Source organism: Mytilus californianus, unplaced genomic scaffold (genome assembly GCF_021869535.1).
Source record: "Mytilus californianus isolate M0D057914Y unplaced genomic scaffold, xbMytCali1.0.p SCAF_12, whole genome shotgun sequence".
In the NCBI taxonomy this organism is placed as follows: Eukaryota; Metazoa; Mollusca; class Bivalvia; order Mytilida; family Mytilidae; genus Mytilus; species Mytilus californianus.
Genome location: NW_026262604.1, coordinates 21,719,261 through 21,829,513, shown reverse-complemented (window position 1 = coordinate 21,829,513; position 110,253 = coordinate 21,719,261). Strand labels below are relative to the sequence as shown.

Here is a 110,253-nt window from a genome sequence, read left to right as displayed (position 1 = left end):
CTGGATGCTTCATATCTTGTATATAGATACCTTATGTTACAAAGTTTCCGTCAATCAAATGTCCATTGTCCTTGACCTCATTTTCATGGTCAGTGACTGCTTGAAAAAAAATTTGGTTTTTTTTTCATGTGAATTTCTAAGTTACTAGTATTATGTCAGAGTAAAAGGATAAGTATATTGTTGTACATAGGTTCCTTGCAACGTCTACATGTCAGTCAGACAGATTTCACCTGTCCTCAACCTCATTTCATGGATCACTGATCAAGGTTAAATTTGTGTGATTAGGTCCTTTTTCAAATACTATAAGCAGTAGGTCAACTATATTTTGTGTATGGAATGATTGCAATGGGTACATGTCAGTCTGGCAGGTTTCATCCGACCATGACCTTATTTTCATGGTTCATTGGTCAATGTTGAGTTTTTATGCCCCACCTACGATAGAAGAAGGGGCATAATGTATTCTGGTCAGTGCTTCCGTTCATTCGTCTGTCCATTCGTCCGTCCGTCCATCCGTCTGTCCCGATTCAGGTTAAAGTTTTGGTCAAGGTAGTTTTTGATGACGTTGAAATCCAATCAACTTGAAACTTAGTACACATGTTCTGATCTTTCTAATTTTAATGCAAAATTAAAGTTTTGACCCCAATTTCACGGTCCACTGAACATAGAAAATGATAGTGCGAGTGGGGCATCCATGCACTATGGACACATTCTTGTTTGTGTTTGTTTCTGGTTTTCAAGTACTTTAAGCAATAGGTCAACTATATTTGGTGTATGGAATGATTGTAAGGTGCACATGTCTGTCTGGCAGGTATAATCTGACCTTGACCTCATTTTCATGGTTCATTAGTCAATGTTAAGTTTTTGTGTTTTTCAATTAGCATACACAATAGGTCAACTATATTTTTGGTGTATAAAAAAATTGTAAGGTTTATACGACCTTGACCTCATTGTCAAAGATTTTTTAAATTTTTTTCTGTCATGCTTTTTCAACATAAAATCAATGGTCAGTAAAGCAGGTGAGACATTTCAGAGTGTGCACTCTGGTCTCGTTGAAAGCTGTACAGTTGCCTATAATTGCTTACATCAATTTAATTTGAAATTTGGTGGACAGTTGTCTCATTGGCAATCATACCACATCTCCTTATCTTTATATTACATTATATACTTATATATATTACATTGGTTTACAAATTTTGATTGTGGTAACATGTATCAATCCATTCCACAGAAGCCAAGAAAAGCTTAACAAAAATTTTCCTTGTACAATGAGTGTTGTAAAATTTCAAACTATCAGCAAACAGGGAATGGCTGTACGACTTATGAAAAAATTGCTTACACAGTACAACACAACATGATAAAGCTCCTGACCAAATTGTTCCTTTCCAAAAAGCCAAGAAAAGCTTGACGAAAGGTTTCTTTCTGACAGATGGAAGGAGTGGAGCGGTTACTGGAGCTTTTTTCACCGTTGGCAATGCAGGTAAAACGAAGAACATCTGTCCCACTTTTATATCAGCATCTGATCCTGAACCAACAGATTTTTAGAAAGTTTCACAGAATATTAACTCCTATGATGTACTTTTGCACCTTGTATTTTATTTCTTTATCTGAATGAAAATACAAATTTTTATTTTTGGAAAGTTCATGTGAAATTCACATGAAAAATTAATTTTAGATTAATGTGAATCTAAATTCATGTGAACTTTCCACATGCTCTTCACATATAAGCTTGTTTGAAGTGAATTTTATGTGCGATTCGAGTGAAATTTATGTGAGCAAAATTTTCCTGTATAAGTATTACATAATTCACTGAAACTCAATATCACAAGAGTGCACACACTGAAATGTCTCGACTGCTTTACTGACCATTGATTTTATTTTGATAGTCCTAGATATAAAGCTTTACTACAAGTATCACATAAACTTAACATGATCAAACAAAAAGAGGTCAAGGTCAGTTAACCAAACCGGAAATAAGTGTACACCTTACAATCATTCCATACACCAAAAATAAATTTATCCTATTGCTTATAGTTTCTAAGAAACAAACTTGACCAGGCATGGTCAGATAAACCATGCCAGAAAGACATGTACACCTTAAAAGAGACCAAAACACAAAAACTTAACATAAGCAATGAACCATGAAAATGAGGTCAAGGTCAAATAAAACCTGCCAGACTGACATGTACATCGTAAAATATTTCCATACATATTTTAGCGGGGTCAACATATTTACCTCCTATAACCCGGCTTTACCATTGTCATGAATCATTTTATCATAAATTTGCTGGGTATTACAAAAACATTGAAACTTTTCAAGTTATTTGAGGACATGGACAAAATGAACATTTCAAATCAAAACATCTTTAGTTACAAGATTCTCTGTTTTTCTTTGTCCTTTTTCATTACATACACAAAAGTCAAATGATAATGTTAGAAATCTATGCAATGTTGGAATCAATACAACGTTGTTTGCGTGAAAATATCAATCTATGTGTGATGTCAATTTACTGAAGTTTTCACCAGAGTCAGGGTGTCAAAATACAAAAGTGTGATCAAATTTTCTAATTGGTCATCTATTTCAATCATTCTAGTTACTTGGTTTGCATTTGTGAAAAAGTAGGCATATGCATAGAAAATGTCAAATGATACGACTTTTTCACCTCCACATAGAAGAAACAACTATACCGGAACTCTCCTATCATTGTCAAGATAATTCCTCATTTCAGACTCTAAAGGGTTGCTGTTATTTATTGTTGCTACATTGAAATGAGAAGTGCTATGACATTTGGTTGGATATCCACACATTTAGTTAAGAAACCAAAAATCAATCACAACGTTTTGGTGTCAAATCATAATATTCTAATCATGAATTATTCAAATTTGTCTATCATAGAAACTGTACAAGGATTTTAAAATTTGATTCTAATTAATCGAAGTTGATTGCAAATTAGCAAAGCATCTTATCGTGTGATACAAAAACATAAACCAAATAAAGAGTATTTCTTTTATTAAAAAAAGAAAGGCACGATATAGGATTTCTCTCCATAAACCAAAAATAAAAACAGAACATAATTAATATGAACAATAACACATTGTCATCATTATAATTTAACAATTAAAAAAGACACACAATAAAATGTGCTCAACATTAATCTCAGTCACAACCTTAAATAATACACATTCCCCACAATGCAAATCTTTGTTCCCATGGCAACAAACTTAAATGGAAAAATAATCTCAAATTGACATCTACATGTACCTTTTAAACAATCTCAAATTGACTGACAATGCAAATTTTTTTTTCTCATGGCAAAAAAACAAATGAAATAAATAATCCCAAATTTAAATCTACCTTTTAAACAATACTTAATTGACAGATGACTGTGTTTAAAACTATCTTTCATAAAAAGTGCTACATTGGCTTTAACATTGTTTGAAAATAACACTAGACTTTATTAATCTCAGATGCAAACTACAAGAAGATACATATTTCCCACAATTTAAATCTTTGTTCCTATGGAAACAAACACAAATGAACCAATTATTATTATGCATTTCAGAATGTTATGTATAAAAATAAGCAATGAAATACAATAACATTAATTGATGACGTCACCATTAATAGTAAATGTGACGTCATGAACCAAATATGAAATCTAATGACCCCATACGGATCCATAGGGGTCATCACGTGACGGAGTTAAACCAATCATAAAGTCATAATTTATCTGAGGTTCGATAATTTGACTTATTTTGCTATCTTGTAAAATGTACAAAATATACCCTGCAAGAATAATGTGTACAAATGAACAATATTAATGTGAAGATGATTTTTTGATGCACAAATATAACCCGTTGGTAAAAGGTAAATCATTGAAGTCACCATGGTTACCCTGCAGAATTTAAATATCAATTTACAAGGATAATTTATAAAGAAAATTGTTACAAAATAACTACAGTATTATGCACAATAAATAAGGAATGTTCCATAAATAGTAATTTTAAGCCTCAATGAAACAAACTTTTACAAAATCACTTCAAAACACTGAATCTTTCTTTGGGAATTTCAGAAGGAAAACAATCATCCCTAATCTACAAATTTTCATTATAAAAATACAAAAGACATTGAGAAAAATCTTTTACCAATTTTATCTCCCTTTTCATCAAATCATTTTACTTTTCTATATAGATAAAAAAAAAAAGGGAAAAAAAAAGGAAAACTATTGCATGATGATAAATTGTTTAAGGTGGTACCTAACACTACAGGGAGATAACTCTGTAAAAATCAGCTAAACGTTTTAATTACGTTGTATTGTTAAGGAAATATTAAGCTTCTCAATGATCAAAATTAGTTTTTGTCAAACTGCTATATAACCAAAGAAATTTTTCTGATAAAGTGGTTGGTTCAAATTTTTTGAAATTTTTATATTTTTGTCAAAGGGTCAAAGTAAACATTTTGTCAAAATTTTATGAAAATTAAACGAGCCAAATTAATATTAGTCAAGGTGTTGGGTACCACCTTAACAAAAAGTGAGCAATCAAATGTGTGTTACTTCTACCAGACCATGAAAACTGCACAAATATTGATTATTGGTAGTTTAATGTCCAATAGCAAATATTTGATGCATGTTGTAAGGACAGATCAATTAATTTATTTTTTCTCCCCAATATTTCAATAAAATCCCTCCATCTTTCAATGGAAATATAAAAATAGGGAGCTGTGGTTTGATTGACAATGAAAAAAACTAGCCACCTGAGTCCAAATGACATGGATACTTAAACTACCACAAATAATCTATTTATAATCTCACAACAATCTTTGAATGCAATAATTTCCAGCTAATGCAAAGCCCAGCTGGCAAGTACGAGCAGACAGGTATTTTGAATACCATTTGGCATTTTAAATAATTTTGGCATTTTACTTTATGATATATTTGATATTTGGATTTTTATACCATTTGGCATTTAAAAAATATTTAATTTTTGCATCATCTTTTTTTCAAAAAGACACCTAAAAAATTTCAAAAAGCATTCATATACATGTTACAGTCAAGGAAACATGAAAATCAATACACATATTGTATGAAGTAACAGTTTCACATTTTTAGTTTGAAAAGTTAGGAAGACATAATGGTAGCACCAATTCAGATCAAGGTCTCCTGGGTTCTGTTGCTATGGTTACCACACTTCACATCTATGATCAGGGTTCATTGGAGACCCCTTTGGACAATTGAAGGCTTTAGAAAATGCTGGAGAGTTTATGGCTATACCATTTGGCCTGAAAATAAAATATCAAATGTATAAAGTAACTAGTCAAATTTTGTTCAACTCTTAAAATTTTAGATTTGATTTGATTTTTTGGTGTTTTAACGCCACTTTTAAGCACCGCTTTTGGGCTATTTCGTGACTGCCAGTTTTTATTGGTGGAGGAAGCCGGAGTGCCTGGAGAAAACCACCAACCTTCGATAGGAAAACTGACAATCCTAGTCAATTAAGATTGGAGTCGAGTGCACCCGCACGAGCAGGGTTAGAACTCACAACCTCAGTGTTGACTGGCTAGTGATTACAGTAGTAACTACTTAGACCACTCGGCCACCAAGGCCCCCTTAAATTTTTGAAGATTTTGAACTGACACTTTTGTCACCGGATATATGCATTCTATATATTTTGTTCCATTTATTCAACATTTTATGTTATTTGTATTCTCAAAGTTACAAGTTTCACATTCATATCATACTCATATTTCATATTGCTCTACATAATTAGAAACAGACTATAGATTTGTATGCTATTTTTGGCTATAAGGCCATACAAAAAAAATGCCTAGGTTCTCAGGCCACTTTTTTAAAATATGGATGAGGGAGGCCTTTTTTTTCCCTTTTTTTCAGAAGAAGAAAGTTCTTTCTTTTCCTTTGAGAAATTTCATCAAATCTACTGCTTCAGCTGTCTAGATATATCTTATCAATCATGATCTGCTTACATTCTGAGGAAAAGTTGAATATGAGGCACCATGGCATCAAAACTTTGCTCGTATGTGAGATTTGGCAAGAAATCAAAGTCATCTCGCTCCACTCTACGATGTCTAGTCAATGTTAATTAACAACCTCAATAGAAACTTAACTTTTACATTTTCGTCAAGTGCACAGACGACTCCATTAAGTTATTCATAAACACAAAATCAATATCAGACCGGAGTGAATGTGATATTATATTGATATTTAAATGATATTTATATTCAAATGGCCTCAGCTATGCATGAACTCATAGTGTAGCAATACTAACCATATATAATACTTATAAAGCACTCTTAGAAGTTAGTCACCTGCCAATATATATTAGGAAGGGTGGATTACAGATACTTAGTAAAGTTTTTATTTGAACTACTCACTTATATCTAAATTTAATTTGTTTGATATTGACTACCTACCCACCTAAAAAGCAGCCTATCAGAAAAATTTTATAACAAAAATTGTTTCAATTTTTTTTTTAAAAAGACTTTTTCCTGTTCTTACATTGTTTTCTTGTTTAAAACATGTAACTTTTGTTGTTGGCAAAAAAAAAAAAAAAATAAATCCCTACCTACCCAACCTTACAAGGCACAGGTAAGCAACATCAAACAAAGAGTATTTTACGGGTGGCCTCACAAAATAATTGATACTCACATTAAAATAGGATTTCCTGTAATATTTACCTGATAGGAGCTGGCGAGTGTACATCTGTTAAGATTGATGTCTTAGCATGTGCTGGGGTGTAGTATGCACACCAGATCTGAAAACAAAAGAAAAAACAATCAGGTGTAAAATTTTACTCTTTTTTTTTGTAGCAAGAAAATGAGTAAGATGACCACAATTTTCTTTAATTTTTGCGTACTTTATCTTAAAATTCTAGTACTTTATCTTAAAATTCTATCATTTAGTTTTTGGTGAATTTTACATGTATGATCTTTTCAAAATATAAAAATTTTGCAAAACCTATGGCCAGAATAAAAGCTTCTAGCCCATGATTTTTATATCATATATTCCATAATATAATCTAAATTCTGGCAAAGTATTAAAAACCTCTATCATTTTTAATTTAAATGTTATTAAGTGAAGTTAACCAGTTATTTCAACTCCAGTTAACCTCACCTATTTGAACTCTGGTGTATAGGTGTCTCATTTGCATTCATACCACATCTCTTTATTTCTATACCAAACGAAGACAATTTCCATATAAAATACAAACCTGTCCAAATCCTATGAAGTAAAGTTGTTCTGGTGTTAAGTTCAATCCAGCAAATTTCTCCGTGTCCTCAGGCTTCCATCTACTGAGAGCTGTGTACCCTGACTTTATCCCACCATTGTCTGCTATATTTTCTCCAATTGTTCTTTCTCCCTTTATCTGAAAATAATAGAAAAATATTTTTTGTTGTTTTTTTAAAATCACTTGGTCTCTAAAATGTTAATTGTAGATCTTGATTTTTTCTATAAATATTTACATCTTGATTTTTTTCTATAAATATTTACAATCTTGATTTTTTCTATAAATATTTACATCTAGATTTTTTCTATAAATATTTACATCTAGATTTTTTCTATAAATATTTACAATCTTGATTTTTTCTTTTAATATTTACATTTTGATTTTTTCTATAAATATTTACAATCTTAATATTTTATGGCATGAAATGGTGAATAACATACAAGAACTTTTCTTTATAAATCCACAACTTACATTATGCCCTTGGTATTTGAACTGTGAGTATTGATCAATCATACATTGAGACTTTTGAATAAATCCTTGACTAGATCGGTTTGTCCACCAATTTTCTAAATTTCCATATTTGTCAAAATGTCTTCCTGAAATGATAAAATTATATCATTCTTAATACCATTACTAATCTTATAATTAACCTCTGCTCTTAGAGAAACCCCTGTAAACTTTTGTAAAAAAGAATTGTAATAGATTATACTTTATCTGCCATTACATTACATCAGACATTTTAGAAAAATCACAGGTTAACCTCAGGTTAAGAGTTGTATATTAAAGACCAAACAGCCTATTGTTGATGCGCATCAACTAACGCAACTTGGTAGTGACATAAGCGCTCTATGACGTTGTTTCTAGCCATGAAAAAAACGTCAAATTATAACGTCCTATTTCACGTTTTTCACGGATTCCAGCATGGTGTACGCTTAAAACTACGTCTTCCAAGAAAAGTGGAATTAAGCGGCGCACTGATACCTAGTGGAAATTAAACACAAATGGACACAAAAGATACTACACTATCTGTAACCTCCGTTCTAATAAAAATGATAATAAAAATATAAATTTTGAACTCGGCTTTTTGCATTTGCGCCGATCTGCATTTCACTTTTTTCTTTCACTTGCGCCGATTTTGTCTTTCATTTGCGCCGATTGTGTACAGGTAAATTATAGGTGAAAGTTATTTTTTTATTTATCATATAAACCTCTTCCGTTAGCCAGTTGTACATATGTTATGAATTGTCAATTATAACATGTATATAACTGTTGTTCCCGTGCTCACAAGGGGAGGTGGGAGTAAAATTTCGAGCAGGATAAGTCAATTTAAAAGATATTTGTGCACTCTGTTTACATCCACTAAAATCACGGAGTAAAATTCTATTTACAGCATTTCTAAGCACCACAATAAAATCCATAAAAATGTAACACTAGTACAATGAATTATTATCTTGCCGAGAATTTATATGCCACACATCTGATATATTCCTTTCTTGTCATTTTATCTTTTCTTTCTCGTGTCAAAAAGAAGTTCTCGAACAATATGACCAAAATAATCTTAAACATAAGGGAACACTATTTATATCCATATATTACCATGCAATATACATTCTAGGTTTACTACATGTACATGTACTTACTCGTATAGCAAATAAAGTATCGGGCTAGTGATTAAAAAAATAAAATAGGCGCTAATGAAAGAATCAAATCGGCGCAAATTAAAGATCGATTTTTTTTTTAAATCGGCGCAAATCTCGTACGCCCGTGTAACTTTACACTGGTAAATTTATATGACTTACGCTTAGAATTTTAACTTAATATGTGATTTTCAAAACTGAGTTTTCAGAAGGATAGGCCGATAAACAATACTTTCTAGAAGTTTGGATATACTGGCAACGTCTGCATGTTGCGATTAACTTATTTCTTTAAGATTCTCGTAAAATAATGGTGATCTTGCAATGAAGTTAAATTTTATCTATACTGCTCAATTGACAAAATCTTATTTAAAAATAAAAATGATAAAGTTTCATTGTTTTTTGTCATTTGTTTCATTTCAAATTGTCTCAAGGAGAAATGATAAAGATTTCGCCTGATCTCACAGAAGCTTAAGGCAAAAAATATAAGAAATTAATATACTCAGTGGATGTAAATTAAAATAAAAATTTACGGTTTTTAAAACTAAACTTGGATGGAGAGTTGTCTCATTGGCACTCATACCACATCTTCTTATATCTAATTGTTGTAAATTTAACTTATGACAAAAACAATTGCTTCAAGAATAAGATCCAACATAAAATTTCTCACTTTCAAAAAGCTACAATGACCGGAAAGATTGAAAACAAATTTCGATTTTCAATGCCTGCAATCTATACATACAACCTTGTCTTTGTTTTAATTTCCAAAATGAGCTATTTAGATTCATAATATTTCATCCTGTTTTAAGAAATATACTTTATAGTTTTCAACGGAAAATTATTTTTTAGATTTTAAATCAATTTTTGAATTAAAAACTTATTTGTATTTTATATTTACTGTCTCGTTTATTTAAAACACGTGAGGAAGTAATAACGGGGATCGTATTTTATGATAGGTTAAATGGATGTAAAACGTTTTAGAATCAAAAAAATTAATTCATATATTATAGCTATAATTTTAATTTTCTTATATTTTAAATATTCAGAAATAATGAATCCACAAACTTGATGGAATAATTTGTATACGCTCGTCTTAGTCAGGACACATAATGGTATGAAGAAGTCCGTCCGTGCTAATGTCCGTCCGTCTGTCAACAGTAGCGAAAGAGTGCGCTAGGGCGAAGTTCTGAAATTGACGCGACAAAAAAACCCACACATCTAGTCTAATATAGTCAAATAGTCTGTAAGTTAGCCAGTGTCATCTTTCATTTCTCTTTTTATTTTCAATGATTTTGCTAATGAGAGGGAGAGGACAAAAACAGACTTTCCTTTCTAAAGCGTTGTAAAAGGTTATTTCGAACAATTTTTCATTCCGACGGATGGTGTTTCAGAAGGTTAAATTTGTGCGGCAACAACATCATGAGATCTGATACTGATACATACATGTGATCTCTTGTATTACCGGATAATAAAGTAGGTAAATATAGTTGTTATTCTTGATTCTTGAAAATTTGAATGTGGGTTTCAAAAGTCCAATTTGCATTTTTTTTCAAACAGTGCGCCAGCAAGGAAAACTTGTACTATGACGTCAGATTCAATGTTCTGAAGAAAGACAACTCTTTTCTTCAAAACGAACGAGAAAAAAACATGAAAATTAATCACAACTTTTTTGAAAGGTCGGTGACATATACATTTTTTTGCTTTATTTTGAAGAGTACATATGGCACTTTCTTTCTTGAAATTTTTATGAAAAAATCACTGGTAGATATTTTTTAATACTTGAAACGTTTTTCATTCTTGCGTTTTATTTTTGGCGGGAATGAAATAAATCATATTTTTTAAGATCAAAACAATAAGAGTCTTAAACTCTTGAACCTGTATTTGATAGTCACAAATCTACTGTTTAACATGAAACAAGAATTATGCTTGTAGGTTTGATATAATGGGATTTTTTGAGAGTTTAAATAACAAGCAAATATCATGCTAATATTCGGGAAAACACGAAACTGAGGTTGCTACAGTGACAAAACTAAGTCGGTGACCCCCAATTTTTTTTATCACATTTTGTTCCTCACATCATGAAATACCTTCACACAAAATTTTAAGGAAAAATCACTGGTAGAACTGAATAGGCTGTTTGGTCTTTAAGTGCCAGTCTGCCTAAGAATCAGACAGTGGTGAAAACATAACAAAAACCCACACAAGTTGATATTAATTTATGTTCAAAATGTACAATGGTGCACGAATTTAACATTTGTTTCCTTTTCCTGTTTTGATAATTCAAGATATAATTTGGTTGAAATGCACAAGAAATTCACAATTAAGGGGAGCTTACTCCATAATTTGCTATCATTCTAACCAAAAGTTATCTAGAGATTTCTAGAATTACCAGACACGATGAAATGAAAGACCTACCATTTCTAACTAAGGATGATGGTAACTTCTATAAGCTGGTAGTTGGTAACTTCCATTTCAGTTTTATATAATTTTTCTCTTAAACTTATGGAATATATTTCTAACAATTAAATACATGTTTTGTTCTGTACAGAAATACAATATTTCATATTAAAGCTAATATGCACAAAACATTAACTTTTCAGAATTGCTAAATCTTATAAAGACCTTTAGGCTCCATTTTATGCTCCCTTTTAGAATAATTAAAAAATCTCAGGCATTACGAATAAAATGTCTTGACAACTGTTTCATTTCAGAAGTACGGAATGACAGAATGACATACATGGGCAACTCATAAAGATCCTATCACATCATAGTATCAGGTATAATTATCTTGATCATCCATATGTGGCCCTCCCCAAATCAACAATCAACCAATAGAATTACCTTGATCATCAATAAATGGCCCTTCCCCCAATCAACAATCAACCAATAGAATTACCTTGATCATCAATATATGGCCCCTCCCCCAATCAACAATCAACCAATAGAATTACCTTGATCATCAATATATGGCCCCTCCCCCAATCAACAATCAACCAATAGAATTACCTTGATCATCAATATATGGCCCCTCCCCCAATCAACAATCAACCAATAGAATTACCTTGATCATCAATATATGGCCCCTCCCCCAATCAACAATCAACCAATAGAATTACCTTGATCATCAAATCCATGTGTCATTTCATGTCCCATTACAGCTCCAATAGACCCAAAGGAATAAGATCTGCAAATAATATTTAAAACATTTTAATGATTTTTAGTCAAGTGTAACTGTACATCTGTTTCATAGTTTTTCCCTTTTAAAGGAGGAAACCAGTAATATGTAGTACCTCTTCCAGTAAAGTTTTGTCAATTTCTACTATCTTTAATCAGGTTAAATTAGATACCACAATAGTTGTCTGATCCATAATTTTACCCATTGTGACTGAGTATGGATTTGCATGACTGTTGATGCTTGCATAGCAAGAGAGTCTTTACCTGTTGACACACCCAATCTCTCCAGTTTTGGGGTTCATGCCATTCAGTTTCTGTTTTTTGCCTCGATTTGTAACTTCTTGATGAATAACTATTGTTGCCTCTAACTTTATGTATTTTGTATTATTCCTATTTTCTTAAATTTTATTTGATCTTTTGTGATAGTTTTTCATATCATACTAGCAGACGTGAGAATGTTTTTTTTTCTTCAGCCGAGTAGAGAGAGAACATGATGACGTCATAATCCTACATCATTGACGTGGACTAGGAAAACAGCAATAAACAGATTATCAATGATCTTTCATACTCTGGTATATTTCTCGGCTTCATCTCATCTAAGGGCATCGTCTTCGATGCTTGCCCGGTTGTTAAACAAACCATCAATAATCTATAAAAAACTTACAAAGGAAAGTCTGGATCATAAAATGGTCTCTGTAGAATACCAGCAGGAAAAACAATTTTGTTCAGTTGTGGTGTGTAGTAGGCATTGACAGTGTATGGCATCATATCCCATCTGAAAAAAAAAATATGTCAAAAATCAGTATTTCACATTAGAGTTATGTCCCCTTTAAGTATATAACGAAAACCAGTTTCTGATATTATCTTTTTAATAAAATGCTCCGCTGGGCGCAGCTTGATACAACCGCAGAGGTCGAACCCTGAACAGTTGGGGCAAGTATGGACACAACATTCAAGCTTGATACAGCACTGAATTTGGATTGTGATTAAATATTTGACACAGCATAGGTTTCTGACACAGAATGAATGTGGTCTAAGAACTTAAAAAAATTTAATTTACCTTTTCAAACCATATCATTATTATTTGCTTTTATATATAAATCAGAAATAACCAATTTAAAATGGAAAATTTTAAAGAAAAAAAAGGAAAAAAAGGAAAAAATATTCCCTCCCCCAAATTTTTTGAACCCCCTTATGATTCATCACCCCCAAACTCAATCCCAACCTTCCCTTTGTGGTATTGTACCTTGCAGTACAATTTCAGAGAGATCCATACACTTGAACACAAGTTATTGTCTGGAAACTAGAAGAATGCTTATTTTTGGCCCCTTATTCCTAAACGTTTTGGGCAGTTACACCCAAACCCAATTCCAGCTTTCCCTTTGTGATATGGAACCTTGTAGTACAATTTCAGAAAGATCCATACACTTACACACAAGTTATTATCATGAATCTAGAAAAATGCTTGTTTTTTGCCCCTTTTTTGGCCCCTAATTCCTAAAATTTTGAGGCAATTACCCCCAAAATCAATCCCAGCATTCCCTTTGTGATATGGAAACTCAATGTGGTATAATGTCAGAGAGATCCATACACTAACACACAAGTTATGTCTGGAAGTTACAATAAAATGCTCTGCTGGGCGCAGCTTGATACGACCGCAGAGGTCGAACCCTGAACAGTTGGGGCAAGTATGGACACAACATTCAAGCTTGATACAGCTCTGAATTTGGATTGTGATTAAATATTTGACACAGCATAGGATTCTGACACAGAATGAATGTGGTCTAAGAACTTAAAATTTTTTAGTTTACCTATTATGGTCCAATATCCAAAATCTAAATACATGGTTAGATTCAGCATATCAAAGAATCCAAAGAATTCAATTTTTGATGAATTCAAACAAAGTTTAATTTTGGACCCTTTTGACCTCAATGTGGCCCAATTTGATAACGAGGCCCAAAAATCATAATACATGGTTATATTCAGCATATCAAAGAACCCCATATATTCAATTTTTGTTGAAATCAAACAAAGTTTAATTTTGGACCCCAACTTGGACCAACTTGAAAACTGGGCCCATAATCAAAAATCTAAACACATGTTTAGATTCAGCATATCAAAGAACCCCAAGAATTCAATTTTTGTTAAAATCAAACTAAGTTTAATTTTGGACCCTTTGGACCTTAATGTAGACCAATTTAAAAAACAGGACTCAAAATTAAAAATCTAAATACACGGTTAGATTTGGTATATCAAAGTACCCCAATATTCAATTTTTGATGAAATAAAACAAAATTTAAATTTGGACCCTTTTGACCTCAATATGAACCAATTTGATAGCGGGGCCCAAAAATAAAAAATCTAAATACATGGTTAGATTCAGCATATCAAAGAACCCCATATATTCAATTTTTGTTGAAATCAAACAAAGTTTAATTTTGGACTCCAATTTGGACCAACTTGAAAACTGGGCCCAAAATCAAAAATCTAAATACATGTTTAGATTCAGCATATCAAAGAACCCCATTCTTTTCTACATTGGCTAGAGGTATAGGGGGAGGGTTGAGATCTCATAAACATGTTTAACCCCGCCGCATTTTTGCGCCTGTCCCAAGTCAGGAGCCTCTAGCCTTTGTTAGTCTTGTATTATTTTTAATTTTAGTTTCTTGTGTACAATTTGAAGTTTAGTATGGCGTTCATTATCACTGAACCAGTATATATATTTGTTTAGGGGCCAGCTGAAGGACGCCTCCGGGTGCGGGAATTTCTCACTACATTGAAGACCTGTTGGTGACCTTCTGCTGTTGTCTGTTCTATGGTCGGGTTGTTGTCTCTTTGACACATTCCCCATTTCCATTCTCAATTTTAATTTTTGTTAAAATCAAACTAAGTTTAATTTTGGACCCTTTGGACCTTAATATGAACCAATTTGATAGCCGGGCCCACAAATAAAAAATCTAAATACATGGTTAGATTCAGCATATCAAAGAATCCCATATATTCAATTTTTGTTGAAATCAAACAAACTTTAATTTTGGACCCCAATTTGGACCAATTTGAAAACTGGGCCCGAAATCAAAAATCTAAATACATGTTTAGATTCAGCATATCAAGGAACCCCATATATTCAATTTTTGTTAAAATCAAACTAAGTTTAATTTTGGACCCTTTGGACCTTAATGTAGACCAATTTGAAAACTGGACCCAAAATTAAAAAATCTAAATACCAGTCAGATTTGGCATAACAAATAAATAAATGTGGTCAAAGATTGTACAAATCTAATGTAATGAAAAAAAAAAAATATTTGAAGAATAATTCTTTCTAATTTCTGAAATATTAAATGAGAAAAAATTGACCCCCCACAATTTCTTTTACCCCCCCCCTCCCCTTTTTCCCCCAAAACATTCTTTCCCTCAAGATATGGTCATAATCTCAATTCAAATTTCCAATGGAATTTGCAACCAAAATTACCCATTTAAATTTACTATAGTGCTAACTTAATCTATTTTATAATAGAATTTAAAATATGGTGTCAAATCTTTCATATGGATTTTTTTGTAAAAAAAAAAAGATGCAACATTTGCAGATAGTTTTACTGGTCTTCCTTTATAAATATGCATTTCTTTAAACATAATTTAAAAGCAGTGTAAGGGAAGTAATCAAAACATTGTATGTGGATTACCTCCCTTACACTGTTTTAAATTGTCTTAATTGTTCATTAACCATTACTTAATACATGATTTAAAAGCAGTGTAAGGGAGGTAATACAAATGATGTATTTGATTTATCTCCCTTACACTGCTTTAAATTATGTTTTGTACTTAAGTATTTGTCCATATAAAAATGCTTGTTTTTTGTCCCTTTTCAATCCCAGCCTTTCCTTTGTGGAATGGTAGGTTGCAGTACAATTTCAGAGAGATCCATACACTTGAACACAAGTTATTGTCTGGAAACTAGAAGAATGCTTATTTTTGGCCCCTTATTCCCAAACGTTTTGGGCAGTTACACCCAAACCCAATTCCAGCTTTCCCTTTGTGATATGGAACCTTGTAGTACAATTTCAGAAAGATCCATACACTTACACACAAGTTATTATCATGAATCTAGAAAAATGCTTGTTTTTTGCCCCTTTTTTGGCCCCTAATTCCTAAAATTTTGAGGCAATTACCCCAAAAATCAATCCCAGCATTCCCTTTGTGATATGGAACCTTGTGGTACAATGTCAGAGAGATCCATACACTAACACACAAGTTATGTCTGGAAGTTACAAAAATGATTATTTTTGGCCCCTAATTCCTTAACTGTTGGTACCATAACCCCCAAAATCAATCCCAACCTTCCTTTTGTGGTATTGAACCTTATGGTAAAATTTCATAGAGATCCGTTCACTTAAACTAAAGTTAGAGTGTGAAAACCAATGTGTCTTTGGACAACGACGACGTCATACCAATATACAACCGCAAAATTTTTTTGCGGCCGTATAAAAACATATCAAAAAATTATTCTTCATACAAATTTGTTTCATACAGCTTTCAATGAAATAATTTTTATTGCATCTTTTATTTACATTAAGCCATTACTTTCCACACGAATACAATAATTTTGTGTTTAGTTTTTTTTATCCGACTGACCTCCTTTTTGTGCCAATGACCTTATCATGCTAATGATGTTTGCAAACAATTATTTTTAGTCTGTGACTAAATTATTTTCTGTTGAGACACTTTCATTATTATTGGAAAAGTATTAGACAACTCAAGATTGGTGTCATCTTCTTTTAAACGTGTTAGTCTGTCGTCCTTCTTTAAAATTTTAATCATTGTTAATAAGATGCTTTTTTTAAATGCTGTTAAAACGTTCTACTGAATCTGAAGAAAGTGATTTCCCTTACTTGCTAGGAATCTCCTAAAATATCCTTTAAATAGACTACTACAGACTTACTCAGATCTATCTGGGACCTTGTTCAGTTTTCTCAGCACCCTATCTACCTCAACTTTTCTACGTGACACATATGTGTCAAAGAATCTGTCTTCAACAATTGTTATCTGTAAATTAAAATGATGTTACGTTGGATACAATATTGTCTTATGATTTTTTTAGAGTTCAGTCCCTTGAATGGTTTTGTGAAATATAATATAACTATGATTGGCTTAAAAAAAAGAGTAGAGGAAATAAAACCAGCTATGTTATTTTGAGACCAAACTATACAATTAATAGTCTTTTCCCTAAAAATCTTTTAATTTTATTTCAGATCAAATCGCATACAGTAAAATACTTAACTCTCAAAGTACTTGGGTTTTGCATTTTAATAAAAATAAGTTTTACCAATATAGAAAACATAGAATAATAAACTGTGAAAACAATTAGGGATATTGACTACAGATACTTAGCTTTGTTAGTATTACTATAGGCTGTTTGATTAAAACATACATGGCGCCCAGGGAAGGTACTTTGAAAATGGGGAAACCATCAACAATTTTCAAATTCCTCTTATACTTTCACTGTACAAGAACCACACCCATGACGTTGATCTCAGGAAGATCTTTTGGTTTTATTGATGGGTTGCTATTTCATTGAGGTATACTGTTCATACATATTTACACATATTTCATATTTCAAATTAAATCTGCATATTTATCTTACGTTTTCGTAATACTTATCCAGCGCTGTGACGTTAAGGATCCAGTCTGGGTATCCAATCATTGGTGTGATATATTTTAACTTGGCTTGAGCTTTTTCTCGCGTCACTTTGTCCATCCAATCAACTTCAGGCATACTGTCATAAAACGCTGTAAGAACTCTATGTAGTATATCCTTGACCTAAATACACCAATAATAGCCATCAATATGTGATTATTTTAGACAAAAAAGTATAACAAAAATACCGAGCTCCAAGGTAAATTCAAAAAGGGGAAGTCCATTTAAACCGAAAAAATCAAACGTTATTAACCAACAGGATGAGTGAAAATCAACTGTCATATTCCTGACTTTATGGTAGTCGACTCCACTTAATTGCATACCACTTAATTGCATAATTTTCTCCTACACAAAACCATTTCCCATTCATCTAATGTTAAATTATCCGGTTATTAGCATAGTCTAACAAGTGGCCTATCCGTTAATTGCATAGAAAAATAATCGCCAGTTAGATATGCTTAGTTTAAACTGACGAGATTTTTGAACACATTATTATTTTCGTTATTATTTCATATTCACTTCTGTGTTGTTTATATAAAGTTTTAAAACTGTTTCTTCCGTGTTTATATGATGGGATATTGATAAATAACACTCGATGTGTATACAGGTAAAGTCTCCCTTGTTCTATTTTAAGCCTAAGGTAAAGAAATGTCAAACAGGTAATTGTTGTAAAAACACGACCATTCTCTCCCAAAAGGTGTTAATTATTGATTGGATTTCAAACATTGTCCATGGATCACATTTGGGGTGAATTTTAAAAACAATGACGACTAATTCACTTTGAAAGACCAGAGACATATATATATGTCTCTGGAAAGACCATCTGATGTGTACGCTCGTAATTCGGCTTGGGGTGATTTGCATTCATGATAAACTTTACAGGGCATTTATATATGGTTGAAGAATTTTATACATCAAACATTTGTTTTTTGTAATTTTTGAAAAGATCATTTACTTCTAATTATTATATTTTCTCACGTTCAACACTCGTTTCAAGCAAATAACCCGTAAAGGGCCCCTTACTGCTTGCATATACGTAACTAACAAGGTTAAAGAAACAGAGTTACATCACTGTGCAAGCGGTAAATACTGCATATCAAAGGCATTTCATTACAAATTTATTGTTAAAAAAGATCATAAACTGTGTAGCATTATTAAACAGTTAATTTTAACCAAAGCGTAATAATGTACATTGTCCATACAGGTCATAGAAACAAATCTATTTTTAGAACAATTGATTCTATTTTTATATCCCAGGTAAAGGAAACATTGGTACGCAAACAAATTAAACAAAATGTGTTGAAGACCGTACTTTGACCTATAATGGTTTACTATTATAAATTTTGACTTGGATGGAGAGTTGTCTCATTGGCACTCATACCACATCTTCTTATATCTATTATAAAATTTACTGAAAGAATTAAAAGACAATTATAGCATGAATGACATCAGACATATAACTTTTATTAGAATAAATCATCATTCAATACATTGCAAGTGGATTACTGCCGTTCATCTTTCTTCAGGGATTTCCTTTACTGATCTTTGCTATCGATGTTATTGACTCCGTACTTTGGCATATAAGCATACTCTGCATAATTGCATAATTTTGTCCGACAAATAAGCTATGCAAATAACCGGAATCGTCTGTACAGGGGAAAATAGTAGGTTAAACCTGGTTTTATAGCTCAAGTCAAAATTATATTTTATTATGTAGACTCATCTATTTTTGTGGGTATAATAAATTGACCAAAAGAAATAATTTTTGCGGATACTTGAATTTGTGGTTCTGACAAATTCTAACTTGTATACTGTGGATTCATTATTATTTATTGGATACCAATGTCGGTGGATTATTTATTGGATACCAATGTTGGTGGATTATTTATTGGATACCAATGTTGGTGGATTATTTATTGGATACCAATGTTGGTTGATTATTTATTGGATACAAATGTCAGTGGATTATTTATTGGATACCACTGTTGGTGGATTGTTTATTAGATACCAATGTCGGTGGATTATTTATTGGATACCACTGTTGGTTGATTATTTATTGGATAACAATGTTGATGGATTATTTATTGGATACCACTGTTGGTTGATTATTTATTGGATAACAATGTTGGTGGATTATTTATTGGATAACAATGTTGGTTGATTATTTATTGGATAACAATGTTGGTTGATTATTTATTGGATAACAATGTTGGTTGATTATTTATTGGATACCAATGTTGATGGATTATTTATTGGATACCACTGTTGGTTGATTATTTATTGGATAACAATGTTGGTGGATTATTTATTGGATACCACTGTTGGTTGATTATTTATTGGATAACAATGTGGGTGGATTATTTATTGGATAACAATGTTGGTGGATTATTTATTGGATACCACTGTTGGTTGATTATTTATTGGATAACAATGTTGGTGGATTATTTATTGGATACCACTGTTGGTTGATTATTTATTGGATAACAATGTGGGTGGATTATTTATTGGATAACAATGTTGGTGGATTATTTATTGGATACCACTGTTGGTGGATTTCATTGGTATAGGTAAACATCAAATTGAAAAGTTTAACAAAGTGCAAAATTTCTAATGGCTTGTATGCACACATTGACATCATAAAATCAAATATTCAAGAAAAAACAAAATAACTTAAAAGGTACCAATTTTTCTGCACCTGATTTTTTTTGACATTTTATAAATATTTCTTTTGATGCTAAACCAAAATATTTGGAAATTTATATATAGATGAAGAGCAAAATAACCAAATATATCTTTCGATGCTAAACGCAAATAATTGGAAATTTATATATAGTTGAAGAGCAAAATAAACAAACAAAACATCAAAGCTTGTCCTGAACATGTATAAAATATTAACAGCATGAATTCAATCAATCATACTCACCTCACTCTTACTGGACTCTGAAAAATGTTGTTCCACATACATAGCTCCAGTAGCAAATCCAAACACAGCATTAGTTTTATCTACACATCTCTGTGTCACAGGATCTAATTCCTTTACACCACTCTCAACCTTTTCTAGAATCAATGCTGCTTTGGAGTACTTCAGTGGAAGAAATCCCATAAAATACTGGACAGCAGTCCATACCATGTAATTTGCCAACAGCCTATTAACAAAAAGGTGGCAAATTTTACTCCGTTCAAAGTTATTATTTGATGGGTACAATAAATCTTTCATATCATAGAGCATAGCAAAGAACTATAGGAATAAAACTTTCCCTTCACAGAAACATCTCCTCAAACACCTAAGCTTTCTTGTTATCAATTGCAGCTCTTTCACAAGTAAAACTGTGAGCTACTGCTCACTGATGATATCCCCGCTGAAATATTTCGGTAAACAGGAAGTTGTTGAGTGATGAATCTGAAAACGCATCACACGGTGTAACTTACTTATATAAACCCTGAAACCAAATTTCAGAAATCCTTGTCAAGTAGTTCCTGAGAAAAATGCGACGAAAAATATTCATGGGACGGACGGATTGACGGATGGACTGACAGAAGGACAGACAGAGGTAAAACATTATACCCCCCCTTTGTTAAAGCTAGGGTATAATAAAACAGTATACCCCCCTTTTTTAAAGCTGGGGTATAAAAAACACAGTATACCCCCCCTTTTTTAAAGCGGGGGTATAATAACAGAAAAAGATGTGGGAAAACTATTCATTTTCAAATTATTCTTTTCAACCATAGGAAGCCTATTTTTTTTAATTTGAACCAAAATGATCTGGTGAAATGTTATAAATATGAAAGTTTAATAGAAATCAGAGACAATAACACCAATATTATACCGCATGATGAAGCCACTCATGTAGTGAAACATGTAGACAAATAAATCTTTATTCATGCGGCATAACATGGGTGGTGTTGTCTTTTATTTCTATAATTGTATATACATGTAGAAAGACAACTAGTTACCCATCCCAACTTAACCCTACCACATGTTGACAACCTCAGGGTGCTGGTTCACTTTACCCTACCAGGCGTCGACAACCTCAGAGTGCTGGTTCACTTTACCCTACCACACGTCGACAACCTCAGGGTGCTGGTTCAATTTACCCTACCACACGTTGACAACCTCAGGGTGCTGGTTCCCTTTATCCTATCACACGTTGACAACCTCAGGGTGCTGGTTCACTTTACCCTACCACAGGTCGACAACCTCAGGGTGCTGGTTCACTTTTACCCTAACACACGTCGACAACCTCGGGGTGCTGGTTCAATTTACCCTACCACACGTAGACAACCTCAGGGTGCTGGTTCACTTTACCCCACCACACAAAGACAACCTCAGGGTGCTGGTTCACTTTACCCTACCACACAAAGACAACCTCAGGGTGCTGGTTCACTTTACCCTACCACACAAAGACAACCTCAGGGTGCTGGTTCACTTTACCTTACCACACATCGACAACCTCAGGGTGCTGGTTTACTTTACCCACAACAGTAAGCTTTATGTTGGTAATTTACAGGACACATACAATACCTTGGAAAGTTATGCATCCAAGGAAATTTTTTCATAGATTTGAGTGTGTTGCCTACAATAGGCAGGTGAAAATCACAAAAAATATCTCATGAGGTGTGCTACAATGAATCACTGATGAGCCTAGCTAGTTCAATAATGAAATAATACTTACGGTTTATTGGACAATGTTTTCTGCATTATTGGTGCTAGTTTGGTGAGGTAGTCTGGAGTGTACACTAACACATCAGTATCTTCTGGTAATTTATATCCCAGAAAGTTCTGTAAATACTCACTCATGTCAATCTGAAATAGACCAATCAGAATTAACATCTGTATGTACTGACCATAATCAATCTGAAATTCTTGTATTCCACAATTTTGCTTACATAATGTGAAGAAATCATTTTTTATTAAAAACTTTATTTTCTAATTACTGATGCAGAAAAATCCAAGGAGCTTTACATGAATTTTGTCCCATGTTAGGGGAGGGTTTGGCGCCATCTAACATGTTTAACCCGGGTGAGTGCCAAATTCTTTATGTGCCTGTCCCAATGTCAGAAGCCTGTATTTCAGTGGTTGTCGTTGGTTCATGCCTGTCATATTTTTTTTTTTTTCGTAAATTGTTTTGTTAGAAATTTGACCATTAGTTATCTCAATTGAATTGTTTTATATTTATCATGTTGGGGCCTTTTATAGCTGACTATATGGTATCGGTTTTTTTCATTGAAAGCTTTATGGTTGCCTATAATTACTTACATCAACTTCATTTGAACTTTGGTGGGTAGTTGTCTCATTGGCAATCATACCACATCTTATTTTTATATTGGATATGCCTTAATAGTAACTGTGACTCAAGTTTTAAAACAGACAATTTACTTACCCAATTACCCATAATTCCCTGTAATTCTTTTAGTGTCATTTTGTGGTATGACAGGTCTGGCTGTCGTAAAATTTCTTTTGGTACAAATATCTGAAATCATTAACATTGCTTTAAAAAAAAAAAATTTAAATAAAGTATAAAAATAAAGGTGGAATCAAAATCAAATTAACCTTTGAACCTCTGAAATGAGGTCAAGGTCAGATGACACCTACCAGTTGGACATGTACACCTTACAATCATTCCATACACCAAATATAGTGGACCTATTGCTTATAGTATCTGAGATATGGACTTGACCACCAAAATTTAACCTTGTTCACTGATCCATGAAACGAGGTCAAAGTCAAGTGAAAACTGTCTGACGAGCATGAGGACCTTGCAAGGTAGGCATATACCAAATATAGTTATCCTATTACTCATAATAAGAGAGAAATTAACATTACAAAAAATCTTAACTTTTTTTTCAAGTAGTCACTGAACCATGAAAATGAGGTCAAGGACAATGGTCATGTGACAGACAGAAACTTCGTAACATAAGGCATCTATATACAAAGTATGAAGCATCCAGGTCTTCCACCTTCTAAAATATAAAGCTTTTAAGAAGTTAGCTAACGCCGCCGGATCACTATCCCTATGTCGAGCTTTCTGCAACAAAAGTCGCAGGCTCGACAAAAAACAATGTGTCAAAGTGGCTTGATACTTTAATGGCCTCATAGTGCCAAGAAATATATCCTTTGCATGAGTAAAATTTGATAAATCTTCTTTTATCAAGTTTTATGAACAATTTTCTTAACTGTAAAATAAATATATGTGATATAAAGAAATTATTTCAAAAACTTCTCTTATATATCTAAACAACTACAAACAAACTACTTGTGACTTTTTCTCCAATCAAATTTGTCACTTTCTGTCCTTTTAGCGAAAAATGATGTCAAAACCTTATATAAAATTTGTATGAGTAAAAAGTCTCCAATAAGAGTAAGAAAATCACAAAAGAGAAAAATTAATATACTTGTGAATCCAAAATTGTTAATTTTTTTTTACATTTGCACTTGCACTTTACCCTGATGATGGAGGCTGCCATTTTGTAAAGCATATGATTTCCTGCAAATTTGTATATCTGGCTACCAACAAATATCATGAAAATAATAAGGACTTTATCCTCTTTTACTGGCTACAACTGTTTCATATCAGCAATCATTAGTAACTTTGTAACTAAAACATTATGATACCAATTCAGAAATAAATTTTCCTTCCTGGTATGATTTAATGAAACACTGCTTCCAATTTGGACTATTTTTCAGGGAAGGTTTCTTGAAATCTTTTTTACCCTAGTGGTTATTGAAGAAAATTGGCTGGGGTAGGTACCATAAAACCTTTTTCTTGGTAACCAATTATGATTATTAGTGGATTGATGAAAAAAAGCAGTTTCCATTTATCCCACTAATATCGATTCCCACAAATAATTGCAACTCCACAGTGAAGGAGAATGGCTGAAGCTGTAGGAAAATACTACAATAAAATCATTCTCAAGACATGTCAACAGGATTCAACATACTTCTGATAACTGTTTCTCAAAGTTATAAATTTCCTCCATCTTTTGTCGTGTTTTATTGTAATCACCACCGAGATATTGGCCGAGTGTTGCACCGAAGTCTAGCATGGCATTACGTAGATCTTCATAACTGGAGTAAGTTGTGTTATATTCTTCCTCATTTTTTAATGTGAGATCAGGCTGAGTAAACTGAAATTGATTTAAAAAATGTTATAAATAAATTGATCAGGCAAAAACCTCTGAATAAATTTCATAGAAATCCTTTGAAAGTTGATAAAAAGTGTTCAGAAGGTTAAACAAAAATAAAGAGCTGTGCCATGAGCACATGATACACCTGTCGCTTTTTCAAAGAATAAAGTTGCATAACTACTCAATGTCATATCAGAAATTTATTAAAAAACTAAAATAGATATAAACCAGTCACCAAAGTTTCATGAAAACAGCTCAAAGCACTTTTTAGTTTGTCCAAACACTGGAAAATCCCCCTTTTTATGAATAAAATCCCATAACCTGGAAACGTAAAATCTAAAATTTATAAAAATCGAAAGGGAGCTCACTTCAATAGATATAAACAATTCATCAAAGTTTCATCCAAATAGGTTAAAGCCTTTTTGAGTTACTGTCTGACATGCTGATGACAGACAGACAAACGGACGGACAACGGTATACCATAATATGTAAAACAATATTATCTTATATATTTCTATGATGTTTAACAAGGAGTTAAAATATAGAAAAGTTTTTCATTTTGAATGCTAGTTCAGCCAAATCCAAAAAATAATTGGACAGCTGGGCTTGTTAATGAATGAGAGCTTATTTCTAAATAAGTAATGTAAAGACTACAAGTACTAGACAAAATAACCAAAAACAATGTAACAGACTTTTTTTGCCTTTCTCCATTTCAAAATGAAAGTGGGGCTTTTAACACGGAGCAAAATCTAATTCTCAGTCTTGTTTTTTTTTTTGTGTGGTTCATGATGATTAGACTTTAGTTTTTCATATACTGTGGATTCATTATTATTCGTTGGATACCAATTTTCGTGGATTTCGTGGTTATGTGTTAACCACGAAATTAAAAGTTCAACGAATGGCAAATTTACTATAGGCTTGTATGCAGACATTGTCGAAAACCACGAAATTAAATATCCACGAACATGCAAGTTTTCCTTAATTCACGAAATTTGGTACCCACGAAAATAAATGAATCCACAGTAGTGTTTCGTAGACAGTTGTTGGTCTTTTCACATTATGAGTTTTGCCTGTCCCTTTAATATCCTCCGCCTCTATTTTACCCCCTATTCTAGACTGCCTATGTGTACAGTACCTACATTTCTTAAACTGTTGATATATGTCAATATGCAGAGAAGTTGTGCTCAAGGGAAAAAAACTTACACTTAGAACATACTGTGAGCTATTTTTATCATCAATAGTAATGCCGACATCAAATAAAGGAGCAAAATTGTTGATGTTGATTTTTGCCAAAACATCTTCCAGTTTCCATTTACTTTCATCAAACCCTGTATCAGTGACAGTCCAGGAACCTATCGTTTTGATAAACTGTAATATAAAATATCATAAAATGTTTTAAATTTTCAGAAAAAATGTTACAAGAAATTTTTGAGAAAATTATTGCAATGAAATACCATAATTTCCCAATCAATTAAAAACTGATAATTTCAAATATGAAAACAAAATTCTGTAATTTCACAATAGTTGTTGTCAATGACATTTTGCATTGAAACAAAATGAGATAACATAGAAAAAGATAATAGTTCCTTGCATATTCTACTTTTTTGACACTAAAAGTCAATGTATGAAACAGAAAAACTATGCCAAGATTTCTCAAATATCGAAAAATATCCCACCTGACACTCAACAACACTGATAATTGTATAATTTAATGAGACTAACCTTAAGTCGAAATTTGATTGTAATTTTGTTGAACCTATTCATGCTGAGTTAACATGAGATGCGCACACAGATCGTAGAGGTCACTTTTCAGAGAATTTAACAGAGCACATAAGCACATGATACACCAAAAGAAACTGGGTGGGAATACGAGAGATAGAGAGGGTATGTTAACTCTCAGCATAAATAGGTTCAACAAAATTACAATCAAATTTTGACTTAAGGTGGTACCAAACACCTTGACTAAAATTAATTTGGCTCGTTTAATTTTCATAAAATTTTGATAAAATATTTACTTTGACCCTTTAACTAAAATATAAAAATTTCAAAAAACTTGGAACCACACTCTTTATCGGAAAAATTTCATTGGATATATAGCAGTTTGACAAACACTAATTTTGATCATTAAGAAGCTTAATATTTCCTTAACAATAGAATGTGATTAAAACATTCAGCTGATTTTTACAGAGTTATCTCCATGTAGTGTTATGTACCACCTTAAGGTAAGTCTCAATTAATTGTACAATTTTATTGAACCTATATGCTGAGAGTACCATGAGATTTCAGAGGTATGTGATCTGTTACTCATGTTCATTGTAATTTATTACAGCCTCAATACATGATATATATTATCAGGCTTAAGGAAACAAGATGTTGAATCAACTTTGTATTCTATCAAAGTACAGAAAGTAAATAAATTAATTTCCAATTAAAAACAAGTAAGATATCCATTATTTCCAATAAACATAAGAGGGATAAATTTCATGAATTGACCTCATTAGACCAAATACGCTAGTGATCTCTACGATCTGCGTGCGCATCTCATGGTACTCTCAGCATATAGGTTCAATAAAATGTGGTACGTGTAATAGTGAATTTATTTGTTGTGCAGTCAATCATTATAAATATTTTTCAATATTTGCATTCTTTGATTAAGATATTCTATAAATAACTTTGAAGTTTAATACGCATAAAGATGTCTTCTTTTATGTGATGGTGTGTCCTTTTGGTAAAAATCATGTGAAACATCTGTAAAATGTAAAACCAAATAAAATCTTTAATGCTGTAGAGTGGAGAACAAACTTTTGTTCATTTTATCAAAATAACTACACAAATAAAATTCATCATAAAATAAAAATTTTATGTCTCAGGGGACATTTCAGGGGTTAATTTGCTACAAACCTGAGTTAATGGTTCTGACCCTAGTTCATTTATCTTTGTAATATCTAAACACATTTTGTAATAGGTCTTCATTTTCTGTACAGTTTCGGAGTGCTGTCCTTTAATCACTGTGGAGTTTGACTGTAAGATCTGCAAATATATAAAATCTATAAATATAATGAATTCTAATGCAATTATTTTGTATCAATGGTTCTGATTGGATGACAATAAGCGTAAAATTCTCTATCTCCCTGTCTGTAACTAAGGAAGCCGACATTTTGAATTCCGGAATGTATTGAAATGTAATTTCTCCAATAATAAGCAAAAAAAATCACATTTTGCACCTAGAAATCTTCTTTGATCAAATTTTATTACCTTCTGAAGAGGACAAGAAGCCAGAAAACACCCGGTGTTTACGTTTGATGCCGAAAGCATACTTATGACGTCACCTAGTTTAGGCACCAAAGAAGATAACATCATTTCACGGAATTTTTGTTTACTTAAGGAATGACTGTGATATTTTTTCTGACAATGAAGAAATAAAATAAAAAGTGTGCACCACACTTTTTAGGTTATTTTGAATAGACAGAAAAAATATTACAGTCATTCCTTATAATTTAATTCTAAAAAGGAGTAAATCAGGATAAAAATTCGTAAGGGTTCCGCGGAACCCAGTGTCTCGCCTACTTTTTCTGTTAATCGCAGGCTCAACAAAAATTAGGAAGTAAATCAATAAAAATATTCCTCTTGATACTATCTTTTGATTGTAAGAAGCTTCTGTCCAAGTTTGGTAAAAATCCAGGATAGTTTATGAATCTAATAAATGTTTAAAAACTTTAACTGCAGACTGAATGTAATGTTAACTGGAAGAAAACAAAATTTCCTTCTAGATACTAGCATTTGATCATAAACAAACTTCTGTCCAAGTTTGGTACAAATCCAAAATAGTATAAGAAAGTTATTAAAATTTTAAAAACTTTAACCACAGAGTGAATGTGTTGTTTCCTGGCAGAAAATCTAAGTCCATTTAAAAGTAAAATAAGGAAAAAATGGATTTTTTTTTTTACAAAATTTACTTCTGGATACTATCTTATGATCATAAACAAGCTTCTGTCCAAGTTTGGTAGAAACCCAGGATAGTTTAAGAAAGTTATTAAAATTTTAAAAACTTTAACCACAGAGTGAATGTAATATTTCCCGGCAGAAAAACTAAGTCCATTTATAAGTAAAATACGGAAAAAATGGAATTTTATTTTTACAAAATTTACTTCTGGATACTATCTTATGATCATAAACAAGCTTCTGTCTAAGTTTGGTAGAAATCCAGGATAGTTTAAGAAAGTTATTAAAATTTCAAAAACTTTAACCACAGAGTGAATATTTGTGGACGCCGCTGACGACAACGACGACGACGGAATGTAGGATCGCTATGTCTCGCTTTTTCGACTAAAGTCGAAGGCTCGACAAAAATGTTGATGTTACGGTCACATGACAAAATTATGTCTATGAGCTGATAGACAAAACACTTTCAGCCAATCAGAAGACGTGTTACATCCTAAATTAAATTATTGAAGATTAACATTATAATAATGACTAAAATTGAATGATTTTTTTTTATTTTGCATTAGAATAGAAATAACTGTATTGTATTTGAAGCTTTGTGGCTGTCCATCGGTAGTTTTACTGTCGCAAATAACCTTTTACCTGTCTCTGCTACGCGTTGCCAGGTAAACTAAATTTGTGACAGTAAAACTACTGATGGACGTCCGCAAAGCTTCAAATACAATATAGTCATCTCTAAAGTGTTGTTTCAAAACTTAAAGAACTAGTACTGTTTTAAATTTGTCATGTTGTATGGGCTTTGTTCATTGTTAAAGGCAGTAAAGTGACCTATAGTTGCTAACTTCTTTGTCATTTGGTCTCATGTGGAAAGTTATCTCATTGGCAATCATACCACACCTGCTAATTTTTAAATGGGTTAATCTTGAACAAACCCAAAATGAAAATATCTTATATCCCATCATTCAATGAATTTTTATTGCTCTTATAGGATGTTGTTATACAATCACAATTTGGCAGACAGCTTCAAGAATATTACCCAGAATGCTTCAGGTTCTTAAATAGCAAATAACACATTAACAATTGTAAAATTGAATCTGTTGTGTTGTTTCTTCACTAGAAAAATTCTTAAATTTCCAGTAAACTTCCATGTAACTTAATTTACCAGTCAGTTCAAATGTCCTGTATTTGTGCATTATTTAAGTTTTTTGCAAAAAAGTTATTTTCCAACTAATAAATATGTGTATTCTGACAAAAATTCCAATATTGAAACACTTGTGTTACATATAGGCTTATCTGTTTTAATCGTATCTATTGATGTATCTAAGCAAACCTTGTCAACAATATCTATATTCCTTTTACTGAACTGAATGTTACAAGTGTGGCATACATCAGAAACTTGCATGAAACTTAGATAAATTTGGCTATACTTTTTAAGTCCATTTTGGTCATATACTGTGGATTCATTAATTTTCGTGGGATACCAATTTTCGTGGATTTCGTGGTTACAGGTGAACCACGAAATTAAATGTCCAACGAATGACAAATTTTCTATAGGCTTGTACGTGGACTTCATCAAAACCACGAAATTAAATATCCACGAACATGCAAGTTTTCGCTAATCCAAGAAAATTGGTACCCACGAAAATAAATGAATCCACAGTATATAGCTCTTTATGAGTTAAGGCCCTACACATCCTTGGCTTTTAAATTTTTGGGTATGAGTGTTCCTGTAGCTAAATCAAGAAAAGTGCTTTGGACACACAAAATTTGTTGAATTCTATTTTCGTTGCAATTGTTATGTCTCATTAAATCTGTTATTTTCCAGATTTTATTTGATTCAAAAACAAAACATAATAACAGAGTTAATTTTGCAATTCAAAAAACCAAAGCAGAAATTTCTACACAGGAAGCCAATAAGTGTGTATTATAAAGAAATGGTATTTGACAAATCCAGATGATGACAGATGATGGATGGCTGTTTCTCTAATTATTGTGCTGTTTTCACATTTCTTGATCGGTGTGAGAAAAATATTTCTCCTCACTAGTGAAATATGTTTTAGGCAAATGATTGGTCGAAATTTAATTATGAAGTCAAATTTTCTTGCTTTCTTCTGAATTTTCTTATTGTGACGTCATGAAAAAAGGTGACCATGCCTGATGACGTCACACAAGAACACAACTTTCTGCAAATCTTTGAAAAGGAAGGATAAAAAATCATTAGAGAAACAGATTCCACCACTATAACTTGTCTATTACGATATTTCTCCACTCTCAACAGTTAAATTTTAAATATTTAATAAGCTTGGCAAGCCTCGTGCTTTAAATATTAAAATTTAACTGTCTCGAGTGGAGAAATATCGTAACACACTTGTTGCTGTGGTGAAATCTATATTTCACATCCAGTGGCATATTAAATTCATATTTAGGACTAGAACATGCTAATGTAATATGAATATTAACCCTGCTTTGTACTAGACAGACACCCAGAGCCGGATTTTTAATGTGCTATTCACAAGGTAGACAAGTTTGCAGGAAGACATTACGCCCTACCCAACCAATCTTTGCTCTTGCTCCTTAATACTGTGTGCTTAGTGGAGAAGCATCAAAAAACAATTCTAGTCATTGGTTTGACCTGGCCAGAGTTTAAACCTATGACCTCCTGCACTCAAAGAGAACAATGCTACCACAAGAATACCTATTTTCTTAGTTCCGCTGACTTATTACGGTACAAGAGTTATCTCCTTCGCTCTTATGTCAGGACCTGTTTATAACAATTTACCTTTCTTATGTATACTTTATTTTGATCAGAAACTACAGAAAATATGTTGTATTTTGGTCGAGAGTCTGGAATGGTGACTGTATTCTCCCAATTACCACAGATATATTGGTAGAAGTCTTGACATGGGTCTGCAGACAAATTCATCTGAGCTGTGATGTAAGAACTAGAATGTACACATTCAGGCTTTGTACATATCTACAAAAAAAAGAAAACAAAAGTTGATTTATCCGTATTTGTTGGATACCAATTTTCATGGCTTTCGTGGGTAAACCATAAACTATATGTTCAACATAGTTCAAATTTTCTATAGTCTTGTATGCACACTTTGGCAAAACCATGAAATCATATTCAACGAAAATACAATTTTTCTTCAATCCACAAAAGTATATAAATACACAGTACTTTTTGAGCTGTGACGTGCAAAATTTAGAAAAGAATTCTAATTCCCTTCCTTGTTACATTATATATCAAAAAATTTGTAAAGGTTCCGCGGAACCAAGTGTCTCGCCTAATTTTGCTGTTAGTCGCAGGCTCATAAAAAATCGGGAAATAATTATTAAAAATTTTCCTTTAGATACTATCTTTTGAATGTAAGAAGCTTCTGTTCAAGTTTGTTAAGAATCTAGGATGGTTAATGAATCTAATAAATGTTTTAAAAACTTTAACTGCAGACTGTATGTAATGTTAACTGGAAGAAAAACTAAGTAAATTTATAAGTAATATACGGAAAAACAGGAAATTTTTTTTTACAAAATTTCCTTCTAGATACTAGCTTTTGATCATAGACAAGCTTCTGTCCAAGTTTGGTACAAATCCAGGTTAGTTTTAGAAAGTTATTAAAATTTTGAAAATTTTAACCACAGAGTGAATGTAATGTTAACTGGCAGAAAACTAAGTCCATTTATAAGTAAAATACAGATAAACAGGATTTTTTTTTAACAAAATTTACTTTTGAATACTATCTTATGATCATAAACAAGCTTCTGTCCAAGTATGGTACAAATCCAGGATAGTTTAGGAAAGTTATTAAAATTTGAAAAAAAAACTTTAAACCACAGAGTGAATGTAATATTAACTGAAAGAAATACTAAGTCCATTTATGAGTAGAATATGGATAAACAGGATTTTTTTTTCAAATTTACTTCTGGATACTATCTTATGATCCAAGTTTGGTAGAAATCCAGGATAGTTTAAGAAATTTATTAAAATTTGAAAAACTTGAACCACAGAGTGAATAATTGTGGACGCCACTGACTCCGACGATTGAAGGATCGCTATTTCTCGCTTTTGCGACAAAAGACGCAGGGTCGACAATAAAAATGCATATACATTTTTGGGGGGTTCTTTTCTGTACCAATAAAAAGCATTTCTTTGGTTTTACTGTGTGATTATATACCATCTCAAGATACTCGTCTGAGAAAGGTTTTTCTCAGGAGTGTCAATTTAAGACAAAATTAAGTCAATTCAATCAACATTATTGAGATATTTAGAGTGAATAAATCCAGAATTACAAGTTTTTACTATGTACTTTTTAACTGAATCACCCTTTATGTACTGTTTAACATTTTTGTAAGTCATTACCAAAACTAACCACCTGATCTGCAGAGTAAATTATTTTCATGAGAAATACTTCTTTCAAAGGGACATAATTCTTACATCTTTGTCATCCTTTGTCACATGTTGATATATGACAATGCCAACCAAGAAGGCTATAACAAACACAGCAATGGCCAGTAGACATGCCAATCTGTTGTATCGCTGAGACCATAATACATCAGGTTTACGTTTTACTGTATCTAAAAATAGAAATCATAAATCTGTGCAGTAATATTGCATGAGACGAATATAAATAAAAATAATACAGAAAATCTTTTTTTTCTAATTCTTATTTTTTTATCACCTAAAATATGATATGAGACTTTGATTTAGGAGATTTTTTTCCAGACTATTAAAGAGGGCATGTTATTTTAAAGAATTACACAATATGCAGCTTAGATGTATCTTGCTATTTTCACCTGCCTGTGCTCGATCACTTCTGCCCACTAAAAATCCAGCAGAATATTTGACAGAAGTACTGAAGATTTTGATTTGATTTTGTTGTGTTTTTAACGCCACTTTTAAGCACCGCTTTTTGGCTATTTCGTGGCGGCCAGTTTTTATTGGTGGAGGAAGCCGGAATGCCCAGAGAAAACCACCGACCTTCGATAGGAAAACTGGCCATCCTAGTCAATTAAGATTGGAGTCGAGTGCACCCGCACGAGCGGGGTTCGAACTCACAACCTCAGTGTTGACTGGCTAGTGATTACAGTAGTAACTACTTAGACCACTCGGCCACCGAGGCCCCAAAGTACTGAAGAAAAAGCTTCACTCAGTTGTGAGGTATTGTTTGTACAAGTCCTACGATGCAAAAAAAAATATGCAAGATTTGTCAACTCTGTAGGGTCTACACATTATTATGGACCAGTCAGACGTTTTGCCCTCTTAACACTACTGCCACTGTTGTTTTTAAATGACAAATTTCACCTAAGGTGAAGAAAATAACACAAGAAACTTTAAAAAAATCTATGTAATAGAAAGATAATCCCATAAATCTTATCAATGGAGTTGCCGCCATGGGGATACTTTTGCAATTAAGAGATATGTGGTTGGCTTAATTTGGCTATCATGCGGTATAACCATCAAATGTCAATGAATGTAACATAAGAATTATACCAAATAAAATTTTCCTATGCTTCAATTTAAGCATACTGAAAATGTAAGCACAGCAGTGCTAACAAACATATCCTTTGACAGGTCAATTAAAAAATCCTCTGTAAAAAAAAAAAAAAAATTGTATATTGCAAAAGATGTTAAGATTTTCTTGTCACTAAAGGAAGAAAAAGGAGTAGAAGATTCAATGATACAAAGCAGACAGACAACAAACTAAAAGACAAACAAACACACATTCACATGAAGGATTGAGAACACCCACCTACAAGACAAACTTTCATTTAATATTAATGTTCAATGCCCATATATTATCTTGGTTATTTAACGGCACATTGTCTATTTATAGATTATCGTTGGTTATCTCAACGAGATTGATTTTCTCGCTTGAGCTGGTACAGCGAAAGTGAGAAAAGCAATCGAGTTGAGATAACCAATGATCATCTGTTTATCGCTATTTTACCTATGAAGACGTTGTTAATTTCCTTGACAACAGCACATGTTCCCTTAGTTTCTAGCAATAATTTTCATATCACTCGACTCCGTTTTCATATCACTTGACTCCGCTGAGAAAGGAAATTATCAGTCAGCAAGATCAAAGGAAAAATTCGTAAAATAGCGATAACAAATCTTATATTTTTCCAAAATTGAAAACTGGAGGGTATTGACTCAATTGCAAAAAGTAGGTAATGCCAAAACACATAGTGAACAGTGCTTAATAGTAAAGATGAATCATAATTCTGTTACTGTAAATTCAGAAATTATTGCGTGCATTTATTATTGCGAATATAATTTTGTTGAAAGGACTAAAATGCAGGATTAATTATTGCGATTTCAGAAAAATATACATACAGTTATATGTATCAGATATAAGAATGTGAGTTCTTATTAATGCGATACTCTTTCAGTCGCATTATTCGCATTAATAAAAACCTCGCATTAATTTCTGAATTTACAGTATGTGTTTTGTCATTACATGTATCTACTTTTTACTAGTTATTGTCATGGGACTTGTAACAAAAAGATGACTGAAAACCCTGTTCAACTAGTCTGCTTCTATATTAACCAAAAATTCATCATGGTTCACTTAACAAACAAGCATATTCTGTATGAAGCATGGAAAAGCTTACACTAAAAATATGCACATGATCAACGCTTTTACCACACTATAAACATGATAAAATTACAAAAAGAAGCATTCAATTGTTATAATTAAATTTTTATGCGACAACAGTGAATTTATAAGTTATATCAAAGTCTTTCTCTTGTTTTCCTATGCATTGCTATGACGTTGTCACCAGAGACACATTCGGTCATAAATGTTGCATTTCATTTGGAAATAAAGTCTAATTTTGTAATGCCTCTCCATTGTTGACAGCCAATCAAAAAGCACAATTTCTTACGAAGCATACAGTCATGTAAAGGTAATTATTTATAATTGGTTTTTAGTTATTATAATATGAAAAAAATTTAGTAACATATTTTTCCCTACTGCAATTATCATGCTTGTCAAAATATAACTTGTAGTATTAAAGTCACAAAGATGCAAAACTGTAATACTGTATACCAAGAAGTGTCACTGAAGGTACAAAATGAAATTTATAGGTTTTTAGCTATTCCTTACATTTACAGGGAAATGTCAAATGGTTTCTCTAAGATATTTACATTAAATAGATATTTGTTTACTTTGACAGATATTCATTCCTGAAAATTATAATCGCTTAATCAAAAATGTTCAATAATTAATCAATTTTATGATTTTATTTGATAATTGGAACATCACAAAGCTGCCTGCCTGCTTACCACCATCCGATGATCCTTCACTAGATGACACACTTTCATCAAGTGACCTATATTTGTAGCCCTCAGAAATTGTACGATTACGTAGTTTCTCCTCTACATTGGGTTTGGCAAGTTCGTCTTCATTAACTAAATAGGTTGCCTCCCCTTTTCCATTACTGGTCATGTTAATTGTCTATCTGTCACATTCCCATGGCTACCAACAATAAAAATAATTCAGTTCAACAACCTATACATGATTAACTTCTGCTTGCTTAATGTTCAGTAGCTATTATATGATGCCTTTTTACATGTGTTTTTACGGGTAAAATACAAGGATCTGGGTCTTGGACCTTTCTGCTGTCAATTGGTCTAGGAACACAGTTATTGTCCTTTGATTTTCGTTGTCTACAAATATATTCTCTAGTGTGGACAGTGTATTACTTGCAATTTTGTGCATACCCCTTCTAAATCTATTGCTTCATGTTTTATGCCTCAAAAAGCAAGTACAGGGGATGAAATTACACTGTAAAAAAATTTGGGTCATGAATTTTAAAGTTATTAAGTAGTGATTTGGTCTAAATGAAAAAGTTTTAAAATTAGTAGCTGTCCAAAAGAATTCAAGAACCCTATAACTTTAACATAAAATTGTCCATATTTTGAGTAAGAGCTGATGACGTTTTCTTTAATTTTGATATAATTTGTCCCAAAAGTAGTACACCACACTGTGAAAATATAATTTTCATTTATTGTCCAAACAAAATGCACTACGAAATAACTGTGTTCTCGGGCCAATTATAAATAGTTCTCATTTTAATTCCAAAAGATCTTAATTATTTCCCTTAAATACTGAATAATTATCAAATATTACTTAGTAAAGTGTGTGAGACCTTTGAAATCTTTGTACACAAATGACCACAAATATGCCTTGAATTTTAACTTAAAGTCATATGAAACTTCAAATTAAAAAAAAAAAAGTTGAATATGTTTTATATACTTGAATGGCTAAGTTTTAAAAACAAGTTTACGAAAACTCTCTTGTAAAAGAAAATCTTTCATATTATCAAATCTTCATAAAAGTACTGCTATTGAATTATTGTCTTCTCGTACACTAACATGCCGATATTTTCCCATATGCAGTGACCTCAACCACTGTAGAGCGCCCCTAAGAACTTTGGCCACCACACAGCGCAAGTGTGAGGGGAAAACCATGATGAAAGAATGTAAACAAACGTGCACTGGAAGGTAAATAGTAATAACTGATTCTTAAAGAACACATTTAATACAACAAATCATTGAATAACTGTTAAGGAAAAGTTTAATTAACAAATGGGAAAGTATGGGAAATATAAAAAAAATATCATGGCTTTTTCAATTCACTTATATGTCACGTTTTCCACATGTGCTCTGTGTTGAATGTCACTATCCGATAAACCTCGGCAACAAACTCGAAAGTTAATTAGCTTGTGATCATCAATCACTGAATGAAATGATTATTCATCGATAATATTTTATATACTCGTAATAATTTTTTTAAAATGTGCTTAGTTTAGTATATATATAAAAAAGAAGATGTGGTATGATTGCCAATGAGACAACTCTCCACAAGAGACCAAATGACACAGAAATTAACAACTATAGGTCACTGTACGGCCTTCAACAATGAGCAAAGCCTATATCACACAGTCAGCTATAAAAGGTCCCGAAATGACAATGTAAAACAATTCAAACGAGAAAACTAACGGCCTAATTTATGTACAAAAAATGAACGAAAAACAAATATTTAACACATAAACAAACGACATGCAACCAATGAATTATACATGCATTGGTTCAATAATTTCGATAACATTAAAATTACTAGAAACTCGTTTCATATAAAGTAGCAAATTTTGTTTCTGAAATGCAATTTATTTAAAAGGCTTTTCATTTTGAAGACAGAATTGATTTTATCAGTTGGTGGCGACATTTTCTAAAAAAACTAATTCAAAAGCTAAATGAATTTGCTAAATAAGGGGAGGTAACTCTAGATTTTTAAGGTCCTAAGAACTGTATTGAGAAGATGAAATATTATTTTGCCATTTGACTGTATCTACACTGATAAAACCCAAATAGTATCTCCAAATATTTTTTAATAATTTTCCTAACTTCCCTTTTATTCATAATACCATTCATATATCAGGTTCAGATACTCTTGATATAAACAAATTATATCAAAATTCAGCTATCAGTTTAACGTAAGGGTGCTCCAATTAAACCTACAAAAAATGTATTTCAACAGTTTTTTCACCTTCGTTTATTTAAGATCCTGACAAAAGTTTCCATTCTGTGTTTATTTTGTAGATGAACCCTTATTTACTATATAGTTCCACAAATTTAAATCCATAAGAATTTTAGAAAATTCGTAAGGTTTCCGCGGAACCCAGTGTTTCGCCTACTTTTGCTGTTAATCGCAGGCTCAACAAAAATGAGAAAAAAAATTAATAAAAATATTCCTCTCTATACTATCATTTGAATGTAAGTAGCTTCTGTCCAAGTTTGGTAAAAATCCAGGATAATTTATGAATCTAATAAATGTTTTAAAAACTTAAACTGCAGACTGTATGTAATGTTGACTGGAAGTAAAAACTAAGTCCATTTATAAGTAAAATACGGAAAAAATTGAACAAAATTTTATCAAAATTTCCTTCTAGATACTAGCTTTTGATCATAAACAAGCTTCTGTCCAAGTGTGGTACAAATCCAGGATAGTTTAAGAAAGTTGTTAAAATTTTAAAAACTTTAACCACAGAGTGAATGTAATGTTAACTGGCAGAAAAACTAAGTCCATTTATAAGTAAAATATGGAAAAAATGGATTTTTTTTTTTTACAAAATTTACTTCTGGATACTATCTTAAGATCATAAACAAGCTTCTTTCCAAGTTTGGTAGAAATCCATGATAGTTTAAGAAAGTTATTAAAATTTGAAAAACTTTAACCACAGAGTGAATGTAATGTTTCCTGGCAGAAAAACTAAGTCCATTTATAAGTAAAATACGGAAAAAATGGAATTTTTTTTTACAAAATTTACTTTTGAATATAATTTTATGATCATAAACAAGCTTCTGTCCAAGTTTGGTAGAAATCCAGGATAGTTTAAGAAAGTTATTAAAATTTCAAAAACTTTAACCACAGAGTGAATATTTGTGGACGCCACCGACGACAACGACGCCGACGGAATGTAGGATCGCTATGTCTCGCTTTTTTGACAAAAGTCGAAGGCTCGACAAAAAATGGGTCTGAACCATCCTCCTAACAAGGAGTACCTCCATAAAAATCAATAAACTAATGTTTTGTTTTATTTCTCTACATTTATAGAACAATTTGACAATAGTTCATGCTAATACTGTTCATTTTGTAAGAAATGGATGCCTTGGACATATTTTAAAAGTTTACTTTTTGTGGATGTCCCATGCGACGTTCGCCTTGTTTTTACTATTTTCACTGGATACATCAACTGTTGATTTATAATGTGACAGTTTTGTGCATGTTTAAATATAACTAGCTACATTGAAAGACAGGCATAAATGCAAATTATAATAAATGGAGAATGTGTCCATGGGACAAAGGATGACCCCGCTTGCATATAATGTTATAAAGGGACATAACTAGAGAACTGTAAAAGTGATGCCATCCAAATTCAAACTTGTTTTTTGTTAATAAGCGTTGTGTATAAGTTTGGTTGAGGCAAACTGATGCCAACAAAGAGAATCGAAACAAAAAATTCAGGAATTTTTCCATATATATAAAGGGGCAATTAACTCTAGAACAGCATAAGTGACACCATCCAAAGTTAAACTTGATCTGTATTTTGTGGTAATAAGCATAGTATATAAGTTTCATAACAATTTGGGTTGAGGCAAACTTAAGTTTGAGAACGGAAACAAAAAATTTGTAAGGGTTCCGCGGAACCCAGTGTCTCGCCTACTTCTGCTGTTTATCACGGGCTCAACAAAAATGAGGAAAAACATTAATAAAAATATTACTCTCTATACTATCTTTTGATTGTAAGAAGCTTCTGTCCAAGTTTGGTAAAAATCCAGGATAGTTTATGAATCTTATAAATGTTTTAAATAAAAACTTAAACTGTTATGTAATGTTAACTGGAAGAAAAACTAAGTCCATTTATAAGTAAAATACGGAAAAAATGGAACAAAATTTTAACAAAATTTCCTTTTAGATACTAGCTTTTAATCATAAACAAGCTTCTGTCCAAGTTTGGTACAAATCCAGGATAGTTTATGAAAGTTGTTAAAATTTTAAAAACTTTAACCACAGAGTGAATGTAATGTTAACTGGCAGAAAAACTAAGTCCATTTATAAGTAAAATACGGAAAAAATGAAATTTTTTACAAAATTTACTTCTGGATACTATCTTATGATCACAAACAAGCTTCTTTCCAAGTTTGGTACAAATCCAGGATAGTTTAAGAAAGTTATTAAAATTTCAAAAACTTTAACCACAGAGTGAATGTAATGTTTCCTGGCAGAAAAACTAAGCCCATTTATAAGTAAAATACGGAAAAAATGAAATTTTTTTTTTACAAAATTTACTTCTGGATACTATCTTATGATCACAAACAAGCTTCTTTCCAAGTTTGGTACAAATCCAGGATAGTTTAAGAAAGTTATTAAAATTTCAAAAACTTTAACCACAGAGTGAATGTAATGTTTCCTGGCAGAAAAACTAAGTCCATTTATATGTAAAATACGGAAAAAATGGAATTTTTTTTTTACAAAATTTACTTTTGAATATTATCTTATGATCATAAACAAGCTTCTGTCCAAGTTTGGTAGAAATCCAGGGTAGTTTAAGAAAGTTATTAAAATTTCAAAAACTTTAACCACAGAGTGAATATTTGTGGACGCCGCCGACGACGGAATGTAGGATCGCTATGTCTCGCTTTTTCGACAAAAGTCGAAGGCTCGACAAAAATACAGCAATTTTCCATTTGTAAAGGGGCATAACTCTTGAACGGTAAAAGTGACGCCACCCAAATTCAAACGCTGCAGCGGGGGCATAAAAAATACAAATCATTTAGTCTTTAAGAAAAACTTTTCCTCTTTTTTCAAAATAGGTGGAATTTGGATACTTTGATGTTACAGTGATTTAAAATTTCATTTCTTGACTTCAGGATTTTGACTGTTATGTTGCACAAGGTGGACGTAAAAGGCAACATTTCCCGCCAAAACAACATGTCTAAATCATCCTTCGGATAAAAGTATATGGTCCTAAAAACTTGAATTTAAGGAGGCCATTATCTTGAATCAGTTCATATTTATGAATCGTGGTCTCAAATGGAAATTTTTCTCATTTTCAAGAACATCACAAGGTGGCCCAATTTTAGCTATTATTGTTGGAGTAAAAATTTATTACTTTTAACACTTCATATATTCAATGGGAATCATACCAAATTATGACATAATAATAGCTACACATGTTATCAAGACCATAAATATGATAAATTTGTAAAAACAAATCTGCTTTAAAAAAAACTATCCCTCAAAGCTATATAAATTTAAATATAAACTAGAGGCTCTCAAGAGCCTGTGTCGCTCACCTGATTCTACTTTGGTTTTGGAAATCATGTAAAAATAGATTAAAATCCTATCAGATACCCTAATAATGAGTGAGGCCAAATTTGGTTTAATATTGGTCCTGTAATTTAATAAAAAATCCTGGTGGCCATCTTGAACAGTAAATCGGCAACAAAGTAGCAACACTTAATCAGCACCTCATAAGAAACATTTATGCCATGTTTTGGTTTCATTCCATTCAGTGCACCTCTAGAAGAAGCATTTGTATGTATTTCCCATAGGGTCTTATGCTAAAGGAAGTCCCCCCATGGGGGCCATCATGGATGAAGGATCAGCTTCAAAGTAACAAAACTTAGTCAGCACCTCATAAGGAACATTCATGCCATGTTTGGTTTCAATCCATTCAGTATGTGGTTCTCTAAAAGAAGACATTTGTATTTATTGTCCATAGGGTCCTTTGTTAAACATTGTCCCTATCTGGCAGCCATCATGGATGAAGGATCAGCTTCAAAGTAACAACACTTGGTCAGCACCTTAAAAGGAACGTGCATGCCATGTTTGGTTTCATTCCATTCAATGGTTCTCTAAAAGAAAACATTTGTACGTATTTCTCATAGGGTCCTATGTTAAACTAAGTCCTCTGCTGGCGGCCATCTTAGATTATGGATCAGCTTCATAGTAACAACACTTGGTCAGCACCTCATAAGGAACATTCATGCCATGTTTGGTTTCATTGCATTCAGTGGTTCTCTAAAAGAAGACATTTGTATGTATTTCCCATAGGGTCCTATGTTAAACTAAGTCCCCCGCTGGCTTCCATCTTGGATGATGGATCAGCTTCAAAGTAACAACACTTGGTCAGCACCTCATAAGGAACAGTCTTGCCATGTTTGGTTTCATTCCATTCAGTGGTTCTCTAAAAGAAGACGTTTGTATGTATTTCCCATAGGGTCCCATGTTAAACTAAGTCCCCCGCTGGCGGCCATCTTGGATAATGGATCAACTTCAAAGTAACAACACTCAGTCAGCACCTCATAAGGAACATTCATGCCATGTTTGGTTTCATTCCATTCAGTGGTTCTCTAAAAGAAGACATTTGTATGTATTTCTCATAGGGTCCCAAGTTAAACTAAGTACCCTGCAGGCGGCCATCTTGGATTATGGATCGGCTTCAAAGTAACAACACTCGGTCAGCACCTCATAAGGAACATTCATGCCATGTTTGGTTTCATTCCATTCAGTGGTTCTCTAAAAGAAGACATTTGTATGTATTTCTCATAGGGTCCCATGTTTAACTAAGTCACCCGCTGGCGGCCATCTTGGATTATGGATCGGTTTCAAAGTAACAATACTCGGTCAGCACCTCATAAGGAACATTCATGCCATGTTTGGTTTCATTCCATTCAGTGGTTCTCTAAAAGAAGACATTTGTATGTATTTCCCATAGGGTCCAATGTTAAACTAAGTCCCCGGCTGGCGGCCATCTTGGATTATGGATCGGCTTCAAAGTAACAACACTCGGTCAGCACCTCATAAGGAACATTCATACCATGTTTGGTTTAATTCCATTCAGTGGTTCTCTAAAAGAAGACATTTGTATGTATTTCCCATAGGGTCCTATGTTAAACTAAGTCCCCCGCTGGCGGCCATCTTGGATGATGGATCGGCTACAAAGTAACAACACTTGGTCAGCACCTCATAAGGAACATTCATGCCATGTTTGGTTTCATTCCATTCAGTGGTTCTCTAGAAGAAGTTCAAAATGTAAAAAGTTAACGTCGACGACGGATGACGCCGGACGACGGACGCCAAGTGATGAGAAAAGCTCACTTGACCCTTCGGGCCAGGTGAGCTAATAAAAAGGAGATGTGTTGTATATATGTCAATGAGACAACAACTGAACAAAACAAAAAGACAAATAAAAGACATAAATATATAATATTAATATCGAAGACATAAAGTTTGGATAGATTCCTCTTGATTTCATTTGCTTTTCATTAGTTTTTGTATAAATACAGTAAAAATTGGACATTCAGGCAGTTCATTTTCTCATGTGAATTAGTTTATACTTGTCATTTCTGTACCATTTAGTTAAATTCTATGTCATTTGGTTTTTAGTGAAGTGGAAGTTTTTCTCATTGGAAATCATACCACATCCTCTTATTTTTATATTCAAATCAGAGCCATAACAAACAAACACGTCAATATATGTAAAGTATAGGTATAAAATTATTTATATTACATATGTATGACTTGATAAAAATCTTCACAACAGGATTCAGACCTTCAGGCAAAACATCTACATGTAATTAACAGTGAATAGGTTCCCCATCTCTGATATTACCGGATTTTATTTATGATATATGAAATTATTGGATTATTTTTTTAAGAAATGTTTTATTCCTTAACTTTAATGAAAAGCATCAAATATTTTTATATATAATTAGTTACCTTTTGAAGTGCTAAAATTTATTTTAGTTTTCAAGAGAAATATTATTTGTTTATATGTTTAAACTTAAATTCATTTAATCATCAAACATTTTGATAAGGGAATCAGTTTCCTTGGTTCCTTGGTTGTTGCACTAGGTAATTTCACAATACACTAAGTTAAATTAGAGAGCTCTCTATATTATGCATGAGGAAGATATATTTGTTAAAATTTAAATAATTTTCTAACATACTGTAGATTAATTTTTTTTATTGGGGTACAAAATTTCGTGGTTTTCGTGGGTATAGCTGAACAACGAATTTAAGTGTTCAAATTTCCTAGGGTTTTGTGTATGCAGACTTTGGAACAACCACGAAATCAAGTATCCACAAATAAACAAATGTTCTGCAATCCACGAAAATTGATACCCAAGAAAAAATAAATGAATTCAAAGTAATTGTAAACTACAATAAAGCAGAGTACAAAAGTGACATAACTCGACTTATGCTGTAACTCAAAAATATTTTGCAATGTTTTTATTATTGTGAAAAATGCAATGGAATAGGTCGTGCAAAAATAAAAATTTGCATTTTACATTTTTGCAACTTTATTCTTTGCGGCATTTAGTAAGTTGGTATGTGCTTTTTCATTTTCAAATAATTTAGCCTCAAGCATCACTGAAGAGAAGTCTTCAAATGCACATCTGCTGCAGTTAAACAATCAGAACCTTTAAATTTATACCTAAACATTAAAGTATGTTTTATTTTGTCAATTAACTTGTCAGTCTTGTGTTGAATTATGATTTTTACACCCCTCCCAACTCTCGAGTTCCCTCCAAATATTATACTTTCACTTAAAAATACGAAAAATTTTAATTTTTAAATATTGAATATAACAAATAACTTACATTGTATTAATATTGACAGCTGTTAAAGGACCAGAGTTTGACAAGGATATATCATTTACAGTTCCTAGAATTACCTGGTGTTAGAATCTATACATATCATATATGTAATTAATGACAAATATTTGTACAAGGACAATAACAAAAACATTTGTAGATTTGGTATCTTAAAGGGGCACTAGCTACGAGATATATAAAAAATCTGAAATATGATTTTTTTTTGTTCAATCATTAATGAAAGTGAAATAGTGAAATAATAAAATCGCTTTTAGCAGCCAGTCTGGTTCAATTTTGTCAAAATAAGCTAAGAAACATTGATGATGAATTTTTCACTTGCAAGTGAATAATTCAACCCCATTGAATCTGTATTCATGTGAACTTCAATTTAACCCTTTAGCTAGAAATGGATAAAGCATGAATCGTGCGTGTTAAGTTATTTAATTGAAAAGAATGTAAACATTGAAAGTGAAACAAAGGTAAATCATTTGATTGACTGATTCGATCCACAAAAAATCATTTGTATACAGGTATTATAAAATGATTAATATATATTTTTAATCTTTAAAATGAAATTAAACATAGAAAAATCTAATTGCCTGATTTCGATATCTATTTATATCTATATTTATGTTTATATCGCTTATATGGTCATCGGAGGTCGTCAGAGATCAACTCGATAGTTAATTAGATGGCATCTAGACTAATATACACAGAAATGAAGCTACATATAATTGAGCCCATGTCCTGTAAATTGTTTATTTTAGACTTTTTATAATTTGGATAAATGTTTTACATTGTTATAAATCAAATATGAGAATTTGAGTCAAATCGGTGAACACGAATTTGACAGCTAGTGCCCCTTTAAAAAACAGAAGTTCACCTTTATAAATTTCCATTTATTCTCTCCTCATAAACATGGATGATGTATTTCATGGTCAAACAAATTATTCTTTCATCATGGGAACTGTATTAATCTAATCATATATAGTAATTGGCCACATTTAGGAATAATTGTTTTGAAATGTCACAAACATGTATTGACAATTACAATCCCACCCAAAATAGGCCAGTTATGATAACATTTTACAATGATACTAGTACTGATAAAATAATTTTGTATTTTGTCATACCAGGGCTCATAATATTACTGGCAAACATGTTCCATTAGGTTACAAAGTAATTATTGTGGATTCATTTTTATTTGTGGGATATAAATATTCGTGGATTTTGTGGGTACAAGCGAACCATGAATTTAATTGTTTAACAAAGTATAAATATTTTATAGGCTTGTTTGCAGTCGCGTAAAGCCATAAAATCATATACATGTATCCACCAAAAATGTAAGTTTTCTGTACTACACGAAATTGGTACCTAAGGGAATAAATGAATCCAGAGTGTTAAGCATAATGAACAAACTTATATCTATGTTGAAAGCATATGTTTTCACATTTTCATAGACTCTCTGAATGGGAATAGGGTACCCAACTTGATGATGGTAAACTTTTTTGGTGAAAATAACTGTTTTTCTCATTGTTGAAGGTCGTACGGTTGCCTATAATTGCTTACATCCACTTCATTTAAACTTTGGTAGATAGCTGTCTCATTGGCAATCATACCACATATCCTTATTTTCATATTCAGAGACAAATTTTATCTCAGTTTAATGCTAAAGGTAGCTCAAAAATACAATGTGTCAAAAACACCAATGGTAACAAAAAGAGGGACTTTTAACAATTGACAATAAAAGACCTTCCTGTACAGAAATAATAAAGTAATTTTTTTTCTTTAACCAATATAACCCAGACGGATCTTAGCAATCAGTCTTGAATATATTTTTCAACCAAAACTGCGATTAGCATGATAAGAGAAAAAGATAAGCATGCCCCTAAATTTTAACTCAAAATTTCCATAGTTGTTTAGTTATAATCTTTCATAGTGTGGCAGGTTCAGCACCTAGACTGGAAATGTTAAGTCTTTTCTCTGTCTATTGTTTTCCACTTACACTAAGTTTTATGGAATTATATGAAAAATAAAAATGTTGACGATCATTATATCGTCAAGTTTTAAATACACACAAAATGACGATATATGTGCCCTATAAGCATTGAATGCATTGTTTAATATTTACTTTGACGCTTTCATAATTCTGATGTATTATTGTTTTAGTAATCATAAATCAAATTTGAAAGTTTGAGTCTATTCCGTGGAAATAAATTTGGCAGCTAATGCTTCATATCACATCAAGTTTCAAGTTGATTTGACATAAAATGATGGTATATGTACTAGGTTACGTTAAACCAAACTTTTATCTGATAAAGAGGGAAACAAGGATCTTATAACATTCTGCCCCCTATTTTTTGGGAGGAGACGAGGATCTTGACTTATTTCAGGCACTTAAGTATTGTTGGGATTGATTGTGGGTTATATTGATTGATTGCTATTTCGTGGCGGTCAGTTTTTATTGGTGGAGGAAGCTTGAGTGCCCGGAGAGAACCACTGACCTTCAGCAGGAAAACTGACAATCCTATAGTCAATTAAGATAGGAGTCGAGTGCATCTGCCATGTGCGGGATTGGAACTCACTGTGAACCTCAGTGTTGACTGGTTAGTAATACAGTAGTTTGACGACTTAGACCACTCGGCCACCCAGGCCCCTGATTGTGGGTTATAGGGTGTGAGTATTTAATATGACAAAACAAATTACTTTCATAAGTAACAAAACATATATTAAACTGAAGTCCTCCATATTTTGAAATAGAGATGCAAAGTTACTCTGGATTAATTTATTTTTGGTGGATATAAATTTTAGTTGATTGTGGAACAAGAATGTGTCCATAGTACACAGATGCCCCACTCACACTATTATTTTTCTATGTTTAGTGGACCGTGAAATTTGGTTCAAAACTCTAATTTGGCATTAACATTAGAAAGATCATATCATAGGGAACATGTGTACTAAGTGTCAAGTTGATTGGACTTCAACTTCATCAAAAACTACATTGACCAAAAACTTTAACCTGAAGCGGGACAGATGAACAAACGGACTTACAGACAGACAAAGGGATGCACAGACCACAAAACATAATGCCCCTAGGTGGGGCATAAAAACAATATTTTCATGGATTTTTCCAAAATCTACATACAAACCAATAGGATATTATTAGTTGTCTTGGTGTAATCAGGGGTGTAAAGAATTTTACACCGGTGTTGGAAAATTCATACACCCTGAGGCGCAGCAAGATAACAAATTTATTTCTTATTAAGTTGCAAATCCTTAAGTCGCCTTCATAGCAAACGTAGATAAATGAATTACCTCCCTTTTACTGACTACGAACGTTACCAAAACAATGCATTGAAACAAAATATTCTGCTTAATGTTCTTAATACAAAAATGAACAGATTACACAAATTATTGTTGATAATAATGGAAATTTATTTAAAGGCATTAAATCATATTTCGGTGTGTAATTAAATATTTATTATTTATCCCCGGCTAAACTAGGGTGGGGTGTTATTTACACCCTGGTAATCAACCAATCAGATTACAGGATTCATGCCTCATAAGAAATAATTGTAACTCTTTGAACAATTAAATTCATGGTTCACTTTTACCATCCAAATCCAAGAAATCAGTACACCACCTATAATAAAATTGAGAATGGAAATGGGGAATGTGTCAAAGAGACAATAACCCGACCAAAGAGCAGAAAACAGCCGGAGGCCACCAATGGGTCTCCAACACAGCGAGAAAATCCCACACCCGGAGGCAGGCTTCAACTGGCCCCTAAATAAAAATGTGTACTAGTTCTAGAAAATGGATGTCATACTAAACTCCAAAACATATAAATGAATTAAAATTAAAAAAAACATACAAGACTAACAAAGGCCAGAGGCTCCTGACTTGGGACAGGCGCAAAAATGTGGCGGGGTTAAACATGTTTTGTGAGATCTCAACCCTCCCCTATACCTCTAGCCAATGTAGAACAAACAAACACACAGCAATACGCACAGTAAAATTCAGTTTAAAAGAAGTCCGAGTCCAATGAATCCACAGTAACTCTCTATCATCAATAAATTGCACAATCTAATGTGCCTTGATTTAAGGGCTGAAATCAAATTAGGTATTTCTTACATATATATATAACAATATGAAATTTTAACTTTAAATGTATAAAATAAAAATTAAAACTTATCTTATTTTTCTTCAAAGTTTTGTAAATGTATATACATATGATTGTACCAAAATGCATTGGAAATATAAAAACATTCATACTTCTTCAACTGTGTAACCATTATTAAATATTTCCTTGAAAAGTTCATCACATGTTTTAATTTTTCATATGTTCATCTATTCTAAAACTTTTATTAAATTTTATTACATCAATTTTACAAAAGCAACTTTATAAAACTTTAAGTACACATTACCAAAATTGATTAAATCCCAAACATGGTACACTCTGGACAATAAGTTCACAAAATATATATATTACAACACATACAAAAGTAGTGAATGGTGTGTATTTAAATTTGTGGTCATTCAACCATGCAATATTTATCAAATAGGTAAATAGTCATGTGTAAATGTGTTTCTATAACCAATTATGAGGTAAAATAAGGGTAATTAAACTTTCTGAACCATAAAATTATTCATTGATGCAAAACATTTCTGGTCCATCATTCTTGTAAAATTGTTACGAAACAATTTCTGTTACCAGTATGTATACTATTTATATCACACTTAATAAAAATGAAGCTTTCTTTGTAATTTAAAAAATATGTTTGCTCTAAAAATTAATTATTTATTTACTTAAAACAGAATTATTCCCCCCCCTTATTATCTGCATCGGCAAATTGTTACTTAAACTTCCTTAAAAGCATTCAGTATGTCGTGACTTAAAGAAAGTGTTGGTATAAGGGGGGAGAGAAATATGGGTAAACATTGTCATTGAGACAGCTACCAAACAACCAAATTCATTACAAATAGATATCATTTAGTACTAATACTGTATATATAAAACAATTTACGGTAGACCAAAAAGAAAGTATACACTTAGTTGAGCAATAGCAGATAGTGGTATACATTCAAATATAGCTTCTCACAAATATTGAAAAATTTATCGTTGGCTTTAAACATTTTGGTTAGATCATTCTGACATTGGTAGATCCAGAAAAAAACCCACTTTAATTGGATACTCCACCATGTCCACTATTATAAGTATTATTTTCACTCATCAGAAGTTCAGCCTACAAAGGTTAATAATCATGAACATATGTTATTAAAAGAGAACACCATTTAACTCTGAATGGGAGGGTGTGTGAGCTATTATAATATTCAGATTCCCAACTTTTAAGAAATTTAAATTTTATTCAGCAGAAGGGAAAAAAAAAAAACTTCTGACAGTTTTTACAATTAAATTTAATGTTGTAAGTCTTCAAAATTTGTTTAACTTTGAGCGACAAAAGATAAATAATTTGATGCTTGCTTGGTACATTTTTTTTCGATAGAATGACAAAAAAAAAAACCTGTAACCACCCTCTCAAAGTTAAATGATCATTCCCCAAGGCTTGTTCAAAATCAAATGATGATCTTTTATTAACAGTAGTAGTACAACTTGATGTGACAGTTTATCCATAGAACAGAATAAAAAAATATATAAAGCCTTAAATTTATATAATAAGGATCTTATGAATGGTGAAATAAAAAAAAAAGACGGACGGACGAACGAATGGACACACAGACTGAAAAACATAATGCCCTAGGTGGGATATGAAAAGACAGAATCAAGCAAATAATTGCAAAAACAGTAAAAATATCATTATCTATAACTTATATTAGAATTGCACCAAAGTTTTCAAGTATTGGTATATGGGAGACAACTCTAGTCCATTGTTACTATGCAGACTCATAAACTTGAGAAGACTTTTTTGTTGAATAAACTGAATGTGATTATCTTCCTTTTTAATACTGGTTATTTCAAGCATTACTGTCAAGTTTTGTCAATATCAGTTCAATAGTTTGAGAAAAATCTAGTATAATGTAAGACAACATCTACAGTGATTCGAGCGAAAAATCCAAATCAAGCCGCATCATGATAGAATATCGTGTGGAACAATAAATGATCAAATATTCCCCATCTGCCTACAAACAGTTGAATAATACATTTGCCTACGAACAGTTGAATATGATACAAAAGATGACTCTAGGATGATAAATACCACTAATGGACCACTTCGCCTTCATTATAAGGTCCTTTTTGGTCCATTTATACCTCTCTCATTTCCTCAAAATTTCAACTTTTTAGGCCAATAAATCAAAATTTTAGGGTAACTATCACACATTTATGCAAGAAATGTGATGAGTGAGTAATTGAAGTATTCAAGCTGAATGAACTATCTATATGACTCCATGGAGGTTTCAATAAGTCCTTACGTAAAACCTAAATTTATGCCGCACTCCAGACGGAGACATAAAGTACTTCCCTTTAGAGACTAATTTGTTGTTACTGCATAAAAATAATTTCATTTACTTATAACTGTATATCTATTAAAGTATTACTTAGGAAAAAGTTTTCGATTATAGCAAAATATAAGAAATAAGGAGAAAAAGTCAGAAAAAGCTCCCCAAAACACTGAGTATGGCTTGCTCTTTCTACTAATATTCGTGGTAGAGTCGTATTTCAAGGTAATTTTCTCTTAAAATGTGTTTTTGAGACTCAATCCACTCAGAATATTTCATTTTTAGCAATATTTCACTGAAATAGCATGAAATTTTAACAAATGAGAGTATAGTACAAGGTCAAAGGTGTATGTGCAGCTTCCCATAATAGGTGTAATACCACCATTGTTTTTCCCCTATTAGTCTTTGTTAAATTTGCACTTTTCAAAAAATTGTGCAGAATTTATCTTTGTTTCAAATAAAGAAATACTTGGCATGCCGTATGAGTAAAGTTTTATCCTGTCCAGTACTTACAGACAAAATTTCACATAACATTTCATTGCATATAAGATAATAACCATCACTAGAAGTTAACCAATCAAATTTTCACACCTTTATTTCCTGTTTACAAGCTTTAGTAACCATGTAACCTCAAGTTTCCAAAATATTTAATAGAAACACCAAATAAAAAAAGAACAGTGCTTTCAAACACCCAAGATATATGTTTATGACTCAGAAATTTTTTACTGCAATGAAATGTAGGATTAATTTCCTACAACTGTCAAATTCAAGGGAATATTTTTTTTCGACCCTTTTTTGTATCCAACCGGATGTGACATACTATGATTTGGTGGTATTACACCTTGATCAATAGTGAGGATAAATAAATAGTTGTAATGTCATATTTGTTTTTGCTTCTTATTCTATAACTGATGTAGAGCCTTATCATTTACATACATGTAGCTTTAAACATCACTGGCTTCTCAAACTTTTTAATTGTTTTTGGGCTATAGGTGTAAATTATACAATATTTTTTTAGGATGGTCAAATCTCCAACAATGGAAAAAAATCTTCAAGTTTAAGCACATTAACTGCAAATTCCAAAAAAGAAAAGGAAATGTCTGTCAAAATGAACAAATAAATAAAAATAACTCAACTATTATTTGAATGATAATCTGTGAATGTTTTAATGAATAATAATGTTAAATGAAGCAAGACAACCAATTATTGGATATGATTGTTTCCATTTAAGGTAGAAATGATCAAAACAAATTAAAACAAGAGTGCACAGGCTGAAATGTCTTGCCTGCTTTGCTGACTATTGATTTTATGCTGATAGTTCTAAACATAAAGTTTTACTACAAGTATCACATAAACTTAACAAGATCAAAGTAAATGAGGTCAAGGTCAGACAAACCAAGCCAGAAATACATGTACACCTTAAAATCATTCCATACACCAAATATAGTTGACCTATTGCTTATAGTATACAAGAAACAGACCAAATCATGAAAACTTTATATTGAGCAAAGAACAATGAAAATGAGGTCACGGTCAGATGAACCCTGCCAGACAGACATGTACCGGTACACTTACAATCATTCTATGCTTTAAATATTTTTGACCTATTGCACATAGTATCTAAGAAACAAACATAACCTGGATCAATGAACGATGAAAATGAAGTCAATGTCAGATGAATTACAATCATTCCATTCACCAAATATAGTTGACCTATTGCTCATGGTTTAAGAAAAACAGACCAAAACACAAAAACTTAACATTGAGCAATGAACCATAAAAATTCGTAAGGGTTCCATGGAACCCAGTGTCTCGCCTACTTTTGCTGTTGTCTATGTTTTCAGTGTGATAGGGGAATGTACATAATAGATTTACAGTTAATGAAATAAAACGTTTGAAATGTATGAAAAAAGTTATGCTTGTAAAAAATGAATACAGTATGCAATCAAATCTATAGAGTTATAAAAGAGTTGAAACATAAATTTATTGAATGAACAAATGATAAAAAAGATAATTTTTACATTGCTTGATGATTTATCCCTTAATTCAGACGACAACGGAATGTAGGATCTCTATGTCTCGCTTTTGTGACAAAAGTCGAAGGTTCAACAAAAATGGGGAAAAAAATTATTAAAAATTTTCCTCTAGATACTATCTTTTGATTGTAAGAAGCTTCTGTCCAAGTTTGGTAAAAATCCAGGAGGTTTATGAATCAAATTAATGTTTAAAAAATTTTTAACTGCAGACTGTATGTAAAGTTAACTGGAAGAAAAACTAAGTCCATTTATAAGTAACACAGAAAAACCAAGGATAGATTTAGCCTGCTTGATTGTTGATTATGCCGAGCAGAAAGCTATTCTTATTGAAAAAATCTACCTTTTAGACTTTAAGCATCTTTATTAGCTTTTGTATTCCAAATTAGCTGTCCGTCGCTATTTTTCGCAGTTTTCAGTAATTATCGTCATTCCAGTTGGCAAATTAGACCTTTTCCTGTAATTTCTTTGATACCATCAGATAATGACGGCCCTTTAACACATCGATTTAATTAAGAAGAGCTCGCGATTGTTAACGTTGTTCTAAAGTTATATAACATAATCAATAATATATACATTTAAATAATGCAATTAAAATGAAGTTTCAAATAGGAAAATATGATAATTATTACATCTGTCGCTTAATTACAATACCTTTTTGAACTTCCTTTAATTAATTCAAGAAATTGACATTCTGTATCAATTGGACATGTTTGGGTTCAACTGCACACATGTACGATTTTTCAATTATTGTCACTTGCCAATCATCCATAATTTTAACATCAAAGGATACCTTTATCAGTAGGCAAGGCTTAAAATATCAATCTACAATTAGGCATACTAAAACAGCATAACAATAGACGAAAAATATTGAAAGTGATTAATTGTTGGTTGCTTGAAGTCCCCAGTGGCAAATATTTCATGCATGCCCAAGACGAGAACAAACAATAGTTAGGTCCTCTAATAGAGGCCGTCCGAAATGAAGATGGGTATCAGCTTCCACTGTATATTGGATAGGGACAGAAATTTTGCCTTGAAACAAGCCACCTAGGGAACCCTCAAAGAGTGGTTGCAAAGGTTCAAACGAGAATGGCACTCTACACAAGGCATTTGATTTAATGTCCCCATTCTGAATCGACATTGCTGAGTACTTCTTTTTTTTTCGAAAAATTGTTAAAAATTGACTTTAAAGGGCAACAACTCCTTAAGGGGTCAATTGACAATTTTTGTCATGTTGACTTATTTGTAGATCTAATTTGCTGAACATTATTATTGCTGTTTACAGTTTATCTCTATCTATAATAATATTCAAGATAATAACCAAAAACTGCAAAATTTCCTTAAAATTACCAATTCAGGGGCAGCAACCCAACAATGGGTTGTCTGATTCATCTGACAATTTCAGGGCAGATAGATCTTAGCCTGCTAGACATTTTTACCCATTGTCAGATTTGCTCTAAATGCTTTGGTTTCAGAGATATCAGCCAAAATCTACATTTTACCCCTATGTTCTATTTTTAGCCATGGCAGCCATCTTGGTTAGTGGGCCAGGTCATCGGACACATTTTTTAAACTAGATACCCCAATGATGATTTTGGCCAAGTTTGGTTAACTTTGGCTCAGTAGTTTCAGAGGAGAAGATTTTTGTAAAAGTTAACAATGGACGACGACGACGGACGAAGGACGCCAAGTTATGAGAAAAGCTCACTTAGGTTTAATTTGGCCCAATAGTCTATTCTGTAAACCCCATCTAGACCCTCACTATACTATTTTTTGTCTTTTTTAGTTTCACATGGATAAAACCACGCATATAGAGACTTGTCAACAAAATTTAGACAACTTATTTTGTTGTATAACGAGGATAATTTGATTTCCGAATGTTTATTTTTTATGTGCACTAAGGAGTCCTTAGCTGAGTGTTTAGACGTACCGGTTTATTTATTTGTACCACTGATTTTTATATCATTTGCTCTGTACTAAATTCCAATATTTATAGCACAACACTCTTCAGCATTCGTGAGATTTGTTTATGAATATTTCCCGAAAACACTGTTCTTTCTAAAAATAATAAAACCATAATACAAGAATCCCCAGTTCCCTAAGTGACCCTCTGAAACACTATACCCGGATAGTCAAAACTATGTCAATTTTTTTTTTTTCTTGAGAGATATTACACTTTTCCATGATTTATGTAAACATATGCCCTGGGAACACTAAAAAAAAATAGATATCAAATTTCTCTGAGTGTTCAAAATTATAAAAACTTGGAACATTTATGAAGTTAACGTTGAATGTGTCTTAAGAAAATTAATGTAAACACATTTTTTATTTGTACAAAAAACACAAAGGCAATCAAAAACGTGCGTGCCCCATGAAGGTCAGCATGGCTCAACTCGGAGGTGGCGGATTTAGAGGGGCAGGGTGCCCAGGTCCAGCCTTGTGAAGCTACATGTATGACAAATTCAGACTTTTTACTTGTTCCACTCCAAACGTTGTCTAGTTTGCACAATAAAACAGGTTTATATAATCCATTTTCCAAGCTGTTTACGTAATATAGCACTGAAATTTCATCATACCTAGGCCAGTGACTTAAGGAAAGGCAGTGACCATGGGCCATAGGAACATTGTAGGTGAAAATAATATGATTGAAAGAATCTTTCAGAAATACCCCACTGTGACTTTAAAGATTATGTTAAAAATGCTGGAAATGGCTTATTGCGGGAATTTTCCCCCAACCACTGCTAGGCTAGACCTTAGAGAATGGGTCATAAATATGAAAAAAGCCGGTAAAGGTTAAACCTAGGATGCCATCTAATAAACATGTCAATGCTGTATCACAGGTGTCCTTGTGGAATGAAATTTTAAAGTATTGGTGCATGGTCAAGTGGATAACTCAAGATAATTAATGGCTATTCTTTTAGTTAATCCTATGGATATTATGACTGAATTTTTTTCATCAAATAATGAAGGATTATTCAGATATATTTATAGGGCGTGACCACATTCCTATTTCCTGGTCACCCTTGTCGTTACAGATGATTGAAGATTAAGATAAATCGAGATTTCCGTCAGAAGTTGTGTTGCTATTTTTTTTTATTTTTTCGTACAACCCAGTTATGTCTTACAACCCATTCGAAAGTCCACCTGCTCCCCCTGAAATATAGGTTTATGATTTATCTCATTACAAATATAAACACAAGAATATACATTTATCCAAAGTTTTTTTTCTGAATTGTCATTTGAAATGTTCCTATACTGCAAAATTGTCAGGCAATTTTATAATGAGTATAATATATGTTGAAATTCTATAGTACATGTAAGAAAGAAGTCATTTGCTGAGCATCATTTATGACTTCGTAATCACAGATGACATGTAATTAACACCTACTTACAAAAAGTAACACAAACAGCCTAATATTCACACAAGAGTGCACACGCTGAAATGTCTCGCCTTCTTTACTAACCATAGATTTTATGTTGATAGTCCTAAATACAAAGCTTTACTACAAGTAACACATAAACTTAACATGATCCAAGAAAATGAGGTCAAGTTCAGATAAACCAAAAGAGAAATACATGTACACCTTACAATCATTCAATAAACCAAACATAGTAGTGACCTATTGCTTATTGTTTCTAAGAAACAGTCTTAAACAAGAAAATGTAACATTGACCAATGTTCAACCATGAAAATGAGGTCAAGGTCAGATGAACCATGCCAGACAGACATGTACACCTTACAATCAATTTAGGCATTAAATACAGTTGACCTATTGCTTATAGTATCTAAGAAACAAACTTAACCATGAAAACTTAACATTGACCAATGAACCATGAAAATGAGGTCAAGGTCAGATGATACCTGCCAGACAGACATATACACCTTACAATCCTTCCATACATCAAATATAGTTGATCTATTGCTTATAGTTGAAGAAAAACAGACCAAAACAAAAAAACTTAACACTGAGAAATGAACTGTGAAAATGAGGTCAAGGTCAAATAAAACCTGTGAGACTGACATGTACATCATAAAATATTTCCATACACAATTTATAGTTGACCTATTGCATATAGTATTAGAAAAAAAAGACCAAAACTCAAAAACTTAACTTTGACCACTGAACCAGGAAAATGAGGTCAAGGTCAGATGACACCTACCAGTTGGACATGTACACCTTACAATCATTCCATATACCCAATATAGTAGACCTACTGCTTATAGTATCTGATATATGGACTTGACCACGAAAACTTAACCTTGTTCACTGATCCATGAAATGAGGTCGAGGTCAAATGAAAATTGTCTGACAGGCATGAGGACCTTGCAAGGTACGCACATACTAAATATAGTTATCCTATTACCCATAATAAGAAAGAAATTAACATTACAAAAAATGTTGACTTTTTTTTCAAGTGGTCACTGAACCATGAAAATGAGGTCAAGGACAATGGACATATGACAAACGGAAACTTCGTAACATAAGGCATCTACATGTATATACAAAGTATGAAGCATCCAGGTCTTCTAGCTTCTAAAATATAAAGCTTTTAAGAAGTTAGCTAACGCTGCCGCCGCCGTAGCCGAAACACTATCCCTATGTCTAGCTTTTTGCGACAAAAGTCGCAGGCTCGACAAAAACTACAAAGGAAACCTTGGAGTAGTCCAGTCAAAAATATTTGATCTTGTGCGTACATACCACAAAATACGCACCTGCAATCAAGAAAATTCCAATTAGATAAGTACACTTTTAAAATCTGTTTTGCAACCTAAGTCGATTCACCCTATTGTCAATCCATAGATATGACAATCAATTTATTACTCCGTTAATGATTGACATTTAGATCGATATTTAGCCTCGCCTACTGATAAAGGTATCCTTTGATGTTTATAAAATTAAGGATAATTAAAATATCGTACAAGTGTGCAGTTGAACCCAAACATATCCAATTGATACAGAATGTCAATTTTTTGAATTAATTAAAGGAAATTCAAAAAGGTATCGTAATTAAGCGACAGATGTAATAATTATCGTATTTTCCTATTTGAAACTTCATTTTAATTGCATTATTTAAATGTATATATTATTAATTACGTTATATAACTTTAGAACATTGTTAACGATCGCGAGCTCTTCTTAATTAAATCAATGTGTGAAAGGGCCGTCGGTATCTGATGGTATCAGAGGGATTACAGGAAAAGGCCTAATTTGCCGACTGGAATGGAAATAATTAGTGAAAACAGCGAAAGAAATAGCGACAGACAGCTAATTTTGGATATAAATATGCTTAAAGTCTAAAAGGTAGATTTTTTCAATAAAAATAGCTTTCCACTCAGCATTATCGACAATAAGCAGGCTTAATCGATCTTTGGTTTTTCTAGTGTAATATACGGAAAAACAGGATAACTTTCTTAAACTATACTGGTTTTTCTAAGTTTTAAAAAAATTAACAACTTTCTTAAACTATCCTGGATTTGTACCAAACTTGGACAGAAGCTTGTTTATGATCAAAGAATAGTATCTAGAGGGAAATTTTGTAAAAAATTATTTCCTGTTTTTTCGTATATTACTTATAAATGGACTTAGTTTTTCTTCCAGTTAACATTACATACAGTCTGCAGTTAAAGTTTAATAAACATTTATTAGATTCATAAACCATCCTAGTTTTTTACCAAACTTGGACAGAAGCTTCTTACAATCAAAAGATAGTATCTAGAGGGAAATTTTTAATAATTTTTTCCCCATTTTTGATGAGCCTGCGACTAACAGCAAAAGTAGGCGAGACACTGAGTTCCGCAAAACCCTTACAAATTTTTATTAGTGTAGTCTGATTATCAAACATCCCTGTTTCCAAATCTATTGCTATTTTTTAGTCAAACATCTGTGATGTAATTATTTTACAATTTCAAATACCTTGCTTTATAGCTGCTTGTCTGTTAATAAATCTTATGATAGCAACATGTGTGTAAAATCTTGCCACATCATTGTAAGTACAATGTACTAATATAAGCCTGTTAAAATTGTATTTCATAATGTACATTAAACAAACACATGCTGAATCTTCCAATTACTGTAAATTCAGAAATTATTGCGAGGTTTTTATTAATGCGAATAATGCGACTACTTGAGTATCGCAATAATAAGAACTTGCATTCTAATATCAAAAACATATATCTGTATGTAGCTTTTCCTAAAATCGCAATAATTATGCTCGCATTTTTGTTAATTCTTCAAAAGTTGCAATAACAAATGCACGCAATAATTTCTGAATTTACAGTATCTATATTTAATCAATCGTTTTAATTTAAGGATGTTCGCTACTCTGTTTTAAAATAACAAGCTTTTTAAAAGACTTATAAATTGATAGTCATATAAATGAAGGAACTAAAAAAGCAGAAAAAAATTAAGGGTCCGTGTGCTTGTTTTTCGGGATATAACCCATTGAAAATTTGGCGGGAAATGATTTTCTCTAGACTTTTCATACATTTAACATTGGCATCTTTTTTCTTTCAAAAACAATGAAAAAATAACAAGGACTTTATAAAAATTTCAAATATGGCTTTTTAAACTATATGTAATAAAATTATGAAAAGAAAAGTATGGGTTAGTGGGCAAAATTTTTAATGGCACTACATGGATAAAACCAGAGGATTCCGAATATCTGGCAAAAAATCTAAAACAAAAGGAGCGAACATCCTTAACAAATATGTTGCTAACATAAATTCTGTCAAACTTGTTATCTTATGTTAGCAACATTTGGATGTGCTACAAATTAAGAGTTATCGGTCCTGGGGTAAAAATTTATTAAATGTCAGGCTGCCATATTTTCCAGGAGTTTTAAAAAAAGATATCAGGATTGTTCGTGTTGCTAACATAAGAATTTTCTGTCAAAATGTCTGTCCTTTTTCTTATGATAGCAACATTATATTTAACGTGTACTTTATTTAAAAAATATGATGTGAATAGATTTTTTTTTTTCAAAAAGTCTTCATTTATATAAGTATAACATGTATTCCAAAACAGAAGTTCATTGGTGTTGATAAATGCCAAACATACTTATGGGAATTTTTTTAACTTTCTTATATGGAATCTGCCAAACATGATTTATAAAAACATCTTTCTTAAATTTAAAAAACAGTGGGAGATAACAATGTAAGATGACACAATAATATATCATTATAGCCATTTGTATGAGGCTATAACTGTTATATCATTATAGCCATTTGTATGAGATCTCATATAAAGGCTATAATTGTTATATCATTATAGCCATTTGTATGAGGTCTCATATAAAGGCTATATTGTAAAGTCGCATTATTCTCATTAAAAAAAACCTTGCAATGATTTCTGAATTGACAGTAATTGTTATATTATTATTTCCAATACGCTAGAAATAAAGCAGAAAGTCATTTGATTGGCTGTTACAATTGCATCACAAAGAATTGAGGTTTTAAATTTCTATTTTTAAATATATTTAAAAAAATAACAGCAATATCAGATTTCAGTCTATACCTTTAAAAATACAGTTGAACATTTGACTCTTTCTTTCTTAAATCAAGTTAATTAAGATTATAAAATATAATAATATTAGGCAGTATACTAAGAGTATAGTTATACTATTTTTGAATTGGGACCCTCATATAAGAGGTCATCTTATAGTATTTTGAGAGGTCGCTTTTGATATTTCCCATGAGTGATTGATTAATTATGTTTATATTGAGTTGGGAATTGGATCTTAGTGTGAGTTATTAAATTTATGTATATATTAAAAATCAATCCTTTGGTAATTTTACTACTATTATTATTGAAAGTAAATAACGAGAGTTGAGATCAAGCAATATCCAATTCTCATGAGTGGTTAAACCTGTATTTCTCTATTGGTTTCCTTTGTCTAGGTGAAGTTTTTTTCTATTTCACTGCAAGCTTCAATTGAAAATTTGAAAGTACTTAAAATATCACAAATATTGTGTCAGGAATCCAGACTTCTGTTTACATCAGACATTTCCAAGCTATTTTATGCTTCAGAATGCAATAAAATTTGACCAAAAAGAATATTTTCAGGTGAAACATATGAGTGTTTTTTTTTTAATAAATTGTATGATATTGAAGAAATCACAAATATCAGTTGCTAATAAGGAAATGTGACATTTGGAAGTCATCATTGACAAAACAAATAATAACGGAAAAGTCACAATTTATAAATATATTACAGGGTAAGCCAACCAAATTAACACCATTAAAATCTTTTTTTACTACTTATTTACATCCCATTCCATTCAGTGTGAATAAAGAAATACCTCTTCATGTGGGATAAGTCAGAATAAAGGTTTGGCTGTATGTTGTCAGTAAAAAGATAGTCCAAAAATTTAAAATCATATCTGTTAAAGGATGTACTAAATTATTCCCCATTTTTCAAATTTTTCCAATCAAGGGGAGATAACCTCAGCAGAACAAATTCGAAAATTCTGACAACTACTAAGTTACTGTAAATTCAGAAATTATTGCATGCATTTATTATTAGGATTTTTAAAAAAATTGACAAAAGTTCGAGATAAATTATTGCAATTTCAGGAAAATCTGCATACAGATATACCCAGTATGTATCAGCTATCAGAATGCAAGTTATCATTGTGATCCTCATCCAGTCACATTATTCACATTAAAAAAAATGGTGCAATAATTTCTGAATTTACAGTATTAAATCTGATATATATATATACATACTACATAAATATATATAACATACTACATAATTATATTACTTTTTTTGTAATAGTATTTTACCCACCACAGATCGTGTTTCTTCACAAGTGCACATATATTTATTTCACAAATAATCCTGTCATCGAAAATTCCAATAGTGTTTGAAGCACTTGTCCATTTTAGTGCAAATTATATAAATATTTTATCATTTATAGTATGAAGAGTATACTTCTAAGTTGAACACACTGTACAATATAAATAACTCCTGTTATCTGGGACTATTATACTAACGTATAAAAATAAGTCCCAGCTGTTATACACCATCAAACAAAATATTTCTTTTGATGAACACATTAAGGACTTTTATTCCCATATTATATATATTATTCTATCTGCAGTCAAAATGACATTTATCTAATTAACAACCCCATGCTTCTTCAGTCCAAATTTTATAATCTGCAAATGAGCTTGCATCCAGCAAAAACTGACAGTAGTTTAATATATAATTAAGTAAAGTTCAGGCAGTTTAAGTCAATATAAACTGTTAACACAGAGATATGTCTCGCATTGTTGTAATTTTGATAATGCAAATGTTGAAATTAACATATAGCAATACTTAAACATTAAAGTTATGCAAATATTCAAAGTCGATGAACCATGACTGAAGGTACATGGCTAACAATCTCCATAGAAATGAGATGTGCCAATGCTAATTATATAATACAACTGCATACCAAATACCATTGAATTTAGCATAATTAAGTTGTTCCCTTTAAATAAACTGTAAACACAGAGATATGTCTTGCCTTTTTGTAATTTAGATGATGCAAATGTTGAAATTAAAATAGCAATACTTTAACATGTCAGTTATGCAAATATTCAAAGTCAATAGACAATGACTGAAGGTACATGGCTAAACAATCTCCATAGAAATGAGATGTGACACAGTGCTAATGCTAATACAACTGCATACCAAATACCATTGACTTAAACACAAACATTAACTTGTAAACTATGTAAAAGTTTCAAAGTCAATGAACCATGATGAGGGGGTGGGGCTATATAATCTCCATGGAAACGAGTCTTGCAAATGCCAACAAATTTGCATACCAAATATCACTGACTTAACATTAGCGCTTCATCTTAAACTGATCTAATCACAAACTATTTAATACATGTAAACTAAGGAAAAAGTTTTAAAATTATAATAGACCATGACTGAGGGGACGGAGCCAAATAATCAGCTTGGAAATGAGATATGCCAATGCTTATACAACTGCATACCAAATATCATTGACCAACCACTAATGGTTCCCCATAAACTGACCTAATCACAAACTAATACATGTAAACTAAGCAAAAGTTTTAAAGTCAATAGACCATGACTGAGGGGGCGGAAACAAATAATTTCCATGGAAATGAGATGTGCCAATGCTTATACAACTGCAAATATCATTGACCTATAACTAGTGGTTCCCAATAAACTAACCTAGTCACAAACTAATACATTAAACTAAGCAAAAGTTTCAAAGTCAATAGACCATGACTGAGGGGGCTGGGCCAAATAATTTCCATTGAAATGAGATGTACCAATGCTAATACAGCTGCATACCAAATATCATTGACCTACCACTAGTGGTTCACCATAAACTAGACCTAATCACAAACTAATACATTGTTGACGCCTATACAGCCAACGCCGCAAACAGCATACCTATGTCTCGTTTTTTGACTCTGTCAAGGCAAGACAAAAATTGTAAATTACTCTCTCTACCATTGTTTTAAAAATAATGATCATGATATCTTATTTTTACAGAGCATATTATTAAAATAGCAATTCTCTGTAACCACCAACCAAGTTGCAGACTTTTTTAAAATTTTGTTTGTTGGTAGCTATCGACAAACATAAGAAATATATAGACAAAAAAAGTGTTTATATTCCCTTTTGCCATGGTTACGGATCCCCTTTAAATTAGGCTCAAAATTGCATATTTGAGATGGAAAAATTACCATTTTCAGTTAGTTATCGTGCACACATTTCAATTTTGATGAATATTGTAACATTTGTTTATTAAAATATAACATTTAAGCTTAGTTAGAAAAGAGATGAAAAATAATTCTAATGAAAAGGCAAGGAGGTGGCTAGTAGTCTTTGATATTTAAAAAAAATGGAGGAATAGACAACCTGGGACCAAGAGACTGTATTATTCATGTAAGTCCCAGGTGCATCAAATTGTCATTAAATAAATGAACAAAAAACAAATAAACTGTACAAAAAAAAAGAAACTTCACTTTTGTAAAGGGATAGAATAGAGTCATTAGGATTACTATTGAATGACTATACGAAAAATAAGGTTATTTTAATGCCCATTGCCTTCAATATTTGTAAGAAGTTAGATAAATTAATGAAAATCATACATACTAATTAGGCCAAGAAATGTTCAAAAGAACTCTTTAATACACAAATGAGGAGATGTAGTCAGGTGGTATGACTGCCAATGAGACAAATATCTACCAGACACTAGAGAATGTGGATAATAAGCAACTAAAGGTCACTGTAGGTAAGTCTGTGGTAATTTCCTTGAGAATTTCAGACAGAGGAACTAATCGATGTAAAATATTCGATTGTTAACTTCACACAAATATGTAATCGAGCCTTGTTTTAGGGAGACTATGTGCATAACATTATTTAAAGGAGGGGTGCAGGGGCATTAGCTATGAGATATGAAAAAAAATAGAATATGATTAAGTTTGGTTCAATCATTAATAAAAGTGAAATAATGAAATAATAATTTGCTTTAAGCTGCCAATTTGGTTCAATTTTGTCAAAATAAGCAAAGAAACATCACTGATGAATTATTCACTTGCGAGTGAATAATTCGACCTCATTGAATCCGTATTCATGTGACCTTCAGTTTAACCCATTACTGGTAAGCATGCTTTAGTCATGTTCAGCCATTTAAAGGAAAAGAATGTCAACATTGAAAGTGAAACAAAGGTGAATCATTTTGTTGACTGATTCGATTCACAAAAAAATCATTCTTATACAGGTAAAAACGATAGTTAACTTATTTTTTAACCTATAACATGAAATGAAACAGACATAGAAAAATCCAATGCAGGAGGTCGCTATCTATTCATATCTATGTTTTTGTTTATATCGGGCTATGTGACCGTCGACAGTCTTCAGAGGTCATCTCGATAGTTAATTAGATGGCGTCTAGACTAAAATACACACTATCGAGTACATGCATTGTTAACTGTTTATTTCAGACTTACTGTAATTTGGATATACGTTTTAGTATGTTATAAATCAAATTTGAGAATTTGAGTCAAATCAGTGAACATGATTTTAACAGGTAATGCCCCTTTAAACTTGAAAGTGATGTATTTTAGAAAATTGCTCTATACATCTTAAAAAATATGATTATCCCCAATCTTGCCCATCTTCTTACAGATAAATAATATCCAAATCTTAAGTATAAATGCAACTAATTTAATAAGAAAAAAGTCTAAAAGAAGTGAGAACATCTTGTACCTGGACCCAAAACACAAGACTCACAAAAACAAAACCTCAAAAATAAGACTCTGATATATAATATTATGTATTAAAATAAAATTGTACACTGTAGCTCAAATGGATTTTGCAATTTCCTGCTGTTCACCATGGGCAACATTTCTAGATGATCCCTTGTGTATATGTATATGTTGGTCTCTTGTGGAGAGTTGTCTCATTGGCAATTATACCACATCTTCTTATTTTTATATCCTATGAAGTGAAATAGGTATTTCTTTTGCTTCATTTAACAAGAGTGCACACGCTGAAATGTCTTGCAGTATTTACTGACCATTGATTTTATGTTGGAAGTCTTAAAGATAAAGGTTTTACTACAAGTATCACATTAACTTAACATTTTTAAAGATCCATGGCAATGAGATCAAGGTCAGATAATCCTGTCAGACAGACATGTTTAACTTACAATTATTCCATACACCTATTGATTATGGTAATTGAAAAATAGACATAATACAAAAAACTTAACAATGACCAATGAACCATGAAAATGAGGTAAAGGTCAGATGAAACCTACCATATTGACATGTACCCCTCCCAATCATTCCCTACACTACACATAGTTGACCTACTGCTTATAGTATCTGAGAAACAGACCTAATAACATAACTTTAACCGTGATTACTGATCCATGAAATGAGGTTGAGGTCAGGTGATCCCTGTTTGACGGACATGTAGGCGATGCAAGGAACCCATATACCTAATAATGTTATCCTATTACTCATAAAAAGTGAAAAATTTACATGGCCAAAAAAACTAACTTTTTTTCAAGCAGTCGCTGAACCACGAACATGAGGTCAAGGACAATGACCATGTATGACAGATAGAAATTTCATAACATAAGGTACAAAATGTATCTGCATACAAGGTCTGAAGCATCCAGATCTTCTACCTTCTGAAAAATAAAGCTTTATACAAATCGTTTACTCTGCCGCCGCCAGATGGTAATACCTATGTCATGTATGTCTCACATACTGCGACGAAAGTCGCAGACGAGACAAAAACTAGAATGGTATTGGTTGGCTGCCCACTATGGACGAGTGGTAATAACAAAATCCACACAATCTGTAGAGTACCATACAAGTAATGCTGTGTTCACATGTAATACCAGTACAATGCATTTTGGATTCATCTGTGCAGTAAAATGTAGAGTAGCACTTCTACTGATTCTTCAAGGGGCGAACAAAAAATGTTAGTCCAGCTTGAGCAAAAGAACAAAATATAAACATTGAAATATTTTGAAAATGCAATACATCTAAATTTCTTCAATTCTGGTTTTTAAATTTCTTTAAATGAGTATTAAAATTGACATTTCCACACTAAATGGTCTATATACAATCAAATATGAAAGATACAAAAAGGTGAAAAGGGAGTCAAAATATATGTCTACTATAAACTATAACCCTTGAAATTAAGGTATATATTTTGGGTTTAAAGAAAAAATCCTTTTTTCAATCTTTATTAAACTTTCATGTATGACATCATATTGTTTGAATTACACAAATAAATGTTTAAAAAGAAATAAGGAGTCTTTTTAGGATGGGTTAGGGTCAATGTCAAGTTCATTCAAAATACCCCCCAAAAATAATGCATATATGTAGTGTGTATTACATGCGACTACAGCAGGAGATTGAACTTTGACCTACATGAATATTCACCATCCTCTTCCCATGACAGCTCATCATCCGTGTCAGAATCAGTGTTATGTAAATCTGAATACCCCTGGTCTCTTGCTTGCTGACTGTTAAATGATCTGTTCAGTGGTCGTTCCTCCTTAGTTCTAGGAACACCTTTCTTTCGTGTTTTCATTTTCATCTTGTTTTTTTCTTACGCATCTTTAACTGTTATAGGTCTGCCGCAATACTTGTAACCATCTGAAGATATGAAGAGACAACTGATCTTATATATTTACAAGATTGACCTTTTTATAAATATACTTCATGCAATTTTTTTACTGGTCCCTTCCAGATGTGGATCCAGGATTTTGAAAAAGGGGGGAGGCCCAAATTAGGCAACGGTTGGAGTGGAACATGTAAAAAGTCTATGCATTAACCTTACATATGTAGTTCCATTATTGGACAAGACAATCTATGTACTCTCTAGAAAGGACCTCCTGAGAAATTGAAATTTCTCACATTTACTGAAAAAATTAATCAATGTTAGTGTCCCATTTAAATAGGAACTCAGCTTGCCATAAAATATCTAGGTCATAAAAATATAGTTTCATAATCAAAGATGGTTTATGAATACAAATTTATACACATTCCAATATTTTGTCAATTTAAATGAACAAGAAATATTCTAACACTTATATATTCCAAACACCAAGATATTAATAATAGCTGATTTTCTGAATTGCATGTTTAACATATGTCTTTGCAGAAAGTTTTTTAAAGAAAATTAAATACTTGTATTCTGTGAAACTCAGTACATATAGCCGAGGGAAAAGAAAAAAATAGTGCATAATATACGTATTATTTCTCTTTGAAAAGTTACAAATTTTTAAATTCAAAAACACTGATGTTATTCATTGTTTGAACTCAAATTTGTATTGCTGCATCCATCACATTTCAAACATGCTTGAAAACTTACATGCATGTATAGATCTTTAATTTATTTTCAAACTGCACTGGTGGCAGCGGTCCAATATATACAGATTTGAATTTGCTAGGACTGACAATTTTCCATACAAATGTTGGTGGTTCAAGTATTTTTCCTAGATTGATTGATTGCTGTTGTTTAACACCACTTTCAGCAATATTGTGGCACAAAGTTTTTATTGGTGTAGGAAGCTAGAGTAGCTGGAGAGAACCACCAACTGACATTCAGCAGGAAAACTGAAAATCCTAGTCAATTATGCTGGGTTGGAATTTACAACCTCAGTGTTGACAGGCTAAAGATACAGTAGTTAACTACTTAAGGACCACTTAGCTATCCAGGTCCCTTTTTTTCCTAGAAATTTTTTTGAAAGAAAGATGGGTCGAATGAAAGGACTTTATCATGAATTTTGAAAGATGGGGCTATTAATATACAGTAATCTTAGGTAATCGGAAATTTCAAAATTTAAAAGAACGGGGCCTAGATTGATAGTAGGGGGCACAACCATACATAAACTTCTGAAGTTTGTGTCGCTGTTTAATGAATCATTAACATATACCCAACATTTCTTTTTATTCAAACAAAAGACCATCTAAAATTTTCAACTTCCAACAAAAAAATGACAAAATCTACCCAAGATCCTTTTACAAAAATTAATAGTTCTGCATGAACATCCAACAAATATATTTTTTAACCTATGATGCATTTATATCTTACCACAATAGGGAAAAGGCAGCCATATACACCATGTAATATAAACAAGAGCTATTTTTACAATCTTAAGGTTGAATAACTTCCTGAATTGCAAAAAAGTTTACCTTGCATTACGTTTCACCGTTGAAACACAAAATTTAAATACCCAAGTATTTCTTTTTATGTATTATTTACTGATATTTATACCTTTTGTTTTAAAGTTTGGTGTTAAAAGTGTTTACAAACAAGTAGAAAGAATTCATAACTTCCCCACTTAGTCTATTAAAATAGCAACGGTATTTGCTAAACTTAAGATAAATACACATTATTTAAATGCTCCAGATATTTCTTTTTTATATTCATTGTCAAACCTATCTTTACACAAACACAAATTTTAAATCAATAAAAATTTAATTTTAAGTCTCCTAGCTTTTCAGATGTGCCCATTTCAAAACTTATAAAAGAAACTTATAAAAAAAATATATATTTATTACTCACATGGCTTTCCACAACAGCAAAGATTTATTGTAAATGTTTTAAAGTTTAAATCAATATCCTCATACCAATTTGTATTATGAATTATCCATAGTATTTTGCAACAGATGTTTAATTGTCAACATAGGGCTCAACACAGGGATTTCTATCTCAAGGGAAATTATCTAATCTCTAAATATCTAATTTCAGATCAAAGTTGATATATATTGCTTGAGTATTATTATGGTATATTTCTTTATGAGTTTGAAGAAGAGGTAAAAATTATCAAATGTCCCCTCTATGGACCCTCAATTAAAACAAGAGGCTCTAAGAGCCTTGTTTTTGTTTGTTTGTAGATCTTGCATCAATGATTATATTGCTGTTTAATATATATATCAATGTGTGTAACATGCTTTTAAAGATAACTAAATTCTCTCTATCTATCATAATTTCTGCAAAAAGCTAAAAAAATTGGTAAAAATCATCTATCAAGGGCAATAACTTCTATAAGATTCAATTGACATTTTCTGTCATGTTGAATTTTTGTAAGTCTTCCTGTACTAAACATCACTGTATGAAGTTTCTGTCTATCTATCAAAATTTCTGCGAAAAATTAACGATGATAAGGACAGACACTAAGTGACGGCAATAGCTCATGTGGCCTTATGGTCAAGTGTACTAAGAAATCTTCAAGATAACAAATGTGTAAATTTAGGACAAAAAAATATAGATTTGTTTCCTGCCTCCTTACTTACTGGTAATTTCCATGTCTACCCTTACAATTTTTATGGACATTTTTGGTTGATGCAGTTTAAAACAAGGTTAATATACATAAGGCCAAAAAAAAAATATGTCTGTTTAAGGTTACATACTTTTAAAAAATAGGGTAGGTACAATGTAGGTCGGTATTTCCCTTTTATTTTATTTTTTCATTTCATTTTTTGTGACATGATTTTGAGTCATGCCGTTTCAACTTGTCGTGGTCCGAGTTGATCATGGGCTGAGTTTACCCGTATTTTTAATGATTGGATTATTTCCCTTGGTAATTGGTTGGGGAAAAATGGCGGCAAAGTGTTTATTTCATCACACGAGTTGCAAATTTCCTTAAAACAGCTGTCATATTCACGATTGTGAACATTGGGATGTATCAGGCAATTGATTTATATTATTTGCAACACTAACTTTGCTTTTGACACGAGTTCAGTTTATTTTTCACTTTATGACGGAAATAAAATGACTTAGGGTCGGCGCTCAAAAGTAACCGTAAACAGACATATATTTTTTTTGGCCTAATACTCTGATTTACTATCATGTCATATTTTTCCAATGAAACATACTGAGGATTCATTATTATTCGTTGGATACCAATTTACGTGGATTTCATGGGTACAGGGAAACCACGAATTTAAATGTTCAATGAATTACAAATGTTCCATAGAAATATATGTTGCCTAAAGCAAAACCACGAATTCAAATATCCACGAAAATGGAAGTTTTCCTCAAACCACGAAAATTGGTACCCACGAAAATAAATGAATCCACAGCCTATTTATACATGTTGATGTGTACTATTTCAGTCTGAATCATTAACATCCCAGAATGCACTGTGAAAACTCACAATTTTTAACTTCAACTGAATCAGCTCTCTGAGTACTGTACAAATTTTCATACTTGAGACAGCAAGTAACAGCATTCATTATAACCCAAATAGCAGATTTCAAACCAAGAAACCAATCACAGGGGAAAGTTTTAAGGCTTCATTAATTACATCATTAAACAAGAATCTGTCTACTTTCAATCTAGGTCAAATGCTCAGTCAAGAATGAAATGAAGGTCATAACTCAAATTATTTGGCATAAAATGTTTACATCATAATCATGATAATGAACATGTGAATCACATTTTAAGGTGATGCAAACACAAGGCCACACTTCAAAATATTTTGGTTTGCCCAAACCCTACCCAAAGGTAGAGACAGTGGGTAGGTAGATAGGCATTTTCTTTTTTTTTTCGGCAAAGAGAAGTTGAAGTGTTTTCATGCCTATCTGATTAAAAAAAAACTTTTTCACATCAGGACAATAAAAGATTTTGAGTAGGCAGATATTTTCTGGGTATATAGGGTTATGGAAAATAAACATATTCTTTTTTATTGCTCAACTGCATTGTAAACCACCTTAATCAAAATCTTAAACTTGATATGAGACAGAGGGATCCTGGCCAGGAAAGACACACAGACCAGAAAACACAGTGTGATCTCCCTAACTGAGACGGAGAGATCATGGCCAGGACAGACACACAGACCAGAAAACACAGTGTAATCTCCCTTACCTATGAGCCTGCACACTTTTCTTAGAAAGGACTTCTGATATAACAATTAAAATGAAATTATGTATGGGATTTTGAAGGAAAAATTATGCTTGAATCTCATTGGTTAGTACATTTTACCCTGTAAATAATTATTTAAAAAACCCCTCAGTGCCAAAATAACCAACAATTGATCACAGCCAAAATGAATGGTTGCCAATTTTACTTGTTCATGTCATTGCAGCTAACTTTTTCTGTAGGTACCAACAGGAACTCGGTTCCGAAATTTGTTGTTACATATTACTTTTTACTTCAGAACAACAATATCTGTTTCTTGTATGCAATTTTCATGTGTAACAAATTGGTGGACATACCCCCCCCCCCCCCCGCCCCCCCCCCACCCCCTTGACTTTGAGATACCCCTCAAGGTAACCACACACTTCTAGACCAAGACATTTTGGCACCCTATTCCATAGACAATTCAGCACTGTTTCTGACATTTCCACATCAGAACATTTCTGGACCAAACAAATCACTCACTGCACCATGTTTTACATTTCACTATTATTATCTCATTTTTCTATGTTTCCTCTTAATTATCTTTAAAAGAAAATTGTTTAGGGGCCAGCTGAGGCCTGCCTCCTGGTGCAGGATTTCTCACTGCGTTGAAGACCGATTGGTGGCTTTGGGCTGTTTTCTGCTCTTTGGTCGGGTTGTTGTCTCTTGGACTTATTCCCGGTTTCCATTCTCTATTCTATTAACCAAATCATAATTGATCAAAGTTATGCATTAATCAGTATGTTATGTAAGTTTATAATGAGTTTTGATTATTTCTCAATAAAGATCAAAAGTGTACAGCCTGTTTTTGCAGCGTTTGTTACTGTTTGATTCCTAAAATTCTAAAGACAAGAACATACACATGATACATTTTGTACCTGTAAACTAAAATGTATCATTTTAACATCACAAGCCATATTGAATAAAACGCCAGACTGAACATGATTAAAGGATCTGCCATCAACACCTACTTCTCCAAATAACAATTAAAAAAATATATGGATTACTAATTCATAATGTACTCCATACAAGATTTCATATTACAAAACATTTGCTATATATATATATATTATATATATATATATAAAAAAGAAGATGTGGTATGATTGCCAATGAGACAACTCTCCACAAGAGACCAAATGACACAGAAATTAACAACTATAGGTCACCGTACGGCCTTCAACAATGAGCAAAGCCCATACCACACAGTCAGCTATAAAAGGCCCCGAAATGACAGTGTAAAACAAATCAAACGAGAAAACTAACGGCCTAATTTATGTATAAAAAATGAATGAAAAACAAATATATAACAGTTGCGTAGCTGGACTTACATAAAGTGCAATCATAACTATTTTTTTGGACCATTTTATGCAGAAAATTATAACTTTTTTCGGGCATTTTCCCGGTATGCCATGCTTATGAAATTCACATCACATTCACACCCAAACTCCTATTTTGTGAATACTTGTGGACTTTATAGTGATTCGGCAAGGGAGGAGGCTATGGACCGCTCAAAGTCCCCAGCTGGTCCAGGGTAGCACCCTAGTCGGGGATCCAGGGCAGCACCGTAGACGGTGGTCCAGGGAAGCGAATCCCCATGAAGCTCCGGGCATATGAGTAATTACAGTGACTGCTTTGAACATGAAAAATACCCTATCAATATATTTTATAAAACGGGAAGATCAGGAAGAGTCGACAACTGAAGCGTTAATCAATGGACTATTGACAAACCCGGGAACAGACAAGACACAAAAGGAGAAACAAAAACATTCAACATTGAAAACTAAATACAGATGAAAAACACGGACCCAGAAAACAATGTGGCGACCTACGGTGCTCCAAAAGGGTAAGCAGTTCCTGCTTCTTGCAAGACACCCGTAGTGTGTCTCATGAAGGTCATTCTCAAATCAAAGGAGAGGTTTCTACGACAACGGTAGAAGGTCATTTGGGACACAGATACCCCATGTGAATCAATAGTCTTTTGGAAGAAAGGATAATGGGAATACGAAATCTAACGGCAACTTTTTAGTCTTGACTTATAAGTAAGGGATATAAATCTAAGATGTTTTCAAGGTGATTGTATTGAGCCTGTATTATTAAATGTTAATACTGCATGTAAGACTTAAAGTATAGTTAATATCGAAAGTCCATATATCTATTTTTTGCCAAGGCAAATGATCGCAGAACTCTCTTGGTGTTGATATCCATTTCTTTGTGAACATGTATGAGCGCCAACGAAGATAGTCTGTCCTGTACCATGATTGAACAGAGATAAGTTTTCGGTCGCCTTAATGCACTAAATGACCGTTCAGTAGTTGATGTAGTTACTGGCATTGTAACTAGAATTGAGAAGATTGCAAATATTGAAGGACATATAGTTCCTTATCAGTCACTGCTACAGACGACATCAGAGATTTTGGCTTTAAACACCGCCCGACACGATAATCTGTAAAGACTAAAGACTATCCGTAATTCAATTTCAGAATTATTTTTTTTTTGTGAAAAAAACGTGCAAGCAAATGATTTTTTGCATAAAGGCAGCTACGCGCCTGTATAACACATAAACAAATTTTTTGGGTCATATGACTGACCCAAATAATTACACAAAATTTCCAAATTGAAGACATGTACATTTGTATTAAATCTAATACAATTTCTATATAATTTGTCCTGAAGACGCCGATCTAGTCGGTGAAACTAGTCGACAAAATAAAACTTGCAGTTCACTAAATGTTGAACATTGTCAATCCAGCGGTACTTTATCTATTTATTTTTATTGACAACCCTGCATACCATCGGGTATCCTCTTTAGTGACTCTACCTTCACTTCACCAAAAAGGTGTTGGTTCAGCAGCTTCTTATTCTTATCTTATAAATCTAATACATTAAAACCTACATCAGTATCAGGTCACTGTGGTAACAGAATTAGAATGAATAAGGTCTGAAAGCTCAACAATGGAATATAAGCAAAGTAGGTTTATGAGGTACCAACCAATTTGTCCAAATAGTTATGACATCTTGAAAGGCTATTTTAATTTTTTGCCGTGACAAGGTATGAAGGTGACAGCAAAAAATTAAAATAGCCTTTCAAGACAATATTATTTGGACTAGGTCTATATCAAAAATATAAGGAGATGTGGTATGATTGCAAATGAGACAACTAATTGAACTATCCACCAAAGTTCAAATTAAGTGGATGTAAGCAATTATAGGCAACTGCACAGCCTTCAACAATGAGAAAAACTCTAGTCAAAATACATCAATTATTTGGACTAGAAAAACTCTTACCGTATAGTTGGCTATAAAAGGTACCGACATGAAAAATAAGAAATATTCGAATATTATACTCGAAGATTATATATATCTATGTGTGTCTCATTCAATGGGGTCTAAGCGTGATGTGGGATTGGCCTAATTTTTGTAAGTGTGATGCGGGATTGGATGATTTTTTGTAAGCTTGACACGTGAAGGTCATATTATTGAGCGTGAAAACAGGAAAGAAGTTGGGTGGGACAAGTGAAATTACAAGCATTATTATTACAATGATAAGTGGGGTACAGGAATCTGACAAACAATAAGCGGGCTCCGGGTTCAGATCCACCAAATGAGACCCCCATCTATCACCTGATCACTACAACTATACAAGACTATATGGTCAGATCATATGTTTTCGTACGTCATATGAATTCGTACTATGCATGCTTTTCAATGGAAATTGTGACGTCACAATGCATTCTTAATAGCACGAAAACCCATGAGACGAGGATACAACAATAATCAATCAGGGTTTTTTTATTCGCACAGGGTAAAGGAACGGTAAAATCTTAATAGCTATGAAACTTTCTCACTTTATCAAATATTACTATTTTGGATATTGCTTGCGTGTGTTAACTTGAACAGCCAAACTTTCCTTAGGCTAAACTGCGACTTCTAGACTTCTAGATGCATTGAGATTTGTAATCAGCACATCTCGACACTGTCAAAATTTTGGCGGGAGAAAAATAACAGATAAAATCCGGACTGGATACGGAATTATCCCGGTTTTTTTTTGAACGACCATTTAACTCCGAAAAACATTTACTAGAAAGATATGTTTTTACACAGGGACGAAGCTGGGACATAATATATTAGTATGATATTAATAGTCCCAGGATGAAGTAATGACGATTGAAATAAGTTTTTCTCAATTTAACTAAATCATCGACTATTTTTCCGAAAAGATACATTGCCAAGAATCTGTCCGGTTTAAGGGAGATAACCCAATTTGAAAACAATTATTTGTATCGGCAAGGAAGATAAACCGTCCTCGCTCCATATGGGGTCACTTGCCTTCTGCTTCTGCTTCTGCTTCTGCCTGATAATGGCCACAATCAACGAGCTGATTATTATGCCATGACATAGGTGCGCATACAGACCCCCTCCCCCACCCCCCAATTTGATAATTTAGTTCAGCTTTGTCAGAGAGGCTTTAAAGGCCTCGACTGACGGATGCTGATGCTACCCCAGGAGGGAGAGCGTTCCAATCCCTGATCGTTCTCGGGAAAAATGAGTATTTCCTGTAATCACTTCTGGATGCTGGAATTTGGAAACTTTTGTCGTGCATGTTCCTCGACAGTCGTGTTGGTTGCATAAGACGACCTTCCTTAGTTACAGCCACTTTGTTGTTTACTATTTTATAGAGCATAGTTAGTCTAGCGTCTTTTCGCCTTTTTTCCAGAGATGGCCATTCCAGGTGCTCAATCATTTTGCTGACACTTGAGTGGTTATGTTGTTTGTTGGAAACATATCTTTCTGCTCGTGTCTGGACCATTTCTAGACGATCTATTTCGGTTTTAAAGTATGGGTCCCATACTGGACTTGCATACTCTATCAATTTCTGAAGAATCATTTTTATTGTAATGTGATATAAAGGCATCTTATTTTATATGAAGTTTAAACTGTAAGAATGTTGACTGTCGCTGTCGATGACGATATATAAATACAAGAATGTCTCGTCTCGTGTACTGTCTTTGTGATTTATTATAATGAATGTCTACATGTATAACGTTTTCAACCAGAAAGCACGTGAGATTTATCTCATTGCATCATACATTATTTAATGTCCGTAACATTTGGACCCTGTTTATATATATGCTATTTTGATTTGACATTAGGCAATTTGCATCGGTGATAACTGTATCGCCATGCATTCTAAAGTTCCGATTTCATCAGAAGGGCCGTTTTTACTGTATAACAATCTTTGTTTATCGATGATGACCCAGATTTATCCGCTGAACTACACGTGTGATCAGATGTATCTAATAATTGCGTTATGTTGACTGTATCATGTGTATTGCTGTTGTGTTTCATTCCGCCGTAATATTTTGACTCTTATTAAACGTTATAGAATATTATGAGATCGAAGAATATCGCCATGGTTTTGAAGATTTCCAAGAAGACCTTTTCATTTTAAAGAAAAGATGATAAATTTATTCTGTACGAGAACATTTTATTTCTGACTATGTTGATTCAGAGACATATATACACAGAGATTGGCAACTGTAACAGTGGTCAGCGAAATCCAATTAAAAACACGCATCACACGAGACTTTAACGAGATCGCCATTTTGCATCTGATCATGACAAGTTCACCACCGCTTCGATTTTTATTTTACATCAAGCTTTTCAAAACAGCATAATGTAAGTATATATTTCAATTTCGTAAATTATTTACCTTGTTTTATTCAGTTTGTAGTACTTGTTAGTTAAAATATTATGACGATTAACGTTTTATTGTGGTCAATAATAAGGGGAAAGCTTGGCCGACATGGACGTTATGAAATTTTTTTACACGGACGTATTTTTTTATTAAAACCTTTTCATTCGAAAAGGAATAAAACCATTTATGAGATGAATCACTTTTCCCAAGACATACTGGTTTTGTGTAAATATGTTGAATTTTTCATTAAATCACCCACTTTGATGCAATTTACAATTAAAATTCAGCATTCTCGCTGTCGGCCACGTTCAATTTTTAAAATATAAAGACAGGCCCCTGTCCATGTCTACAGTCAATAAACTTTTCCATCTTTAGAGAATAATTATTCCCAGCATATATATGTCTCTGGTTGATTTTATGAATACAGATAATTTTCATGTTAATTTTGATCTACGTTATTTGTTTACTTTGAAATTAAGCTGATGTGAATGTGTTTATCATTTAGCGGTGTGATATTCATCATAAATAAAACCTTTAATTTCAGAGTATATAAGGTCTCTGATGATCATATGAAATTTGTATTCAGCTATTTATAATGATATCAGTTTGTCTAGTAGGAAATGCCATTAATGTGTGTTTATCACTGTAAGTGTTGTGTGAAAGTAATGCGTGCATAAGGTCATCCGAGGGAGGAGTCCGAGATGCCAGACTTTCGGTTTTGCAGCGTTGATCAATACGTTTGTTTTGAAATGGTTACTAGAGTGTCGAGAGATTAACTTTATTCATGTAAACTTTCAATTTTGGAAATAATTATAAATTGTATTTTTTTTAAACACATAAACATATTGACCATTGTAAAAAATTAGTATTTTTTTGTTTTGTGGGCGGGATGTTATATATCAGTATGTATGGTCGGATTATGTTTCTGTGTGTAAGAGAGAGTTGTTCCCCTTTTGCCAGTATTTTGTATTCTTGTTTGTGACGTCATCTTTGTCTGATTAAAATGTAGAAATGGAAGCAGATGTGTTTTTATCTGTCCGTATAAATAATCACTCCATCCTTGCTACCAGAGCTATTCCCCAAGTCTGTAACACATGTTACAGATCTTTTTATTATATCTGTAAAAAATATATTATTCTAAACAATAAAAATCTTCTCAATCTCAGTCTTGATGAAATTTCAAACAGGACTCAGTGTTAAGGTTAACTCTAAGGAAGGCAGTTCATCAAGTTCGAGTTATATTTGTCATGATCATCAGACACCGGCATAGTTTAATAATTCTGTATTTTTTTTTCTTTCTCATAGTTTAGAGTCATTCCATTTGCTGAACATCTTTCCAAGACGGAGACTACTGTAGAATTTTCCAATAACATAACAAATTAACCGTAATATCTGACAGGAATGTGCACCCTAATAACATGATAAAAGATGGCCAGTTTCATTTTTATCATACTGAATGTTCTTTTTGCTTAAGTTTGTTCATTGTGTTGAATACTATTTGTTGACAATTTAAATGTTCCCATTTTTGTGCATTTGTTGATGGAGAATTGTATTATGGACAATCATACCAATATACTCTAGTATAAGAAACAAAAAGATAATATTTTTGTTTAATATATTTTATTTATTCATTTAGTCATACAGATAAACAAATATACAACAAACATATAAACCATACATCAAACATACACAAAACACTCATATATATTATTCTTTTCGTTCAGGCATGTAGAAAATCAAACACATCGAAATGTAAGAACATACATATATACATATGCCATTGAACATTCATCTTAAATATACATTTTTTAAATTAACAATCTCATACTTTTTCTCTCATATGCTCATGTCACTCATTCATTTATTCCACTGCATACACATTTCACCCAATATTCAAACATTTATATTCACATTCACACATATAACCTATATCATAAAGCACTAAAATACATACTTTCTATGTTGTGATGTTACACTATTGTTTCAGAAAAAGGGTGAAGGTTTGGTACCATTAAAACGTTTAAACCCGCTGCATTTGTTTGCACCTGTCCTAAGTCAGGAATCTGATGTTCAGTAGTTGTCGTTTGTTGATGTGGTTCATAAGTGTTTCTCTTTTCTCGTTTTTTATATAGATTAGACCGTTGGTTTTCCCGTTTGAATGGTTTTACACTAGTAATTTTTTGGGGCCCTTTATAGCTTACTGTTTGGTGTGAGCCAAGGCTCCGTGTTGAAGACCGTACTGTGACCATTTTCTTTGACTGAAGTTGCTCCTATGTTTAGATTTCTCTTAAGGAAGCCTATTGTTTAGATTTTTAGATTTCTCTTAAGGAAGCCTATTGTCCTATTGGATTTGTTACATATGTTATTGATATGATCATTCCACTTCAGTTCAGATGTGAAGGTGCAACCAAGGTATTTAGCACTTTTGACAGGTTCAAGTTTGTGGCCATGCAATGTGTACGATGTTGGAATGGTGTTGTTTTTGCGGCTGATGGTAAGAACGTTACATTTGTCCGGATGGAAGGACATTTTCCATTTGACTTCCCATGTTCCCAGTTTGTCCAGGTCGTTTTGGAGGTCGTTTGAGTCTTTGTCAGATGAGATGGTAAGATATGCTATTGTGTCATCAGCAAATAGGCGGACAGTGGATTTGACCCCATCTGGCATGTCGTTGATGTAAAACAAGAATAATGTAGGACCAAGTACAGAGCCTTGGGGAACTCCAGATTCTACATCAATATGTGATGAGCTCTCTCCATCCACTACTACTGCTTGCGTTCGATGGGATAAGAAGCTGACAATCCATCTATTGATTTTACCACTGATACCGTAATGTTCTAGTTTGTGTACCAGGAGACTATGACTGACTTTGTCAAATGCCTTTGAGAAATCCATTATGAGAACATCTGTCTGTTTACCTGCACTCATATTTTTAGTGATGTCATCCACGAATTCGATTAGTTGGGTTTCGCACGAGCGTTTACTACGGAAACCATGTTGTAACGGATAGAGGATTTGATGTTGATCAGCATGCTTCATGATATGGCTTGTAACTATATGCTCTATTAGTTTGCAGCAAATGCAAGTTAAAGAGATTGGTCTATAGTTTTCTGCTTTATATCTTTCTCCTTTCTTGTATACTGGTGAGGTCCACGTTTAATGGTCGCACATTTTCTTTCAATTTTGAAACTGATATAACTTGAAAAACAAACAGTATCATTTATTTACTCACATGAAACAAACCGGGATGCGGTATTCAGTATGTAGGTGAAACTGGACGATATTTATCTAAACGCACTCAAGAACATCTGTATCGTTTTAAAAGACCCAATAAATTCAAAAGTATCATTTATCAACACCCTAAGAAGCACAATCATCGTTTTAAATATTAAGCAGTTCAACCTTTAGAAGTAGTAAATAAGCAGCCTGGTGAATCTCATTCAAAGTTTGTACGATCACGGAAAATAATTGAATTAAATTGGATTAAAAAATTACAGACAGTCTACCCTCTCGGTCTTAATGATAATATCATGGGAATTGGTGATATATCAAGAACCGATTCTGTTAACATTTTGGATATAGTTTCTAAAACTGTTCGTAAAAACCGTTCTCATGGTCGTAGAAAAAATCGCAATCAAAGAAAATTTCGGACCAATCATACCAATATTTCGGACCTAATTTCTATTTAAAAAAACAACGGCAGACATTATCTGTTAACAAAGCTCTGTTCATTACCGGTTAATAAGTTAAATAAAATTTTAGAGGATTGCAACACAATTTCATATAGCAGTCCTAAGTATGAAATCGTTCAAATTATAATGGCATATTGTTATTCTAAACTGTTTCCCAAAATTGATCGCCCTGAAGATCATAAAAAACAGTTTATTAAAATAAAGTATGTCAATAAAGGTTTTGATTTTGTAAATATTGCCGGTATTTTTAACGACCATTCTGTTAAAGAACAAATTCCGGGATATTTTGATAATACTGAGCTCCCTCTTATTTGTTTTATTTACAAGAAATCTACCCGGAAATTTGTGTTTAATTATAGCCAATTGTGTAAAGATGTTAATATCAGTGAAAATACACCTACTTCATGTAATTGCAGTAATTCCGAATACATTTATGGACCCATTTCCCATGTTATAACAGGAGATCTTAACATCGTTCAAGACCGAGAGTTAAAATCATTCCTCAGTAAAGGACCTAAATATCGTCCCCCGTCATGCAATTATTAATTGGAATGAGTGTCGTAATATCATCCACGACTCACTCCATACTTACTGTTTGAAATGGATAAAACGGGAAAAAGCTGACAAAAAATCTTTGGACTCTTTTTTTAATTCAGTAATGAACATAGTTGATATACGTATTCAACATTTTAAAGAACATTTTACTCTTAACAATAACCACAATAAACCTATTTCTCGTATCAAACATAAACTAAAAGAACTAGCCAAGGAATTTGTTTTTGTCCCGGCCGATAAAGCTGCTAATAATATTATTATTGTTTGACGTAAATTTTACATTGAGTTTCTGAAAAAAGAAATCACCAATTCACCAACATTCCAACTGACTCCATTTTCAGAAAACGACACCTGTAACAAACATAAACTTTTAGCTACCGCTTTACAAGCAGAACCAAATACAATGAAAGTCCCAACTATGTATTGGCTTCCGAAGCTACACAAAACACCTTACAAATATAGATTTATTTCGTCTTCAAGCCATTGTTCCACTACTAAATTGTCTATTCTTCTTACCAGTACACTTGGTACAATCAAAAACCTGATAATAAATTGTTCAAATATGGCCTTCGAAAATAGTGGAATTAATTACTTTCAATCTAATTAAAATATAGATCTCGGATTTCGTTATACTACGTTATACTACGTATGTAGTATAACGTAGTATAACGAAATCCGAGATCTATATTTTAATTAGATTGATGCTTCCCCTCTCTTTGAAGTATATATAGGGAAAAATTGATAGCACAAAAACATGAAAATCTGCCCCAATTCAAATAAGGCCGCAATAACCGTGAAAGGGCATTCTTTCCGTAGTTCTAATTGTGGAACCTATTGTACATATTTTCATGAAGTAAGATGTTTATGACACCTGAGGACCATTACTGTGTACAAAAAAAAAAACCCTGATTTTAATACAAATATTGCGCACAGAAATAAGAGTAAGCAATTTTAAAGGAACACTATAATTTCTTTTATCCCTGCATGTGGCTTCCTGTTGTAATGAAAAATAGATTCATATTCCACTATTCACTCTAAAAATTACAATAAAAATAAGTTAGTATAATCGTCCAAGCTTCACACGACAAAAAAAAATTTAATGCATGTATAGAAATTAAAAAAAATCAGAATGAAAAACAAAAACCATAAAATATAACGTGAGGGTACACAAATTGCACCTATTTTGTCGTTTTTTTTTTACTACGTTTACTTCAGACGAAAGTTTCCATTCTGTGTTTAGTTTTTAGATGTATCTTTAATTACTACATAGTTCCACAAATTTTATATGGAATACATACTTAATCATACAAAAATGGGGCTGAAACGACCTCCAAACGACCCAATATTCTGTAATGACGACATCCAAGCTTAAATTCACATTCGTAAAATTCAAACAACTGATGTTTTGTTTTATTTCTCCAGATTTTCAGAACAATTTGACAATAGTACATAAAATTAAGAATGGAAATGGGGAATGTGTCAAAGAGACAACAACCCGACCAAAGAGCAGAAAACAGCCGAAGGCCACCAATGGGTCTTCAATACAGCGAGAAAATCCAGCACCCGGAGGCGTGCTTCAGCTAGACTCACTATTCATTGTGTAAGAAATATATGCCTTGGACATTATTCAATTGCTCATTTTCAAAAGTTGACTTTTTGGGTACTCGGTGTAATTTGGGTATACTTTGACGTTTATGTGTTATTGTAGTCTCAGGTTGAACGTACAGGCTGAAACGGTATCTATCCATCGAACTTATTTATTTGAACTTAAAAGTTCAAGACATTCTCTGTTGCATATTTGGATTTCATATATCTTGTGACAAAGAACAACTTCAGGGGCGGATCCAGCCATTTATAAAAGGGGGGATAAAGGGGGAGGGGGGTTTCCAACTATATATGTCACCATTCAAATGCATTGTCAAGAACCCCCCCCCCCCCTTTGGATCCGCCACTGAACTTGAAGATGGATATACCCTTTTCAGACGGTCCATGCTATGCCTTATTTAGAGTCCTGAGCTTATTTTAAAAAGACTAATCTGATGTTCAGTAGTTGTCGTTTGTTGATGTGGTTCATAAATGTTTCTCGTTACTCGTTTTTTATATAGATTGGACCATTGGTTTTCTCGTTTGAATGGTTTTACACTAGTAATTTTTGGGGCCCTTTATAGCTTGCTGTTCGGTGTGAGCCAAGGCTCCATGTTGAAGACCGTACTTTGACCTATAATGGTTTACTTTTATAAATTTTGACTTGGATGGAGAGTTGTCTCATTGGCACTCATACCACATCTTCTTATATCTATAAATACAGTATATAAACTGTACGAAATATGCAAAAAAGAAAATATTTAATGTGGCTAGCCGTTGCATGCACTATTTACATAATAGTTATTGAAAAACTGGTCATTATCGTGATATATAGACTGCCCAAAGGACAGTGGTATTGACTAAGACAGCGATAATGACTGAGCCGTAGGCGAGGTCATTATTGCTGTCGCAGTCAATACCACTGTCTTACTGGCAGTCCGTGTATCACGACAATGACCAGTTCTTCAATAAGTATTATGTTTATTTCATTGAGGAACCATGTTTTTAAAAATTCTCATAAATTCAAATTGTTCAAAACTAACTCGCGTTATTGTACGATTTCTACAGGAAAGAGTGAAGACCAGTCATAATGATAACTATAAGTCACTATACCATTCATTTGCAATTTTTTCAGTATATGAAAACAAAATAAAGTTATCTATAATTTTACATCAACGAAAACATATGGTAAACAATTCAACAACTTCAATATAAAATTGAAATCAGGAAAATGTTTTATTAAAGGGACATCTCTCTAAACAGAGAAACCACGCCCCCATTGATCATTAACATGAACAAGTCTGTTAACGACCGGTTTTCCGGACCTTGTTTTTCTGTTAACGACGATAGAAATTATTACTGAATAATAAAGAATGTCATGTGGCCCCTTGTTATCCAATAAGAGAAGTTATTTCTTAACCGATATGAAATAAAAAATATATAATTAATTTCAAAATCATATAAGAGTTGTAAAGTAACATATCAAGTCATTGTATTTCTGATAAGATTCAATGCGTTAAAAAATATGTTCTACGTTAAAAACTAAGTTGGTGCACCAAAATAAATTTAATCCTTTAAATCTATATTCCATCACCTAGACAATAATAAGATATTCTTTAGATACACATTTTTATACGACCGCAAAAATTAAAAATTTTTTGGTCGTATATTGGTATGACGTTGGCGTCGTCGTCGTCGTCGTCGTCGTCGTTGTCGTCGTCGTCGTCGTCTGGCGTCGTCCGGCGTCGTCCGAAGACACATTGGTTTTCGCACTCTAACTTTAGTTTAAGTGAATGGATCTCCATGAAATTTCACCATAAGGTTCAATACCACGAAAGGAAGGTTGGGATTGATTTTGGGGGTTATGGTACCAACAGTTAAGGAATTAGGGGCCAAAAAGGGGCCAAAAATAAGCATTTTTATAACTTTCAGACAATAACTTGTGTGTAAGTGTATGGATCTCTCTGACATTGTACCACAAGGTTCCATATCACAAAGGGAAGGCTGTAATTGATTTTGGGGGTAATTGCCTCAAAATGTTAGGAATTAGGGGCCAAAAAAGGGGCAAAAAACAAGCATTTTTCTAGTTTCATGACAATAACTTGTGTGTAAGTGTTTGGATATTTCTGAAATTGTACTACAAGGTTCCATATCACAAAGGGAAAGCTGGAATTGAGTTTGGGGGTAATTGCCCGAAACGTTTAGGAATTGGGGGCCAAAAAGGGGCCAAAAATAAGCATTTTTCTAGTTTCCAGACAATAACTTGTGTTCAAGTGTATGGATCTCTCTGAAATTGTACTGCAAGGTACCATACCACAAAGGGAAGGCTGGGATTGAGTTTGGGGGTGATGAATCATAAGGGGGTTCAAAAAATTTGGGGGGGGGGATTTTTTTTTTTTTTTTTTTCTTTTTTTCCTTTTTTTTTTCTTTTAAAATTTTCCATTTTAAGTTGGTTATTTCTGATTTATATTTAAAAGCAAATAATAATGATATGGTAGGAGATACACACCAAACAGGATGTGTAAATTATTATATAATAAGTATTGTGCAATAGCAAGAAATTTTCAATTGCACAGTATTGCACAATAGCAAGAAATCTTCAATTGCACAGTATTGCGCAATAGCAAGAAATCTTCAATTGCACAGTATTGCGCAATAGCAAGAAATATCCAATAGCACAATATTGCGCAATAGCAAGAAATTGTCAATTGTACAGTATTGCGCAATAGCAAGAAATATTCAATTGCACAGTATTGTGCAAAAGAAGATACTTCGTATAAATTGCTTATTTCTTGATCAATTTCAATGGGGTTTTATTCTTGAATTCTTGGGGTTCTTTAATATGCTGAATCTAACCGTGTATTTAGATTTTTAATTTTGGGTCCCGTTTTTTAAATTGGTCTACATTAAGGTCCAAAGGGTCCAAAATTAAACTTAGTTTGATTTTAACAAAAATTGAATTCTTGGGGTTCTTTGATATGCTGAATCTAAACATGTGTTTAGATTTTTGATTATGGGCCCAGTTTTCAAGTTGGTCCAAGTTGGGTCCTAAATTAAACTTTGTTTGATTTCAACAAAAATTGAATATATGGGGTTCTTTGATATGCTGAATCTAAACATGTATTTAGATTTTAGATTTTTGGCCCAGTTTTCAAGTTGGTCCAAATTGGGGTCCAAAATTAAACTTTGTTTGATTTCAACAAAAATTGAATATATGGGGTTCTTTGATATGCTGAATCTTACCATGTATTTAGATTTTTTATTTGTGGGCCCGCTATCAAATTGGTTCATATTGAGGTCAAAAGGGTCCAAAATTAAACTTTGTTTGATTTCATCAAAAATTGAATTATTGGGGTTCTTTGATATGCCAAATCTAACCGTGTATTTAGATTTTTAATTTTGGGTCCTGTTTTTTAAATTGGTCTACATTAAGGTCCAAAGGGTCCAAAATTAAACTTAGTTTGATTTTAACAAAAATTGAATTTTTGGGGTTCTTTGATATGCTGAATCTAAACATGTGTTTAGATTTTTGATTATGGGACCAGTTTTCAAGTTGGTCCAAGTTGGGGTCCAAAATTAAACTTTGTTTGATTTCAACAAAAATTGAATATATGGGGTTCTTTGATATGCTGAATCTAAACATGTATTTAGATTTTAGATTTTTGGCCCCGTTTTCAAGTTGGTCCAAATTGGGGTCCAAAATTAAACTTTGTTTGATTTCAACAAAAATTGAATATATGGGGTTCTTTGATATGCTGAATCTTACCATGTATTTAGATTTTTTATTTGTGGGCCCGCTATCAAATTGGTTCATATTGAGGTCAAAAGGGTCCAAAATTAAACTTTGTTTGATTTCATCAAAAATTTAATTATTGGGGTTCTTTGATATGCCAAATCTAACCGTGTTTTTAGATTTTTAATTTTGGGTCCCGTTTTTTAAATTTGTCTACATTAAGGTCCAAAGGGTCCAAAATTAAACTTAGTTTGATTTTAACAAAATTTGAATTCTTCGGGTACTTTGATATGCTGAATCTAAACATGTGTTTAGATTTTTGATTATGGGACCAGTTTTCAAGTTTGTCCAAGTTGGGGTCCAAAATTAAACTTTGTTTGATTTCAACAAAAATTGAATATATGGGGTTCTTTGATATGCTGAATCTAACCATGTATTTTGATTTTGGACATTGGACCATAATAGGTAAATTAAAAAAATTGAAGTTCTTAGACCACATTCTTTCTGTGTCAGAAACCTATGCTGTGTCAAATATTTAATCACAATCCAAATTCAGAGCTGTATCAAGCTTGAATGTTGTGTCCATACTTGCCCCAACTGTTCAGGGTTCGACCTCTGCGGTCGTATCAAGCTGCGCCCAGCGAAGCATTTTATTGTTATTTAAAGCTAAAGCTTTATAAAAATAATATAGGGGTTGATTGCCAATGAGAAAACTACTCACCAAAGACCAGAGGACGAGGATGTAGGCAATTATATTTTCGACATTACAGGGGATAGAAAATCAAAAGTATGGCAAAATCTTATTCAAGAATGTTGTTATAAAGTTAAAAATATTGATTATTTCAAAAATAATAAATAAATCTAATGATTCTCAATTTCCACCATCTTTAAAGCCAGATCGATATACTTTCGTAAATGATGCATGAATCTTGTTTTGTGTCTTTGGATCAGAGATAATTTAATAAAGTATATATATTTTTAGATATTAAATAAAGGGAAATCGATGTTGTTTTAACAAATACATCGAATTGAGTCACCAGTGCTTATTTACCATGTTTACGTAACAAAACCGAGCTCCTATAAAGAAAAATAAGCCATTATCTTTTTATTTTATTTTGTCGAATTAACATGTGAAAAAGGAGCACATTGAAACTTTTATTAAAATAGTGATTTAGTCAATATCATGACTATAGATTTATATTTAAATGTTGATCATATTGTTGTTTCGTTATGGTTTAATACACATGGGTGCACATTTAAAAATAACCTCGACAAACGCCATGTTTCTTTTTGTATTGGATTTACTAGTATACGATCTAATTGGATTAAAAACATATTTCATACGGTATATAAGGATCTAGAGACAATAACAAACCAATTGATGTTAGCTTCAGGATATAGTGGCAATGTATTCTTTTTTTACACTTACAAACGATAACTTTCGTTTTCTCAAGGGATTACACTTTGTTTTTTAATGGAAGGGAGGGATTTTTCAAGGAGGGGAAATTATTTTCTCTTTGTTGGTACACCAATTTATCTATTTCGTGTGGCATTGTCGATGCCATTTTTTTTTTAAATTTTTGTTACATTTATTTCCTATATTTTGTTGGACAGAGTATTCATTATCATCCTGTCTTGAGCAAATCTACTTGTTTTCATGCAGTTCTTACAGGGCCAGGTTATTCATTTAGAAAACCTTATGTACGTCCCATAAAAATATACTGGTCTTCCCTTATATTTACACATTAGTAAATATCAAAGTTAATTGTAGGTGTTCAATCATTACCAACAAACAATAACTGCGTCATCAAAAACTTTAAGTTTGAATTTACAATTAAGAATCATGTCGATGTTATTTATATTTGACATATATATATATATATATATTCATAAGATTTATAAAAGGTGCTGTCAGAATTTAGTCCATAACTTTCAGCGAATTTTGAGGACTTGCTCGGGTCCTTGGACCTTAGAATTCAGTAAAAAACAAAGAAATTGGCAACCTAGATGACTAAAGGTGCATGGTATCTTTTTGGTCCAATATCGTTAAAGATTCATTGTTAAGTATATTTTATATTTTATCCAATCGTTTGATGTGTTTGAGCTTTTGGTTTTGCCGTTTGATTAGGGACTTTCCTTTTTAGAATTTTCCTCGGAGTTCAGTATTTTTGTGATTTTACTTTTTTTAGACAACTTTATAATCTTATAACTAGTTAATTTTTTTCTCGTAACGTAAGCATAGACATACAAAGAGTGGTTCATGGTCGTATCCGTCGGGACTTTCTGAAAATAATTAGGACCGGTTGTGTGATGCAAGATCTAATTCGTATCAATTTGTTTTAATTTTAGAGTTCTAGCTGAAGATTGCCTCAAAATTACAAGGTGTATACGCGGGACAGATGACGATAGAACATAATCATGTCATTTATAGGAAAGGCGTGGCAGCATGTGAAACATTGGTGGAATGGGATAGATGGAAAACGTAAGATTTTTATTGTTTCGGAATCGTTTATGACCCATTTTGTATAGGATTCATGTTCCAATTCAGTATTCTCGTAGTATTGGTTTAGCCCTCTTGGCAATGTGAGCTATTTCCATCACTTGCAGTCCGTCTTCGTCATTGCCCTTTGTCTAACCAGACCGTCGTCTTAAACGTAAAAAAAAATCTTGGAAGACAATAGACCAATTTAAATCAAACTTAGATTGAATAATCCTAAGGGAATCTTGCATAAAATTTGAGTTGTTTCGTTCCGGCTTATCAGCCAACATGGCCACCATTGCTTAAAATAAACATTAGGGTGAATTGAAATAATTGATGAAATCAGGAAAATTTTTCAACAATACTGGATTTACAAAAGTGTTAAATAATCGAAACTATTTGGTGTCTCTTTATAGGAGTAATGGCCCTTAAAGAGTACATTAAATGCTACCAATTATAAAGATTTGATTCAAGTGACAAAAAAAAAGTTATCCCAGATAAAGAATTTAAATCTGTTTAATAATGCTAGAGATATTTACAGAATACAACCTGTTCGTCATTTATAGCACAAATTACCGCTTTAGTGAGATAAGCCTTGGAGAGTAGACCCCGTCTTTTTCTATTCGACGGAGGTTATGCATACTATAAATGTGGTATTAGGAGGGTTAGTATAAGACAATTTCGAAAAGTCGTCTTCATAGACACTTTCACCGACACCGATACCTACACTGACTACAAGAATATAGGGACCGCATCAAAATGTCGAAATATACTGAATGTATGACATCGTAAAACTTGGTTGCAGAGGAAAACAATATTCTGTAATTTGATTTTACATATTTTTTATGCTGAATAGGAGCGCTCTGATTAGTTTTGGATTATTTTAAGTAATAATTTTGTGGCTTCCATCTGTTTTTTTTTAACTGTCTCGCAGTATGCAACCATTCAAACGGAATACAGTGGTATTATAGCATATACATTAAGTTAACATGTCACCATTTCTTTTAAATGTGCTCTAGCATATTTGTCTACCCAAATCTATATGTTTTTTTGTTAAATTTCAATCGAACACTACTTTTCATCATTGACTCAACGTTGAAATCTGACGTTTATTCAATATTTAATCAACGTTGTTGTGCCTGCTGGGTAGACCATTGCATAGCTGCATGAACACATAGATATAACGGAGGGCAGAGGTTATACGGATGTGACAGAGATCTGCCAAGTATTGATCATCAACGGATAGCCATGACATTAAATGCTAACATTTAATCAAATTCAATTATTGAATATATATTGTGCATTGGACCAAAGTAGCGAATGTGTTTAGGAATAGCATCATCAATTTAAGCGGACAGGGTACTCCTCGCAGTAGATGGTCCCTACCATTTAATACAGGAGATCCAATTAATAATGTGATATAGGATGAGAGATCGCCAGACAGATGTAAGAGAAAGAATTCTTCCCATATGGGTCCCGCAGGTTTATTAGTATTTCACCGATAGGGATTTTCCCACCATAGATAGGTACGTCCAAATTCAAAATGCATTCGAAGAAGTGGACAGCAGGCATGTTTCCCACCATCATTACAGAGACAATACTCTAACTCAAGAATATGACCAGAAACCAGTGAAATCCCGAAGACCAGTATTAATGGTATACGGACAAGGCCTCTAGCTCATTTTGACACTGCAAAACATTAAATCCCTTGATATACACCAGACAATACTAAAAGGCAAGAAACAAACAGTCGCTGCAGCATTCAAAGTAAGATCTGAAAGTATAGAGGTGTTAAATACAATTAGACGTTCCAGCACAATTGTCAGTCTTTTATGGAAAAACGTGGTTAAAAAAAATCCTACAATATAATGGATATTCGCAAATCATATTTCGAAAAAAAAAAATGGAATTCATAAAAGGGAGTGTAATACGCCTATTTCAAGGAATAAAAAAACAACTTTCAAGTACTCGCAACGAAAAAAAAAATCATGTTATCAATTTTTGTAATAAAATGTATGAAAATAATGGAATTATTTTTGGATTGTAGAAACTTTTTTGGATGTTATAGATAGATAACGTGCTTTTGATGATCCTTTCAATTCGGTTGACAGTTATGATCTCTCAACTCTTTACACTACACTTTAATACTATCTATGAAACATAAGATTTCTTATTTTAATAAATGGTTTTTGAACATCGTGATTGCAAATTTCTTTTCTGCAACTGATTTAACGCATGCATCTGTAATGAAAAAATAAATATGATAGATACTTGAACTGTGTTCAATGAGATGATTAAAATTTCCAAAATTGGTTTTCAACTCCTTTTGGAGTTATTGTCCTTAAATGACCATGTTAGCCAGTACTTTGTGATTTTGCCTATTATCTTGAGAGCTATAATAAATGGATGGGATGAAATTTAAATAGCAAAAATGATCAGCAAAACAAGATCGACATATAAGTCTACATAGCCCAAAATGTCTGTCAACTCCTTATAGTAAAATTCGTAAGGGTTCCGCGGAACCCAGTGTCTCGCCTACTTTTTCTGTTAATCGCAGGCTCAACAAAAATGAGGAAGTTAATCAATAAAAATATTCCTCTTGATACTATCTTTTGATTGAAAGAAGCTTCTGTCCAAGTTTGGTAAAAATCCAGGATAGTTTATGAATCTAATAAATGTTTAAAAACTTTAACTGCAGACTGAATGTAATGTTAACTGGAAGAAAACAAAATTTCCTTCTAGATACTAGCATTTGATCATAAACAAGCTTCTGTCCAAGTTTGGTACAAATCCAAAATAGTATAAGAAAGTTATTAAAATTTTAAAAACTTTAACCACAGAGTGAATATGTTGTTTCCTGGCAGAAAATCTAAGTCCATTTAAAAGTAAAATATGGAAAAAATGGATTTATTTTTTTACAAAATTTCCTTCTAGATACTAGCTTTTGATCATAAACAAGCTTCTGTCCAAGTTTGGTACAAATCAAAAATAGTATAGGAAAGTTATTAAAATTTTAAAAACTTTAACCACAGAGTGAATGTGTTGTTTCCTGGCAGAAAATCTAAGTCCATTTTTAAAAAAGTAAAATCAGGAAAAAATGGATTTATATTTTTACAAAATTTACTTCTAGATACTATCTTATGATCATAAACAAGCTTCTGTCCAAGTTTGGTACAAATCAAAAATAGTATAGGAAAGTTATTAAAATTTTAAAAACTTTAACCACAGAGTGAATGTAATATTTCCCGGCAGAAAAACTAAGTCCATTTATAAGTAAAATACGGAAAAAATGGAATTTTATTTTTACAAAATTTACTTCTGGATACTATCTTATGATCATAAACAAGCTTCTGTCCAAGTTTGGTAGAAATCCAGAATAGTTTAAGAAAGTTATTAAAATTTCAAAAACTTTAACCACAGAGTGAATATTTGTGGACGCCGCCGACGACGACGACGACGACGACGACGCCGACGGAATGTAGGATCGCTATGTCTCGCTTTTTCGACTAAAGTCGAAGGCTCGACAATAAAATGACTGCGAATGACCTTAATACCAATGATGTTTCGTATTTGCCTGTTATTTAGTCTGCAGGACAAGACCAACTAAATGTCAAGATTTACTAAATTGTCAGTTAACTCTTTATAGGAGTTATTTCCCTTTAATGATGGTTTTTACCATTAGAAAAACTTTGATGGATAACGAAAACTGTAAACAACAAAATTTATCACCAAGACAAGAATACCAATAGGCCGAACCAAACCGAACTTGTCAGTAGACTCCTTTTAGAAGTATTAATAATTTTAAATGACCGCGTTAACAATTATTTTGTACTTTTTTGCCTAAAACTATAGTAATTGGAAAAAAATGGGGATTTAAAATTATCAGCAAGACATAATAACCAAAAAGAGATTTAAGCTATGAATTATGCTCTACTCTACAATGTTGGAGTCACTATATTGAAGATCCACATTGATTTAGGCGAGTGACACTGGCTCTTTAGAGCATCTAGTTATGTTTTGTCGCGGTGTTATGCGTCTATTGACGATTTATGACATAAATTTTAATCGCAAAATTAATTAACACTAGACTTTAACAAACGTTATTGATCTTGTTTTCTTCCTGCAACTGATCTATGAAAGTCCCATTTGCATTTTAATTGTATACTTTATTAAACAAAAACCATGTTTCACTATTTTGTATTTGAAGATGGTGTTTGTATAGACCAATATCCAAAAGAAAAGGTTCTTATCGGAATAGGAGGAAGTACCAAATTATCAGCTAACGTGACGACCTCGTCTCCGGAATCGTTCATAAAATGGCACAAGGTGGAAGGTAACAAATCAATCAACCTCCGAACAGATTCTATCAAATATTCCGGAAGTTCTTGTTCTATGCCGATACCAGAACTGGTTATACACGATGTAGACAAAGCAGACGACGGTGTTTACCATTTATCTGTTACTACAGTCACTGGAACTGTTACCGGGCCAAAAGTTCTTCTGAATGTTTTTGGTGGTAAGATATTAACACGTATATATTGAATGAAAAACAAACAGTTTAAATATTACAGTTTTATTATGTATTTGTAATTATTTTCCAATTCTTTTTCTAAACCAGATTTTGATTGAAAATAACTTTTTAATTAATGTCAGGTGGTACATTCATAAGGGTCTGGATGGGGTTTACAAAATAGATAACAATCAGTCCAAGAAAAAATAATAGGCAAGCATGGCATAAACTTGTCAACAATAATTGATAGCTAAGGTATAAAGAACAGAGAATAATTGGCAAAAAAGAATAGAGAAAAATGCGAACAAGAGTAAAGAATACAGAAAAGAAGACCTCCTTTATCCAGAACCTCATAGAAGATAAAGAACGACCGGACCTCCTCATTTCATCAGTATGGAGTGAATGTCTTCTTAACCTCTTTCACGTCTAGGTTAATCGGTGTTTACTCTTACCTTCTTTGTTTTTGTTAAATGTTTTATACAGACATGATTTAACCCACCCGTTGATCCATTGTTTAACAAAATTCCCTTAATGTAAAAAATATACCTTTTCAGATCCAGTTATTTCATTGCCGAAAGAGGAACGCAACTTTCTTCGATACTATCTCCTTTGTCAGACAATAGCCACTGAATCAGTTCGATTGTATTTCACGAGAAAAGTTCCGGAACCAACACTGTCAACGCATTTGAATACTCACAAGAGCAATCTACAATTTAGTTACTGGAAATGTACGAATGACCAGTTAACTATCCTGTTTCCAGGTAGCTATAAATTTGTCAGATTTTAAAGTATTAATCTCGTTGATACATACACAACTTAGACGATCGTCATATCAACTTGGCAGGATTGAATCGATATTGCCATGCTAGGATAGATGAGTTTCTTTTCCTATGATTAGAAATGGTCTCTAATATTTGTCATTAATTTGTTTGATACGCCACATGTTAATTAAAGGAGGACGTGTGATAAAGCTACCTTTTTGGCCCCTTGAACATGCAAATCAAATTTTAATTAAATATGCCTTTCTAAATGCGTTAATAGATATTCACACAACAACTAACCCTATTTCTCGTATCAAACATAAGCTAAAAGAACTCGCCAAGGAATTTGGTTTTTGTCCCGGCTGATGTGGCTGCTAATAGTTTCATTATTGTTTGACGTAAATTTTACATTGAGGTTCTGCAAATGAAATCACGAATTCACCAACATTCCAACTGACTCCATTTTCAGAAAATGACATCTGTAACAAACATAAACTAGTAGCTTCTTCTTTACAAGCAGAACCAAATACAATGAAAGTTTCCACAATGTACTGCCTTTCGACGCTGCACAAAACACCTTGCAAATATAGATTTATTTCGTCTTGAAAGCATTGTCCCACTACTAAACTGTCTATTCTACTTACTAGTACACTTGGTACAATCAAAAACCTGGTAATAAATTGTTCCAATAAGGTCATAGTGGAATTAATTACTTTTGGAGTGTCAAAAATTTCGTTTGAATACTTGATAATTTGCATGCTTATATTGGTGATTTCGAATCTATTCAAAGTTTTCATTTTTCTACCCTATATACCATTTTGCCTCATATTCTTATTTAGAAAAAAATCACACACCTAATTAAATGGGCATTTAAAAAGTCAGAATGCGAATATATATATGTCCAAACAGTTTTAGGTCATTTTTTAGTAACAACAAACAAAAGATATTTGTCAATTGGACCTGCTTTGATACTTTAATTGCCCTTGAATTTTTACTAGATAACATTTTTGTTCGCTATGGGGATTCCGTATTTCGTCCAGTTATCGGATTTCCATCGGGTACTAAATGTTCACCACTTAATGCGGACCTGTTTTTTTTATTGTTATGAGTTACAATTTTTGACTAAAATCAGCAAAGACCCATCGAAACAACATCTCATAATGTAATAACACTTTGAGATATTTGGATGATATATTTGCTCTCAATGACGACTTCAGTATGTACACTAAAGAGATTTATCCGGCTGAACTGACTTTAAATGAAGCTAATACTTACAATAAACACTGCCCTTTCCTGGATCTTGATATCTATATCATTAACGGTAAGCTTAATATAAAAATGTCGGATAAAAGAGACAATTTTTCATTTCCTATTGTTAAATATCCATTTTTAGATGGTAACGTTTCCTTGTCATATCGCTCGTGTATGTAACAACGTATTTGATTTTAACGAAAGGAATCTCTGTATAACTGAACAATTATTACACCAGGGTTTTCGATATCACAAACTAGCCAAACATTTACTAAATTGTATCATCGGTACAAGGACATCATTCGTAAATATAAATCAACATGCAGACATCTTATACGTTCAGGTATTTCACATCCAATCTTTTATGGTAATATTCTTCACAAAGCAAAACAAAAATGTTTGCATTCACCTAAGTAGCTAACCAAACCTTTAAACAGATTTATTCAGACGGAATATAGTTACGATACTGTTGTCAGGTCATGAAAGATTGTATATTTTGGTTTTAATATTGATTACTCATATGGTCTTTGCATCGGAAATAAACAAATTTATTCTAAAACCAGTTGTTGGCATGATACGGGTTATGTTCTTCTCATATATTTTATGATGGTATCAAACTAAACCTCTAATGGGAGGGATTGTGCTTGATTTTGATATGACGAAGACCAAATCGTTCAATCAGTTTAATTGAGGTCTGGAGCTGGCATGTCAGGCATACACTGCTAGTAATCCTTTGCTAATTTATGTATCATTGTCATTTTGCTAAGTTTCTTTAATTTGTTACCTCTTCTGACATCGGACTCGGACTTCTTTTAAACTGAGTTTTACTGTGCGTATTGCTGTGTGTTTGTTTTTTCTACATTGGCTAGAGGTATAGGGGAAGTGCTGAGATCTCTCTAAACATGTTTAACCCCACCACATTTGTGCGCATGTCCCAGGTCAGGAGCCTCTGTTAGTTAGTCTTGTATGATTTTTAATTTTAGTTCATTTATAAAATTTGGAGTTTAGTATGACGTCCATTTTCACTGAGCTAGTACACATTTTTGTTTAGGAGCTAACTAAAGCCCGCCTACGGGTGCAGGATTTTCTCGATGTGTTGAAGACCCATTGGTGGCCATCGGCTATTTTCTGCTCTTTGGTCGGTTTGTTGTCTCTTTCCATTCTCAATTTTATGATACACCAGACTGTCAATCATCAGTATCATTAGTATCTATATTTTGTAAATTTTTTCTTACATTGTTGCATGAGGGCTCCAAACGTCTTGCATGGTGTGCATTTGAGTTGGACAATCTCATTTTAGACATGTTTATGACGTCATAGCATCATCAACAACATGATTTTTAGATTCATCTAAAATTTAACTTGATGCAGCGATTACATAGCGTGATAATCGTAGTAGTGTGGTAGAATCTTTATCTATGTCAATTACACCCATATGGGTCAAGCAAACACAAATACACCCATATGGGTCAAGTAAACACAAATACACCCATATGGGTCAAGCAAACACAAATACACCCATATGGGTCAAGTAAACACAAATACACCCATATGGGTCAAGCAAACACAAATACACCCATATGGGTCAAGCAAACACAAATACACCCATATGGGTCAAGTAAACACAAATACACCCATATGGGTCAAGCAAACACAAATACACCCATATGGGTCAAGCAAACACAAATATAAACTAAACATATACAGAAAGTGAAGAACTACAAATATAAACATAAAAACATAGTTATAATGGAAATGTAACTTTTGATGGACATGGACCTCATTTTCGAAATTCTAAAGATTACTTTATACATTTAAAGTCACCAACTTCTGTCAAAAGCTCAGGTTCAGGATTTAAAAGTTGCTTAAGCTTTAAAATTGGTTGTAATCACTCTGTCCATCTGTTTGTCACACTTTCCTACATCGCACGATTACCCAAGTTTGCTGTAATCTGAAACTTGATCAGCTTTATGAAAGATTCCTTAGAGCTTGGCATTTCTGCGACTTTGTACAGTGGTTCTGAACTCATTGAAGGTGTGCATTTCCCCCTTTTCATAGCTTTAGGTTTGATTTTGGAAAAAAGGGTAGATTAAAGTTGGTGTTAACTGTTATCAGCATTTAAAATTTGTTGTTAACTGTTTTTGCCAAAATCGAGGTGTTGTTAACATGTTAACGGACCCCCTATTGCCCCCCCCCCCTTTATAGAAAAAAATAATATACATATATATTAAAGAGTCCGCCCTCAATTAAATCAAACTAAGTTTTGTAGATATGCACTTGGAACAAACAAAAAAAGAACATGTCCTTCTAGATCTGAATATTGAGGAAGATTCCCACTTATTTTTTAATTGCCCAATATTCTCTTTTGTTTGAAGATCGACTTTAGAGTGAAAACTCGTCTGAAATTTTATATTCTCGTTCTCTGGATACTGTATTTTATTCTCAAACAAGCGTCTGTCTAAATTTCATAAATTTCCATGAAGGTTTTATAAAGTCATTTAAACTTCAACCACAGACTGACTCTTAATGACACCAACGCCGGAATCTATAAGATCGGTATGACTCGCTTTTGTGATAAAAATGTCGCAAGCTCGACAAAAATTTATATAATGAATATTATTTGAATTATGTGACAAAGGGGTCTTCTATATATATATAGTGCTTGATGAGTCCCTAATCTTCTAATGGTACAAAAAAAAAACAAAAAAAAACAGTTAAGTCGTGAAGACATCAATGTGGGAACAACACATTCACGTTTACTCATTTTTAAATTCAAACCTAAATAACTTAACAATGGACAAAATCAGCATTACATTATGAGGTATTCCTTAATTGGAGGAAGATTCGGTTAAACTGTAACGGTAACAATTATGACTCCTACCTGCCTAATATATCTATATATATATATCTGTATGTGTCTGTATGTTCTATATTCACAACCAATAGTTAAACTGTTATAATATATTGAAAACAGACATTACTCAATGATTTGACAAATTTGTAGCAATACTCTAATCAAAATGACATTTCATAGCCTTTAGCCATAAATGACATTCACATTAGTTTATTTAAAAGATCAAAAAGTCTCAAATAGTCCATTGTCACAATGATCATTCTGTTGTACCACCACCGGATATAGTTACCCCGAAGTAACAAAAAAATAAAAGAAAAACACATCTTTGAAGCTACTTTATATTTCACATCCAAAAGAATTGATGCACTAATGATGTGTCCTCAAGTTGTTGCGATTACAAGCTACTTAGTTTATATTTCATATCAGTAAGCATTGTCGCAATGATTCTATTCCCCGTACAGTAAAAAAAAACCGTAGTTATTAACTACTCTCCGTTCAATTTATCGGCTATGTTTACATGGATTTCTATGTGAATACGATAGTTATTTCGAAATAAAGTGTTTTTCAAGCGTAAATATGATATAACTTTGTTCTACAAAAACTTCAAATGAATAGTTGAAGGATAAATGTGTTTTTAACAATTTTGAACTCGTCACATGCTTCTCAGAACAGGTACCACTCGACCTTAGGGGACGACCATATGATATTCTAGGGGGGGGGGGGGGGGGGGAGGGGGGGGGGGGGGTGGCAGGAGGATTTGTTTAGGATCGGTTATTTATTTTTTGAAAACTAAGAGGACAGATTATTTATTTTCTGCACTGTTGAAGCAAGATTTTTCATTTTCATTAAAACAAGGGACTGATTATTTATTTTCACAACTATATTTATAATATTTGAAAACATACAATTTTTAAATTCACTAAAATAATACATGTATAGGCGAGTCATTATGTACCATTCAATCAGAATTAATCATGTTAATCATCATCCTCTGCAGAAATGAATCTTCTGAATTCCCAACTGCATTTGCCATGTATACATGTATTGCATACATACATGGTATTAAATTTTGGCTGTAACTAGCCTCTTTTAAAAGTATTGCCAAACATTTTTATGCCGAGCGGAGCGAGGCTAAAAAAATTACGAAGGGATTGGGAGCCGCTGAAGGCCCCAAGAAGCTATCGAACAAATGATGCAAAATCATGCTATTCTGGGCGTTTCCCAGACCCTTTCTTAATCTGAAAACGCGTTCTGTTTTAATAATTTTTTGACAATATTTTGGTCTCAAAGCGAAATGTATAGATACAGTGTAAGTTTTAGGGACAACATCAAAAGACAAATATGTAGGATAAAGCAAAAATGTAATTCAGATAGTTAAGTATGTGGCTGCTGTTTTTTTTTATTTTTTTTTTGGTGTTTCGGCTTGCAGAATTTTAATCTTTTATACCTGTAAATTATATGTTTTTTTTTTTTTTTTTCAAATTAAGTCAAGAGGGGGCTGAATATCATAGATATAACTATGTCAAGTAAGTTTTTATAACACATTTCAATTACAACTTGATTTAGCTCCTAACTGGGATACAATTTAAAGTACTAGTTAAGTTGTAAAAGTTAGCTAAAAAGTCTTAAATAAAATAAAACTCATGATCAAGTTTAAAACAAAATAACTAAATTACAAATGAAATGCAACACTAAGAGAAAACAGATGAACAATGAACAAAAGACAAACCCGGGAACAGATAAAACAAGAAGCGACAAGCAATAAGACAAATAACACTGAAAATTAAAAATAAATAAGAAACATGGACCACGAAAAAACAGGGGCTACGTCCGAGAACAGAACTTTCTTCTTGCAAGACACTCGCAATGAAAACAATTTTATATGGAGACAAGTTTTTGGTTTTGAAATTTTCTACATGAGGCAAATTGCCTCAATGTAGTTACGGCCCTGTAATAAAAGTGAGGTAAGTGTTACAGAGACAATATAATAATAAAGTTAAATGAAACCTATTTTCAGACATTTGAATAATATTTATTCTTTATAATTAATAGATTTGGGAAGTGTTTCCCGAATTTTTTTTTTAAAAAGATGAGTTTTATGAAGAATCTGGTGTCATCTCATACTTTTGAATAGCATTTATAAAATGGCATAAAAGACCTGCCGAGTTACTTATTTTCAATAGTCAGATTATTTATTTTCAAATTACCACAGAACAAACTATTTATTTTTGTGATTTTCAAGGCTGAGTTATTTATTTTCAAAATCCTCCTGCCTCCCCCCCTCCAGAATATCAAATGGTCGCCCCCTTATTCTGACAATTTAAAGAGAGAAGAGAAAGCTAATTAAGGATCATAATCAGCTCTAAATAGTTAAAAAGCCATATTATTAGGAATCAATATCACAAAATGTTACTTGTCAGCAAAACGTAGAGTATAATAAAAATAGGAAGAATTTGACTACACGCAAATTCCACTCACATCAATTTCACGTGAGTTTCACCTCAAACGCGCTTATACGTGGTTTTCATGTGAAATCAGTTCATGTGATTATCACGTGAATTTTTAAAGTAAAGTAATTGTTATAACATCTAAACTTTCAAATTTAATTAAAATCGTGAAAAAATACCTCTTTCTTTTTTAAAGTTCACGTGAAATTCATGTTAAAATTTGACAAAGGCTATATCACTCATGACCGACGTTGATGTCTAGTTGCGAATATTACATGAAGGACGGGGACATGATTTTATGATATTAATATGAACCCTGCTGTTTACAAGTCCGACACGCCTATCGGATCTTTCATGTGCTAGATCACACCAGCAGCGGATCCAGAATTTTGAAAAAGGCAGAGGATAAACTATAATGGACGTTATGTGCTTCATAAGGTGGTGCGGGCCCCTGCCCCCTCTGCTCACAATACCACAGGAATATCTGTTACCATAGTTTGATATCGTATTCTTTCCTCCCAGTGCCAAATATATAAACATGAATATATTCAAAACAATACCACAACGAGAAGCGAATATACCCTGTTTTTTATACACTAGCAATTTCGCAACTCGTTACAGGGTACACCAATAACATTAGGCCCCTCATTAATGATTTTTTTATTACTTATTCATATCAAACTCCGTTCAGTGTGAACATGTGCCATGAAAATGAGGTCATGGATAAATGACAGATGGAAACTTCGCAAAATAAGGCATCTTCAATGTCAGTCAGTCAAAGTCAGGAACCTTATATTCATAGGTTGTCTTTTGTTGACAAATGTTTCTCATTTCTCGTTGTTTATATAGATTAGACCGTTTGTTTTCATGTTTGAATGGTTTAACACTAGTCTTTTGGGAGCCCTTTCTTGCTTGCTGTTATGTGTGAGCCAAGGATCCGAATTGAAGGCTCTACTTTGACCTATAATGGGTTACTTTTACAAATTGTGTCTTCGAAGAAGAGTTGTCTCATTTGCACTCATATCACATCTTTTATATCTATGAACCCTCCAGACCTTCTTCTATCTGAAAAATAAAGCTTTATACAAATAGATTACACCGCCGCTGGATTGTAATTCCTAAGGTTTGCATTCTGCAACTAAGTGAAACAAAAACAACAAAAAACTTCATCATTTGTAGACAATAAAACGAACTTTTAGTCAGCCAGTGAGGTATTATGGCTCCTTTATTGAACACGCCCTCTATGGAATCAAGAACAGGGGGATGTAATGTGCTGTCTTGTGTGTTTAATATTTGATTTCATGAAAATGTCATGATGATTTATTTGTCTAGATTGTGTGGAACTCCAATAGTGTGCATAATAAAACAGTTTTGTCGTTCTATAATTGTAATGCGTATGTGATTATTTCTTTGACCCTCTATGGAATAAAACCACGACTACATAGCTCCATTTCTTTCTATGAACTAGAGGCTCTCAAGAGCCTGTGTCGCTCATCTGTATTTACTGATGTTTTGGAAATCATGTAAAATAAGGTTAAAATCATAATTAACAGTAGATATTATAATTATATCTAAGATAATAACAAAAAAACTGCAAAATTTCTGTAAAATTACTAACTCAGGGGCAGCAACCCAACAACCGGGATGTCGGATTCGTCTGAAAATTTCAGGGCAGACAAATCTAAATCTGATGAACATTTTTGCCACCTGTCAGGTTTGCTCTAAATGCTTTAGTTTCAGAGATATAAACCAACCAGGTGCTCTGCAGGGCGCAGCTTTATACGACCGCAGAAGTCGAACCCCTGAACAGTTGGAGCAAGTATGGACACAACATTCAAGCTTGATACAGCTCTGAATTTGGATTGCGATCAAATTTTTGACATAATATGAGTTTATGACACAAAACAAATGTCAAGATCTTACAAATCTATTGTGCAATTCAAGATTTCTTCTTTTAGCTTTTCAAAAATTTAGAATTTGAGAAATTTGAAAAAAAAAGAAATTGAAAACAACTACCAACGCCCTTTTTTTTGCAATTAGTCCAAAACCTGACATTTCTTTATACATAATATACAAGTAGTGTAAGGGAGGTAAATCCGAACATACCCAACATTGTATGTTAAATGTTTTAGAATTACCTCCCTTACACTTCTTTTAAATTGTCCATTGACCAGAAATACCTAGTTTTTCCCCTTTTTTGCCCCCAATTCCGAAAAATTTTGAGCCATAACCCCCAAAGTCAAAACTAACCATCCCTTCATGGTATGGAAACTTGTGGTTTAATTTCAGAGAGATTCATACACTTAAACATAAGTTATTGTTTGAAAACTACAAAAATGATTATTTGGGGCCCCTTTTTGGCACCTAATTCCTAAACTATTGGGACCATAACCCCCAGAATCAATCCCAATCTTCCTTTAGTGGTATTGAACCTTCTTATAAAAATTTATAGAGATCCATACACTTAAACACAAGTTATTGTCTGTAAACTAGAAAAATGCTTCTTTTTGGCCCTTTTTGGCCCCTTATTCCTACATATTCGGGAAAATTAACCCCAAACTAATTCCCAGCCTTGCCTGTGTTATAAGGAATCTTGTCGTACAATGTCAAAGAGATCCATACAGTTACACACAAGTTATTGTCTTGAAACTAGAAAAATGCTTGTTTTTGGCCCCTTTTTGGCCCTTAATTCCTAGACTGTTTGCCCAATAACCCCTTAAAATAAATCCCAACCTTCAACTTATGGTATTAAACATTGTGGTACAATATCAGAACAATTGAAATACTAATACACAACTTTTTGTCCTGAAACTAGATAAATGCTGTTGTTGGCCCCTTTGGGCCCCTAATTCCTAAATATTTGGGACCATAACCCCCAAAATCAATCCCAAGCTTCCTTTTGTGGTTATAAACATTGTGTTAAAATTTTATTGATTTCTTTTTACTTATTCAAAAGTTATTATCCGGAAACAATCCGTCTTCGGACGACGCTGACGACGACGACGACGACGACGACGACGACGCCGCCGACGACATACCAATATACGACCAAAATTTTTTTAATTTTTGCGGTCGTATAAAAACTGCATTTTACCCCTATGTTCTATTTTTCTATGATGGTTGGAAGGCGGGGTCTTCGGATAAATTTTTTAAACTAGATACCCTTACAATGATTATGGCCAAGTATGGTTGAATTGGTCTCTGTTGTTTTAGAGAAGAAGATTTTTGTACAAGATTACAAAAATTTACAAAAAAATGTTAAAAATTGATCTAAAGGGCAATAACTCCTAAAGGGGTCGACTGACAATTTTGGTCATGTTGACTTATTTGTAGATCTTACTTGGCTGAACATTATTGCTGTTTACAGTTTATCTCTATCTATAATAATATTCAAGATAATAACCAAAAACTGCAAAATTTCCTTAAAATTACCAATTCAGGGGCAGCAACCCCACAACTGGTTGTCAGATTTGTCTGAAAATTTTAGGGCAGATAGATCTTGGCCTGATAATCAGTTTTACCCACTGTCAGATTTACTCTAAATGCTTTGGTTTCAGAGATATAAGCCAAAATCTACATTTCACCCCCCATGTTCTATTTTTAGCCATGATGCCCATCTTGGTTGGTTGGCAGGGTCAAATTTGGCCCAGTGGTTTCAGAGGAGAAGATTTTTGTAAAAGCTAACGACGACGGACGACGACGACGGACGCCAAGTGATGAGAATAGCTCACTTGGCCCTTCGGTCCAGATGAGCTAAAATTCAGTAAGTTCGAGCATTCATAGCTATTTAATTTGTCTCATGTTCAAAGATTCATGTCATGTCAAAGCTTTATCTTTCCTTGACATGTGCGGAAAAAATCAACATAGTTACTTTTGATTTCATATATTAGCATGATAAGAGCGCACTGATTCCCGGAAGTTTATAAGTGTAAAACAGGTACTTCTGGTCTAAACAGCAGGTCAAATATCAAATATGTCCTGATAGTATCTTAATTTTAAATTTTAAGAAATGTTTTACAAGTACTATAGTGATCTCATATCCTTAAGCCTATTATCAACTCACATCAAAATTACACAACGATTTTACTGACTGACAAAGTTACAGCTAGGCGTAGGAACTATTTTGTTTAAATATTTACGAGGACTATTTTCTCCTGTTTTTTTTTTTTTCAGTCTGTGTAAATTGTCAATTTTACAAAAGTCTTCTCATGCATGTCATGTGTCTCAGGTAATTGTCGATTTATCAATTTGACTAAACCCTTTACATGTTTACAGAAGTGTTCTTGTGTGTCTCTTCAAATTGAATCCAAATTACCAACATAAAGATAAGAAAAGTGGTATGATTGCCCATGAGACAACTCTCAATCAGAGACCAAATGGTGTTACAACTGTAGAACTATAGGTCACCGTAGGACCTTCAACCATGAGTAAAACAAAAACCGCATGGTAAGCTTCAGTTGCCCTGACATGACTAAATGTAAATATTTGACATGTAAAACAATTCAAATGAGAAATCTTACATACTGATTTTATATTATACTGACTATTACAAAACGAAAAACAAATATTATATACAATGTATATGAATAGAAACAAATAACAACCACTTAATTACAGCCTCCTCCAATGGGTTAGGCACTTATACACAATCTTAACCAAAAATACCATTTACAAAATATCATCATGATCATATTCATGTAAAATTTGTGTTCTCATGTGTCTATATTCTTCACCATGCCAACTTAACTCTAACCACATACATCATTGTACATTTTCCGTCACATTCACGATATTTATCATGTTCTTCACCATGCCGACTTAACCCTAACCACATACATCATTGTACATTGTCCGTCACATTCACGATATTTGTCATGTTCTTCACCATGCCGACTTAACCCTAACCACATACATCATTGTACATTGTCCGTCACATTCACGATATTTATCATGTTTATCACATACTGACTAAATCTTTTACCACATACATCACACTAATGAGGTTTTTAATCTGTATGTGTTCTCATGTGACGTTGTAAATTACTTCGATAACTAAACCCCTTACCACATACACAACAGTCATAAGGTTTATCTCCTGTATGTATTCTCATGTGACGCTGTAAATTACCTTGCTCACTAAAACCTTTACCGCATACATCACAGTTATATGGTTTATTGCCTGTATGTGTTCTCATGTGTCTCTGTAAAGCACCACGCTGCCAAAACCCTTTACCACATACATCACAGGCATGAGCATGATGAGGTTTTTCACCTGTATGTGTTTTGATGTGTTTCTGCAAACAACCAATATCACTAAACCCTTTACTACATCCATCAAAGTCATAAGGTTTATAATATGTATGTATTCTCATGTGAATCTGTAAATTACCTGGTTGACTGAACCCTTTACCACATACATCACAGTGATGAGGTTTATCTCTAGTATGTGTTTTCATATGTCTCTTTAAGGTACTACCTTGAGTAAATTCTCTAGCACAGACATCACATTTATGAGGTTTTTCACCAGTATGTATTCTCATGTGTGCCTTTAAGTGACTACTGAAAGAAAAATGTTTAGCACAAGCATCACATTTATGAGGTTTTTCACCAGTATGTATTCTCATGTGTGCCTTTAAGTGACTATCTCGAGAGAATTCTTTAGCACACACATAACATTTATAAAGTGTTTTACCAGCCTGTGTGTTTATTTGTCTCTGTAGAGTACCATTGATTGTGACTAAAACTTTTCCTCCCTCTAACATCTTATTCATAATGTTTATCTCCAATATGTAAGTTCTTGAACGACTCTGTAAGGAACAAACAAATATACAGACATATAAACCTTTTGACAAAGTTTGATACCTTTCTCAATTTACACTTATATTATGTATATCATGTATATAATATAACTATGTTGACATTCTCTCTATAAAACAATATATAATGCATCTGTATGTTTGAGCAAGCATGTGTATAGTGTCACTATACAAATCCTTGTTTTGAGTAATTCTAATTCTGAATCTATAATATATACAACATGGAAAAGAAGTACAAAAAATGTATATATATGCTTACTGCCCCATTGATGTATAGTACCTCACATCTTCTTTATTCATCATAAGGACACGAATGCTAGTACATGTGTACATGTAAATGTCAACATTATTTACCGGGCTCAGTGTTGACATGACTGAAGGCTGTACTTCGACCTTATTCCAAATAATTATGACGTCTGGCAATGTTTTTTTTCCCTGAGAAGCCATCACAGAAAAAAAAAATAAAGTAACCTTTTCGGACGTCATAATTATTTGGATTGAATAATTATCATGATTATCAAGATTATAGGTCGAAGAAGTCCAAATAATTGTGATGCTGTCAGGCTGTCCCAGAAAAATAAAAAATTATAGTCTTGCTGTCCACCTCACTCCCCCCCCCCCCACCAAAAAAAAAACAAACTTTTTTTTTTTTTTTTTATATAAAATAGCCTTGCCAGACGTCATAATTATTTGGACTACTTCGACCTTTAATAAATCATGATAATCATAATAATTGTTAACTTTTCATGCATTGTGACTTGGATGGAATGTTGTCTCATTGACACACATATTCTTATGTACAGTAAATAAACTGTTTGTTTTATAGTTTTGCAATCATAACCAATAAAATATAAATACAGAGACAAATACATATATGTATCTCTCTGTCATAACTTTTGGAAATCATTGAGGATTGGAAGAAAACTATTGATGATCAATATATTGCTGCTGTGTTGATGGACATCTCGAAAGCCTTCGACTGCCTTCCTCATAATTTATCAATCTATCAATTTTTAAAACTAAAGGCATATGGATTATCTGAAACAGCTTTAAGCTTGATAGACAGCTATTTAATTAAAAGAAAACAATGTGTAATAGTTGGTATGGATATAAGTACCTGGAAAGATAAAGGTGTGCCGCAAGGCTCTATATTAGGATCTGTACTTTTTAATATTTCTTGAATGACATTTTTCATTTTGTATCAAGCAGTTCATTGTATAATTATGCAGATGACAATACTTTGTCATATTCACATTCTGATATAGACACTGTGGTAAATATTTTAGAAAAAGAAAGCTTAGAGCTAATAAAATGGTTCAGTTTAAATCATATGAAGGCCAACCCTGACAAGTTTCAGGCAATAGCCATTGGCAAGAAAACTGAAAATAAAAATATTTCTTTTAATCTAGATGGTAATATTATACATTGTGAAAAAGAAGTGAAATTACTTGGTGTAACAATTGACTATCAGCTTAATTAAGTTTGATGCCCATATTTCTAACATTTGTTAAAAGGCATCAATACAGTTACATATGTACTTAAACGCATTGGAAAACATCTAATGAAATATGCAAGAAGGTAGAAGATCCTAGTTACCGGAAATCAACGTTGATTAGTCGAAATATTTCAAGATGTCAAACTGGTCGAGAGTGAAAATAGGATGTATTGAATGTTGAAAAAAGTGGATTATCTGGACTCAGAAAGGTCATTGATCCTAGTACGGCACACGAAAATGTAGAAAAACCGTTTATCTATAAGTTTATACAGGTACGGATGTCTGACAAGTAGAAAATAAGCGAAAAATGAGCGCAAACAAATTGTCCGCAATCTCCTGTTTTGAATGGGCACTGCTTTCTGTCTCTATATTGCACAAAAAAAAAACAGAAAATAGAAAATAGCAAAATCACTAAAAAGCAAATGTAAATTAGAAAATATATATGCATTAATAGAGACAGAAGAATTAGGTCTATTTATCTTTATGCATAACACAACATGCAGTTCAACGTGTTTTTACGATCATTTACCGTCTCAAAATAGCAAATATAAGTCTGCACTGGTGAATACTATCTTGTTGGCTTTCACGTTATAAACATCATCAAGTCTACCCATATATTATTCACTCCAGTTTGTAAAATATAATATAAATCATTGTCTTCTTATTTACTTTGTTTTCTTCACAGGGATAATATATGTGGAGGGAAAGAAACCAACGTTATCTTTTCAGGTCCCCTTCCTAAATTATTTGTAAGTTCCGCCTATGTCAGGCGCACCACCATAACGGTGTATATAGGGATTTGATACAAAACTAGTGCCAGCGTTATTCATTTTATCTAGGATTTATGTAATATAGGGTATGATATTTTATAAGTAGACAGAAAATGGCATTATGCATAAAATTCTACTGCCTATAGCCATGGCCAGTAAGCATTAAATTATGTGGATTTAATAATCATGAATAGCTCGGGTCCGAGCTCGGGTAATGGTTTCTTTAGTTAACCTAAGACACTCAATCCAGCATGTGTCCACATGTCTCTTTGTGAGTTCTACCTGTCAAATACAGTTATATTTACTCACAATAGGTGAATAATTAAGACCAAAATACTTTTCTTTTTTTCAAGAAATACTGAGCCGAACCATGAAAATGAGGTCATGGACAAATGAAAGATGAAAACTTCGCAAAGATAAGGCATCTTCAAAGTCAGGAACCTGATGTTCAGTGTCACTGTGGTTGTTGTTTGTTGATGTGGTTCATAATTGTTTATCGTTTTTATGTACTATATATTATACCATGATGGTTCTTACGAGTTAACATATTTAAACAAACGAATCCGAAGGATGAGTTTATTTAAATATGTTAATGAGTAAGACACATGGTATATAAAATTTGTATATATAAATTAAATGATTGACAGCTTGAAGACCTTGAACTAATATTATAAATTGATCACGTTACAGTTTAATCCAATGAAATGGAAGCTCGAGCAAGTCATTTT

At 32.6% G+C, this 110,253-nt stretch overlaps 3 protein-coding genes across 9 annotated transcripts; 1 reads left to right on the top strand and 2 right to left on the bottom strand.

Annotated features, from left to right (window-relative positions):
* Positions 1 to 2,990: 2,990 nt before the first annotated feature.
* Positions 2,991 to 69,627, bottom strand: LOC127721545 (endothelin-converting enzyme homolog). Of its 7 annotated transcripts, XM_052228309.1 has the most exons (19): positions 69,544 to 69,626; positions 67,401 to 67,628; positions 36,101 to 36,293; positions 33,248 to 33,387; positions 31,592 to 31,786; positions 27,772 to 27,900; positions 26,074 to 26,238; positions 24,685 to 24,870; positions 23,127 to 23,216; positions 22,419 to 22,549; positions 20,669 to 20,891; positions 17,692 to 17,868; positions 16,990 to 17,093; positions 12,715 to 12,825; positions 11,993 to 12,060; positions 7,714 to 7,838; positions 7,225 to 7,380; positions 6,692 to 6,768; positions 2,991 to 5,278 (listed from the first exon to the last, which is right to left on the bottom strand). In XM_052228309.1, exons 3-19 carry the CDS (start codon positions 36,261 to 36,263, stop codon positions 5,179 to 5,181), a joined length of 2,340 nt encoding a protein of 779 aa, XP_052084269.1. In that variant the 5' UTR covers positions 36,264 to 36,293; positions 67,401 to 67,628; positions 69,544 to 69,626; the 3' UTR covers positions 2,991 to 5,178. The 7 variants fall into 7 exon arrangements, with proteins under 7 accessions (XP_052084269.1, XP_052084266.1, XP_052084267.1 ...); XM_052228306.1 differs by lacking the exon at positions 36,101 to 36,293 and having other exon boundaries at positions 69,544 to 69,627; XM_052228307.1 differs by lacking the exons at positions 36,101 to 36,293; positions 69,544 to 69,626 and adding an exon at positions 69,070 to 69,112.
* Positions 69,628 to 89,490: 19,863 nt separating this feature from the next.
* LOC127722340 (uncharacterized) lies at positions 89,491 to 94,918 on the top strand. Its single transcript, XM_052229227.1, has 3 exons — positions 89,491 to 89,624; positions 93,829 to 94,137; positions 94,686 to 94,918. Exons 1-3 carry the CDS (start codon positions 89,561 to 89,563, stop codon positions 94,916 to 94,918), a joined length of 606 nt encoding a protein of 201 aa, XP_052085187.1. The 5' UTR covers positions 89,491 to 89,560.
* An 11,033-nt stretch (positions 94,919 to 105,951) lies between these two features.
* On the bottom strand, positions 105,952 to 107,206 carry LOC127722339 (zinc finger protein 239-like). Its single transcript, XM_052229226.1, has one exon. It carries the CDS (start codon positions 107,204 to 107,206, stop codon positions 106,451 to 106,453), a length of 756 nt encoding a protein of 251 aa, XP_052085186.1. The 3' UTR covers positions 105,952 to 106,450.
* Between the last annotated feature and the right edge of the window lie 3,047 nt (positions 107,207 to 110,253).

Coding starts and splice junctions, on each gene's coding strand:
- LOC127722340 (XM_052229227.1), top strand. CDS start 89,561: ATGTCATTTATAGGAAAGGCGTGGCAGCATGTGAAACATTGGTGGAAT. Junction 89,625..93,828: donor GAATGGGATAGATGGAAAAC/GTAAGATTTTTA, acceptor TTGTATTTGAAG/ATGGTGTTTGTATAGACCAA. Junction 94,138..94,685: donor TCTTCTGAATGTTTTTGGTG/GTAAGATATTAA, acceptor ATACCTTTTCAG/ATCCAGTTATTTCATTGCCG.
- LOC127721545 (XM_052228306.1), bottom strand. CDS start 67,569: ATGAAAATGAAAACACGAAAGAAAGGTGTTCCTAGAACTAAGGAGGAA. Junction 26,239..27,771: donor GGTCAGAACCATTAACTCAG/GTTTGTAGCAAA, acceptor TTTATATTACAG/TTTATCAAAACGATAGGTTC. Junction 20,892..22,418: donor AAAACATTGTCCAATAAACC/GTAAGTATTATT, acceptor TTTTGTTAATAG/GCTGTTGGCAAATTACATGG.
- LOC127722339 (XM_052229226.1), bottom strand. CDS start 107,206: ATGTTAGAGGGAGGAAAAGTTTTAGTCACAATCAATGGTACTCTACAG.